Source organism: Theobroma cacao, chromosome 5, assembly GCF_053813885.1.
Source record: "Theobroma cacao isolate CCN51 chromosome 5, ASM5381388v1, whole genome shotgun sequence".
NCBI classification, from domain to species: Eukaryota; Viridiplantae; Streptophyta; class Magnoliopsida; order Malvales; family Malvaceae; genus Theobroma; species Theobroma cacao.
The window spans coordinates 42,375,896-42,499,201 of record NC_142643.1 but is presented as its reverse complement, the minus strand read 5'-3'; the positions used below and the strand labels follow the sequence as shown (position 1 = coordinate 42,499,201).

The 123,306-nt window shown below is 33.2% G+C and overlaps 7 long non-coding RNA genes and 6 pseudogenes across 7 annotated transcripts; 10 read left to right on the top strand and 3 right to left on the bottom strand.

Moving 5' to 3' along the window:
• Nucleotides 1-1,630: 1,630 nt before the first annotated feature.
• Nucleotides 1,631-6,502, bottom strand: LOC148762942 (uncharacterized; annotated as a pseudogene).
• Nucleotides 6,503-7,159: 657 nt separating this feature from the next.
• Nucleotides 7,160-11,675, top strand: LOC148762941 (uncharacterized). Its single transcript, XR_016026147.1, has 3 exons — nt 7,160-7,250; nt 7,898-7,978; nt 11,495-11,675. It is a non-coding gene; the product is annotated as an uncharacterized LOC148762941 (long non-coding RNA).
• Nucleotides 11,676-17,819: 6,144 nt separating this feature from the next.
• Nucleotides 17,820-18,521, top strand: LOC148762940 (cytosolic sulfotransferase 15 pseudogene; annotated as a pseudogene).
• Nucleotides 18,522-22,517: 3,996 nt separating this feature from the next.
• On the bottom strand, nt 22,518-69,624 carry LOC148762934 (uncharacterized). The gene is made up of 2 exons (XR_016026427.1): nt 69,500-69,624; nt 22,518-22,788 (listed from the first exon to the last, which is right to left on the bottom strand). It is a non-coding gene; the product is annotated as an uncharacterized LOC148762934 (long non-coding RNA).
• LOC148762939 (cytosolic sulfotransferase 15 pseudogene) lies at nt 44,039-45,737 on the top strand (annotated as a pseudogene).
• LOC148762938 (uncharacterized) lies at nt 48,444-50,314 on the top strand. Its single transcript, XR_016026454.1, has 3 exons — nt 48,444-48,548; nt 49,195-49,275; nt 50,126-50,314. It is a non-coding gene; the product is annotated as an uncharacterized LOC148762938 (long non-coding RNA).
• On the top strand, nt 58,757-59,792 carry LOC148762937 (cytosolic sulfotransferase 15 pseudogene; annotated as a pseudogene).
• Nucleotides 60,862-65,970, top strand: LOC148762935 (uncharacterized). The gene is made up of 3 exons (XR_016026455.1): nt 60,862-60,964; nt 61,615-61,694; nt 65,526-65,970. It is a non-coding gene; the product is annotated as an uncharacterized LOC148762935 (long non-coding RNA).
• Nucleotides 63,109-64,871, top strand: LOC148762936 (uncharacterized). Its single transcript, XR_016026456.1, has 3 exons — nt 63,109-63,205; nt 63,854-63,937; nt 64,773-64,871. It is a non-coding gene; the product is annotated as an uncharacterized LOC148762936 (long non-coding RNA).
• Nucleotides 69,625-71,442: 1,818 nt separating the features above from the next.
• LOC148762933 (uncharacterized) lies at nt 71,443-72,671 on the bottom strand. The gene is made up of 2 exons (XR_016026395.1): nt 71,940-72,671; nt 71,443-71,713 (listed from the first exon to the last, which is right to left on the bottom strand). It is a non-coding gene; the product is annotated as an uncharacterized LOC148762933 (long non-coding RNA).
• A 19,836-nt stretch (nt 72,672-92,507) lies between these two features.
• LOC108661871 (cytosolic sulfotransferase 15 pseudogene) lies at nt 92,508-94,231 on the top strand (annotated as a pseudogene).
• A 14,633-nt stretch (nt 94,232-108,864) lies between these two features.
• Nucleotides 108,865-110,908, top strand: LOC148762932 (uncharacterized). Its single transcript, XR_016026457.1, has 3 exons — nt 108,865-109,044; nt 109,692-109,774; nt 110,642-110,908. It is a non-coding gene; the product is annotated as an uncharacterized LOC148762932 (long non-coding RNA).
• Nucleotides 110,909-113,443: 2,535 nt separating this feature from the next.
• LOC108662025 (cytosolic sulfotransferase 15 pseudogene) lies at nt 113,444-114,620 on the top strand (annotated as a pseudogene).
• Nucleotides 114,621-123,306: the final 8,686 nt, after the last annotated feature.

Here is a 123,306-nt window from a genome sequence, read left to right as displayed (position 1 = left end):
TCAATTTTTTATTATTTTTTTATTTCTATAATGCTATTAATTCTCAACTATATTCTCTTATTTTCAATAAACTAACAGTTATATGTATTTAATAATCTCCAACAACTATTTTTTTCTCACTTATTTCTCTTGTTTCCAATTAACGCATTTAATGATTTTCAACAGCTATTTTTTTCTATATATAAAACTAATTATTTTTTTAATGTATAATATCTACTTTTGAAATCTTTTTTTCTCATTTGCTCTTTCTTCCTTAACTTCAATTTTTATCTAAAGAATATACAACAAGTCTGTTTTTTTATTATCTTCATAAAGTTGTGAGCCTCATTTGAAAGAATATTGCCTTAATGTTGAATGTTCCTTAAAATATAACAACTATTCTAATATTGATGGTTTAGATTTATTTTCAAAGTTAAAAATTTTGAAAGAAATTATACAAGAAGAAAACAGTCCAATTGACATACTTAATCATACAAGAAAACTCGATTATTTTCCAAATGTATATATTGCTTTTAGAATAATGTTAACAATTCAAGTAAGTATTGCTTTAGGAGAAAGAAGTTTTTCAAAACTAAAATTAATAAAATCTTATTTAAGATCAACAATATCTCAAGAAAGATTAAATCGATTGACTATATTATCAATTGAAAAAGAAATATTAGAAGAACTTGATTATAAAAGTTTAATTAAAAATTTTACATCTCAAAAAACTGGAGAATAAAATTTTAATAATTTTTTTTAATTTTAATAAAAAAAGTCTCATTTGAATATATCACTTTAGACCTTTGAACCTATTAGGCCGCCCTTGATCTAAACTATACGTACTCGAGAGTTAAATCTTATTAAGGCTTATCGCATTCAGGATAATAATAAATTTTCTTGATAAACTTGAGAGGGTGTTGATGATCTCCAGCTTGATAGATGCTTCCCAATTCTATTTGATGCATGGAAATTTTTCAAGAGCACATTTAAGGTGACCAGAACTGCTGCAAATTCTACAATAATAAAATCAGTGCTTTTGAGTTTTTTGTTTGTTCGCAAATATCACAATAATGATATTTTGAATAATCATTACTATCATGATAATTGATAAGTGAGTGGAAATGGATGTTCATTAATTGCAATTGTGTTGAACTAGTTGTGGTAAAGCTACACAAAAACCATGCAAAGAAAAATTGCAACTCTTACAACAGAATCCATTGTACATATGCAGACCACAAGCATTGCACGATCCTTCATAATTGTAGTAATATAAGAGGGTGTGTTCGTGTCCATCACTAATGAAAATATCATCAGAAATTGAACAAAGGCGGCATATAAAAATCTTACATTTATCACAATTGTAGGAAAAGCCACTACGCACGTTGCCACAGTTGCCGCATCTGAAAAAGTTGTTTGCAATAAGGGTGGCAGTGCTTTGGCACACGATTCAGAGCAAAGTCCTGTCTTCTGAGGCAATGCAGCACATGTTTTATGGAGAAAGAAATCACACTGTAAGCAATAGTGAAACGAAGTTGAGATGGATAACATGCAACCATCACAACTTTTATAATCTTCAATGATCATGTTGCTTAATATTAAGTCATGAACATGGCTGAAATGTTTTATCTTTGTGGCTTCTCCAGCTTCATTAATTCCTCTCAACAACACAAGTGATAGAATCAATCGATATATTAGTCAACAATAAGGGCTTCTTATCTTTCTTATCTACTACAACTATATAATACCATCCTTTTCTGTCTATAACACAATTCACGTGAACAATATACTTGCAATCCAAACTACTCCCGTGCTCTATATTCACATTGTTTTTGAATGTTATATTCACATTGTTATGGCAAATTCTACAATCCAAGCTTTTAAACTCATGTTAATGAAGGAACTAGGTGTGGAAAATTGGATGGCGATGTGACAGTGCTTTGATGATGCGTGGCAAAGAAATGTATTTTTTATGGACTATAATACTGCATGTAGAGCATATGCAACATTCTCCTCAAGGCCACATGCATCACAAATGAAGGATTCTGGTCTCCAAAACAAGGTGAATGGGTGTCGATGACTTTTCCCTTTAATGGTAGGTGGTGGTGACACACATTCAATGTGAAGGCCAATCTTGCAAGATCAACAACAATAAATGAATTCTTTACTGGATTCTACGCATATCTTGCAAGAGAGATTTTCACTATTAAACTGTAGAATAAGAGGGTGTTTGCGATGACAGAGGTGATTGATTTCAGAAAGTAACTTAGCACATTTAATGTCAAGGGCAAACTTGCATGGTGGACAACAACAAACAAAACCCCCACATTCTATTTGTTGGCATAGATTGCAAGAGAAACGTTCATAATTGAATTGTAGAACAAGAGGATGTTATCGGTGAGAAAAGTGATTGTTTTCAGTAGATAATTCAGCACATCTCTTGTGTAGATTAAATCCACAATAATCAAGAGAAAAGTATTCAGATTCTGATAACGGTTTCCAACATCCGAAGCACTTAGCACTTTCAAGTTCTTCATTAGTGGAGATCCATGGATGGGCTATGAGTTCAAGGTCTCCAAAAAATTTTTCGGCAATGTTGCATGAAAATAAAGCACATTTGATGTGAAAATCTAATTCTCATCAGGAGCAGTGATAAACAAACATCTTAAAAGTTTTGCCGCAAAAGTCACGAAGAACATCTTCCACTATACGGTGGGGTTGGCATAAGAACAAAAGGGTGCTTGTGATGAAAAGGGTGATTAATCTCCAATGATGCCTCGGCACAATTCTTATGGAGGTAAAAGCCACACTCGCACAGGTAGAACTTGGACCCCACACCAGTACCTCCCCACAGCTTGAGCAGTTAGCTTCTTCACTCTGATTGCTGTGCTTTTCATTTAAGGCCAGGGGATGTGCATGCCCAAAATTTTCTTATCTCTCTGTCTCTATGTAGGTGTGTGTCTGAGATGGCAGAAAAACGACGGTTCTATTTTATATATGCAAAGATAAGGCTATATATGGTGTGTGTCTCAGATTTTTAATTAATTATGCACAACAATAGAAAGAATGCAAGTTTTATGCAGAGTTGTAGATTATTAGGAAATGAAAAATAACGTATTCAATCATCAGGTAACCCAAGTTTTACTCATATTAATTAAAATCTGATTTTAGCAATATTTACACATTAAATTCATACTAAGAAATAGCTACAAGATAAAACAAAAAGAGATAAACATATATAAAAGAACAAAGAAAAGAATTTCGCTTTATTCTCTTTATTTTTATTTTATCTTTTTTATAAAATTTTAAAGTTTATTCTTTTGTTTTGAATAGGGACAAAGCAACACAAATGATAGCAGAAAATTTTCATTAAAATAGAAAATGAGGGCATAGTTTTTTACTCTTCCAAGATATGCCATTTTTTACTTGATGGTGCCCTTTGGCCATCTCCTCTTTAAGAGGCAGATCGATTTACAAGTTTAGAATCAAAACTTAAATTATATATATATATAGATAGATAGATCTATTCTATGTAGGATTTCTCTTTGGTTAAAAAAAGCTACAACTATTCAACATTTTCACATCACTAAGAGTCTAGGGAGGAATGAAAATCTTTTGCCCCATTTTGGTGCCTCATGCCCAGATTTATGCCACATCATCGAGAATTGATTGAATTATCTTAATTAATTGGAAAATTAAAATTTATTAAACATTCATGAAAAAAAGTAAAAATAAATTGTATTTAACTGGCAGTTATGTTTTATTTAAAAGATCAAATTAATAAACTCTAATTTAAGGTAACTAATTATTCAGATATCACACTACTTGAATACTTTAATTCAACGATTAATATATATTATTTAATAAGGCCGTTGCGGCTACTCGGTTTTGACTTAAGAACAAGCTTATAGTTAATTTCAGGAAATCATTATTGCAAGAATCTATTTTTCATATATTGATTTCTTGAATTGCATATGTTGTTTTTTCTTTTCAACAAAATAATTGGTCACATTTTATAAAAATAAATTATTAAAAAGAATGCCATCTTATTAATAAATAAATGTAGAATAGAGAGAGAAGGTAGCTGAGGCAAGAGCATGTAGAGGGAGTGAAAAGAATGAGAGAGTCCTAATAGAGACCAACTTAATTACCACATATATAAGATAGCAAGACTACTATAATGCTTTTAGGATAATTTTCACACATAACAAAAAGAGTGATCACTAATTTTCTATAAATAATTCTTTTTCATTGTAATGTGTTTCATGAATTTTTTTCAATTTTATAAAAAAATAGTTTAGTTCTAGGGTGACTCAAATAACTAATGTCCAAATCTTGACAATATATAGCAGTAGATTGGCAACAATGTTTTAGTCTATAAGATCAAGCCAGTGAATTGCAATTGCTCCGGTATAATCCATTATTCATAAGAAAAAATTACACATACCAACTTCATTATTATTCTTATAATAATACAATATACAAACTCCATGATTACCATTGGATTATACATGAATTTTTTAATTTATAAAAGCAGTTAATTGTCTCTCACTATAGCAGCTGGTCGCTTACTAACAAATGCATTAACTTTTTGACGAAATTCATGAAAAAAGAATACATATAGTTGTACATAAATCCCTTAACAAGATAACAAATCACTTGGTCTTTTCTTTCTCTTTTTTGGAAAATACATATATCGTCCCACATTTTTTTAATTATTTACAATATTTATATAAGAAATAAATCATATTAAACATGATTCAGAAAAATTATTACCTTGTAAATACCAACTAAATAAGATTAAAGGACAGACTAATATATCTATAAATTTCTTTGTTAACTATTTTAATTTGAGAGTATATTCTTCTACATTTTTCTCCATTTCTATCCCTTCCTCTCAACTGCTGGTTTTGTTATGGATACAACAGAAATGATCTAATAGAGGGAGTGAAAAGAATGAGAGAGACCTAATAGAGACCAACTTACCACATATATAAAAATAGCAACATCACTATAGTACGCTTTTAGAATAACTTTCACAGATAACAAAATGCACAACAAAAACACACTAATCTCCGAACGGAAAACTACCAACATGGGAGATGATGCACATCTTCATGCTTTGCATTATTGAATTTTTACATTTTAATTTTATTTTTGTAACAAGTATTCTGTGGATTATTTTGTTTTATACAAATAAGATTAATGAATATTCCATTGCATTTTGAATACATTATTTAAGTAAATCATTAATTTTAAATTTAATTTAAATTAAATATAAATATATACTTGTAATAATTTAGAGAAAATTAAGCTCAATTCACACAAAATTAGGATTATTTTTCGACATATTAGGGCACATTTCCTACGTAATTGGACTTTTTTTTTCAACGAATTTGAGTGCTTTTTTTGACAGATTTTGAATCTTTTTTCAATAAATTTTTAACTTTTTTGACAAATTTTTTGATACTTTTTCAACAGATTTTCAGCATTAGTTAAATGATTATTTTATTCATTTTCAATGGATGTAGGGATGTTTTCCGTTAGATATTTTGTTTCGACAAAATACTATTTTTTTTGAAAGGCAGAATCAAAATTTGATTATTTAAGATATTTATAAAAGTACCGATCGAATGTTATTGCTGATTGAATTTTTTTGATGAAATTTTTTATAAATTATTTTATCAGAAATTTGTTAAAAATGCCCTTTTCCAATGAATTTTCAACTTTTCACTTAAATTGGTCACTTACGTAACAAATAATCTTATCAATTGAATCAATTTTTTCAATAATATCATAAAATTTTAACTTCAAGGTCTATGTTTAAACTTTTGAAAAAACATTATAAAATAATAATAAAAAACAAGTTCTATTATGTAACTCAATGTTCATTTAATTTCTATATATAACAAAAATAACTTTTGAGGGAAAGACAACTTGAGTTTGAGATGACTATCTCTTATAAGAAAGGTGACTTGTGATCATTATCATTATACAAGTACCTAGACTTTATTTCTTGTTTAAGTTTATAGTTACCTTGAAACTTAAATATTTGTCTCTTCATTAAATATATAGTTAATTTAAAACATACCATTAAATAAAGTACAAGTATTACTTTGATAATTTTTACATATTTTTAATTAGTGAGAAACCCAATGATTTAAAACCAAAGCAACATACATGATGTCGATTTCTTCTTCAGATAACTTTATAATTTGTTAATAGAATTGATAATCTATAAAATTTGATTCTAATAGTTAGAAATTAAGACTTTAATTTAAAAATTTTGAATTTGAATATGAAGGTTGAAATGGAAGAAATTTGATGAAATGGAAAATATTTATATAGTAAAATATCTTGTAATTTATTTTAAAAAAGTTAATTAATGCAAAACAGTACAATGCACTGAGTTAACGACATTGGGGTAGTTTCACTATCATTGGCCCTACTTGACTTTACCACACCATCATGATCAACCCGCTTGTTTCCCTTCTTTCTGCCTTTTGCCAGTCACTGTGTCCATTTTGAGGTGAAATTAAGAGTTTCACAGTTTAAGGATGACTCAAAATGGTAATTCGAAATTTGAGGATCAATTGGAGTCAAACCGAAATTTTCACTATCTAGGGGCAAAATGGTCATTTGCCACCTAGGGACAAAATGAAAATTTTGAGAAAAGATTTTTTTGGCCCCATTTAACTTATTGGAGTATGATTTGAGTATTGGAGTAAAATTTGAGGGTTTGACAATGAAAAAGTTTAATTTCGGTTATTTCTGGAGTGTAGGGGCAAAATCGTAATTTTTCTATTTGCGGACAAAATTTGAGATTTTGAGAGAATTTAGATCACATTTGACAATTTGGAGAATGGTATGAGTATAAGGGATGAAAAATATGTCTATGGGCAATTTTTCAGTTTTTGGGGCAAAAATGTAATTTTGGACTTTTACGGGGGGAAAAGTGTAATTTCAAAAAAATTACTCCACCAAGACTTTGGATAAGTCTGAGAATTTTATCTAAGCTATGGATATGTGGGACAAGTGTATGGTGAAAATTTAGAAATAAAATGGATGGCTAGAATTTAAGGAATTAATAAAACAAAAAAATGAATAAAATAATATTATATTATTTTAGCCTTTAAAAATGTCAAAATTCCAGAATTCTCATCTTCTTCAGCTGTCCAAACCAGGAGAGAAAAAGGGGGAAAAGAAATAAGAACCCTAGCTGAAAATTTTGGGAAAAATAAAGAGAAATCAAGAAATCAAGCATTAAAAAGGTAAATTTCATTGATTTTCCTTGTGCTTTTCACTACCTATACATTTTTTTTCTCATTTCCATGCAAAATTAGAAAGTGGGTATGGACACCCATGCTGGCCAAACCTCCATGGATGAGTTTTGAACTTGAGTTTTGGTTGATTTTAATTGAATTAAGTGATTTTAGTTAGGTTATATTGAAATATAGCAAAAATAAGCTAGAGAAATAATTTTCTCCCATTAAAACCCATTATGCTGAATTTTCTAGGGGAATATTGGCTGCTGATCTTGATGTTTATTTGAGGAATTATGATGAATAATGACGAAATATGAGCCTAGAAAAATAATGGAAATTTTCGGAGCAAAAATACGAATTTTTACCCACTAGGGGTATTTTCATAATTTGCTATCGGGACTGATAATTTGCACAACACTGAGGAACATTAAGTCAATTTGGGTGCAATTGAGGTATAGAAATTGAAAAAAATTAATTTGGAGTTTAAACGGACGCGTATATCGATTTATTGGATAAAAGACCGAAATAGGCTAACATCTCGTTTAGGTAAAATTTAGACATTTTGCACTTCATATTATGCATTAGTAGTATAAATTAGTTTATTTTGGTTTAGTACCAAAGTAGTAAACCTCTTAATTGTGCAATTTGTCAAGGTGGCGAATCCTCTGGCAATGGCAAAGAAATCACACCCGAGGAGTAATAGTTGGAGTACCCGAATTTAGTTTTCGAAAACTGTGAGTAAACTTATTATCGTCTTAATTATCTAGAGTGGTTTTATACAATTGTGTGATTTTATGGAAAATGGGTTTAAATGGTAAATTGCTATGTTTTAAGAGAAATTGTGATTTTATAAAATGATTTTATAAAATGATTTTATAAATTTTCTGAAAAATCGAATACTGGTTTTGAAAATAGAGTAATTGGAGACTGCCTGCTTGTGTTGTAAATTTATGGTTTTAAATTGAATGGGTTATGACAATAAATGAGCATGAATGGCTAAACTGATTTTGGTGTTAGAATTATTTGTACTGTGTATTTAGCCTTGAGAGGCTAGGTTGCGATAAATTGCCATGTCATGCAGAAAAAGATTTTATAAATTAGGTGGTAGATAAAAGATTAGCTACTGCAGTGGTGGGGGGTTCCGTGGGCCAACCTATTAGAGGGGCACGGTAAACTCCTTTATATTCTCACCTCGATCGTAGAGGCGCGTAGGGTATCTCCTGAGGTGGGCTTTTTGAGTGCACTTCACGTGGACCACCGCGTGAGAGTGAGACTCAGCCAACGTCAAGAAACGACTATGTTTCAAAATAAAAATATGATTTATGCGAAATATGAATTTTTAACAGCCTTGACAAGCTTGGTTGGATACCCCTGGTCCAGGTGTCACCGAGTACAAGATTTGGCATGAGCCAAGTTTTGAGTAATTCACGAGCCATATTGATTATTTGGTTGAAATGAATATTCGTGATGTGAAAAATTTGTTGAAGTTAATTATTTTTTAATTGTCTCCATTTACTCGCCTTTAGATAGTTTAGATGGTGTCTGTTTACTCACTGAGATTTTATAATCTCACCACCCTCGATTCCCCACATTTCAGGTTTGAGATAGCCGGTAGATAGTCGATTGTATCAAGGACTTCAGTTAGCCTTGCATTGACAAAATTATAGGTTCACAGACTCGCATCTTATTGGTTAGTTGGGGGCCCACGTGTCATTGTAAAAGTAATTTTATAATTTAGTTATTTGATTTAAAATATGTATGAACATATTTTGCTTTTACACTATGTTTTTGGCGGGTTTTGGTATTTTCAAGGAAAAATGACGAAAATGCCCTATGAGCCAAAAAATAATATTTTATTGATTTGATTTGGAAATGAATTATGATTTCCTGAAATGCAAGATTTAATAACTGTCGCTCACCGGGGATATGCGAAAGCTGATGCTAAGCCTTGCGGGGTTCCGATCGGCATTTGGGGTAATGAGTGCCTATCGGGACGTCGCAGCGGTTGTCACGGGCTCGATGGGAGTTTCGGGTTGTGACAGATTTAATCCTCAAACTAGATCAAATAAGACTTTTAAGGTGAGATTAAGAGCGTCACAGTCCAAAGATGACTCAAAATGGTAATTCGGAGCTTGAGGATCAATTTGGAGTCAAATCGGAATTTTCACTATCTAGGGGCAAAATGGTCATTTGCCACTTAGGGACAAAATGAAAATTTTAGAAAAGATTTTTTTGGCCCCAGTTGACTTAGTGGAGTATAATTTGACTTAATGGAGTATGATTTGAGGTTTAGAAGTGAAAAATTTTAATTTCAGTATAATTTGGAGTATAAGGGTAAAATGGTAATTTTGCCACCCCAGGGGCAAAATTGTAATTTTCCACCACCAGGATATTTTTTCCAGCACATGGTCTTCCTTTATTCTGATTTTTGACCTTTGACTAATCATGTGGTGGAGATAAAAGGTTTAAATTTTGAAAGTTTTAAAAATGGACCAATTAGAAAATGCCATATGTCAAGCTTAGGATATTTTATTATTTAACTTAAAAATCAGCACAAATCAGCACATTATTCCCCAAATATTCGGCCAAGCAAGGAAGAGAGGGAAAGAAAGGAAAAGCAAAACCTAGGTGAGGAATTTCAAGAGAAAAAGTGTGGAAAATCAAGGAAAACAAGTGAAAAAGGTAGGATTTTTCAACTTAAGCTTGAAATATATTTTCCTTAAGCATTTCTCTTCATTTTCCATGCTTAAATTGCATGTTTTTATGATGAATTGTTGGCTGATCAAAATGGGTTAGGAGAGAGAAAGTTGTTGGATTTATTTGATTTTAATTTATGTTAGTGTTTTTAGTTAGTTTAGCATATTTAGAAACAAAACAATAAGAAAAGAATTTATTTTCTCCCACAACCATTAATGGCCGAATTTACCATGTAGTGAGTGAGGATGATTTTGATTTTTATTCTAGGAGAATTGGTTAAGGAATGATGAATTATGAGCCTAGAAAAATAATGAGAATTTTCGGAGCAAAAATATGAATTTTTACCCACTAGGGGTATTTTCTTAATTTACTATCGGGACTGATAATTTGCACTATACTGAGGGACATTGAGTCAATTTGGGTGCAATTGTGGTATAAAAACTGAAAAAAATTAAATTGGAGTTTAAACGGACGCGTTAAGAATTTAATTGGGTGATAAGACGAATTAGGCCAATACCGGGTTTATATAGTTACTAGTGCATTTTTGCATTCCATATCATGCATTGGTAGTCTAAATTAGTTTAATTTTGATTTAGTACCAATTTAGTGAAATTCTCGATTTTGTACTGTGTCAAGGTGGTGAGTCCTCCGATAAAGGCAAAGAAATTGCATCCAAGGACCAATAGACAGAGTGCTTCGAAAGTCTGCATTCTAGACATTGTGAGTAAACTTACTGTCATTTTAATTATCTAGGGTGGTTTTTAGATGATTTCATGAATTCTATGAAAAAAGGAATTTAAAAAGGTAAATTTTCATATTTTATGAATAAATGAGTTTCAATGAAATTAATTTATAAATTGTTTTGGAATTAATAATGATTTTGAAAAATAGAGTACACGGAGACTGTTAATTGTGGCAATTTGATTGTTTAAATTGATTGACTTATGATAAATCGGGCATGATTGGCTAGTTGGCAATTGTATTGAAATGCGAATTGTTTGGTTGCCTTAAAAGACTGCGAATTACAAAATTGTCATATCATGTTATTAAGTTTTATTATATGGTGGATTATATATTGATTAATCACTGCAGTAGGGGGTTTTTGTGGACCAGCCTATTAGAGGGATACGGTAAACCCCATTATATTCTTACCTCGAACAAAGAGGCGCGTAGGGTATCTCCTGGGGTAAAGTTTAGGGTTCACTTCACGTTAAACCACCACGTGAAGGGGAGCTCAACCAACGCCAAGGAACGACTATGTTTTCAAAACAAAAACATGATTTATGTGAAATGTGAATTTTAATAGCCTTGGCGATCTCGGTAGGATGCCTCGGCCAAGGTGTCCCCGAGAATGGATTTATGGCACAAGCCTAGTTTTTATAAGATTCATAAGCCTCTTTACGTGTTTTGAACAAAATGTGTTCTAATGCTATAACCCAGTTTATGATGATTTACTTTATTGTCTCCATGTACTCAACTCTAGATGTTTATGATGATGTCTGTTTACTCATTGGGATTTATAATCTCACCACCCTCATTTCCACCCATTTCAGGTTTAGTATAGACTGTAGATAGCTGACCTCATCGAGGACTACCGAGGGATCTGCATTTTCTAAACTGGAGGTTCACAGTCCTATTTACTTTTGTTTATTCGGGAACCCTCTTGTTATTGTAAATTAAATTAAATATTTTGGCTTACTGTATTGCAGTATGTATAAATTTATTTAGTTTTTACGATACAAAAATTATTTATGTATAACTCTATAAATATTGTTTTATAAGAAAATAGAATATTTTACTTAATATTTCTTTTATTTTTTTATTATATTCAAATAACAATAATTTCGTTTTAAATGAAGATTTTAGACTTTTAAACTCATTTTGATTATGAATTATGTCTTTTGTACTTGTATATTTGTCACGACCCGGAACTCCCATCGGGCCCGTGACAACCGTCGCGACGTCCCGATAAGCACTCATTTTAGGGGCAATATCGTCTTTCAACGATTTTCTCAAACTTCCTAAATATGTAACCATTTTATTGAGCATGTAAATGACGTCGAAATTATTTTATAAAACAGGGTTTGACAATATTACATTTTAGCCAGTTTCAAAATTTTTGAGAAAAATAACCAAAATATCCCTGTGAGACGAAAACTAACATTTTATTTGTTTTAAGTTGGAAACGCCTTAAAATCTTTTAGAACACGATATTTGACAATGGTTGCTCACAAGGGAACAGAAAACTGATAGTAAAGCCTTGCAGGGTTTCGAGTTAACATTCTGGGCAAATGAGTGTCTACCGAGACACCGCGACAGTTGTCACGGGCTCGAGGGGTGTACCAGGTCGTGACACAATGAGTCAAATATTTGGATATAATTTTCAAAAATTTTTAATAAACTTAATATATTTTAGTGAAAAAAATAATAAGATTTATTATTTCACAATATTAGTTTGCTCCACTCAAAATTAAAAAGTCGAGATCCGCATGTCTGATAGTTATATATCCTATGACACTTGTGTAAGTAAATACTATATAGCACAATAAACCTGTCACGACCCGAAACTCCCCATCGAGCTCGTGACAACCGCCGCAAGGCCTCGACAGACATTCTTCACCCTGAATGCCGATCGAAACCCTGCAAGGCTTAGCATCAACTTCTGCATCTCTCCGGTGAGCAACAATTATTAAATCTCGCATTTAAAAAAATCATAAGTCATTTTCAAATAAGAACAATAACATATTATTTTTTTGCTCATAGGGGCATTTTCGTAATTTTTCGTCAAAAATCTCAAAACTAGCTAAAAATGTAGTAGGTAAGCAAAAAATATATATTTAATGATTTAAAAACAAAATAAGTATCTAAAACGTTCATTTGAAAGTAAATTGTTAACAACTAGTACTATTCAAAAATAATCAATAAAATATTCTATTTTCTCATAAAATAAATTTTTATAGAAATATTCGTAAATAATTTTTCGCACATGAAAGTAAAGTAAAAATTGTATGAATAGAAATACAGATAACCAAAATATAAGTTTTGATATGCAATGACACGTGGGCTCAAATTAACCAATAGGATGTAAGACTGTGAACTCTTACTTTCTATAATGCAGTTCCGAGCTTAGTTCTTGTCCTACTCGACTATCTACAAGCTGTCCTGAGCCTGAAAAATGTATAGGAAGAAGGGGTGAGATTTTATAATCCCAGTGAGTAAACAGATACTATCTAAAGTATCTAAAGCCGAGTAAATGGAGACAATTAAAATAAGTCATCATACTGTAATTTCATTATCTTTCAGTTCATTTCAACCAAATAAAATCAATCCATATAAATCGAGTAATCAACTTGGCTTATGAATTTCGTAAAACTTTGGCTCGTGCCAAAACTCATACTCGGTGATACTTTGCACAGGGCATCCAACCGAGTCCGCCAAGGCTGTTAAAATTTTGTATACACTTAAAATATATTTTTAGTTTGAGAAAAATACAGCCGTTCCTTGGCGTTGGCTGAGTTTCCCTTCACGTGGTGGTTTGGCGTGAAGTGAACCCTAAGCTTTACCCCAGGAGATACCCTACGCGCCTCTCCGTTCGAGGTAATAATATAATGGAGTTTACCGTGCCCTTCTAATAGGCTGGTCCACGGAACCTCCTCTGCAGTAAATAATTAATATATAATCCACCAATCAATAAAATTCATTCTAGCATGACATGGTAATTTATCGCAATCTAGCCTCTCAAGGCTGAATACACAGTATAAATAATTCTAACACCAAAATCAGTTTAGCCATTCATGCTCATTTATTATCATAAGCCATTCAATTCAAAACCATAAATTTGCAACACAAACTAGCAGTCTCCAATTACTCTATTTTCAAAACCAATATTCAATTTTTCAGAAAATTTATAAAATCATTTTATAAAATTACAATTTCTCTTAAAACATAGCAATTTACCATTTAAACCCATTTTTCATAAAATCACACAATTGTATAAAACTACTCTAGATAATTAAGATGATAATAAGTTTACTCACAGTATTAGGAGTAGAAATACTCCTATCTTTCGCCTTCGGGTGTAGTCTCTTACCCGAAATAATTGACTCACCACCTATCCATAATCCATGACACAAAATTCAATAAATTGTGTCAATTTATCATAAATTATTTCAGGTTCTTATCCATGCGTATGTACTAGATAGGATTTGAAATGTCTAGACAATCGCTTAATTGCGGTGTCCGACCTAACTCGCCTATACACGGTGTAAATTCCTAAAATCTCCAATTTGACTCCAATTCCATCCATTTCAATTTCAATTATCCAATTATATCCACAATACCTCAATGATTGTGAATTTAGTCCAATTTATCAGTCCGGACTATAAATTACGCTTTTACCCCTAGTGGGTAAAAATTTCAATTTATTACACCGAAAATTCCCATTTAATTTCCAACCTCATAATTCATCATTTTTTTCACCCAATTCTCTTAAAATAAAGTCAACCTCATCCTCACATACCATTGGCTAGATTCGGCCTAGAGAAATTCATGGAGAAGATAAATATTTTTCTTGTTGTTTTACTCATAAACATGCTAAACTAACACTAAACACTAACATAGCTCAAAATCAAATTTATCTAACAACTTTCTCTCTCTAAACCCATATGACCAGAATTGAAATCATCCTCAAATCACATGATTCAACCATGGAAAATGATGGGAAAGGTAAAGCACAAGACAAATTTAAGAAATGTTACATTTTTTCACTTGATTTTTGAATTTCCACCTATTTTTCCTTTAAATTTCTTGGCTAGGGTTTTATTTTCTCCTTTCTCTCTCTTGTTTCTTGCTTGGTCGAATGTTGAAGAAGAAGAATGGGTTATGGGCTGATTTTTTTTATGCCTTTTTTTATTAGTTTAATGAAATAATATTATTTTATTCATATTTTGAATATTTTATTAATTCATTTTTTTTTCTAGCCATCCACTTGTCCTACTTTTTCCACCATGCATTCCCTTTGACTTATCCAAGTCTTAAGTGAAATTTCCAGATTTTTTCAAAGTTTTGGTGGAGCAAATTTTTCAAAATTACACTTTGCCCCCAAACTTTTCAAAAATTACATTTTTACCCCAAAAATTGAAAATTTTCCATAATGCATAATTTTCACTCCTCATACTCATTTCACACTCCAAATAATTAAATTTGATCAAAATCCTTTCAAAAATTAAATTTTTGATTTCGGATGGTAAAATTACCATTTTACCCTTTTACTCCAAATTATACCGAAATTAAAATTTTTCACTTCTAAACTTCAAATCTTACTCCAATAAGTCAAATGGGGCCAAAAATCTTTTTTAAAAATTCTCATTTTATCCCCAAGTGGCAAATGACCATTTTGCCCCTAGATAGCGAAAATTTCGATTTGACTCCAAATTGATTCTCAAACTCCGAATCACCATATGAAACCATTTTGGGACTTTAAAATTCTTAATTTCATCGTAAATTCTCTATTTGATCTAGTTCGAGGCTTAAATCAATTTTATTATACCTCTAGGTACAATACCGACTTTTGTAAATTTTTTCGGGACTCTCTTCGCTTGCGAACATGCTATCCATCACATGTATGTCATGATAAATATTTTTATAGAGTCGGGCTTGTCATCTTCTCCCCCACTTGGATCAACCATATGATCCTTCTTCTTGATTGACTTCGACATCAAGCTAAATATTAATATTTTAATATTATTTCATTAATAAAATATTATTATATTCTAAAAATTTTATCTTGTCTTCTTGGTACCCAAAATACCTTATTATGCCTCACTTGACTTCCAAATCGCCTTTTATCTCACAAATTCTCCTCCGATAAAATTATTATTATTTTACTATTATTTTCTCACTTGCGAAATATTTTATCATAAACTACTCCTTTCGTCTTTTATCACTTCTAAACATTTTAATTGACCTCAATTTGTATTCGATCAACTTTATTTATCACCATATCAAAGTATGAGGTATTTCAAAACCAATGACATCCTAACTCATATTATTTATCCAATGTTTAAAACTATTTGAAATATTGGTAGTTCAACAATCTATTATTTGATTACTCAAAAAAGGTCATTATCAATGAATTTGGTTTCTAATACCTTTATACTATCAGTAATCAAAATATTCTATTTTTATACAATATAGAAAGCATTACCTTCTCTCTTTTTTGTTTTTTTCTAAAACACATGGAAAGACTTTTTTTTTCTCTATTTTATTTTATAAATAAATTTACCAAATAAAATTACATGGAAATAATATACACACTTTTAATTTAAAAAGCACTTAAAATTTTATTTCTTGCTGGGAAAACCATCTCCTCTTGAATTACCTCATATATATCATTAAAAAAAGAATAAACTCTACATAAAACTCCATATACACCCCTTGAAGTATAGCATTTTCTCATGTAGCACCATGAGGTTATTTTTTTCTCATATAAAATCTTGTGTTTCAGTTTTATTCCCAAAGGGGTGACCATGTTAAAGTTTCAATTAGTTTTTTATAAACAGACAAGAATAACCCTTTTTTAATCTTTTTGTATTTTATTTATTTAATTAAAAAATATTTCAACAAAGATTTTTCATTTTTTTCATTTTTTTTTCTTCCAGAATAGACAAACTTACCTTCTATAGTCATGGGTAGCACCAAAGTCTTTACACATATCATAAATGCTGAATGTTATGCTACTACAAAAGAACAACAATCATGTTTCAAACTACAATTATAATTTTGGTGCTTGGTATACGTGACTTTTGTTTCTTAGTTGGTCTAAGAATGACATCGTATAAAGAGAAGAAATGGTTTTTTTAGGAGGATTCTCTTTTACTAACACTTATATAAATTTAGAGGTTCTTACACAATTATACATTACTGTTTTTTTCAAAAAAAAAAAAAAAACAAAAACAAATTATTTGGGTAGGATCAATTAAGGCCTTTTAAAATAGAGTAAGTGCATCTGGATCCTCTTCTACAAAATTTGAATACAAACCCTAATAACTCGATACTAATAATAATTCAAACAAAAATAAAATCAATACAATTTTAAAATAAATCAATCAATGAAAATTCTCTTAACAAAAGTAACAATAGAAGTAATCATTTTATTTATTCAAATTCAATTTTCACAGATATTATATTTTATAAAAATGAATTAAATGAAAAGAAAAAATGAGAGAGGAAAATTAGTAAGCAAAACAAGGATTGAATCTTTTGAACCTGTTTGGGATTCAAAGAAGAAAACACTATCTTTCCTGTTTAGACAGTGAGAAAGTGAGAGAAAAGTAGAAAAGAAATCCAAAGGTTAAAATATTTTTTTAATTAAAAAAAAAGAATACAAAAAGGTTAAAACAAAGGTTATTATTGTCTATTTACCAAAAAACTAATTAAAACTTTAACACTGTTACCACTTCGAAAGTAAAATTAAAACATAAAATTTTATATAGAAAAATAATAACCTCAAGCTATTATATGAGAAAAGACTATACCACCAGGGGTGTATATGGACTTTACCCTTTGGCATATCAATTAATTAGACATAAAAATAAAGAGACTTTATGTTTTAAAATACTTATGTAATATTAATTCAAATTTTTTAACCATTAACTAACAGTGTTAACAACCAAGAGTCAAAAATATCATTTTAAAACAAAAAGAACCGATCAAAGTATCATTTTGAAGTATTTTTAGAGATTTTTTTTATTTTACCTCTCATCATTAATGCACTAGTATAAATTCTTTTTGGAACTAACTAATTTCAGCTATAGATTTCCACATTCTTCCTTCATTTTGTCATATTTACTTCGATGCCAAATTTTTGCTTTTTTTTTAATGGAGGCAAAAGAAATCTCCAAAGACAATCTTCCAAAAACCCAAGGATCAGAGGAATCGGGGGATGATGAAGAGGTTCAAGAATTGGTCCAAACCCTCCCTAAAGAGAGAAATCCTCAGCCAAGACTTTTCGCAGCCCATACGCCTTATGCTTCTTTGCCACCCTCCGTTAAAGAATGCTCAACCTCTAAAATTGTGTATATCTGTAGAAATCCAATGGATATGTTTATTTCTCATTGGCATTTCACTGACCAGATACAATCTGAAAATGTGGATCCATTATCACTAGATGAAGCTTTTGAGATGTTCTGCCAAGGAATTTATGCTTTTGGACCGTTTCCAGATCATGTGTTAGGGTATTGCATGGCAAAACAAGAAAATCCTAATAAGATAATATTTTTGAAATATAAAGATCTGAAGGAAGATATCGTTTTCCATATAACAACGTTAGCTAACTTCTTGGGTTTTCCTTTCTCAAAGGAAGAAGAGAAACAAGGAGTAGTAGAAGAAATAGCTAAGTTGTGTAGTTTGGAGAACTTGAAAGGGATGGAGGTTAACAATAGTGGCAAGCAACCTTTTGGAACTCCAAACACTACCTTCTTTAGGAAAGGAGAGGTAGGAGATTGGAGCAATTATCTCACACCTTCCATGGTGGAGCGTTTCGAGAAATTTGTTCAAGAAAAGTTTGATAAATCTGGTTAACATTCAAATTTTCTTGCAAAACGAACGACAATGCTTGTGCCTGATTCTATGTCATTTGCTTATTTTAGGCTAAGGATAAATTTTCATTTTGCCTTATATGGCTTTGTTTAGTGTGTTTGTATGAGCACGCAATGACATAACACATATAGTCATGTAATTGCACTCGAATTTCTGTTTAATGGTAGGTTTATATATCCATTAGTCAAAGAGTCTATAGAAGGAAGTCATGTAATTTTCTTGCTTACCATAACAAAATTTTTAAAAATATAAGTTATTTATTTGAGAAAGTTCAAAAAAATGAAATAACCCAAAATCTGAATTTTTTTTGAAGTAAAAGATGATTTCATTACCTCATCAAATTGAATCAAATCTGAGATATATAGAAAGAGACAATTATTAATACTCACGAAGCCTTCCCTACACACGGTTAAAGAGCCTCATTAAAAATCTTTCCATAGAAAAACCATGAGGGATAAAAATAAAAAAGAGTACCCTTTGAACCATATAATCAGGATTACAATAACCATCCTCAACTTAACCACTTTCAATACAATGGCGGAGTTAGAATTTCGCGTTTGAGGGGGTGAAAAATTGAAAATAATGTCTATAAAACATTCATACTATACATTTAATGTTTAATAAAAATATAAAGCAACTTAGATAAAAAAATTTATTTGAAAATTATATAAATAAAATTTGAAAATTATTGAAAGAAATTAATCTGAATAGTTTATTTAAAGGAATTAACTAGTATAATCATAAATAATTTACTAATGATAATAATCTCAATTTCTAAATAAACTTAACAATAAACAAAAATTAACAAATATAATAACAAAAATCTAAATGGGATGTAATCTCCTAAAAAAATGTTAAGGCTATCAATAAACAATTCAATGGGGAACCAATTCCCTAAAATTGATCACAAAATTTAAATACAATATCAATAAATAATTCAATGAGAAAGCAATCCCAAGTAAAAAACTTAATTGTTCACAAGAATCTAAATAAAAAAAACACAAAGAATTTGTAGGAAAGCAATAAAGTAATTCCTAAATAAATAAGTAATAACTAACTTTAGATACTTATAGCATGCTTGGTTCATTGGAAAGAATAGAATGAGAATAGAATAGCCATTTCAAGAGAATAGAATAGAGAAAGAATAGCTATTATGTAGATTGGTTCATGGGAATGGAATAAGGTAGAAATTGCTATTATTACTTATTCCATTATTTGGTTGGCAAGAATAATTTTAAAAATGGTTAAGGAATAATGGGTAAATGATACAAATATCCTTTATTAAAATTTAAAATTTTTTTTATTAAAAATCAAAAAACTATGATGAGAAATAATACTAAATAATATTCTTTATTAGATTTATTATATTCAAATAATAATATTAAGTAATATCCTTTATAATACTTATTATAGTGAAATAATATTAATATATTAAATAATATTTAAATATTTTCATTTCCCTTTTTTGAAAAATGAAGTAAAAAATTTTGTGTTTTTTGTGCTTTAGAGAGAGAAGGAGTGAGGAAGAGAGAGAAAAAATAGGTTTAGTATTTTTTTATAAGGTAATTTTTTAAATTGTAAAAGGGTATATTTATCTAATCAACTTTTTTTTTTTATTTCCAACAATTTGGAATAGCTATTACCAAGGGGGGCCTTGGTAATGGCTATTCAAGCTTCTCTTGGAATGTTTATTCTGAAGAATAGCCATTCCATTGAACCAAATGCAACTTTATCTCAAAAATGAGAATAGGAAAAGAATGGCTATTCCATTCCTCCCAACCAAGCATGCCCTTAGTCAAATTTATGTTTTGTTACTTTCAACAAAAAATGGCTAAGATGGTAAATTCTAAATCGAAATCACAAATAGAAATTATTAAATAAAAAAATTTAAAGTTAAAAATATTAAAAATAAAATAAATAAATAAACCCAACATGAATATCTTCATGTTGCGTGCATGCTTTCCATAAGGTCCATAAGGGACTCACAATTTCTTCTATCTCTTTTTTCTCCATGATGTGAAATAAATGAAGTATCCAATCTTACTTAGAAGAGAACATCACCTCCATTTGCCTAAAACCCTATTTCGAGATTAACCATATTGCCCTAGCTAGCGAGCAGCTGCAGAGACAATGGAATGCCGTTTCAATCTCAACATCACAAGAGGGGCAATTAAGCTCAATAATAATGCACCTTTGAATTAATGCTTGAATGTTAATCCTTCTAAAAAGAGATAAAAGCTACTAATTAAGCCAAAGGTGTATAGATTCAAGAGTACTGTCTTTTTCTCCAGATATGCGCTTGAATATATAACAAAGGATATTTTCAAATAATTGATAATTTTTTATGATTAATAGAATGCTACTAAGAAGGTAAAAGCCACACTCGCGCAGCTAAAACTTGGACCCCACACCAGTACCTCCCCACAGCTTGAGCAGTTGGCTTCTTCACTCTGATTGCTGTGCTTTTCATTTAAAGCCAGGGGATGTGCATGCCCAAAATTTTCATTTCTCTCTGTCTCTATGTAGGTGTGTGTCTGAGATAGCAGAAAAACGACGGTTCTATTTTATATATGCAAAGATAAGGCTATATATGGTGTGTGTCTCAGATTTTTAATTAATTATGCACAACAATCGAAAGCACGAAAGTTTTATACAGAGTTTTAGATTTTTAGGAAATGAAAAATAACGTATTCAATCTTCAGGTAACCCAAGTTTTACTCATATTAATTAAAATCTGATTTTAGCAATTTTTACACATTAAATTTATACTAAGAAATAGCTACAAGATAAAACAAAAAGAGATAAACATATATAAAAGAACAAAGAAAAGAATTTCGCTTTATTCTCTTTATTTCTTACGAAATTGCAAAAAAATATTAGTAGATTCATTAGTATTATTAGCTACATAAAACTCTAAATAAGTAGTGTGTGGAGTAAAAATTTTTGGTCAATGACCCTAAGGTAGGTCCCCCCGTGGTGTTAGGTCTAGTCTGTTGTGTGCATTAATTGGTACCTTTTCTTATCAGCCAGCTCATTGATAATGTGAGACTTAAATTTTTAATTTTTTTAATAAAAATAAAAAATAAAAACAGAAGGTCTAAAACTAAAATATCAACTAAAGGGAAATTTTAATACATGGGCCATGAGATGTTAGGTTTAGTCTATTGTCTGCATTAATTGGTGTTTTATATATAATTCATGTAAAGGAATCTTACTGTACGGCCCCCCAAGCCATTATGAATGGGGCATAAAATTATTGTACATCATCTGTTTTAGCCAAATCGATGTTGTGGAAAAGTAGAGCACTAGAAGCCACACAAATATATCTAAACAGCACTTTGAACAAACCTTATCCGGATCTCGAAAATAGCGGCCCTTATCAACCAAGAATGTTCTCAACGCATTTACCTTATGCTTCTTTGCCAACTTCCATTAAAGATTCCAACTCTAACAATAATAATAATAATTTTAATGCTATAAATAAGTATATAAAAAGGCATCATCTAAAATCAAAACTTGATATTTAAAGATCTTGCAACATACATGAAGTATTTATTTTATACTTTTATATTTCGTTTTTAACTTTTTTAATAAAAAAAAACAGAAAGTCAAAAACTAAACTATCAGCTACAGTGACTATTACTTTGTAGACCAAGAAAAAGGGTGCATGTGGACCTAGCTTGGGGATAAGCCTAGATATTTAAGATATGGATAAGGTGTTAGGTCTCTAGTCCATTGTCTGCATTAATTGGTGTTTTTCTTATCAGCTAGCTCATTGAAAATATGAGACTTAAATTTTTAACCTTTTTTAATAAAAATAAAAAATGAAAATAGAAGGTTAAATACTAAAATATCAATTAAAGGGAAATTTTAATACGTAAGTGTCACGATCTAAATTTTGGATCATAACCTGTGCATGGGTCTAATGGACGTAGTCCACTAAGCCCAAACAAGCCTATTAATCTATCATGTTCATCATTCTATCATAAACTGTTAAGTCACATTTCATAACTTAGGATCAAAATAATATTAAACATTGCCACCTTATACTGGCATACTAAATAAGTGTATATAAATTGTCTACAACAATTATCTTGATAATTTACATTAGGTTTGTCTATACACAACAAAAGAATACTCGACTTCTAGCGGAAAGACTCGGACGAATGTATAGCTACTAAATGCCGAGACACCTACCAAGGTCGAATATACGAAGACACTTCGATCTAGTTATTAGTTGCCTCGTGATCTGAAAACATGAAGTTGAAAACGGTAAGTATAAACCTAGTGAGTGAACAAGAAGGGAATAAGCATACTGTAGACACTTAAATTTTGACAAATAATAAATCAAAATTAAATATTAATTAACTGAATAATTAGAATATTATAAAAAAAAAGAGTACTGACAGAGGGCGGATGCCCTTGCCAGTACCACCACTACAGTGCCAGACGTGAAAAACTCGCGTTTGGCAGAGTAGTGGAGCGTGCCCCCTCAAGAAGCCACAAACGAGTATAAAGGGAGGGGGCATTGTAGCAAAAGGGTAGCCAAGAACGAGCAATCAAAAACGCTAGAAAATCCTAGCAACCAGCAACCAAGAAATCCTAACAACCAACAACCAAGAAATCCTAGCTTTCTAGCAATCGGAAAACAACCACAATCCACAACAAAACAAAAACAAAAAAATCTGCAGCCAAAAATCGAGGAATCGAAAAAAACCCAAAAATCCCTAGCAAGCTTCCTATCAGCCACAAAAAATCCACAATCAAACCTAAAAACCGAAAAAAACAAAGAAAGAAAAACCAAAAATCAAAATAGAAAACTTTAGGTGCCGCTGGAATTGGGAGGAGAATCTTGGGTCTCCTGTCGTCGGTTAAAAAAGAAGGTTTTGGGGGTTTGCCCCGTGGCTGGAGGGTGAGCGAAGGAAGGAGAGTTGCGAGCCTCTTGTCGCCAGTTAGAGGAGGGTAGTTTAGGGGGTTTTTACGCTGCCGTTGGGAGAGATCTGAAGCTAATTTGGGTGGTTACCGGTAGAGGGAGAAGAGAGAGATTCGAACGGCACCAGGAAAGGGAAGGCTATTGGGTGGTCGGTGGCTGGGAAGCTAGAAAGGAAGAAAGACCGGTGGGCAGAGAGAGAGAGAGAGAGAGAGAGAGAGAGAGAGAGAGAGAGAGAGAGAGAGAGAGAGAGAGAGAGAGAGAGAGAGAGAGAGAGAGAGAGAGAGAGAGAGAGAGAGAGAGAGAGAGAGAGAGAGAGAGAGAGAGAGATCTTTTTAAAGTCGGCAAATGGAGATTGGAAAGCCATTTACAGCACCGGCGAAAGGTGCTTTGTAGGTCCTGTCTTCCCCGTAGCTGGCGAAAGGAGGGAGGTCCAATTCGGGTGAGTGAGCAGAAAAAGAAAATGGGAGAGAGGGTGGGTAAAGACAGCTTGGATGTTTGGATTGTAGATACATAAAGTGCCGCCGTTTGGGTAACTGGAGTGGTGCAAAACGACGTCGTTCCCGAGGGAAGGAGTGGCTGCCGATTAAGCATTGAATAAGTACATTTCAGGGGCGATCCAGTGGGCTTTTGTAGGGTAGGCCAGTTGAGGCAAGCTGTTTGGGTTGGACTATTGTCAACCCATTGAAGGTATACCCATACTTTCTCTAATGTTAACTTTGTGATATTGTGTTGGATTCATTATTTAGATAGGAGAATAATTAATTTAGCTTAATTAGAATAAAAGATATAATATAAAAAATATTTGTTAAATGACAAAGGAAAACATATAAAAGAAGCAGAAATGTAAAAGAAAGATAAGGGTGAAAATAAAATGTTTAACAATATATATGCAAAAATGAAAAATAGAAAGATGAATGAATATATTTGATTATGTGAATTTATATAGGTAACATAGGAATGAATTTTGAAAAATAAATAAATAAAAAATAAATAAAATAAAATAAATAGAATTCTCATTTGTGGATGATAAACTTGTTCAAAGAAATAGTTTTATAAAAATAGAGAGATGGTGAAAATGGATTAAAAATGAACTCAATACCGATGATGGGATGATTGGTCAAGACGCAAGGAGTCGCAATCCCGGGTTAATTTTTCTAGGTTCGAAATCCAAATTAAGGCTCCACCAGTATGATGGGAGGGCCTCAATTTTGAGATCCCGAAATTTTTATAAATAAAATTTAACTATACAAAAATCATTTTAAAAAAATAATAAATAAATAATAATAGATAAAAATAAAAATAATAATGATAGTTCAAATATATATATAATAAATTTGTGAAATGTTAACATCCATGACATTAAATAAATAGACAAATAATAAAAACTATTAATAAGGAAAATCCAAAACAATAAATAATTTAAAAATTAAACATTAAATATCTAATGGTATAAATTATAGATTAATAAAATATTATGTAAAAGAAATAAGATAGAAAGTAGAAAGAAAAAAAATGGAATTAAATATAGATATATAAAATAAGATTTTAGGCATTAGGTTTGAACAAAAGATTGATTACAAAAAATAATAATACTAATAAAAAATATAAGATGGTAAAATAGTAAAAAATAAAATAAATAAATTTTTGTTCACTAAGATAACATAGAATCATGAATAATTTATAAGGTACCAAATTACAAAAAGGAAATATGGAGAAGGAAGATTCATAAGAAATAGCAAAGAAAATATAAGAGAAACTTAGAATAAAAAGGATACAAAAAATAAAACAAAGGATATAATGATAATAAAAAAATATAATGATAAAAATAGTTAATTTCACGAGTATAGCATTTACATATTGCATCATACACATCATTGCATATAAGTATTTTTGTTTACGAGTTAAGCCCCAATGATGGGATCTTTCGAGAATTTTACGAAGGCGGGTATTTCTCGAAAAGTTTCATAAGTGAAAAGATATTCTCGGGTCCCACCAGTATGATGGGAGGGCTCGAGAAACATTTTTAAGAAAAGGCTTTCGCTCGTATTAGGTTCATTATGCACGAAAATATTATTTTTAAAGAAAAACGTACGATAACCCCGATGATGGGATTTATTTGTTGAATTTGCGAAGGTGAATTTTTCGGATAATTCCCTAGGTGAGAGAACACCCCGGGTCCCACCAGTATGATAGGTGGATTCGGGAGAACGTCCTCGATAAAAGGTTATTCGTCCGACATTTTTTATCTCACGCCATGCATTTCATCTTGCCTCACATTTGCATTCCATTTTAGGTTAAATAGGAGATAAAATAAAAGAATAATAACTAAGAAAATATAGTGAAATTAAAAATTAAAGCCTAATAGGATAATCTAAAAATGGTACCATTCATGGAATGGACGTCCCGGGGGTGCTAATCCTTTCCCGATCGTAACCGTACTCCCAAACTTATATCTAGAAAAACATAGACCAGTTTAAGGTTATTTTCGGTGGGCTTAAAATTAATTTAAGGCTTCATCGATTAGAATCGAGTCAATAGGTGGCCAATCGCACCTAGTAAAAAAAGATTGGTGGCGACTCCTATTTTTTTTATAGTTTTCACCCTCGTCTGGTGGTCGGGTTCCCAGACCCGCACGTTACGACAGTTGGCGACTCCATTGGGGACTATCGAGAGTCGAACCATTAAATAATAATAGGTTATCCAAGGCTTTAAATAATTCGATGTTTCTTTAGTGTTAATGATTTATTCTGCATATTTTGTTTGGTGCATTCGTTTATTTCGCATTTATTACTTTATTGCTTTTAATAATTGTGGGGATTTAGGATAGAGGGATGTGAGATTATTGGTCCAAAATCGATGTCTTCCTTCACACATAGAGCACATTTTTTGCATTCATGCATAAACCCTCCACCCGGGTTATGTCTTTCTTAGGAGGGAGTTTAGTAGCTACGCTCTCGTGAGGTGATAACCTCCACACAAGCTAGTGAAGACTCCCACTCAAATCGAACCTAGTCCATTTAAAGCCTGTAGTGGGTGAGGACCGGGGTGCCTTACTAGTTCGCGTGGACGACAGTGAGGAACGATTTGAGAACCCTAGCTCTGTCTATAATCCCAACTCAGCATATAGAATACTGAGAGCAGCTTAACCCTAGGTAAGGCCTTACCTGTAAGGATATACCCCATAAATAGGTACTCATGAAGGAATCTCTTCCACTCTCTCTATTTTAAATTTCTCCATGAGATAATAAAATATCGTGGAGTAAATAATGTCTAATGACGTTAGTCATACCCATGATATTGCTTATTATTCTTTCATTATTTTTAACACTCCACTCTTTCTTTTTACCATACTAACTTAAGTTTCTTTTGCTTGTCATGTGCATGTTACATGTTCATTTGCATGCATCGTAATTGCATATAGGAGAAATATTGGCTACACAACATCTAACCTAAGAGATCCCGGTTACATCCATGGCATCGTCATCAGCAAGTCCACTCAACATATATAGAAATGACTATGAGATAGAGTTACAGATGGAGCAAATTCAATAAGAAAAAGGAGACTGTTTGACCCAAGGACATACCCTAACTTTACCCGAGAGAGTTCACTTGGACCTTCAGCAGAATGACTTCACAGAGATGATAGGAATTTGGGAACAATGGAGATGTGCTCACCGAGATAATTTTCAGAGCAAGTATGGACACATTGCATGGCTTCTATATGTACCTGTTGATGACTAAATGCTTCGAACCATCGTCCAGTTTTGGGATCCTTCATACCGTTGCTTTATCTTTAACAAGGTGGACATGACCCCTACCATAGAAGAGTACTCCTCTCTACTCCGGATAGATCACATGCAGCTTGACAAGATCTATTGGAGGGCCCAAAAGACAGGACATCGACGAAAGTTGGCCAAGTTGCTAGGAATGACTACGGTAAAAGTGGATCAGCATCTGAAAAAGAAAAGAGACACAGAATGCCTTCCGTGGAGTTTCTTGAATGGATATATTAAAAAACACATAAAAGATGAACAAGGTCTCCTAGCTTTCGCAATGGTAATCTATGGCTTAGTGGTCTTCTTGAAGGTTCTAGGTCATGTGGAGGTATTAGTCATAGACTTATTCGATCAGGTGACAAGGAACATTAACCCGGCCCCATCCATCTTAGTTGAAACCTTCAGATCCTTGAATTTCTTTCGACACAAAGGCGAGGGACGATTCATCGGATGTGCCCAACTCTTAACCATATGGATCAAAAGCCATTTTGAATGCAAAGAGAGCAAATTTCGAAAGCTTTATCTATCTACGAGTTGCCCTATCCTTGAGTTCTGCGAAAGTGAATGGCCCGACTGCAAGAGGAAAAAAGAGTGGGTCACGAGGCTTTGGAGGTTAATGAGCATTGAAGTGACTTGGAGAGCTCCATGGATGCCACGAATGCAAGTGATGTATAAATGCGGGGACAAGCCGTGGGTGCCACTGATGGGACCATGGGGAACCATTAGCTATGCACCGATAATGGTACGGAGATAATTCAGATATGAGCAATTCGTGCCCATGACTCACCAGCTCAACTAGTTAGAGTTTACATATGGAGAGCCAGAAATGCTAAAAAAAATTGAGAAAATTGCATAAGACTGGAAAAAAATGTGTCGAGTGGATCAAGGGAGGTTTATCGATGAAGTCACTATAGGATATGATACTTGGCACGACAAAAGGGTGAAGAATGTTGTATGCCCCCCATCAAAACATCCCATAAACCCAGAACCTCAAGATGTCCTGCTAGAGAGCGAGTTGACAAGAAAGAGACTTGAAAATGAGATGATGAATATGAAGCGGAGACATGAGGATGAGTTAGAAAAAGTGAAGAAAGAAAAGGCAAAAAAGGTACGGATGGCTTTGGAAGAGCGGGATGAGTGGCGAAGCAAGTTTGAGGAAGTGAACGTGGCAAATTCTTCTCTAATAGCTAGAATGCAAGAACTTCAAAGTGTCAACAATGCCTTGTAGCACGAGGTATGAAGACAAGAACAAACTATCCACGAGTTGAGAAATGATCGCGGCTTGATGGAAACTGCCATGGAGGGCTACAAGGCATAATATGAAGTAGTAAGGCAAGAGTATTTCCAAATGAGGGAAAGAAATGATTCGTGCACACAAAGCCTTCAAAGGAAAGAAGCTGAAATGCGATGGATACTGAGACAGATGAGAGAAGTGGCATTCAGAGCGCGAGTAATGGCAGACAAGATCGAAGAACTCAGGCGAGAGATTCTTCCGAGGGATGAATTGAGTGAGCGGTTGATCGATCACCTCAGGATGGTTAGGGACCAATATGACAAAGTTGGTTTTTCCTTTTAGTAGTTATGTAATGGTTTTAGGCAATGATGTAATCAAATATTTCAGTTCTATGGATGTGGATTTTCTTATGGTAAATGTTGGATGGCCAATATTTTTCCTATTTTTCTTTTCTTTCCAAACATATTTCACTTGCACCATAGTTACATGATTCGTATAAATAATAACAAATGACAATGCATTCATCAACATAAAATTCTAACTTATCCATTTAGCCCGTAAAGAATAAAATTCCAGAGAAACGAACCCTACACAGATACAACACAAGAGCTCGCTCTAAGATCATGGGCGACGAACACTCGGAGAGAATGGACAAGATCGAGAAAAAGCAAGAAGAGATTATGGGTCAGTTGTCAAAAATTTTGGAGTTGATGTCGACAGATAAAGGGAAAAGAGTGGCGGGGATTTTTGGTGCACCAGAAGATGTTCAACAGACAGAAGCCAATACAGACCCTGTATATCCACCAAGATTCACACCACCACCAGCAAGGAATGCGTCTATCCCCATGGCATCGATAGGACAATATCCGTTCTTTGGGATATCAGTGCCTATAGGGCCACCACCGACTTATGCCTAACAGAGGCCAATTGGAGGGGCAAGTCCTTCAGACCCCATCTTTGTACCTGATTTGGACGATCCAAAAGAACAAGAGAAGCTCAAATGTGGATCCGTTGAATCGAAAGACAATCCCGATACCCATAAAAAATTTGACCTTTTGGAGGAGAGACTAAACATGGTAGAAGGAATGGGAATGTATTGCTTTATGGATGCAATCGAACTCTGTCTCATTCCAGATGTGGTTATCACCCTAAAATTCAAAGTTTCAGACTTTGAAAAGTATGATGGAACCAAGTGCCCAGTCACACACATCACCATGTATTGCAGAAGGATGGCTGCATATGCCCATGATGACAAGCTCTTGACACATTACTTTCAAGATAACCTCACTGGTGCTGCAGCAAAGTGGTACGTCCAACTGGACCATAATCGAATCCACACATGGAAGGACCTTGCTCGGGCGTTTGTAGCTCAGTATAAGCATGTTATAGATATGGCTCCGTATCGCCTTTCTTTACAAAACATGGAGAAAAAACCCACTGAAAGCTTCAAAGAATATGCTTAAAGATGGAAGAATATGGCTTCTCAAGTTTAGCCACCATTGACTGAGAAAGATATCACCGTGATGTTCGTTAACACCCTGCGATCCCCTTACTATGAACGATTGGTCGGTAATGCCACAAAAAACTTCGCTGATATGGTGGTTTCATAAGAGATGATAGAGACTGCTATTAAGCAAGGGAAGATAGAAGGAGGTGATGCGGCACACACGAAAAAAGAGAGAACTTTTAAGAAGAAAGAAGGAGAAGCCTAAGCCATCACTTCGGGACAACCCCAAGGAGAAAGCTACAACCCTTACCAGCCATATCCACCATACCCCTATTACCTAGTTGTGAATAACGCTTCACAAAGCCCATACTTATATCCACCCATGCCAAATGCTTTTTCTAACCTATACCCATATGCTCCTATCCAACGGACACCTTACCCCACAAATATCCACCCACCTACTTCCACACCCGTTACAACTTCAACCACACAACAAACAACACTTTCAAACAACCATATTGCCAGTGAGTCAAGAGGATGGCGAAACAAGCAAGAGAAAGTGCAGTTTGACCTAATCCCAATCCCATATGCAGAACTATTCACTTAGTTAGTTGCAAACCATCTGATGGCACCTTTATACATAGAGCCATTAAAACCTCCATTCCCGAGATGGTATGACGCTTTCGCCCATTGTGATTACCATTATGGAATCGAAGGTCACTCGATCAAGAATTGTACAGTATTCAAACATAAGGTGCAAGGGTTGATCAAGGCAGGAATCCTGAATTTTGAAAAGAAGCCAAAATAGAATGTTAACAACAACCCCTTACCAAATCATGCTGGGGCAGGGGTAAATACAATCGAAGGGGAAGTGTATGTTAAAAGGAACATTTGGAAAGTGGAAACCCCCATGGAGAAAGTGTTTGAAGCCTTGGTAAAGGCCGATATGCTCTAGGTTTGGCCGAAATGTCTTGATGTGAATGACTCTAGAGATATCCAAGGACCATACTGCTTATATCACAAAAGATGTGTGGGGCATTTAATTCGAGATTATAGTTCTTTCCAAAAGAAAGTGCAAAGGATGATGGACGAATCAAGGATTGAATTCTACGTGGAAGCCTTAGGGCTAGCAGTAAACATGATGGCCAAAGATTCCACTCACCCAATGAAGATAAAACCTTTAACCATTTTCTATGAACCAAGAGGAGAGTTTGTGGAACACAAAACTCATGCCAAAATGACCATCGAAGTCCCTAAACCTTTTCCCTACAAAGATGATAAAGCTGTCCTGTAGAACTACAATTGCAATGTACAAGTTTTAAATGCGGGGAAATGGATGGCCGAATCTCAAGATAATGCTGCAAATATAACTGGTATTGAGGGGATTACCCACAGCGGACGTTGCTATACACCAGAGGCATTGGAGAATCTCAAGAAGGAGAAGGGACAAGAAAAAAAGCAAAATCTGAGAGAAGAAAAAGTGCAATCTCAAGAATCGACAGATGGCTCAAAGGGGTCGGTGACGAAAAAAGAAGCTGTCGAGTTCCTCAAGTTCATTAAACATAATGAGTACAATGTGGTCGAGTAATTGAACAAGTTGCCTGCTCGTATTTCACTACTATCTTTGCTCCTCAGCTCGAAACCACATAGGAACTCTTTGATGAGGATTCTGAACCAAGCATATGTGGATCACGACATTTCAATTGAAAATTTGGACTACATCATTGGGAACATTTTAGTGGGTAACATAATATCCTTTAGCAATGAAGAAATCCTTTCTGGAGGTAGGGGAAACTACAAAGCCTTGCATATCACTACCAAGTGTAAAGGCTGTACCGTCGCAAAAGTGCTGCTTGACAACGGATCGTCCTTGAATGTGATGCCCATGAGGACCTTGGCCCGTTTATCCATTGACATGTCTTACATGAGAAAGAGCTAGATGATTGTGAGAGCCTTTGATGGGATGAGGAAAGAAGTAGTAGGGGACATTGAGATACTGATAGAAATCAACTTGTGTACATTTACCACTGAATTTCAGGTTATGGATATCGCTCTTTCATACAATTATTTGTTGGGAAGACCTTGAATCCACTTAGTTGGGGCCATACCTTCATCGCTTCACCAAAAAGTCAAGTTCATCGTGGATGGGAAGATTATGTGTTAACGGGGAAGAGGACTTACCATAAGCAAGCCAACGGATACTCTTTACGTGAAAGCGGCGAAAGAAGTGCCTGAATGTTCCTTTCCATCCTTCGAGTTTGTTAACACCACATATGTTGGAGAAGGAACCACACCACCCATTCCGAGGCTTTTCAAAACCACCAAGATGGCTGTCAGTTAGATAGTAGGGAAAGGATACCGAGCGGAGGCAGGATTGGAAAAAGAGCTGCAAGGCATTAAAAGGCCAATACGTGCTACCAAAAATGAAGAAAGGTTTGGCCTAGGATATAAGCCGACTAAGAAGAAAAGGGAAGAAATGATAGCCAAAAGAAGAAGGGAAAGGTTGGCTCGCTTTAAGGGGCACGGGTTAGAAAATCATAGAATGATATATCCTCATCTCTACGAGATATTTCGGTCCGGAGGCTACATCTTTCCTGAATCACTCACCGTTGGGAGCCGATAATCAGTGTCAGCATTAGGGGAAGCCTTTTCTGATTTATCAATATGTGTAACGGAGGAAGGCAAAGAACAATTAGAAAATGTGGAGGGGATCCCTACTACATACCTCGGACCACCTGAGCTGAAGTTGAGCAGCTGGATCACCATGAGTTTACCAGTCACTTGTGATTCAATTTCAAAGTAATGCAAACTAAACATCCGTGCTTATGCCTAAGAGCATTGGAAATTTTATGTATCGGGCTTTTTATCGTTTATCATTCTAATAAATTAACATGCGTAGTGCATTTCTCATATCTCCTCTCATGATTTACCATTTCCATTCTTGTCATCATCCCTTTATTTTAACTATTTATCTATACAATAGCTCTACATCTTTCAATTCCCTTTACCTTCCAAGATTCCAAATAATGAATGCGAAGATGATAGTGACAGTGGTTTTGAGGTTAATTTTGAAAAAGGTACAAGTATCAGTGAACTTGACGATATAGAAAATGTGAAGGATTATGATTTAACTCCGAAGTTGTTAAGACTAGTAGAATAGGAGGGGAGACAAATTGTCCCACATCAAGAGACACTTGAAACGATTAATTTGGAAAATGAAGATAATAAGAAATAAGTTAGAATTGGTACGACGTTGGTGCCAATTGAAAAAGAAAAACTAATAAAGCTACTTCATGAATATGAAGATGTGTTTGTATGGTCTTATCAAGATATGCCAAGACTCAATATAGACATTGTAGCCCATAAACTGCCTTTGAAACCTGAATGCAAACCAATTAAGCAAAAGTTGAGAAGGATAAAACCTGAAATGTTTTTGAAAATTAAGGAAGAGGTGAAAAAACAGTTCGATGCAGGATTTTTAGAAGTAGCTAAGTACCCTGAATGGGTTGCAAATATTGTCCCAATGCCTAAGAAAAATGGGAAAGTAAGAATGTGTGTGGACATCGAGATTTGAATAGAGCTAGCCCAAAAGATAATTTTCCTTTGCCCCACATCGACACCCTCGTTGATAATACTGCTCGCCATTCCATGTTTTCCTTTATGGATGGTTTTTCAGGGTATAACCAAATTAAGATGGCACTAGAGGATAGAGAAAAAACTACCTTTATAACTATGTAGGGGACCTTTTGTTATAAGGTAATGCTATTTGGTTTGAAGAATGCTGGGGCAACTTATCAACAAGCCATGGTGACTTTTTTCCATGATATGATGCACAGAGAGGTTGAGGTGTATGTGGATGATATGATTGTAAAAGCTCGCAAAATAGAGGACCATACGACCAATCTTAAAAGGTTATTTAAGAGGTTACGGGAGTTTCAGCTCAGATTAAATCCTGCAAAGTGCATTTTTGGAGTCACTTCAAAGAAGTTACTTGGTTTCGTCATCAATAAAAGAGGAACAGAAGTTGACCCGGATAAGGTTCAAGCAATCTGTGATTTGCCTCCTCCTAAAATGTAGAAAAAAGTTAGAGGATTCTTGGAAAAGTTGAATTATATAGCCCGGTTCATATCACAACTCACACTCAAATGTGACCCAATCTTCAAGCTCCTTCGTAAGCACAATCTTGGGGCATGGAATGAGGAGTGCCAAGTTACTTTTGACAATGTTAAAGAATATCTGTTGAGTCTGCTAGTGTTGGTACCACCTGTGGCCGAGAGACCCCTCCTTTTGTATTTGACAGTAAATGAAGGATCCATGGGATGTGTGTTGGGACAACATGATGAAACTGGTAAGAAAGAAAGAGTAGTTTACTACTTGAGTAAAAAGTTCATTGAGTACGAGTCCAAGTATTCCTCGTTGGAAAAGATGTGTTGTGCTTTAGCATGAACGACGCATCGACTCAGACAGTACATGCTATATCATGCCACTTGGCTCATTGCAAAATTGGATCCTATTAAATACATCTTCGAGAAACCATCTTTATCAGGTAAAGTGGCAAGATGGCAAATGTTGTTGTCTGAATATGATATTGTATATGTGTCCCAAAAAGCTATCAAAGGAAGTGCAATCACTGATTTTTTAGCGAAAAGGGTGGAGAAGGATTATGAACCCATGGAGTTTGAGTTTTCGGATGAGGACTTGATGTCAATATGCCAAACAAGTGAGGAGAAATCAGAAAAGAAAGAGAATTGAAAGATGTTTTTCGATGGAGCTTCGAATGCCTTGGGGCATGGCATAAGGGCAGTGTTAGTGTCACTAAAAGGAGATCATTATCCCATCATAGCCAAACTCAATTTCTATTGCACTAATAATGTGGCAGAATATGAAGCTTGTGTCATGGGTTTTCAAGCAGCCATTGAGAGGAAAATTCACATTTTGAAAGTATTTGGGGATTCTGCTTTGGTTATTTATCAATTGCGGGGAGAATGGGAGACACGTGACTCGAAGTTAATCTAGTATCATAAGTATGTTTCAAAGCTGATTGAAAATTTTGATAAGATTTGCTTCAACCATTTGCCCTGAGAGGAGAACCAAATGGCTGATGCATTAGCCACGTTGGCAGCAATGTTCAAAGTTGGTACCGATGTCAAGATTCAACACATCATGATTAATCTTCAAGAGTGCCCCGCACACTGCTCCAGTGTAGAGGAAGAAGTAGACGAGAAACCGTGGTACCATGATATTGTGCATTATCTCAAGTTTCAGTAGTATCCGGAGCAAAGCTCAAAAAATGATAAGAAAACCATTAAAAGGTTGGCAATGAATTTCTTCTTGGATGGAGACATCTTATACAAGAGAAGTAGGGACCAAGTGCTTTTAAGATGTGTGGATTCAGTCGAAGCTCGAAAAATAGTTGAGGAAGTTCACGAAGGAATTTGTGGGGCACATGCAAGTGGGCATATATTGGCAAGACAGGTCATGAGAGCAGGGTATTACTGGCTCACGTTGGAAACAAATTGTATAGATTTCGCTTGAAAGTGTCACAAGTGTCAGATATATGCAGACAGAATCCACACTCTTGCAAATGCACTGAATGTATTGACATCACCATAGCCATTCTCAATGTGGGGCATGGATGTGATTGGGTTAATAACCCCGAAGGCATCAAATGGGCATCGGTTTATTCTGGTGGTGATTGACTACTTCACCAAGTGGGTAGAAGTAGCATCTTATACGAATGTGACCCAGAAAGTGGTATGTAAGTTCATCCAAAAAGAAATAATATGCCACTATGGTCTCCTGGAAATGATCATCATAGATAACGCTAGTAACCTCAATGGTTCAATGATGAAAGAGGTTTGTGCCAAGTTCAAGATCAAGCATCACAATTCGGTGCCTTATCGCCCAAAAATGAATGGAGCGGTAGAAGCAGCCAACAAGAACATCAAAAGGATAATTGAAAAGATGATAGATGTATACAAAGATTGGCATGAGAAGTTACCCTTTACTTTGCATGCTTATCGCACAACAGTTCGAACTTCCACGGGAGCTACGCTGTTCTCTTTGGTATTTGGGATGGAAGTAGTTTTACCAGTTGAAGTAGAAATCCCTTCCCTAAGGGTCCTTAAAGAAGTACAGTTGGAAGAAGCCGAATGAGTTAACGCTCGTTATGAGCAATTGAATCTCATAGAAGAAAAGAGGTTGACGGCACTTTGCCATGGGCAGTTATATCAAAAGAGAATGATGAGGGCATATGGCAAGAAGGTACATCCTCGTCAATTCTAAGAGGGAGAGTTAGTATTGAAAAGAATTCTTCTGAACCAGCAGGATCCTCTCGGAAAATGGACGCTGAATTGGGAAGGACCATTTGTGGTGAATAAAGCTTTTTCAGGAGGAGCACTAATTTTGGCAGAGATGGACAGAAGGGAGTTTTCCAACCCAGTGAATGCCAATGTTGTCAAGAAATATTTTGCGTAAAAAAAAACAGAAAGAAAAATTTTCAAGTTGAAAGCCTGAACAGGCGGCTTGAGTATGGGAGATGTGTTTACGGCGAAAACCAGAAAGGGCGGTCTAGACACGAAGGAGGTCCAAATACTACAAGGGCTTAACACAAAAAGGATGAAAATCATGATCTGAGATGTTCAGACAAAAGACAAGGGAGTTGACGCTTGTGCCTACTTTGAGATAAAATTTTGAGGCTACTGTCAATATCTATCGAAACAGTCATTAAGAAATAACTGTATCTCTTTTGTATTAATCGATTTTCCCCTATTCCTTGTCATTATGCCTGATTGTAGAAACTTCCCTTTTTTCTAATGAAAAATAGCCTTTCTGCTCCCAACATTGTCATCATTTCCATTTTACCAAGAGAGGAGATATGAGTACATTGCATTAAATTTGCCATAAAATTGGAATGATATTTAATAAAAAGCATGATAAAGCAAAGAAATGTTTGCAATATTTTGAAAAAGGATCATAATTGACGGGGAATGAAATAGAGTCTGGTAATATAAAAAAGAAAGAGAAAAAATTAAGAAAAGAAAGAAAGAAATGGAAATAGCAACAGAATGAAGAACAGTAAAAATGTGAAGAATGATTGGACCATGCATATGATAGAGGAAGAAAACAATAGTGAGCAATGAATTGGGGAAGACGAGAGATCGGAAGTGTGATCAGTTCATCCCCCAATGATCAAAGAGAAGGCTTTAAAATACACCAAAGAAAAAAAGCTGATGATTAGGATATTCAAAATGCCATGTTCAAAGTTTTAAAACAACTGAAAAAGAAGAAAATTCATCTTTAAAGTCGTAGAACCTTAGATGAGGTAGATTATTTTTCACCATTTCAAAAAAGAAAAAAGGTTTCGTTGCCTCAGTTTTGAGGAGTTCATTTTTAAAGTTACGTTGCCTCAGTTTTCGAAGAGCCACATCTCTTAAATCCTCCGAGTACATTCTGAAGACCTCCGAGTACATTATTCTCTTAAAACCTCCGGGTGCATATTCTAAAACCTCCGGGTTATTAGTTTCAAGACTTTTAAAAGTCTTATTGCCTCAATTTTGAGGAGTTTATTTTAGAAGTTTCATTGCCTCAGTTTTAAGGAGTTCATTTTTTAGAAGTTTCGTTGCCTCAGTTTTGAGGAGTTCATTTTTTAGAGGTTCGTTGCCTCAGCTTTGAGGACTTCATTTTTAAAAGTCTCGTTGCCTCAGTTTTGAGGAGTTTATTTTAGAAGTTTCGTTGCCTCAGTTTTGAGGAGTTCATTTTTAAGAAGTTTCGTTGCCTCAGTTTTGAGGAGTTCATTTTTAAAAGTCTCGTTACTTCAGTTTTGAAGAGTTCATTTTTAAAAGTCTCGTTGCCTCAGCTTTGAGGAGTCTCATTTAAAAAAAACATAAAAAAAACAACAAAAAAAACAACAAAAAAAAACAAAAAATAAAAAAAACAAAAAAAAAACAAAACCAAAAAAAAAAAAAGCTTTGGTAAGAGAATTAAGAAATTTTAAGTCACGTACAGTGTCTACGTCTTTGCACTATTTCGGATTACCGAAAAGAGTAAAGTGGGGCAGCTGTAGACACTTAAATTTTGACAAATAATAAATCAAAATTAAATAGTAATTAAAAATTAATTAACTGAATAATTAGAATATTATAAAAAAAAGAGAGTACTAGCAGAGCGCGGACGCCCTTGCCAGTACCACCATTACAGTGCCAGACACGAAAAACTTGCGTCTGGTATAGTAGTGGAGCGTGCCCCTTCCAGAAGCCACAAATGAGTACAAAGGGAGGGGGCACTGTAGCAAAACGGCAGCCAAGAACGAGCAATCAAAAACGCTAGAAAATCCTAGCAACCAGCAACCAAGAAATCCTAGCTTTCTAGCAACCGAAAACAACCACAATCCACAACCAAAAAAAACAAAAATATCGACAGCCAAAAAATCGAGGAATAAAAAAAAACCCAAAAATCCCTAGCAAGCTTCCTAGCAGCCACAAAAAATCCACAATCAAACCCAAAAACAAAAAAAAAAACCAAAGAATGAAAAACCAAAAACCATAATAGAAAACTTTAGGTGCCGCCGGATTTGGGAGGAGAATCTTGGGTCTCCTGCCATCGGTTAAAAAAAAAGGTTTTGGGGGTTTTGCATCTCGACCAGAGGATGAGCGAAGGAAGGAGAGTTGCGGGCCTCTTGTCTCCAATTAGAAGAGGGCGGTTTAGGGGGTTTTTACGCTGTCGTTGGGAGAGATCTGAAGCTGATTTGGGTGGTTGCCAGTAGAGGGAGGAGAGAGAGATTCGAACGGCACCAGGAAAGGAAAGGCTATTGGGTGGTCGGCGATTGGCAAGCTAGAGAGGAAGAAGGATTGACGGGCATAGATAGAGAGAGAGAGAGAAGCTCGATCTTTTTGGAGCCTACAAATGGAGATTGAAAAGCCGTTTATAGTGCCGACGAAAGGTGCTTTGTAGGTCTTGTCTTCCTCGTAGCCGGTGAAAGGAGGGAGGTCCAGTTTGGGTGAGTGAGCAGAATAAGAAAATGGGAGAGAGGGTGGGTAAAGACAGCTTGGATGTTTGGATTGTAGATACATAAAGTGCCGCCGTTTGGGTAACTAGAGTGGTGCAAAACGACGTCGTTCCCGAGGGAAGGAGTGGTTGCCGATTAAGCATTGAATCAGTACATTTCGGGGGCGATCCAGTGGGCTTTTGTAGGGTAGGCCAGTTGAGGCAAGCTGTCTGGGTTGGACTATTGTCAACCTATTGAAGGTATACCCATACTTTCTCTAATGTTAACTTTGTGATATTGTGTTGGATTAATTATTTAGATAGGAGAATAATTAATTTAGCTTAATTAGAATAAAAGATATAATATAAAAAATATTTTTTAAATGACAAAGGAAAACATATAAAAGAAGCAAAAATATAAAAGAAAGATAAGGGTGAAAATAAAATGTTTAACAATATATATGCAAAAATGAAAAATAGAAAAATGAATGAATATATTTGATTATGTGAATTTATATAGGTAACATAGGAATGAATTTTGAAAAATAAATAAATAAAAAATAAATAAAATGAAATAAATAGAATTCTCATTTGTGGATGATAAACTTGTTCAAAGAAATAGTTTTATAAAAATAGAGAGATGGTGAAAATTGATTAAAAATGAACTCAATACCGATGATGGGATGATTGGTCGGGACACGAGGAGTCGCAATCTCGGGTTAATTTTTCCTAGGTTCGGAATCCGAATTAAGGCTCCACCAATATAATGGGAGGGCCTCGATTTTGTGATCCCAAAATTTTTATAAATAAAATTTAACTATACAAAAATCATTTTAAAAAAAATAATAAATAAATAATAATAGATAAAAATAAAAATAATAATGATAGTTCAAATATATATATAATAAATTTGTGAAATGTTAACATCCATGACATTAAATAAATAGACAAATAATAAAAACTATTAATAAGGAAAATCTAAAACAATAAATAATTTAAAAATTAAACATTAAATATCTAATGGTATAAATTATAGATTAATAAAATATTATGTAAAAGAAATAAGATAGAAAGTAGAAAGAAAAAAATGGAATTAAATATAGATATATAAAATAAGATTTTAGGCATTAGGTTTGAACAAAAGATTGATTACAAAAAATAATAATACTAATAAAAAATATAAGATGGTAAAATAGTAAAAAATAAAATAAATAAAATTTTGTTCACTAGGATAACATAGAATCATGAATAATTTATAAGGTACCAAATTACAAAAAGGAAATACGGAGAAGGAAGATTCATAAGAAATAGCAAAGAAAATATAAGAGAAACTTAGAATAAAAAGGATACAAAAAATAAAACAAAACATATAATGATAATAAAAAAATATAATGATAAAAATAGTTAATTTCAGGAGTATAGCATTTACATATTGCATCATACACATCATTGCACATAAGTATTTTTGTTTATGAGTTAAGCCCCAATGATGGGATCTTCCGAGGATCTTGTGAAGGCGGGTATTTTTTGAAAAGTTTCCTAGGTGAAAAGATGTTCTCGAGTCCCACCAATATGATGGGAGGGCTCGAGAAACATCTTTAATAAAAGGTTTTCGCTCGTATTAGGTTCATTATGCACGAAAATATTATTTTTAAAGAAAAACGTACGATAACCCCGATGATGGGATTTATTTGTTGAATTTGTGAAGGTGAATTTCTCGAATAATTTCCTAGGTGAGAGAATACCTCGGGTCCCACCAGTATGATGGGCGAATTCGGGAGAACGTCCTCGATAAAAGGTTATTCGTCCGACATTTTTTATCTCACGCCATGCATTTCATCTTGCCTCACATTTGCATTCCATTTTAGGTTAAATAGAAGATAAAATAAGAGAATAATAACTAAGAAAATATAGTGAAATTAAAAATTAAATCCCAATAGGATAATCTAAAAATGGTACCATTCATGGAATAGGCGTTCCGAGGGTGCTAATCCATTCCCGAGCGTAACCGTACTCCCGAACTTAGATATAGAAAAACGTAGACCAGTTTAAGGTTCTTTTCGGTGGGCTTAAAATTAATTTAAGGCTTCATCGATTAGAATCGAGTCAATAGGTGGCCAATCGCACCTAGTAAAAAAAGAATGGTGGGGACTCCTAGTTTTTTTTAGAGTTTTCACCCTCGTCTGGCGATCGGGTTTCCGGACTCGTACGTTACGACACATACCATAAGGAATGTTTAACGAAATCATCATGCATTCATTTTTCAAAACAATGCAATTTATTTGAGTTCTTATTAAACCCCTCATGTAAACCCCACATGAGAAAAATCACTTATTGAAAAGAGTCCATGCTCAACAAAGGTTTTGGATGGTGAAAGCTTTAATAGCATCTATGTGAATCAAGTCAAATAAACGATGGGTCCTCGCTGCAGCAAAAAGGCATTCTCGCGGGAATGCCTTTCTGCTACAGTGACACTTGACCTAAATTATCGTCTAACCAAGGGTTTCTTAACTGGCCGAGGGTTTCTCACCAAACCTCTTCATTTTAAACTTAATTCATTTATTCCTTAATGTTGGAAGTCCATGCTCAACTATGGTATCAAAGAAGTGGAAAATAAGGCAACAATTGATCAAGATGTGAGACAAAACAGAAAGTTTTTCGCTGCAGCAAAATTTCTGCCCTAAGACAAAAACTTTCTCACTGCAGCGAGATTCATTCTCGCTACAGCAATATTCCAGCCAGCCACCCTCCAAAAACCAGAGAGTTTCTCCCTGCAGTGAGAAACAGGGCACCAATGAACAATTTCCCTTCCTCCCAAAGAAAACCACCCTATTGAAATGTCCAAAACCAATAAGAAACACATAACAACTTCCCAAAGTTTAACATACCAAATTTCACATACATTACAACCATATACCATTACTCATAAATTTCTTATAACACACATGTTTACGTACATATATATATATATACATATACCCATAATCATCATGCACACCATCCCATCATCACCAGCTCATGCGCACTCCCTACTCACACATGGCTGGGTCATCATCGATTTATGCGCACTCCCTACTCACACATAACCAGATCATCATCGGCTTATGCGCACTCCCTACTCACACATAGCCGAGTACATATAATTACACAATAATATATTCGTACGTATATACATATTTCAACATATTGTAGCAGTATACGAATCCATAATAGCCACATATCACAACATAACCCATTTCTCAAAAGCTTGTTCCCAAGGCACTCATTTTTAAGAAAAGTTGTATTAAATCATTCAAACGCTTTGTACAAACAATCACATTTCCCAAAATGAATTTGAAATGCAGTTCACTCATCGGTATATTGTTGAGCCTTTAGTTGACTCTAATTCCCCTAATGATCCAATAGGGGTAATGGGACTTCGTTAGAACCTAGAATCACATTAGCATTAGTATTATGTTAATTCACACACTATAAATCCTAAAAGCTGTCTCTTAACTAGCTTTCAATTACCATTTTAAATGGCTATCTATGTTCACTACTTAATCACATTAGAGTCAATACACGATCTCAACAATAAACTCACAAATCAATCACTAAACATTATCAACAGTTAAAACTCAATTCTAATTTACTACTCACCTTGATAGCTTTGTAACTTTGAAATTCTTTCCAATAATTCCCAAGCTTATTATAGTGCTTTCTTTCTCATTCTCTCTCTAAACACTTAGCTAGTGAGAGAAAGTATGGAAGTAAAATTTTTCAAGGGTTTTAAAGTGAGAGAGTGAAAGAATACAAGGGTTCTAGTGAAAAGGGCACAAATGTATGAAAACTAGAGCTAGAGAGAGAAAATTATGCAAGCTCCATATCAAGCTTCCATGGAGGATGGAAGCAATGTGAGATGGGAAGAGAAGAAGAAGAAGAAGCTGCTGGAAGGAAGAGATATTTATAGCCCATGCTTATCCACTCCACTTAAATTACCAAAATGCCCCTCCACAAATTAGCTTATTCTCCTCTAATCTTTTATACAATCTTTTTACTCCTTTGACATTGGGACAAGGTCCATAATGGTCTAGAAATGCTCCAATTCATGAAAACTTAAAAATTCTAATCCGAGGTGAAAAATGACCATTTTACCCCTATTGTGAAAATCATTAAAATTTTTGTTTTCTTGTCATTTTACCCCTAATTTCATCATTCATTTCTGTGGCTTATTTATCTACAATTATAAAAACTTATTAAAAATTACTACTCATTAGCATAAATTAAAATATTAGAATTAAGTAAAATATGATTATACATAGCAAATTATCAGGTTCAACAATTAATAATATCACAATTTTCTATATATTGATGAAAACTAAATATAAGCATCCAGAAACCACATAAAGTTAAATACAAAAATCAAATAATCAAGTAATATATCTAGAAAATAAATCCAAAAAGAAAGATTTATAATTTCAAGATATTATTTGACATGTAATACTAATGATTGACTTAGTCAAAATATTATTTATTATTCTATATTACGTGACGTTATGTGGAATACTAAAATATCATAATTGATAATGATATGACTTGTTGACATATCATAATTGATGATGACATGACATGACATATTATGTTGAGTAAGAATTATGCCAAAACTAAAATATCAACTAAAGGGAAATTTTAATTTGTAGGCCATAAGGTGTTGGCTCTCTAGTCTATAGTGTGCATTAACTGGTCTTTTTCTTATCAGCTAGCTCATTTAAAAAGAAAATGTGTTGATCAAAAATAATTTTCTTTTGTCGACCAACAGAATCCTACAATAATTTTATGCCTCATTCATAATGGCTTAGGGGCCCCTATAGCAAAATTTTTTTACATGAATTATATATAATATATATCTTATAATAATAGGTTACAATGTGAAAAAAAAAAAATACATATAGTAGAACATATACCCATTAACAAGATAACAAATCACATGGCCTTTTGTTTCTTTTTTTGGGAAAATATATACATATCGTCACTTATTTTTTAATTTTTACAATATGTATGTATGAATTAAACCATATTAAAATGATTCCAAAAAGTTATTCCTTATAAATACCAACTAAGATTTAAGGGACTGACTAACATATTCTTCTCCATATCTATCCATTCCTCCTGACTGCTGGTTTTATTATGGACACAACAGAAATGATCTCCAAAGACATTGTTTCAATAGTATCCCAAGATAAGGAGGAGCCATGGGATGATGATGAATTCCAAGAATTGGTGCAAACTCTCCCAAAAGAAAAAAACTGGTATGGAACTCATCTTTATTTCTACCAAGGATTTTGGTGTGCATCTCGTGTGTTTAGAGCTATGATTTGTTTCCAGAAACATTTCCAAGCACTTGATTCTGATATTTTTCTTACAAGTATCCCAAAATCTGGCACTACTTGGCTTAAGGCCTTGACTTTCTCAATTGTGAACCGCAATCAATTTGCAAGGGAAGAAAATCCCTTGCTCAGCTCAAACCCTCACCAACTTGTTCCAGTCTTTGAGTATGATCTTTACTTGAACAATCCTTGCCCGGATCTCGAAAATAGCTGCCCTTATCAACCAAGAATGTTCTCAACCCATTTACCTTATGCTTTTTTGCCACCTTCCATTAAAGATTCCAACTCTAAGATTGTCTACATATGTAGAAATCCGATGGATATGTTCATTTCTTTGTGGTTTTTTACTGACAAACTTCGACCCGATAACGTAGAGCCTTTATCACTAGATGAAGCATTTGAGAAGTTTTGTCAAGGAATGCATGATTTTGGACCATTTTTTGATCATGTACTAGGGTATTGGAAGGCAAGTCAAGAAAATCCCAACCGAATATTGTTTTTACAATATGAAGATCTCAAGGAAAACATTAATTTTCACATAAAAAAATTGGGAAAATTCCTGGGTTTTCCTTTCTCAGAAGTGGAAGAGGAACAAGGAGTTGTAGAAGAAATAGCAAGAATGTGTAGCTTTGGGAACTTGAAAGAATTGGACGTGAACAAGAATGGCATGCACACCTTCGGAATTGCACACAACACCCTTTTTAGGAAAGCTGAAGTAGGAAATTGGTGCAATTATCTCACGCCTTCCATGGTGGAGTATTTCAAGAAGCTTATACAAGATAAGTTAGATAAGTCAGGTTTAACATTCAAATTGTCTCGTCAAAACTTTTAAAGAAGCTTTTGCCTAATTCAAATGATTGTCTCTGGCTTGTTGGATATTCGATAGCTGAATCTATAATCTTGATGTTGTACTTGTTGAGGCAAATGGAATATTTTTAATGAAGTTGATCGACTTTGCAAAAGTATTACAGAGGTGGTGTTTGCCCGCACACTTGGTGAAGTGAACAAGGTGATCGACTCTCTTGCAAAACTCGGAGTTGATAGAGTTGAAATGTTCTGTTTGGTGGAGAGATCGTGATTGGCTGCCATATTAGCTGCTCTTTTCATTACATGATGACTTTCTTGCATACGTAGGAGGTTTCTTGTGGTACTAGCTAGTGTTTATTTCTGGTCAGGTATATGGTTGGGATCAGTTACCAAGCGTCAAGATAATATGTCTAATAATGGTTCCCAAAGGGCAGCTTTATTTCTCTGGCTTGTTGCTTCAGATCGTTTGGGAATGGAGGATGCCTAATACTTTTTGTTTGTTCAGTTCTGTCATTTAGTGATTATGTTTTTTAATGATGTTTTATGCTTCTCCAGTGTCCTTGTTGTTGTAATTTGGGATTAAGGTAATTTGTCGTGGTGCTTGTAATGAAATGTCTCGTAATGATATCTTGGTGTTAGTGTCCAAACAATCCAAATTTGGTCTTTGTGTTACAATCTATAGTATATATAACACTACTAAGAATGTTTTGAAAATTTTTTCTATTAATGAAAATAAATATACTCTTACTCATTGTAATTTTAAATTTTTATTTGTCATTTAAAAAAATTAATTTTGAATTATTATATAAATAATATTTATAATAATGTAAGTATTAGTAACACGAGGATTGAGATTTAATTTTTTATTGTAAATAAGAATTACCGTTTTTGAGATCATCAATAATTGTTATTTTATAATAATATTTATAAATATTATAAATAATATTTATAATTGTTATTTTTTACCACCGAAACCAAAACAAAACTTAACTAACCCATTTTTGAGATCTTCGAGGATTTGCTGAATACAGCTGGCATCATTAACAGTGTTAAGATAAAAATATACCGTTTTGCAACTTTTCTTTTTCAAAAGAAAGAATGCTATGCTGAAGAGCAACAATTGGGAAGCACATGATTGATTACTTTAAAATAAAATTGTCCTTTTTCTATTTGTGACACTGCCTTCTGTTGGAAGAGATTTCAAATCACTAAACCTTTTTATATGTTTTAATTAATTCATTAAATTTAATCATTTATGTCGGGAAAATGGAATTATTTAAAGAAATTATTGATTTCTTTTAGTTCCAATATGCTTTTCATGATTTAATTTGGGCTACGTCATCATGATTTTTTTGCCTAATTTCAATGAATCATGATGTTATGCCATTTCCATACCATTATAAATTAAAATAATATATTTAATTACTGCCATTTCCTTCACAAATTAATTAGCAACAAAGTTCACGTGTTTTGTTTCTTTTTTTTTAAAAAAAAAAATCTAGAAATCTTTATTAACTTTACGTAATGGGATCAAAATGCAAGCAAGATCAGATCATGCTTTGACTCATATTCATGACTGACATCATGATGCAAACTGCCAAAGTTTAAAATTCAAGGTAACAATATTTACTGATTTGTAATTTTTGATAATTTACTATAATCTCTTAAATTATCAATACATTAACGACATATGATTGATGAATTATATATGAAAAAATTATCGACGGATTTTTCATAGATTATCAAAGAAATGCCAACAAATTATCGATGTATTTTTTCAATGAAATGCTGATGGAATTTCGTCCAAATTCACAAACTCTTTTAAAATTAATATCAACAGAATTTATAGATTTTTTTTTGTAGACTTCGCCTTTATTTTTAACAAAAAAAAATCATCAATAATTGTATGCACATTACTGATGAAAAATTTTCATTACCAAAAATTTTTTTTATTGAATATAGCATTTTTTATGATAAATTTTCATAGAAAATTCTGCCAGTAATTATCATTTTCAACGGAAATTGGACCTTTTTCATCGAAAAAGTTCAATTTATTTTGTAGTGTTGAACATTGTCTTTGCCAAATCTATTGTCAATTCATTTGTAGTCCGAGAGATATGTTTAAGTTTCTAGCTATTCAACTGAGATTTTTAAAGTTTTAAGGTGCAAGATATAATTCTTCAACTTCCACGGAAAAGTTTAGGGAAATAACACCCAGTCAATCGCATTTGATGAATCACTTTCAATTATTAAGTAATAAGAGTTGACCCATTTAGAAACAATAAAGATAACAAAAACCTTTTTACTTATAATTGTAACTTTTAATATTATGTTAGTGTTTTTCCTACATCTAATTTTTAATTTTTTTTAATTAGGAGAAGAGGGATTCGAATTTTACTCTTTAGGCAGAGGATTATGCATTAACCAATGTGTAAAGCCCGACCTTATAAAATACTAGTCATTACATACATGTGATGATAGCATGATTGCATGCTAGGAGAGTCCCGAAAAATTTACAAAAGTCGGTATTGTACCTAAAGGTACAACAAAGCTGATTTTGTCAAACCCTATTCTATAAAATAATTACGACGTCATTTACATGCTCAATAGAATGTTTGCATGTTTAGGAAGTTCAAGAAATCGTTACAAGACGATATTGCCCCTAATGGTACCATTAAGTTGATTAAGCCTCAAACTAGTTCAAATAGGAATTTTGAGGTGAAATTAAGAGTTTTACAGTTCAAGGATGACTCAAAATGGTAATTCGGAGTTCGAGGATCAATTTGGAGTCAAATCGAAATTTTCACTATCTAGGGTCAAAATGGTCATTTGCCACCTAGGGACAAAATGTGAATTTTGAGAAAAGATTTTTTTGGCCCCATTTAACTTATTAGAGTATGATTTGAGTATTGGAGTATAATCTGAGGGTTTGACAGTGAAAAAGTTTAATTTCGGTTATTTCTGGAGTGTAGGGGCAAAATCGTAATTTTTCCACCCGCGGACAAAATTTGAGATTTTGAGAGAATTTAGATCACATTTGACAAATTGGAGAATGGTATGAGTATAAGGGATGAAAAATATGTCAATGGGCAATTTTTCAGTTTTTGGGGTAAAAATGTAATTTTGGACTTTTACGGGGGCAAAAGTGTAATTTCAAAAAAATTACTCCACCAAGACTTTGGATAAGTCTGAGAATTTTATCTAAGCTATGGATATGTGGGACAAGTGTATGGTGAAAATTTAGAAATAAATGGATGGCTAGAATTTAAGGAATTAATAAAACAAAAAAAATGAATAAAATAATATTATATTATTTTAGCCTTTAAAAATGTCAAAATTCCAGAATTCTCATCTTCTTCAGCTGTCCAAACCAGGAGAGAAAAAGGGGGAAAAGAAATAAGAACCCTAGCTGAAAATTTTGGGGAAAATCAAGAGAAATCAAGAAATCAAGCATTAAAAAGGTAAATTTCATTGATTTTCCTTGTGCTTTTCACTACCCATGCATTTTTTTCTCATTTCCATGCAAAATTAGAAAGTGGGTATGGACACCCATGCTGGCCAAACCTCCATGGATGAGTTTTGAACTTGAGTTTTGGTTGATTTTAATTGAATTAAGTGATTTTAGTTAGGTTATATTGAAATATAGCAAAAATAAGCTAGAGAAATAATTTTCTCCCATTGAAACCCATTATGCCGAATTTTCTAGGGGAATATTGGCTGCTGATCTTGATGTTTATTTGAGGAATTATGATGAATAATGATGAAATATGAGCCTAGAAAAATAATGGGAATTTTCGGAGCAAAAATACGAATTTTTACTCACTAGGGGTATTTTCGTAATTTGCTATCGGAATTGATAATTTGCACTACACTGAGTAACATTAAGTCAATCTGGGTGCAATTGAGGTATAGAAATTGAAAAAAATTAATTTAGAGTTTAAACGGACGCGTATATCGATTTATCGGATAAAAGACCGAAATAGGCTAACATATCGTTTAGGTAAAATTTAGACATTTTGCACTTCATATCATGCATTAGTAGTATAAATTAGTTTATTTTGGTTTACTACCAAAGTAGTAAACCTCTTAATTGTGCAATTTGTCAAGGTGGCGAATCCTCTGGCAAGGGCAAAGAAATCACACCCGAGGAGTAATAGTTGGAGTACCCGAATTTAGTTTTCAAAAACTGTGAGTAAACTTATTATCGTCTTAATTATCTAGAGTAGTTTTATACAATTGTGTGATTTTATGAAAAATGTGTTTAAATGGTAAATTGCTATATTTTAAGAGAAATTATGATTTTATAAAATGATTTTATAAATTTTTTAAAAAATCGAATACTAGTTTTGAAAATAGAGTAATTGGAGACTGCCTGCTTGTGTTGTAAATTTATGGTTTTAAATTGAATGGCTTATGACAATAAATGAGCATGAATGGCTAAACTGATTTTGGTGTTAGAATTATTTGTACTGTGTATTTAGCCTTGAGAGGCTAGGTTGCGATAAATTGCCATGTCATGCAGAAAAAGATTTTATAAATCAGGTGGTAGATAAAAGATTAGCTACTGCAGTGGTGGGGGGTTCCGTGGGCCAACCTATTAGAGGGGCACGGTAAACTCCTTTATATTCTCACCTCGATCATAGAGGCGCGTAGGGTATCTCCTGAGGTGGGCTTTTTGAGTGCACTTCACGTGGACCACCGTGTGAGAGTGAGACTCAGCCAACGCCAAGGAACGGCTATGTTTCAAAATAAAAATATGATTTATGCGAAATATGAATTTTTAACAGCCTTGGCGGGCTCGGTTGAATACCCCTGGTCCAAGTGTCACCGAGTACAAGATTTGGCATGAGCCAAGTTTTGAGTAATTCACGAGCCATATTGATTATTTGGTTGAAATGAATATTCGTGATGTGAAAAATTTATTGAAGTTAATTATTTTTTAATTGTCTCTATTTACTCGCCTTTAGATAGTTTAGATGGTGTCTGTTTACTCACTAGGATTTTATAATCTCACCACCCTCAATTTCCCACATTTCAGGTTCGGGATAGCCGGTAGATAGTCGATTGCATCAAGGACTTCAGTTAGCCTTGCATTGACAAAATTATAGGTTCACAGACTCGCATCTTATTGGTTAGTTGGGGGCCCACGTGTCATTGTAAATGTAATTTTATACTTGAGTTATTTGATTTAAAATATGTATGAACATATTTAGTTTTTACACCATGTTTTTGGCGGGTTTTGGTATTTTCAAAGAAAAATGACGAAAATGCCCCTATGAGCCAGAAAATAATATTTTATTGATTTGATTTGGAAATGAATTATTATTTCTTGAAATGCAAGATTTAATAATTGTCGCTCACCGGGGATATGCGAAAGCTGATGCTAAGCCTTGCGGGATTCCGATCGGCATTTGGGGAAATAAGTGCCTATCGGGACGTCGCGGTAGTTGTCACGGGCCCGATGGGAGTTTCGGGTCGTGACAGATTTAATCCTCGAACTAGATCAAATAAGAATTTTAAGGTGAGATTAAGAGCGTCACAGTCCAAAGATGACTCAAAATGGTAATTCGGAGCTTGAGGATCAATTTGGAGTCAAATCAAAATTTTCACTATCCAGAGGCAAAATGATCATTTGCCACTTAGGGACAAAATGAAAATTTTAGAAAAGATTTTTTTGGCCCCATTTGACTTAATGGAGTATAATTTGACTTAATGGAGTATGATTTGAGGTTTAGAAGTGAAAAATTTTAATTTCAGTATAATTTGGAGTATAGGGGTAAAATGATAATTTTACCACCCCAAGGGTAAAATTGTAATTTTCCACCACCAGGATATTTTTTCCAGCACATGGTCTTCCTTTATTCTGATTTTTGACCTTTGACTAATCATGTGGTGGAGATAAAAGGTTTAAATTTTTAAAGTTTTAAAAATGGACCAATTAGAAAATATCATATGTGAAGCTTAGGATATTTTATTATTTAACTTAAAAATCAGCACAAATCAGCCCATTATTCCCCAAATATTCGGCCAAGCAAGGAAGAGAGGGAAAGAAAGGAAAAGCAAAACCTAGGTGAGGAATTTCAAGAGAAAAAGTGTGGAAAATCAAGGAAAACAAGTGAAAAAGGTAGGATTTTTCAACTTAAGCTTGAAATCTATTTTCCTTAAGCATTTCTCTTCATTTTCTATGCTTAAATTGCATGTTTTTATGATGAATTATTGGCTGATCAAAATGGGTTAGGAGAGAGAAAGTTGTTGGATTTATTTGATTTTAATTTATGTTAGTGTTTTTAGTTAGTTTAGCATATTTAGAAACAAAACAATAAGAAAAATATTTATTTTCTCCCACAACCATTAATGGTCGAATTTACCATGTAGTAAGTGAGGGTGAGTTTGATTTTTATTCTAGGAGAATTGGTTAAGGAATGATGAATTATGAGCCTAGAAAAATAATGGAAATTTTCGGAGCAAAAATATGAATTTTTACCCACTAGGGGTATTTTCTTAATTTGCTATCGGGACTAATAATTTGCACTATACTGAGGGACATTGAGTCAATTTGGGTGCAATTGTGGTATAGAAACTGGAAAAAATTAAATTGGAGTATAGAAACTGAAAAAAATTAAATTGGAGTTTAAAAGGACGCGTTAGGAATTTAATCGGGTGATAAGACGAATTAGGCCAATACCGGGTTTAGATAGTTACCAGTGCATTTTTGCTTTCCATATCATGCATTGGTAGTCTAAATTAGTTTAATTTGATTTAGTGCCAATTTAGTGAAATTCTCGATTTTGTACTGTGTCAAGGTGGTGAGTCCTCCGATAAAGGCAAGGAAATTGCATCCGAGGACCAATAGACAGAGTGCTTCGAAAGTCTGCATTCTAGACATTGTGAGTAAACTTACTGTCATTTTAATTATCTAGGGTGGTTTTTAGATGATTTCATTAATTCTATGAAAAAAGGAATTTAAAAAGGTAAATTTTCATATTTTATGAATAAATGAGTTTCAATGAAATTAATTTATAAATTGTTTTGGAATTAATAATGATTTTGAAAAATAGAGTATACGGAGACTGTTAATTGTGGCAATTTGATTGTTTAAATTGATTGACTTATGATAAATCGGGCATGATTGGCTAGTTGGCAATTGTATTGAAATGCGAATTGTTTGGTTGCCTTGAAAGACTGCGAATTACAAAATTGCCATATCATGTTATTGAGCTTTATTATATGGTGGATTATATATTAATTAATCACTGCAGTAGGGGGTTTCTGTGGACCAGCCTATTAGAGGGGCACGGTAAACCCCATTATATTCTTACCTCGAACGGAGAGGCGCGTAGGGTATCTCTTGGGGTAAAGTTTAGGGTTCACTTCACGTTAAACCACCACGTGAGGGGGAGCTCAGCCAACGCCAAGGAACGGCTATGTTTTCAAAACAAAAACATGATTTATGTGAAATGTGAATTTTAATAGCCTTGGCGATCTCGGTAGGATGCCTCGGCCAAGGTATCCCCGAGAATGGATTTATGACACAAGCCTAGTTTTTATAAGATTTATAAGCCTCTTTACATGTTTTGAACAAAATGTGTTCTAATACTATAACCCAGTTTATGATGATTTACTTTATTGTCTCAATGTACTCAACTCTAGATATTTATGATGATGTCTGTTTACTCATTGAGATTTATAATCTCACCACTATCCTTTCCACCCATTTCAGGTTCAATATAGACTGTAGATAGCTGACCTCATCGAGGACTACCGAGGGATCTGCATTTTCCAAACTGTAGGTTCACAGTCCTCTTTACTTTTGTTTATTCGGGGGCCCTCTTGTTATTGTAAATTAAATTAAATATTTTGGCTTACTGTATTGCAGTATGTATAAATTTATTTAGCTTTTACGATACAAAAATTATTTACGTATAACTCTATAAATATTGTTTTTGTCAAGCTCGATCTTATAAAATACTTTCCATGTCATTCATATGATTGACAATATGCTTGCATACTTGGAAAGCCCGAAAGAAAATTTGTTAAAAGACGACAATGTACCAAATGGTACAATTAAGTTAATTTAAGCCTCGAACTAGATCAAATGAAGAATTTAAAATGCAGTTAAGAATATTAAAGTCCCAGAATGGTTTCATATGATGATTTGGAGTTCGATGATCAATTTGGAGTCAAATCGAAATTTTTACTGTCCAGGGGCAAAATGGTCATTTGCCACCTAGGGACACAAATGGGAATTTTTAGAAAAGAATTTTTTTTTGGCCCCATTTGACTTATTGGAGTATAATTTGAGGGTTTGGCAGTGAAAAAGTTTAATTCTGGTGATTTCTAGAGTATAGGGGCAAAATCGTAATTTTACCACTCGCGGACAAAATTTGAGATTTTAAGAGAATTTAGATCAAATTTGATAAATTGGAGAATGGTATGAGTATAAGGGGTGAAAAATATGTCTATGGGCAATTTTTTAGTTTTTTGGGCAAAAATATAATTTTTGACTTTTACTGGGGTAAAAGTGTAAATTTCAAAAATTACTCCACCAAGACTTTGGATAAGTCTGAGAATTTTATCTAAGCTATGGATATGTGGGAAAAGTGTATGGTGAAAATTTGGAAACAAATGGATGGCTAGAATTTAAGGAATTAATAAAACATTAAAAAAATGAATAAAATAATATTATATTATTTTAGCCTTTAAAAGGTAAAAATTCCAGAATTCTCATCTTCTTCAGCTGTCCAAACCAGGGGAGAAAAGGGGGAAAAAAACAAATAAGAACCCTACCTGAAAATTTTGGGGAAAATCAAGAGAAATCAAGAAATCAAGCATTGAAAAGATAAATTTCATTGATTTTCCTTGTGATTTTCACTACCCATGCATTTTTTTCTCATTTCCATGCAAAATTAGAAAGTGGGTATGGACACCCATGCTGGCCAAACCTCCATGGATGAGTTTTGAGCTTGATTTTTGGTTGATTTTAATTGAATTAAGTGATTTTAGTTAAGTTATATTGAAATATAGCAAAAATAAGCTAGAGATATAATTTTCTCCCATTGAAACCCATTATGCTGAATTTTCTAGGGGAATATTGGCTGCTGATCTTGATTTTTATTTGAGGAATTATGATGAATAATGATGAATTATGAGCCTAGAAAAATAATGGAAATTTTCGAAGCAAAAATACAAATTTTTACCCACTAGGGGTATTTTCGTAATTTGCTATCGAGACTGATAATTTGCACCACACTGAGGGACATTAAGTCAATTTGGGTGCAATTGAGGTATAGAAACTGAAAAAAATTAATTTAGAGTTTAAACGGACGCGTATATCGATTTATCGGGTAAAAGATCGAAATAGGCTAACACCGCATTTAGGCAAAAATTTAGACATTTTTGCATTCCATATCAAGCATTAGTAGTCTAAATTAGTTTAATTTCAATTTAGTACCAATGTGGTGAATTTCTTGATTTTGTACTGTCAAGGTGGTGAGTCCTCCGATAAAGGCAAGGGAATTGCACCCGAGGACCAATAGTCTGAGTATTTCAAAAATCTCCACTCTAGACACGGTGAGTAACCTTACCATCATTTTAATTATCTAAAGTATGTTTTTATTCGGTTTTGGTGAATTTTATGAAAATGAGTTCAAATGGTAAAATTTTATGTTTTGTAAACAAAATGAGTTTAAATGAAAATATTTTATAAATTGTCTTAAAACGAAATAACTATTTTGAAAATAGAGTAATTGGAGACCACTGATATGTTGTAAATTTAAAATTGAATTAATGGCTTATGTTATTGTATTGGCATGATTGGCTGGGCTGTGTTTTTTATGAATTGTATGAATTGCTTTATTTTACCCTTGCAGGCTGGGTAGTAATATATTAGCCCTGTCATGCTGTCAAAATTTTATTGTATGGTGGGTTTGACCTGCTGCAGTGGGCTGGATTCTGTGGACTAGCCTATTAGAGGGGCACGGAATCCTATTATATTTTTACCTCGGTTGGAGAGGCGAGTAGGGTAACTCCCGAGGTATAACTTTTAGAGTTCACTTCACGCCAAACCACCACGTGAAGGGAAACTCGGCCAACGCCAATGAATGACTATGTTTTCAAAATAAAACATGACTTTCTAATAGCCTTGGCGGACTCAGTTGGGATAGCCCTCGGCCAAGGTATCCTAGATAACTGAGTATGATAATAATTTTTGGCATGAGCCAAGTTTTTTAAGAAATTCATAAGCCATACTGATTACTTGCTTTAAATAAATTGATTTCATTTGGTTGAAATAAGTTGAAGGATGATAAATCACAGTTTGATGAAATGTTTTAATAGTCTCCTTTTACTCGACTTTAGATATTTTGAGTGATGTTTGTTTACTCACTGGGATTTTATAATCTCACCACTCTCATTTTCACCCATTTCAAGCTCAGAATAGATTGTAGATAATTGATATCGGCGAGAATTACAGTTGAACTTGCCACATCCAAAGACTGTAGGTTCATTTCTTTTGATACTTTTGGTCATTCGTGGGCCCACGTGTCATTGTAAATTAAATTCTATACTTTGGTTATCTGTATTACGGTATGTAAGAATTTATTTTGCTTTTACGCTATAAAAATTATTTATGCAGTGTTCTTAAAATATCGTTTTATGTGAAAATTGAATATTTTATTTAATATTTTTATTTTATTATAACAGTCATAATTCCATTTTAAACGAATGTTTTAGACATCCAAAATTATTTTTGATTATGAAATATGTGTTTTCCACTTACATACTATATTTTTAGATGATTTTGAGATTTTTGGGATAAATGACCAAAATACCCCTGTGAGATGGAAATTATTATTTTATTTGTTTAAGTTGGAAACAGTTTAAAATCTTTTAGAATGTGGTATTTGGAAACAATTACCCACAGGGGAAATGAGAAGCTAATATTAAAGCCTTGCGGGGTTCCGGTTGACATTCCGGGTGATGAATGTCGATCGAGATGTCGCGGCGGTTGTCACGGGCTCAATAGGAGTTCCGAGTCGTGACAGTTTTATAAGAAAATAGAATATTTTACTTAATATTTCTTTTATTTTCTTATTATATTCAAATAACCATAATTTCGTTTTAAATGAAGATTTTAGACTTTTAAACTCATTTTGATTATGAATTATGTCTTTTGTATTTGTATATTTGTCACGACCCGGAACTCCCATCGGGCCCGTGACAACCGCCGCGATATCCCGATAAGCACTCATTTTAGGGGCAATATCTTCTTTCAACGATTTTCTCAAACTTCCTAAATATGTAACCATTCTATTGAGTATGTAAATGACGTCGTAATTATTTTATAAAACAGGGTTTGACAATATTACATTTTAGCCAATTTCAAAATTTTTGAGAAAAATAACCAAAATATTCCTGTGAGATGAAAATTAACATTTTATTTGTTTTAAGTTGGAAACGCCTTAAAATCTTTTAGAACACGATATTTGACAATGGTTGCTCATAAGGGAACAGAAAACTGATAGTAAAGCCTTGCGGGGTTTCGAGTTGACATTTCGGGCAAATGAGTGTCTACCAAGACACCGCGGCGGTTGTTATGGGCTCGAGAGGTGTACCGGGTCGTGACACAATGAGTCAAATATTTGGATATAATTTTCAAAAATTTTTAATAAACTTAATATATTTTAGTGAAAAAAATAATAAGATTTATTATTTCACAATATTAGTTTGCTCCACTCAAAATTAAAAAGTCGAGATCCGCATGTCTGATAGTTATATATCCTATGACACTTGTGTAAGTAAATACTATATAGCACAATAAACCAATGACATCCTAACTCATATTATTTATCCAATCTTTAAAACTATTTGAAATATTGGTAGTTCAACAATCTATTATTTGATTACTCAAAAAAGGTCACTATCAATGAATTTGGTTTCTAATACCTTTATACTATCAGTAATCAAAATATTCTATTTTTATACAATATAGAAAGCATTACCTTCTCTCTTTTTTGTTTTTTTCTAAAACACATGGAAAGACTTTTTTTTCTCTATTTTATTTTATAAATAAATTTACCAAATAAAATTGCATGGAAATAATATACACACTTTTAATTTAAAAAGCACTTCAAATTTTATTTCTTGCTGGGAAAACCATCTCCTCTTGAATTACCTCATATATATCATTAAAAAAAGAATAAACTCCACATAAAACTCCATATACACCCCTTGAAGTATAGCATTTTCTCATGTAGCACCATGAGGTTATTTTTTTCTCATATAAAATCTTGTGTTTTAGTTTTATTCCCAAAGGGGTGACCATGTTAAAGTTTCAATTAGTTTTTTATAAACAGACAAGAATAACCCTTTTTTAATCTTTTTGTATTTTATTTATTTAATTAAAAAATATTTCAACAAAGATTTTTCATTTTTTTCTTTTTTTTTTCTTCCAGAATAGACAAACTTACCTTCTATAGTCATGGGTAGCACCAAAGTCTTTACACATATCATAAATGCTGAATGTTATGCTACTACAAAAGAACAACAATCATGTTTCAAACTACAATTATAATTTTGGTGCTTGGTATACGTGACTTTTGTTTCTTAGTTGGTCTAAGAATGACATCGTATAAAGAGAAGAAATGGTTTTTTAGGAGGATTCTCTTTTACTAACACTTATATAAATTTAGAGGTTCTTACACAATTATACATTACTGTTTTTTTCAAAAAATAAAAAATAAAACAAAAACAAATTATTTGGGTAGGATCAATTAAGGCCTTTTAAAATAGAGTAAGTACATCTGGATCCTCTTCTACAAAATTTGAATACAAACCCTAATAACTCGATACTAATAATAATTCAAACAAAAATAAAATCAATACAATTTTAAAATAAATCAATCAATGAAAATTCTCTTAACAAAAGTAACAATAGAAGTAATCATTTTATTTATTCAAATTCAATTTTCACAGATATTATATTTTATAAAAATGAATTAAATGAAAAGAAAAAATGAGAGAGGAAAATTAGTAAGCAAAACAAGGATTGAATCTTTTGAACCTGTTTGGGATTCAAAGAAGAAAACACTATCTTTCCTGTTTAGACAGTGAGAAAGTGAGAGAAAAGTAGAAAAGAAATCCAAAGGTTAAAATATTTTTTTAATTAAAAAAAAGAATACAAAAAGGTTAAAACAAAGGTTATTATTGTCTGTTTACCAAAAAACTAATTAAAACTTTAACACTGTTACCACTTCGAAAGTAAATTAAAACATAAAATTTTATATAGAAAAATAATAACCTCAAGCTATTATATGAGAAAAGACTATACCACCAGGGGTGTATATGGACTTTACCCTTTGGCATATCAATTAATTAGACATAAAAATAAAGAGACTTTATGTTTTAAAATACTTATGTAATATTAATTCAAATTTTTTAACCATTAACTAACAGTGTTAACAACCAAGAGTCAAAAATATCATTTTAAAACAAAAAGAACCGATCAAAGTATCATTTTGAAGTATTTTTAGAGATTTTTTTTATTTTACCTCTCATCATTAATGCACTAGTATAAATTCTTTTTGGAACTAACTAATTTCAGCTATAGATTTCCACATTCTTCCTTCATTTTGTCATATTTACTTCGATGCCAATTTTTGCTTTTTTTTTAATGGAGGCAAAAGAAATCTCCAAAGACAATCTTCCAAAAACCCAAGGATCAGAGGAATCGGGGGATGATGAAGAGGTTCAAGAATTGGTCCAAACCCTCCCTAAAGAGAGAAATTGGTATGGAACTTTTCTTTATTTCTACCAAGGCTTTTGGTGTTCATCTAGGGAGCTTAAAGCCATGATTTCTTTCCAAAAGCACTTCCAAACACTTGATAATGATATTTTTCTAACAAGTTCACCGAAATGTGGCACTACTTGGATGAAGGCCTTGATTTTCACCATTGTGACCGCAACCATTTTGAGCTAAAAAACAACCCTTTGCTCAGTTTAAGCCCTCACCAAGCTGTACCCTTCTTGAAGCTAAATCTTTACCTCAAAAACCATTCTCCCAATCTTGAAAACATCCCTCAGCCAAGACTTTTCGCAGCCTATACGCCTTATGCTTCTCTGCCACCCTCCGTTAAAGAATGCTCAACCTCTAAAATTGTGTATATCTGTAGAAATCCAATGGATATGTTTATTTCTCATTGGCATTTCACTGACCAGATACAATCTGAAAATGTTGATCCATTATCACTAGATGAAGCTTTTGAGATGTTCTGCGAAGGAATTTATGCTTTTGGACCGTTTCCAGATCATGTGTTAGGGTATTGCATGGCAAAACAAGAAAATCCTAATAAGATAATATTTTTGAAATATAAAGATCTGAAGGAAGATATCGTTTTCCATATAACAACGTTAGCTAACTTCTTGGGTTTTCCTTTCTCAAAGGAAGAAGAGAAACAAGGAGTAGCAGAAGAAATAGCTAAGTTGTGTAGTTTGGAGAACTTGAAAGGGATGGAGGTTAACAATAGTGGCAAGCAACCTTTTGGAACTCCAAACACTACCTTCTTTAGGAAAGGAGAGGTAGGAGATTGGAGCAATTATCTCACACCTTCCATGGTGGAGCGTTTCGAGAAATTTGTTCAAGAAAAGTTTGATAAATCTGGTTAACATTCAAATTTTCTTGCAAAACGAACGACAATGCTTGTGCCTGATTCTATGTCATTTGCTTATTTTAGGCTAAGGATAAATTTTCATTTTGCCTTATATGGCTTTGTTTAGTGTGTTTGTATGAGCACGCAATGACATAACACATATAGTCATGTAATTGCACTCGAATTTCTGTTTAATGGTAGGTTTATATATCCATTAGTCAAAGAGTCTATAGAAGGAAGTCATGTAATTTTCTTGCTTATCATAACAAAATTTTTAAAAATATAAGTTATTTATTTGAGAAAGTTCAAAAAAATGAAATAACCCAAAATCTGAATTTTTTTTGAAGTAAAAGATGATTTCATTACCTCATCAAATTGAATCAAATCTGAGATATATAGAAAGAGACAATTATTAATACTCACGAAGCCTTCCCTACACACGGTTAAAGAGCCTCATTAAAACTCTTTCCATAGAAAAACTGTCAAACCCTACTTTGTAAAATAATTATAATATCATTCACATGCTCGATAGAATGTTTGTATATTTAGGAAGTTCAAGAAATCGTTAAAAGACGATATTGCCCCTAATGGTATCATTAAGTCGATTAAGCCTCGAACTAGTTCAAATAGGAATTTTAAGGTGAAATTAAGAGTTTCACAGTTCAAGGATGACTCAAAATGGTAATTAGGAGTTCGAGGATCAATTCGGAGTCAAATTGAAATTTTCACTATCTAGGGGCAAAATTGTAATTTTTCCACTCGCGGACAAAATTTGAGATTTTGAGAGAATTTAGATCACATTTGACAAATTGGAGAATGGTATGAGTATAAGGGATGAAAAGTATGTCTATGGGCAATTTTTCAGTTTTTGGGGCAAAAATGTAATTTTTTATTTTTACGGGGGCAAAAGTGTAAATTTCAAAAATTACTTCACCAAGACTTTGGATAAGTTTGAGAATTTTATCTAAGTTATGGATATTTTAAGGAATAATGTGTGGTGGAGATTTAAAGCTTAAAAGATAAGAATTAAAAAAAAATGGACCAATAATGTAGTGACATGTGGCAAGTTTAGATTATTATATTATTTAACTATAAAAATCAGCCCACACCACCATTTTCTCTTCATTATGGCCGGCCATAGCAAGAAAACAAAGGGGAAAAGAAAAACAAAAACCTAGGGGGAGAAATTCAAGGAAAATTTGGTGAAAATTCAAGGAAACAAGTGACAAAAGGTAAAATTTCTTGATTTTGACTGTGCTTTACCTTTCCCATGCATTTTCCATCATTTTCCATGGTTGAATCATGTGATTTGAGGATGAATTCAATTCTGGAAAAATGGGTTAGGAGAGAGAAACTTGTTAGATTAATTTGATTTTAAGTTATGTTAGTGTTTTAAGTTAGTTTAGCATATTTAGGAACAAAACAACAAGAAAAGAATTTATTTTCCTCCATTACCATTATTGGCCGAATTTTCTAGGGGAATATTGGCTGATGATCTTGATGTTTATTTGAGGAATTATGATGAATAATGATGAATTATGAGTTTAGAAAAATAATGGGAATTTTCGGAGTAAAAATACGAATTTTTACCCATTAGGGGTATTTTCGTAATTTACTATCGGGACTGATAATTTGCACCACACTGAGGGACATTAAGTCAATTTGGGTGCAATTGAGGTATGGAAACTGAAAAAAATTAATTTGAGATTAAATTGGACGCGTTAGAAATTTAATCGGGTAATAGGCCGAATTAGGTTAGCACCGCATTTAAGCGGTAGTCGGATAAGTTGCATGTCATATCATGCATATATACCGAGCCTGAATTGATTTTATAATGGTCAAGCATTGATGTGGTGAATTATGTATTGTACATTGTGGATAGGTGGTGAGCAAATTACACTGGTAAAAGTACAGAAATTGTGCTTGAAGACTGGGATTAGGAGTACGTCGACTCCTAGAACTGTGAGTGGACAATTCATCGTCTTAAATATCTAGAGTTATTATACTTGTTTGATGCTTTTATTGAATGGTGAATTTAAATTATAAAATATTATGTTTTCCAATTAAAATGTTTTTTAATAAAAAATGAGATTTATACTGGTTTTGAAAACTAATATTGTTTTGGAAAAATTGAGTATATGGAGACTGTGTTGAAATTTATGATTTTATATGTTATTGAAATTATGACTTATGACACTATGGTAGCATGATGGCTAAAATTTTGAGGTTGGCATGAAATACATGAACAGTTTTGGATTGGTCTTGGTAGACTGGATTACATTTTATTCGCCATAGTATGCTACTGGAATTTTTATGGGTCTGGTGGTATATTAAACGGTCACTGCAGTGGTGGGGTTTTTCGTGGGCTGCCTATGAGAGGGACACGGTAACTCAATTATATACTTACCTCCGGGGGGAGATGTTGGGTGAAGTATCTCCTGAGGTATGATTTGAGTGCACCTCACGTTCGGGCCACCACGTGAGAGTGAGACTCAGCCAACGCCAAGGATCGGCTGTGTGTTAGATGTGAAAACATGTTTATGGGTATGGATCAATGAACAGCTTTGGCGGTCTCAGTGGGATACCTTGACGAAGGTACCCGTGAGAATGATTTTGGCAGGGGCCAAGTTTAAGAAATTCATAAGCCGGGAAATTTTGATGAAAATAAATTGTTTGGTATAGATTGAAACGAAATTTGTGTTATGAATATGTAAAGCCCGACCTTATAAAATACTATTCATGACATACATGTGATGATAGCATGATTGCATGCTAGGAGAGTCTCGAAAAATTTACAAAAGTCGGTATTGTACCTAGAGGTACAACAAAGTTTATTTAATCCTCGAACTAGATCAAATAGGAATTTTAAGGTGAGATTAAGAGTTTCACAGTTCATGGATGACTTAAAATGGTAATTTGGAGTTTGAGGATCAATTTGGAGTCAAATCGAAATTTTCACTAACTAGGGGCAAAATGGTCATTTGCTACTTGGGGATAAAATGGGAATTTTAGAAAAGAATTTTTTGGCCCCATTTGACTTATTAGAGTATAATTTGACTTATTGAAGTATGATTTGAGGTTTAGAAGTGAAAAATTTTAATTTCGGTATAATTTGAAGTATAGGGGTAAAATGGTAATTTTGCCACATCAGGGGCAAAATTGTAATTTTCCACCACCAGGATATTTTTTCCAGCACATGGTCTTCCTTTGTCTTCATCTTTGACCCTTGACTAAACATGTGGTGGAGATAAAATGTTTAAATTTTTAAAATTTTAAAAACGGGCCAATGACATGATGCCATGTGTCATGCCTTTATTAATTTATTATTTTCCTTTTTAAAAGGCACAAAATCAGCCCATCTTCCACCCCATGGCCGGCCAAACCAGCAAGAAGAGAGAGAAAACAAAAACAAAACCCTAGAGAGAGAAAATCAAAGAAAAAGTGTGAATTTTCAAGGAAATTAAGTGAAAAAGGTGAGTTTTTTCTATTAAGCTTGAGTTTTCTTATTCCCAAGCATTTCTCTTTATTTTCCATGATTAAATTACATGTTTTCATGATGAATTAAATTCTGAAAAAATGGGTTAGGAGAGAGAAAGTTGTTGGATTTATTTGATTTTAATTTATGTTAGTGTTTTTAGTTAGTTTAGCATATTTAGAAACAAAACAACAAGAAAAGAATTTATTTTCTCCCCCAACCATTAATGGCTGAATTTACCATGTAGTGAGTGAGGATGAGTTTGATTTTATTCTAGGAGAATTGGTTAAGGAATGATGAATTATAAGCCTAGAAAAATAATGAGAATTTTCGGAGCAAAAATACGAATTTTTACCCACTAGGGGTATTTTCATAATTTGCTGTTGGGACTGATAATTTGCACCACACTGAGGGACATTAAGTTAATTTGGGTGCAATTGAGGTATAGAAACTGAAAAGAATTAAATTGGAGTTTAAACGGACCCGTTAGGAATTTAATCGGGTGATAAGACGAAATAGGCCAATACCGGGTTTAGATAGTTACCAGTGCATTTTTGCATTCCATATCATGCATTGGTAGTCTAAATTAGTTTAATTTTGATTTAGTACCAACTTGGTGAAACTCTCGATTTTGTACTGTGTCAAGGTGGTGAGTCCTCCGATAAAGGCAAGGAAATTGCATCCGAGGACCAGTAGACAGAGTGCTTCGAAAGTCTGCATTTTAGACATTGTGAGTAAACTTACTGTCATTTTAATTATCTAGGGTGGTTTTTAAATGCTTTCATGAATTCTATGGAAAAAGGAATTTAAAAAGATAAATTTTCATGTTTTATGAATAAATGAGTTTCAATGAAATTAAATTATAAATTGTTTTGAAATTAATAGTGATTTTGAAAAATAGAGTACACGGAGACTGTTAATTGTGGCAATTTGATTGTTTAAATTAACTGGCTTATGATAAATCGAGCATGATTGGCTAGTTGGCAATTGTATTGAAATGCGAATTGTTTGGTTACCTTGAAAAACTACGAATTACAAAATTGCCATATCATGTTATTGAGTTTTATTATATGGTGGATTATATATTAATTAATCACTGCAGTAGGGGGTTTCTGTGGACCAGCCTTTTAGAGGGGCACGGTAAACCCCATTATATTCTTACCTCGAACGGAGAGGCGCGTAGGGTATCTCCTGGGGTAAAGTTTAGGGTTCACTTCACGCTAAACCATCACGTGAGGGGGAACTCAGCCAACGCCAAGGAACGGCTATGTTTTCAAAACAAAAACATGATTTATGTGAAATGTGAATTTTAATAGCCTTGGCGGTCTCGGTAGGATGCCTCGGCCAAGGTGTCCCCGAGAATGGATTTATGGCACAAGCCTAAATTTTTATGAGATTCATAAGCCTCTTTACGTGTTTTGAACAAAATGTGTTCTAATGCTATAACCTAGTTTATGATGATTTACTTTATTGTCTCAATGTACTCAACTCTAGATGTTTATGATGATGTTTGTTTACTCATTGGGATTTTATAATCTCACCACCCTCCTTTCCACCCATTTCAGGTTCAGTATAGACTGTAGATAGCTGATCTCATCGAGGACTATAGTGGGATCTGCATTTTCCAAACCGTAGGTTCACAGTCCTCTTTACTTTTGTTTATTCGGGGGCACTCTTGTTATTGTAAATTAAATTAAATATTTTGACTTACTGTATTTAAGTATGTATAAATTTATTTAACTTTTACGTTATAAAAATTATTCACGTATAACTCTATAAATATTGTTTTATAAGAAAATAGAATATTTTACTTAATATTTCTTTTATTTTCTTATTATATTCAAATAACCATAATTTCGTTTTAAATGAAGATTTTAGACTTTTAAACTCATTTTGAATATGAATTGTGTGTTTTGTACTTGTATATTACGTTTTAGCCAGTTTTAAAATTTTTGAGAAAAATGACCAAAATACCCTTGTGAGACGAAAAATTAATATTTTATTTATTTAAAGTTGGAAACAGCTTAAAATATTTTAGAACACGATATTTGACAATGGTTGCTCACAAGGGAACAGAGAAACTGATAGTAAAGCCTTGCGGGGTTTCGGGTTGACATTCCGGGCAATAAGTGTCTACCGGGACACCGCGGCGGTTGTCACGGGCTCGAGGGGAGTACCGGGTCGTGACAGAATATTATTGAGATATAACGTTTTTATATTATCTCCATCTACTCGACTTTAGATGCTTTTGATGGTAATTGTTTACTCACTGGGATTATGTAATCATAATCTCACCCCTCTTCCTATCCATTTTTCAGGCTCAGGACAGTTTGTTGATAGTTGATTAAGACGAGAATTAATCTCGGAGTTGCATCATAGGAAGTAAGGGTTCGTAGCCCTACATCTTCTTAGTCAGTTGGGGGCCCACGTGTCACTGAAAAAGTAATTTTATTCTTCAGTTATTTGATTTAAAGTATGTATGAATATATTTAGCTTTTACACCATGTTTTTGACGAGTTTTGGTATTTTCGAAGAAAAATGACGAAAATGCCCCTGTGAGCCAAAAAGTAATATTTTATTGTTTTGATTTGGAAATGACTTATGATTTTTTTTTTTTTGAAATGTGAAATTTAATAACTGTCACTTACTGGGGAGATGCAGAAGCTGATGCTAAGCCTTGCGGGGTTTCGATCGGCATTCGGGGTAATGAGTGCCTATCGGGACGTCGCGGCGGTTGTCACAGGCTCGATGGGAGTTCCGGGTCGTGACAAAAACCCTGAGGGATAAAAATAAAAAAGAGTACCCTTTGAACCATATAATCAGGATTACAATAACCATCCTCAACTTAACCACCTTCAATACAATGGCGGAGTTAGAATTTCGCGTTTGAGGGGGTGAAAAGTTGAAAATAATGTCTATAAAACATTCATACTATACATTTAATGTTTAATAAAAATATAAAGCAACTTAGATAAAAAAATTTATTTGAAAATTATACAAATAAATTTTGAAAATTATTGAAAGAAATTAATCTTAATAGTTTATTTAAAGGAATTAACTAGTATAATCATAAATAATTTACTAATGATAATAATCTCAATTTCTAAATAAACTTAACAATAAACAAAAATTAACAAATATAATAACAAAAATCTAAATGGGATGTAATCTCCTAAAAAAATGTTAAGGCTATCAATAAACAATTCAATGGGGAACCAATTCCCTAAAATTGATCACAAAATTTAAATACAATATCAATAAATAATTCAATGAGAAAGCAATCCCAAGTAAAAAACTTAATTGTTCACAAGAATCTAAATAAACAAAACACAAAGAATTTGTAGGAAAGCAATAAAGTAATTCCTAAATAAATAAGTAATAACTAACTTTAGATACTTATAGCATGCTTGGTTCATTGGAAAGAATAGAATGAGAATAGAATAGCCATTTCAAGAGAATATAATAGAGGAAGAATAGCTATTATGTAGATTGGTTCATGGGAATGGAATAAGGTAGAAATTGCTATTATTACTTATTCCATTATTTGGTTGGCAGGAATAATTTTAAGAATGGTTAAGGAATAATGGGTAAATGATACAAATACCCTTTATTAAAATTTAAAAATTTTTTAATTAAAAACCAAAAAACTATGATGAGAAATAATACTAAATAATATTCTTTATTAGATTTATTATATTCAAATAATAATATTAAGTAATATCCTTTACAATACTTATTATAGTGAAATAATATTAATATATTAAATAATATTTAAATATTTTCATTTCCCTTTTTTGGAAAATGAAGTAAAAAATTTTGTGTTTTTTGTGCTTTAGAGAGAGAAGGAGTGAGGAAGAGAGAGAAAAAAAATAGGTTTAGTATTTTTTTATAAGGTAATTTTTTAAATTGTAAAAGGGTATATTTATCTAATCAACTTTTTTTTTTTATTTCCAACAATTTGGAATAGCTATTACCAAGGGGGGCCTTGGTAATGGCTATTCAAGCTTCTCTTGGAATGTTTATTCTGAAGAATAGCCATTCCATTGAACCAAATGCAACTTTATCTCAAAAATGAGAATAGGAAAAGAATGGCTATTCCATTCCTCCCAACCAAGCATGCCCTTAGTCAAATTTATGTTTTGTTACTTTCAACAAAAAATGGCTAAGATGGTAAATTCTAAATCGAAATCACAAATAGAAATTATTAAATAAAAAAATTTAAAGTTAAAAATATTAAAAATAAAATAAATAAATAAACCCAACATGAATATCTTCATGTTGCGTGCATGCTTTCCATAAGGTCCATAAGGGACTCACAATTTCTTCTATCTCTTTTTTCTCCATGATGTGAAATAAATGAAGTATCCAATCTTACTTAGAAGAGAACATCACCTCCATTTGCCTAAAACCCTATTTCGAGATTAACCATATTGCCCTAGCTAGCGAGCAGCTGCAGAGACAATGGAATGCCGTTTCAATCTCAACATCACAAGAGGGGCAATTAAGCTCAATAATAATGCACCTTTGAATTAATGCTTGAATGTTAATCCTTCTAAAAAGAGATAAAAGCTACTAATTAAGCCAAAGGTGTATAGATTCAAGAGTACTGTCTTTTTCTCCAGATATGCGCTTGAATATATAACAAAGGATATTTTCAAATAATTGATAATTTTTTATGATTAATAGAATGCTACTAAGAAGGTAAAAGCCACACTCGCGCAGCTAAAACTTGGACCCCACACCAGTACCTCCCCACAGCTTGAGCAGTTGGCTTCTTCACTCTGATTGCTGTGCTTTTCATTTAAAGCCAGGGGATGTGCATGCCCAAAATTTTCATTTCTCTCTGTCTCTATGTAGGTGTGTGTCTGAGATAGCAGAAAAACGACGGTTCTATTTTATATATGCAAAGATAAGGCTATATATGGTGTGTGTCTCAGATTTTTAATTAATTATGCACAACAATCGAAAGCACGAAAGTTTTATACAGAGTTTTAGATTTTTAGGAAATGAAAAATAACGTATTCAATCTTCAGGTAACCCAAGTTTTACTCATATTAATTAAAATCTGATTTTAGCAATTTTTACACATTAAATTTATACTAAGAAATAGCTACAAGATAAAACAAAAAGAGATAAACATATATAAAAGAACAAAGAAAAGAATTTCGCTTTATTCTCTTTATTTTTTTTATCTTTTTTATAAAATTTTAAAGTCTATTCTTTTGTTTTGAATAGGGACAAAGCAACACGAATGATAGCAGAAAATTTTCGTTAAAATAGAAAATGAGGGCATAGTTTTTTACTCTTCCAAGATATGCCATTTTTTACTTGATGGTGCCCTTTGGCCATCCCCTCTTTAAGAGGCAGATCGATTTACAAGCTTAGAATCAACACTTAAATTATATATATATAGATAGATAGATCTATTCTATGTAGGATTTTTCTTTGGTTAAAAAAAGCTACAACTATTCAACATTTTCACATTTTGGTGCCTCATGCCCAGATTTATGCCACGTCATCGACAATTGATTGAATTATCTTAATTAATTGGAAAATTAAAATTTATTAAACATTCATAAAAAAATAAAAATAAATTTTATTTAACTGGCAGTTATGTTTTATTTAAAAGATCAAATTAATAAATTCTAATTTCAGGTAACTAATTATTCAGATATTATACTACTTAAATACTTTAATTGAACGATTAATATATATTATTTAATAAGGCTGTAGCCGGCTACTCGGTTTTGACTTAAGAACAAGCTTATAGTTAATTTCAGGAAATCATTATTGCAAGAATCTAATTTTCATATATTGATTTCTTGAACTGCATATGATGTGTTTCCTTTTCAACAATATAATTGGTCACATTTTATAAAGGATAAATTATTAAAAAGAATACCATCTTAGTAATAAATATATGTAGAATAGAGAGAGAAGGTAGCTAAGGCAAGAGCGTGTACCTATTTTTATTATTATTCTTATAATAACAAAATATACAAACTCCATGATTACCACGGGATTATACATGAATTTTTTAATTTATAAAAGCAGTTAATTATCTCTCGTTATAGCGCCGGTCGCTCACTAAAAAATGCATTAATATTTTGACGAAATTCATGGAAAAAGAATACATATAGTAGTACATAAATCCATTAACAAGATAACAAATCACTAGGTCTTTTCTTTCTCTTTTTCAGAAAACACATATATCGTCCCATATTTTTTTAATTATTTACAAGATGTACATAAGAATTAAATCATATTAAACATGATTCAGAAAAATTATTACCTTGTAAATACCAACTAAATAAGATTAAGGGACAAGCCAATATATCTAAAATTTCTTTGGTAACTAGTTTAATTTGAGAGTATATTCTTCTACATTTTTCTCCATTTCTATCCCTTCCTCTCAACTGCTGGTTTTGTTATGGATACAACAGAAATGATCTAATAGAGGGAGTGAAAAGAATGAGAGAGACCTAATAGAAACCAACTTACCACATATATAAAATAGCAATATCACTATAGTACGCTTTTTAGAATAACTTTCACACATAACAAAATGCACTACAAAAGCACGCTAATCTTTCTGTCTGTGTAATTGTATTTCAAAACCCAACTCTAAACAAAATACGTAGACCAGTTTGATGTTCTTTAGACGGATCTAAAGTCTATTTAGAACTCCGTTGAATAGAATAAATGTAATAGGTGGCCAATTACACCTAGGTAAAAAAATATTGATGACAACTCTCCAAGTAAACCATGTCTAGCAATCGAGTTCTCGGACCGGCACATTACGACACTTATAATTGAAGCTTAGATGAGTTATTTTGAGAGAGTGAAAAAAGCAACCAAGGATCAAGAAGAGGAAGCATCTCCAGGTTTCAAAAGTGAAATTTGAATTTTTGAAGAGGGAGAGTAGTTTAGGTTTTGACATTTTTAATAAAATTTGAAATTATAGAAAGAATTTTTTTTGTCTTTTCATATAACATTTAAATATAAATATATAAATTACTTTTTGATAAATTTACTTTGACTTGGAGTCTTTGACTTTATTTTCTACGAAATTGCAAAAAAATATTAGTAGATTCATTAGTATTATTAGCTACATAAAACTCTAAATAAGTAGTATGTGGAGTAAAAATTTTTGGTCAATGACCCTAAGGTAGGTCCCCCCGTGGTGTTAGGTCTAGTCTATTGTGTGCATTAATTGGTGTCTTTTCTTATCAGCCAGCTCATTGATAATGTGAGACTTAAATTTTTAATTTTTTTAATAAAAATAAAAAATAAAAACAGAAGGTCTAAAACTAAAATATCAACTAAAGGGAAATTTTAATACATGGGCCATGAGTGTTAGGTTTAGTCTATTGTGTGCATTAATTGGTGTTTTATATATAATTCATGTAAAAGAATCTTACTGTATGGCCCCCCAAGCCATTATGAATGGGGCATAAAATTATTGTACATCATCTGTTTTAGCCAAATCTATGTTGTGGAAAAGTAGAGCACTAGAAGCCCCACAAATATATCTAAACAGCACTTTGAACAAACCTTATCCGGATCTCTAAAATAGCGGCCCTTATCAACCAAGAATGTTCTCAACGCATTTACCTTATGCTTCTTTGCCAACTTCCATTAAATATTCCAACTCTAACAATAATAATAATGATAATAATTTTAATGCTATAAATAAGTATATAAAAAGGCATCATCTAAAATCAAAACCTGATATTTAAAGATCTTGCAACATACATGAAGTATTTATGAAAAAACAAAAAGAGTGTATTATAGGTTATTTAGGTTTTATTTAGTTTATACTTTTATATTTCGTTTTTAACTTTTTTAATAAAAAAAAACAGAAAGTCAAAAACTAAACATCAGCTTCAGTGACTATTACTTTGTAAACCAAGAAAAAGGGTGCATGTGGACCTAGCTTGGGGATAAGCCTAGATATTTAAGATGTGGATAAGGTGTTAGGTCTCTAGTCCATTATGTGCATTAATTGGTGTTTTTCTTATCAGCTAGCTCATTGAAAATATGAGACTTAAATTTTTAACCTTTTTTAATAAAAATAAAAAATGAAAACAGAAGGTTAAATACTAAAATATCAATTAAAGGGAAATTTTAATACGTAAGTGTCACGATCTAAATTCTGGGCCATAACCTGTGCATGGGTCTAATGGACGTAGTCCACTAAGCCCAAACAAGCCTATTAATCTATCATGTTCATCATTCTATCATAAACTGTTAAGTCACATTTCATAACTTAGGATCAAAATAATATTAAACATTGTCACCTTATACTGACATACTAAACAAGTGTATATAAATTGTCTACAACATGTATCTTAATAATTTACATTAGGTTTGTCTATACACAACAAACGAATACTCGACTTCCAGCAGAGAGACTTGGACAAATGTACAACTACTGAATGCCGAGACACCTACCAAGGTCGAATATACGAAGACACTTCGATCTAGTTACTAGCTGCCTCATGATCTGAAAACATGAAGTTGAAGACGGTGAGTATAAACCTAGTGAGTGAACAAGAAGGGAATAAGCATACTGTAGACACTTAAATTTTGACAAATAATAAATCAAAATTAAATATTAATTAAAAATTAATTAACTGAATAATTAGAATATTATAAAAAAAGAGAGTACTGGCAGAGGGCGGATGCCCTTGCCAGTACCACCACTACAGTGCCAGACGCGAAAAACTCACGTTTGGCAAAGTAGTGGAGCGTGCCCCCTCCAGAAGCCACAAACGAGTATAAAGGGAGGGGGCATTGTAGCAAAAGGTTTTGGGGGTTAAAAAAGGGATATAAAGGGATAGCCGGTTAAAAAAGAAGGTTTTGGGGGTTTGCCCCGCGGTTGGAGAGTGAGCGAAGGAAGGAGAGTTGCGAGCCTCTTATCGCCAGTTAGAGGAGGGCAGTTTAGGGGGTTTTTACGCTGCCGTTGGGAGAGATCTGAAGCTAATTTGGGTGGTTACCGATAGAGGGAGGAGAGAGAGATTCGAACGGCACCAGGAAAGGGAAGGCTATTTAGTGGTCAGTGGCTGGCAAGCTAGAAAGGAAGAAAGACCGACGGGTAGAGAGAGAGAGAGAGAGAGAGAGAGAGAAAGAGAGAGAGAGAGAGAGAGAGAGAGAGCTCGATCTTTTTGGAGCTGGCAAATGGAGATTGGAAAGCCATTTACAACACTGGCGAAAGGTGCTTTGTAGGTCCTGTCTTCCCCGTAGTTGGCGAAAGGAGGGAGGTTAGTTCGGGTGAGTGAGCAGAAAAAAAAATGGGCGAGAGGGTGGGTAAAGACAGCTTGGATGTTTGGATTGTAGATATATAAAGTGTCGCCGTTTGGGTAACTGGAGTGGTGCAAAACGACGTCGTTCCCTAGGAAAGGAGTGGCTGCCGATTAAGCATTGAATCAGTACATTTCAGGGGCGATCCAGTGGGCTTTTGTAGGGTAGGCTAGTTGAGGCAAGCTGTTTGGGTTGGACTATTGTCAACCCATTGAAGGTATACCCATACTTTCTCTAATGTTAACTTTGTGATATTGTGTTGGATTCATTATTTAGATAGGAGAATAATTAATTTAGCTTAATTAGAATAAAAGATATAATATAAAAAATATTTTTTAAATGACAAAGGAAAACATATAAAAGAAGCAGAAATATAAAAGAAAGATAAGGGTGAAAATAAAATGTTTAACAATATATATGCAAAAATGAAAAATAGAAAAATGAATGAATATATTTGATTATGTGAATTTATATAGGTAACATAGGAATGAATTTTGAAAAATAAATAAATAATAAATAAATAAAATGAAATAAATAGAATTCTCATTTGTGGATGATAAACTTGTTCAAAGAAATAGTTTTATAAAAATAGAGAGATGGTGAAAATGGATTAAAAATGAACTCAATACCGATGATGGGATGATTGGTCAAGACGCAAGGAGTCGCAATCCCTAGTTAATTTTTCTAGGTTCGAAATCCGAATTAAGGCTCCACCAGTATGATGGGAGGGTCTCGATTTTGAGATCCCGAAATTTTTATAAATAAAATTAACTATACAAAAATCATTTTAAAAAAATAATAAATAAATAATAATAGATAAAAATAAAAATAATAATGATAGTTCAAATATATATATAATAAATTTGTGAAATGTTAACATCCATGACATTAAATAAATAGACAAATAATAAAAACTATTAATAAGGAAAATCCAAAACAATAAATAATTTAAAAATTAAACATTAAATATCTAATGGTATAAATTATAGATTAATAAAATATTATGTAAAAGAAATAAGATAGAAAGTAGAAAGAAAAAAATGGAATTAAATATAGATATATAAAATAAGATTTTAGGCATTAGGTTTGAACAAAAGATTGATTACAAAAAATAATAATACTAATAAAAAATATAAGATGGTAAAATAGTAAAAAATAAAATAAATAAATTTTTGTTCACTAAGATAACATAGAATCATGAATAATTTATAAGGTACCAAATTACAAAAAGGAAATATGGAGAATGAAGATTCATAAGAAATAGCAAAGAAAATATAAGAGAAACTTAGAATAAAAAGGATACAAAAAATAAAACAAAGGATATAATGATAATAAAAAAATATAATGATAAAAATAGTTAATTTCACGAGTATAGCATTTACATATTGCATCATACACATCATTGCATATAAGTATTTTTGTTTACGGGTTAAGCCCCAATGATGGGATCTTCCAAGAATTTTGCCAAGGTGGGTATTTCTCGAAAAGTTTCATAGGTGAAAAGATGTTCTCGGGTCCCACCAATATGCTGGGAGGGCTCGAGAAACATCTTTAATAAAAGGCTTTCGCTTGTATTAGGTTCATTATGCACGAAAATATTATTTTTAAAGAAAAACGTACGATAACCCCGATGATGGGATTTATTCGTTGAATTTGCGAAGGTGAATTTTTTAGATAATTCCCTAGGTGAGAGAACACCTCGGGTCCCACCAGTATGATGGGCGGATTCGGGAGAACGTCCTCGATAAAAGGTTATTCGTTCGATATTTTTTATCTCACGCCATGCATTTCATCTTGCCTCACATTTGCATTCCATTTTAGGTTAAATAGGAGATAAAATAAGAGAATAATAACTAAGAAAATATAGTGAAATTAAAAATTAAAGCCTAATAGGATAATCTAAAAATGGTACCATTCATGGAATGGGTGTCCCGGGGGTGCTAATCCTTCCCCGAGCGTAACCGTACTCCCGAACTTATATCTAGAAAAACGTAGACCAGTTTAAGGTTCTTTTCGGTGGACTTAAAATTAATTTAAGGCTTCATCGATTAGAATCGAGTCAATAGGTGGCCAATCGCACCTAGTAAAAAAAGATTGGTGGCTATTCCTAGTTTTTTTTAGAGTTTTCACCCTCATCTGGTGGTCGGGTTCCCAGACCCGCACGTTACGACAGTTGGTGACTCCATTGGGGATTGTCGAGAGTCGAACCATTAAATAATAATAGGTTATCCAAGGCTTTAAATAATTCGATGTTTCTTTAGTGTTAATGATTTATTTTGCATATTTTGTTTGGTGCATTCGTTTATTTCGCATTTATTACTTTATTGCTTTTAATAATTGTGGGGATTTAGGATGGAGGGATGTGAGATTATTGGTCCAAAATCGATGTCTTCCTTCACACACAAAGCACATTTTTTGCATTCATGCATAAACCCTCCACCCGGGTTATATCTTTCTTAAGAGGGAGTTTAGTAGCTACGCTCTCGTGAGGTGATAACCTCCACACGAGCTAGTGAAGACTCCCACTCAAATCGAACCTAGTCCATTTGAAGCTTGTAATGGGTGAGGACCGGGGTGCCTTACTAGTTCGCGTGGACGACAGTGAGGAACGATTTGAGAACCCTAGCTCTGTCTATAATCCCAACTCAGCATATAGAATACCAAGAGCAGCTTAACCCTAGGTAAGGCCTTACCTGTAAGGATATACCCCATAAATAGATACACATGAAGGAATCTCTTCCACTCTCTCTATTTTAAATTTCTCCATGAGATAATAAAATATCGTGGAGTAAATAATGTCTAATGACGTTAGTAATACCCATGATATTGCTTATTATTCTCTCATTATTTTTAACACTCCACTCTTTCTTTTTACCATACTAACTTAAGTTTCTTTTGCTTGTCATGTGCATGTTACATGTTCATTTGCATGCATCGTAATTGCATATAGGAGAAATATTGGCTACACAACATCAAACCTAAGAGATCCCGGTTACATCCATGGCATCGTCATCAGCAAGTCCACTCAACATATATAGAAATGACTATGAGATAGAGTTACAGATGGGGCAAATTCAATAAGAAAAAGGAGACTGTTTGACCCAAAGACATACCCCAACTTTACCCAAGAGAGTTCACTTGGACCTTCAGCAGAATGACTTCACAGAGATGATAGGAATTTGGGAACAATGGAGATGTGCTCACCGAGACAATTTTCAGAGCAAGTATGGACACATTGCATGGCTCCTATATGTACCTGTTGATGACCAGATGCTTCGAGCCATCGTTCAGTTTTGGGATCCTTCATACCGTTGCTTTATCTTTAACAAGGTGGACATGACCCCTACCATAGAAGAGTACTCCTCTCTACTCCAAATAGATCACATGCAGCTTGACAAGATCTATTGGAGGGCCCAAAAGATGGGACATCGACGAAAGTTGGCCAAGTTGATAGGAATGACTACGGTAGAAGTGGATCAGCATCTGAAGAAGAAAGGAGACACAAAATGCCTTCCGTGGAGTTTCTTGAATAGATATATTAAAAAACACATGAAAGATGAACAAGGTCTCCTAGCTTTCGCAATGGCAATCTATGGCTTAGTGGTCTTCTTGAAGGTTCTAGGTCATGTGGAGGTATCAGTCATATACTTCTTCGATCAGGTGACAAGGAACATTAACCCGGCCCCATCCATCTTAGTTGAAACCTTCAGATCCTTGAATTTCTGTCGACGCAAAGGCGAGGGACGATTCATCGGATGTGCCCAACTCTTAACCATATGGATCAAAAGCCATTTCGAATGCAAAGAGAGCAAATTTTGAAAACTTTATATATCTGCGAGTTGCCCTATCCTTGAGTTCTGTGAAAGTGAATGGCCCGACTGCAAGAGGAAAAGAGAGTGGGTCACGAGGCTCTGGAGGTTAATGAGCATTGAAGTGACTTGGAGAGCTCTATGGATGCCACGAATGCAAGTGATGTATAAATGCGGGGACAAGTCGTGGGTGCCGCTGATGGGACCATGGGGAGCCATTAGCTATGCACCGATAATGGTACGAAGATAGTTCATATCTGAGCAATTCGTGCCCATGACTCACCAGCTCAACTAGTTAGAGTTTACATATGGAAAGCCGAAAATGCTAAAAAAATTTGAGAAAATTGCATAAGATTGGAAAAAAACGTGTCGAGTGGATCAAAGGAGGTTTATCGATGAAGTCACTACAGGATATGATACTTGGCATGACCAAAGGGTGAAGAATGTTGTATGCCCCCCATCAAAACATCCCATAAACCCAGTACCTCAAGATGTCCTCCTAGAGAGCGAGTTGACAAGAAAGAGACTTGAAAATGAGATGATGAATATGAAGCAGAGACATGAGGATGAGCTAGAAGAAGTGAAGAAAGAGAAGGCAAAAAAGGTACGGATGGCTTTGGAAGAGCGGGATGAGTGGCGAAGCAAGTTTGAGGAAGTGAACGTGGCAAATTCTTCTCTAATAGCTAGAATGCAAGAACTCCAAAGTGTTAACAATGCTTTGTAGCACGAGGTATGAAGACAAGAACAAACTATCCAAGAGTTGAGAAATGACTGCGGATTGATGGAAACTGCCATGGAGGGCTACAAGGTATAGTATGAAGTAGTAAGGCAAAAGTATTTCCAAATGAGGGAAAAAAATGATTCGTGCACACAAAGCCTTCAAAGGAAAGAAGCTGAAATGCGATGGATACTGAGACAGATGAGAGAAGTGGCATTCAGAGCGCGAGTAATGGCAAACAAGATCGAAGAACTCAGGCGAGAGATTCTTCCGAGGGATGAATTGAGTGAGCGGTTGATCGATCACTTCAGGATGGTTAGGGACCAATATGACAAAGTTGGTTTTTCCTTTTGGTAGTTATGTAATGGTTTTAGGCAATGATGTAATCGGATATTTCAGTTCTATGGATGTGGATTTTCTTATGGTAAATGTTAGATGGCCAATATTTTTCCTATTTTTCTTTTCTTTTCAAACACATTTCACTTGCACCATAGTTACATGATTCGTATAAATAATAACAAATGACAATGCATTCATCAACATAAAATTCTAACTTATCCATTTGGCCCGTAAAGAACAAAATTCCAGAGAAACGAACCCTATATAGATACAACACAAGAGCTCGCTCTAAGATCATGGGCGACGAACACTCGGAGAGAATGGACAAGATCGAGAAAAAGCAAGAAGAAAGTATGGGTCAGTTGTCAAAATTTTGGAGTTGATGTCGACAGATAAAGGGAAGAGAGTGGCGAGGATTTTTGGTGCACCAGAAGATGTTCAACAGACAGAAGCCAATACAGACCCTATATATCCACTAAGATTCACACCACCACTAGCAAGGAATGCGTCTATCCCTATGGCATCGATAGGACAATATCCGTTATTTGGGATGTCAGTGCCTACAAGGCCACCACCGACTTATGCCTAACAGAGGCTAATTGGAAGGGCAAGTCCTTCAGACCCCATCTCTGTACCTGATTTGGACGATCCAAAAGAATAAGAGAAGCTCAAATGTGGATCCGTTGAATCGAAAGACAATCCCAATACCCACAAAAAATTTGACCTTTTGGAGGAGAGACTACGCATGGTAGAAGGAATGAGAATGTATTGCTTTATGGATGCAATCGAACTCTGTCTCGTTCCAGATGTGGTTATCACCCTAAAATTCAAAGTTTCAGACTTTAAAAAGTATGATGGAACCAAGTGCCCAGTCACACACATCACCATGTATTGCAGAAGGATGGCTGCATATGCCCATGATGACAAGCTCTTGATACATTACTTTCAAGATAACCTCACTGGTGCTGTAGTAAAGTGGTACGTCCAACTGGACCATAATCGAATCCACACATGGAAGGACCTTGCTCGGGCGTTTGTAGCTCAGTATAAGCATGTTATAGATATGGCTCCGGATCGCCTTTCTTTACAAAACATGGAGAAGAAACCCACTGAAAGCTTCAAAGAATATGCTTAAAGATGGAGGAATATGGCTTCTCAAGTTTAGCCACCATTGAATGAGAAAGAAACCACCGTGATGTTCGTTAACACCTTGCGATCTTCTTACTATAAACGATTGATCGGTAATGCCACAAAGAACTTCGCTGATATGGTCGTTTCATGAGAGATGATAGAGACTACCATTAAGCAAGGGAAGATAGAAGGAGGTGATGCGGCACACACGAAAAAAGAGAGAACTTTTAAGAAGAAAGAAGGAGAAGCCTAAGCCATCACTTCGGGACAACCTCAAGGAGGAAGCTACAACCCTTACCAGCCATATCCACCATACCCCTATTACCTAGTTGTGAATAACGCTTCACAAAGCCCATACCTATATCCACCCATGCCAAATGCTTTTTCTAACCTATACCCATATGCTCCTATCCAACGGACACCTTACCCCATAAATATCCACCTATCTACTTCCACACCCGTTACAGCTTCAACCACACAACAAGCGACACCTTCAAACAACCATATTGCCGGTGAGTCAAGAGGATGGCGAAACAAGCAAGAGAAAATGCAGTTTGACCTAATCCTAATCCCATATACAGAACTCTTCACTCAGTTAGTTGCAAACCATCTGGTGGTACCTTTATACATAGAGCCATTAAAACCTCTATTCCCGAGATGGTATGACACTTCCGCCCATTGTGATTATTATTATGGAATCGAAGGACACTCGATCGAGAATTGTACAATATTCAAACATAAGGTGCAAGGGTTGATCAAGGCAGGAATCCTGAATTTTGAAAAGAAGCCAAAATAGAATGTTAACAACAACCCCCTGCCAAATCATGTTGGGGTAGGGGTAAATGCAATCGAAGGGGAGGTGTATGTTAAAAGGAACATTTGGGAAGTGGAAACCCCCATGGAGAAAGTGTTTGAAGCCTTGGTAAAGGCCGATATGCTCTAGGTTTGGCCGAAATGTCTTGATGTGAATGACTCGAGAGATATCCAAGGACCATACTGCTTATATCACAAAGGATGTGTGGGGCATTTAATTCGAAATTGTAGTTCTTTCCAAAAGAAAGTGCAAAGGATGATGGACGAATCAAGGATTGAATTCTACGTGGAAGCCTTAGGGCCAGCAGTAAACATGATGGCTAAAGATTCCACTCACCCAATGAAGATAAAATCTTTAACCATTTTCTATGAACCAAGAGGAGAGTTTGTGGAACACAAAACCCATGCCAAAATGACCATCGAAGTCCCTAAACCTTTTCCTTACAAAGATGACAAAGCTGTCTCGTGGAACTACAATTGTAATGTACAAGTTTTAAATGCGGGGAAATGGATGGCCGAATCTTAAGATAATGCTGCAAATATAACTGGTATTGGGGGGATTACCCGCAGCGGACGTTGCTATACACCAGAGGCATTGGAGAATCTCAAGAAGGAGAAGGGACAAGAAAAAGAGCAAAATCCGAGAGAAGAAAAAGTGCAATCTCAAGAATCGACAGATGGCTCAAAGGGGTCGGTGACGGAAAAAGAAGCTGCCGAGTTTCTCAAGTTCATTAAACATAATGAGTACAATGTGGTTGAGCAATTGAATAGGTTGCTTGCTCGTATTTCACTACTATCTTTGCTTCTCAGCTCGAAACCACATAGGAACTCTTTGATGAGGATTCTGAACCAAGCATATGTGGATCACGACATTTCAATTGAAAATTTGGACTACATCATTGGGAACATTTTAGTGGGTAACATAATATCCTTTAGCAATGAAGAAATCCCTTCTGGAGGTAGGGAAAACTACAAAGCCTTGCATATCACTACCAAGTGTAAAGGCTGTACCATCGCAAAAGTGCTGTTTGACAACGGATCGTCCTTGAATGTGATGCCTATGAGGACCTTCGCTCGCTTATCTATCGACATGTCTTACATGAGAAAGAGCCAGATGATTGTGAGAGCCTTTGATGGGACGAGGAAAGAAGTAGTAGGGGGACATTGAGATACTGATAGAAATCGACTTGTGTACCTTTACCACTGAATTTCAGGTTATGGATATCGCTCTTTCATACAATTATTTGTTGGGAAGACCTTGGATCCACTTAGTTGGGACCATACCTTCATCGCTTCACCAAAAAGTCAAGTTCATCGTGGATGGGAAGATTGTATGTGTTAACGGGGAAGAGGACTTACCATAAGCAAGCCAATGGATACTCCTTACGTGAAAGCGGCGGAATAAGTGCCTGAATGTTTCTTTTCATCCTTCGAGTTTGTTAACACCACATATGTTAGAGAAGGAACCACACCACCCATTCCGAGGATTTTCAAAACCACCAAGATGGCTGTCAGTTAGATAGTAGGGAAAGGATACCGAGCGGAGGCAAGACTGATAAAAGAGCTGCAAGGCATTAAAAGGCCAATACGTGCTACCAAAAATGAAGAAAGGTTTGGCCTAGGATATAAGCCGACTAAGAAGGAAAGGGAAGAAATGATAGCCGAAAGAAGAAGGGAAAGGTTGGCTCATTTTAAGGGGCACGGATTGGAAAACCATAGAATGATATATCCTCATCTCTACGAGACATTTTGGTTCGGAGGCTGCATCTTTCCTAAATCACTCACCGTTGGGAGCCGAGAATCAGTGTCAGCATTAGGGGAAGCCTTTTCTGATTTATCAATATGTGTAACGGAGGAAGGCAAAGAACAGCTAGGAAATGTAGAGGGGATCCCTACTACATACCTCGGACCACCTTAGCTGAAGTTGAGCAGCTGGACCACCATGAGTTTACCAGTCACTTGTGATTCAATTTCAAAGTAATGCAAACTAAACATCCGTGCTTATGCCCAAGAGCATTGGAAATTTTATGTATCGGGCTTTTTATCGTTTATCATTCTAATAAATTGACATGCATAGTGCATTTCTCATATCTTCTCTCATGATTCACCATTTCCATTCTTGTCATCATCCCTTTATTTTAACTATTTATCTATACAATAGCTCTACATCTTTCAATTCCCTTTACCTTCCAAGATTCCAAATAATGAATGCGAAGATGATAGTGACAGTGGTTTTGAGGTTAATTTTGAAAAAGGTACAAGTATCAGTGAACTTGACAATATAGAAAACGTGAAGGATTATGATTTAACTCCGGACTTGTTAAGATTAGTAGAACAGGAGGGGAGACAAATTGTCCCACATCAAGAGACACTTGAAACGATTAATTTGGGAAATGAAGATAATAAGAAATAAGTTAGAATTGGTACGACGTTGGTGCCAATTGAAAAAGAAAAACTAATAAAGCTACTTCATGAATATGAAGATGTGTTTGCATGGTCTTATCAAGATATGCCAAGACTCAATATAGACATTGTAGCCCATAAACTGCCTTTGAAACCTGAATGCAAACCAATTAAGCAAAAGTTGATAAGGATGAAACTTGAAATGTTGTTGAAAATTAAGGAAGAGGTGAAAAAATAGTTCGATGTAGGATTTTTGGAAGTAGCTAAGTACCCCGAATGGGTTGCAAATATTGTCCCAGTGCCTAAGAAAAATGGGAAAGTAAGAATGTGTGTGGACTATCGAGATTTGAATAGAGCTAGCCCAAAAGATAATTTTCCTTTGCCCCACATCGACACCCTCATTGATAATACTGCTCGCCATTCCATGTTTTCCTTTATGGATGGTTTTTCAAGGTATAACCAAATTAAGATGGCACTAGAGGATAGAGAAAAAAGTACCTTCATAACTATGTAGGGGACTTTTTGTTATAAGGTAATGCCATTTGGTTTGAAGAATGCTGGGGCAACTTATCAACAAGCCATGGTGACTCTTTTCCATGATATGATGCACAGAGAGGTTGAGGTGTATATGGATGATACGATTGTAAAAGCTCGCAAAACAGAGGACCATACGACCAATCTTGAAAGGTTATTTAAGAGGTTACGGGAGTTTCAGCTCAGATTAAATCCTGTAAAGTGCACTTTTGGAGTCACTTCAAAGAAGTTACTTGGTTTCGTCATCAATAAAAGAGGAACAGAAGTTGACCCGGATAAGGTTCAAGCAATCCGTGATTTGCCTCCTCTTAAAACGTAGAAAGAAGTTAGAGAATTCTTGGGAAGGTTGAATTATATAGCCAGGTTCATATCACAACTCACACTCAAATGTGACTCAATCTTCAAGCTCCTTCACAAGCACAATCTTGGGGCATGGAATGAGGAGTGCCAAGTTACTTTTGACAATGTTAAAGAATATCTGTTGAGTCTGCTAGTGTTGGTACCACTTGTGGCAGGGAGACCCCTCATTTTGTATCTGACAGTAAATGAAGGATCCATGGGATGTGTGTTGGGATAGCATGATGAAACTGGTAAGAAAGAAAGAGTAGTTTACTACTTGAGTAAAAAGTTCATTGAGTACGAGTCGAAGTATTCCTCGTTGGAAAAGATGTGTTGTGCTTTAGCATGAACGACGCATCGACTCAGACAGTACATGCTATATCATGCCACTTGGCTCATTGCAAAATTGGATCCTATTAAATACATATTCGAGAAACCATCTTTATCAGGTAGAGTGGCAAGATGGCAAGTATTATTGTCTGAATATGATATTGTATATGTGTCCCAAAAAGCTATCAAATGAAGTGCAATCATTGATTTTTTAGCGAAAAGGGTGGAGAAGGATTATGAACCCATGGAGTTTGAGTTTTCGGATGAGGACTTGATGTCAATATGCCAAACAAGTGAGGAGGAATCAGAAAAGAAAGAGAATTGAAAGATGTTTTTCGATGGAGCTTCGAATGCCTTGGGGCATGGCATAAGGGCAGTGTTAGAGTCACCAAAAGGAGATCATTATCCCATCATAGCCAAACTCAATTTTTATTGCACTAATAATATGGCAGAATATGAAGCTTGTGTCATGGGTCTTCAGGCAGCCATTGAGAGGAAAATTCACATTTTGAAAGTATTTGGGGATTCTGCTTTGGTTATTTATCAATTGCGGGGAGAATGGGAGACACGTGACTCGAAGTTAATCCGGTATCATAAATATGTTTCAAAGCTGATTGAAAATTTTGATAAGATTTGCTTCACCCATTTGCCCTGAGAGGAGAACCAAATGGCTGATGCATTAGCCACGTTGGCAGCAATGTTCAAAGTTGGTACCGATGTCAAGATTCAACACATCATGATTAATCTTCGAGAGTGCCCCGCATACTACTCCAGTGTAGAGGAAGAAGTAGACGAAAAATCGTGGTACCATGATATTGTGCGTTATCTCAAGTTTCAGCAGTATCCGGAGTAAAGCTAAAAAAATGATAAGAAAACCATTAAAAGGTTGGCAATGAATTTCTTCTTGGATGGAGACATCTTATACAAAAGAAGTAGGGACCAAGTGCTTTTAAGATGTGTGGATTTAGCCGAAACTCGAAAAATAGTTGAGGAAGTTCACGAAGGAATTTTTGGGGCACATGCAAGTGGGCATATGTTGGCAAGACAGGTCATGAGAGTAGGGTATTACTAGCTCACGTTGGAAACGGATTGTATAGATTTCATTTGAAAGTGTCATAAGTGTCAGATATATGCAGACAGAATCCACACTCTTACAAATGCACTGAATGTATTGACATCACCATGGCCATTCTCAATATGGGGCATGGATGTCATTGGGTTAATAACCCCGAAGGTATCAAATGGGCATCAGTTTATTCTGGTGGTGATTGACTACTTCACTAAGTGGGTAGAAGTAGCATCTTATGCCAATGTGACCCAGAAAGTGGTATGTAAGTTCATCCAAAAAGAAATAATATGCCGCTATGGTCTCCTGAAAATGATCATCATAGATAACGCTAGTAACCTCAATGGTTCAATGATGAAAGAGGTTTGTGCCAAGTTCAAGATCAAGCATCACAATTCAGTGCCTTATCGCCCAAAAATGAATGGAGCGGTAGAAGCAGCCAACAAGAACATCAAAAGGATAATTGAAAAGATGATAGATGTATACAAAGATTGGCATGAGAAGTTACCCTTTGCTTTGCATGCTTACCGCACAACAGTCCGAACTTTCGCGGGAGCTACGCCGTTCTCTTTGGTATTTGGGATGGAAGTAGTTTTACCAGTTGAAGTAGAAATCCCTTCCCTAAGGGTCCTTAAAGAAGTACAGTTGGAAGAAGCCGAATGGGTTAATGCTCGTTATGAGCAATTGAATCTCATAGAAGAAAAGAGGTTGATGGCACTTTGCCATGGGCAGTTATATCAGAAGAGAATGATGAGGGCATATGGCAAGAAGGTACATCCTCGTCAGTTCCAAGAGGGAGAGTTAGTATTGAAAAGAATTCTTCCGAACCAGCAGGATCCTCGCAGAAAATGGACGCTGAATTGGGAAGGACCATTTGTGGTGAAGAAAGCTTTTTCAGGAGGAGCATTAATTTTGGCAGAGATGGACAGAAGGGAGTTTTCCAACCCAGTGAATGCCAATGTTGTCAAGAAATATTTTACGTAAAAAAAAAAGAGAAAGAAAAATTTTCAAGTTGAAAGCCTGAACAGGCGGCTTGAGTATGGGAGATGTGTTTAGGGCGAAAACCCAAAAAGGGGGTCTAGACACGCAAGAGGTCCAAATACTACAAGGGCTTAACACAAAAAAGATGGAAATCATGATCCGAGATGTTCAGACAAAAGACAAGGGAGCTGACGCTTGTGCCTACTTTGAGATAAAATTTCGAGGCTACTGTCAATATCTATCGAAACAGTCATTAAGAAATAATTGTATCTCTTTTGTATTAATCGATTTTCCCCTATTCCTTGTCATTATGCCTGATTGTAGAAACTTTCCTTTTTTCTAATGAAAAATAGCCTTTCTGCTCCTAACATTGTCATCATTTCCATTCTGCCAAGAGAGGAGATATGAGTACATTGCATTGCATTTGCCATAAAATTGGAATGATATTTAATAAAAAGCATGATAAAGTAAAGAAATGTTTGCAATATTTTGAAAAAGGATCATAATTGACGGGGAATGAAATAGAGTCTGGTAATATAAAAAAGAAAGAGAAAAGATTAAGAAAAGAAAGAAAGAAATGGAAATAGCAACAGAATGGAGAATAGTAAAAATGTGAAAAATGATTAGACCATGCATATGATAGAGGAAGAAAACAATTGTGAGCAATGAATTGGGGAAGACGAGAGATCGGAAGTGTGATCAGTTCATCCCCCAATGATCAAAGAGAAGGCTCTAAAATACACCAAAGAAAAAAAGCTGATGATTAGGATATTCAAAATGCCATGTTCAAAGCTTTAAAACAACTGAAAAAGAAGAAAATTCATCTTTAAAGTCGTAAAACCTTAGATGAGGTAGATTATTTTTCACCATTTCAAAAAAGAAAAAAGGTTTTGTTGCCTCAGTTTTGAGGAGTTCATTTTTAAAGTTACATTGCCTCAGTTTTCGAAGAGCCACATCTCTTAAATCCTCCGGATACATTCTGAAGACCTCCGAGTACATTATTCTCTTAAAACCTCCGGGTGCATATTCTAAAACCTCCGAGTTATTAGTTTCAAGACTTTTAAAAGTCTTATTGCCTCAGTTTTGAGGAGTTTATTTTAGAAGTTTCGTTGCCTCAATTTTAAGGAGTTCATTTTTTAGAATTTTCGTTGCCTCAGTTTTGAGGAGTTCATTTTTTAGAGTTTCGTTGCCTCAGTTTTGAGGAGTTTATTTTAGAAGTTTCGTTGCCTCAGTTTTGAGGAGTTCATTTTTTAGAAGTTTTGTTGCCTTAGTTTTGAGGAGTTCATTTTTAAAAGTCTCGTTACTTCAGTTTTGAAGAGTTCATTTTTAAAAGTCTCGTTGTCTCAGCTTTGAGGAGTCTCATTTAAAAAAACATAAAAAAAAACAACAAAAAAAAACAACAAAAAAAACAAAAAACAAAAAAAAAACAAAACCAAAAAAAAAAAAAAAGCTTTGGTAAGAGAATTAAGAAATTTTAAGTCAAGTACAGTGTCTACGTCTTTGCACTATTTCGGATTACCGAAAAGAGTAAAGTGGGGCAGCTGTAGACCCTTAAATTTTGACAAATAATAAATCAAAATTAAATATTAATTAAAAATTAATTAACTGAATAATTAGAATATTATAAAAAAAAGAGAGTACTAGCAGAGCGCGGACGCCCCTACCAGTACCACCACTACAGTGCCAGACAATAAAAACTTGCGTCTGGTAGAGTAGTGGAGCGTGCCCCCTCCAGAAGCCACAAACGAGTACAAAGGGAGGGGGCACTGTAGCAAAAAGGGCAGCTAAGAACGAGCAATCAAAAACGCTAGAAAATCCTAGCAACCAGCAACCAAGAAATCCTAGCTTTCTAGCAACCGGAAACAACCACAATCCACAACCAAAAAAAACAAAAATATCGGCAACCAAAAAATCGAGGAATCGAAAAAAACCCAAAAATCCCTAGTAAGCTTCCTAGCAGCCACAAAAAATCCACAATCAAACCCAAAAACAAAAACAAAACAAAGAATGAAAAACCAAAAACCATAATAGAAAACTTTAGGTGCCGCTAGATTTGGGAGGAGAATCTTAGGTCTCTTGCCATCGGTTAAAAAAAAAGGTTTTATGGGTTTTGCGTCTCGACCGGAGGATGAGCGAAGGAAGGAGAGTTGCGGGCCTCTTGTCGCTAGTTAGAAGAGGGCGGTTTAGGGGGTTTTTACGCTGTCATTGGGAGAGATCTGAAGCTAATTTGGGTGGTTGTCGGTAGAGGGAGGAGAGAGAGATTCGAACGGCACCAGGAAAGGAAAGGCTATTGGGTGGTCGGTGATTGGCAAGCTAGGAGGAAGAAGGACTGACGGGCATAGATAGAGAGAGAGAGAGAGAAGCTCGGTCTTTTTGGAGTCGACAAATGGAGATTGAAAAGTCGTTTATAGCGCCAACGAAAGGTGCTTTGTAGGTCTTGTCTTCCTCGTAGCCGGTGAAAGGAAGGAGGTCCAGTTTGGGTGAGTGAGCAGAATAAAAAAATGTGAGAGAGGGTGGGTAAAGACAGCTTGGATGTTTGGATTGTATATACATAAAGTGCCGCCGTTTGGGTAACTGGAGTGGTGCAAAACGACGTCATTCCCTAGGGAAGGAGTGGTTGCCGGTTAAGCATTGAATCAGTACATTTCAGGGGCGATCCAGTGGGCTTTTGTAGGGTAGGCCAATTGAGGCAAGCTGTTTGGGTTGGACTATTGTCAACCCATTGAAGGTATACCCCTACTTTCTCTAATGTTAACTTTGTGATATTGTGTTGGATTAATTATTTAGATAGGAGAATAATTAATTTAGTTTAATTAGAATAAAAGATATAATATAAAAAATATTTTTTAAATGACAAAGGAAAACATATAAAAGAAGTAAAAATATAAAAGAAAGATAAGGGTGAAATAAAATGTTTAACAATATATATGCAAAAATGAAAAATAGAAAAATGAATGAATATATTTGATTATGTGAATTTATATAGGTAACATAGGAATGAATTTTGAAAAATAAAAAAATAATAAATAAATAAAATGAAATAAATAGAATTCTCATTTGTGGATGATAAACTTGTTCAAAGAAATAGTTTTATAAAAATAGATAGATGGTGAAAATTGATTAAAAATGAACTCAATACCGATGATGGGATGATTGGTCGGGACACGAGGAGTCGCAATCTCAGGTTAATTTTCCCTAGGTTCGAAATCCGAATTAAGGCTCCACCAGTATAATAGGAGGGCCTCGATTTTGAGATCCCGAAATTTTTATAAATAAAATTTACCTATACAAAAATCATTTTTAAAAAAATAATAAATAAATAATAATAGATAAAAATAAAAATAATAATGATAGTTCAAATACATATATAATAAATTTGTGAAATGTTAACATCCATGACATTAAATAAATAGACAAATAATAAAAACTATTAATAAGGAAAATCCAAAACAATAAATAATTTAAAAATTAAACATTAAATATCTAATGGTATAAATTATAGATTAATAAAATATTATGTAAAAGAAATAAGATAGAAAGTAGAAAGAAAAAAATGGAATTAAATATAGATATATAAAATAAGATTTTAGGCATTAGGTTTGAACAAAAGATTGATTACAAAAAATAATAATACTAATAAAAAATATAAGATGGTAAAATAGTAAAAAATAAAATAAATAAATTTTTGTTCACTAGGATAACATAGAATCATGAATAATTTATAAGGTACCAAATTACAAAAAGGAAATATGGAGAAGGAAGATTCATAAGAAATAGCAAAGAAAATATAAGAGAAACTTAGAATAAAAAGGATACAAAAAATAAAACAAAACATATAATGATAATAAAAAAATATAATGATAAAAATAGTTAATTTCTGGAGTATAGCATTTGCATATTGCATCATACACATCATTGCATATAAGTATTTTTGTTTACGAGTTAAGCCCCACTGATGGGATCTTTCGAGGATCTTGCTAAGGCAGGTATTTTTCGAAAAGTTTCCTAGGTGAAAAGATGTTCTCGAGTCCCACCAATATGATGGGAGGGCTTGAGAAACATCTTTAATAAAAGGCTTTCGCTCGTATTAGGTTCATTATGCACGAAAATATTATTTTTAAATAAAAACGTACGATAACCCCGATGATGAGATTTATTCGTTGAATTTGAGAAGGTGAATTTCTCGGATAATTCCCTAGGTGAGAGAATACCCCGGGTCCCACCAGTATGATGGGCGGATTCGGGAGAACGTCCTCGATAAAAGATTGTTTGTCCGACATTTTTTATCTCACGCCATGCATTTCATCTTGCCTCACATTTGCATTCCATTTTAGGTTAAATAGGAGATAAAATAAGAGAATAATAACTAAGGAAATATAGTGAAATTAAAAATTAAAGCCTAATAGGATAATCTAAAAATGGTACCATTCATGGAATAGGTGTCCCAGGGGTTCTAATCCTTCCCTGAGCGTAACCGTACTCCCGAACTTAGATCTAGAAAAACGTAGACCAGTTTAAGGTTCTTTTCGGTGGGCTTAAAATTAATTTAAGGCTTCATCGATTAGAATCGAGTCAATAGGTAGCCAATCGCACCTAGTAAAAAAAGATTGGTGGCGACTCCTAGTTTTTTTTAGAGTTTTCACCCTCTTCTGGAGGTCGGGTTCCCGGACTCGCACGTTACGACACATACCATAAGGAATGTTTAACGAAATCATCATGCATTCATTTTTCAAAACAATGCAATATATTTGAGTTCTTATTAAACCCCTCATGTAAACCCCATATGAGAAAAATCACTTATTGAAAAGAGTCCATGCTCAACAAAGGTTTTGGATAGTGAAAGCTTTAATAGCATCTATGTGAATCAAGTCAAATAAACGATGGGTCCTCGCTGCAACGAAAAGGCATTCTCTCGAAAATGCCTTTCTGCTACAGTGACACTTGACCTAAATTATCGTCTAGCCAAGGGTTTCTTAACTAGCCGAGGGTTTCTCACCAAACCTCTTCATTTTAAACTTAATTCATTTATTCTTTAATGTTAGAAGTCCATGCTCAACTATGGTATCAAAGAAGTGGAAAATAAGGCAACAATTGATCAAGATGTGAGATAAAACAGAAAGTTTTTCGCTGCAGCAAAATTTCTGCCCTAAAACAAAAACTTTCTCGCTGCAGCAATATTCCAGCCAGCCACCCTCCAAAAACCAGAGAGTTTCTCGCTGCAGCGAGAAACAGGGCACCAATGAACAATTTCCCTTCCTCCCAAAGAAAACCACCCTGCTGAAATGTCCAAAACCAATAAGAAACACATAACAACTTCCCAAAGTTTAACATACCAAATTTCACATACATTACAACCATATACCATTACTCATAAATTTCTTATAACACACATGTTTACGTATGTATATATATACACCCATAATCATAATGCACACCATCCCATCATCACCAGCTCATGCGCACTCCCTACTCGCACATGGCTGGGTCATCATCGATTTATGCGCACTCCTTACTCACACATAACCAGATCATCATCGACTTATGCGCACTCCCTACTCGCACATAGCCGAGTACATATAATTACACAATAATATATTCGTACGTATATACATATTTCAACATATTGTAGCAGTATACGAATCCATAACAGCCACATATCACAACATAACCCATTTCTCAAAAGCTTGTTCCCAAGGCACTCATTTTTAAGAAAAGTTGTATTAAATCATTCAAACGCTTTGTACAAACAATCACATTTCCCAAAATGAATTTGAAATGCAGTTCACTCATCGGCATATTGTTGAGCCTTTAGTTGACTCTAATTCTCCTAATGATCCAATTGGGGTAATGGGACTTCGTTAGAACCTAGAATCACATTAGCATCAGTATTATGTTAATTCACACACTATAAATCCTAAAAGCTGTCTCTTAACTAGCTTTCAATTACCATTTTAAATGGCTATCTATGTTCACTACTTAATCACATTAGAGTCAATACACAATCTCAACAATAAACTCACAAATCAATCACTAAACATTATCAACACTTAAAACTCAATTCTAATTTACTACTCACCTTGATAGCTTTGTAACTTTGAAATTCTTTCCAATAATTCCTAAGCTTATTATAGTGCTTTCTTTCTCTTTCTCTCTCTAAACACTTAGCTAGTGAGAGAAAGTATGGAAGTAAAATTTTTCAAGGGTTTTAAAGTGAGAGAGTGAAAGAATACAAGGGTTCTAGTCAAAAGGGCACAAATGTATGAAAACTAGAGCTAGAGAGAGAAAATTATGCAAGCTCCATATCAAGCTTCCATGGAGGATGGAAGCAATGTGAGATGGGAAGAGAAGAAGAAGAAGAAGCTGTTGGAAGGAAGAGATATTTATAGCTCATGCTTATCCACTCCACTTAAATTACCAAAATGCCCTTCCACAAATTAGCTTATTCTCCTATAATCTTTTATACAATCTTTTTACTCCTTTGACATTGGGACAAGGTCCATAATGGTCTAGAAATGCTCCAGTTCATGAAAACTTAAAAATTCTAATCCGAGGTGAAAAATGACCATTTTACCCCTATTGTGAAAATCATCAAAATTTTTGTTTTCTTGTCATTTTACCCCTAATTTCATCATTCATTTCTGTGGCTTATTTATCTACAATTATAAAAACTTATTAAAAATTACTACTCATTAGCATAAATTAAAATATTAGAATTAAGTAAAATATGATTATACATAGCAAATTATCAGGTTCAACAATTAATAATATCACAATTTTCTATATATTGATGAAAACTAAATATAAGCATCCAGAAACCACATAAAGTTAAATACAAAAATCAAATAATCAAGTAATATATCTAGAAAATAAATCCAAAAAGAAATATTTATAATTTCAAGATATTATTTGACATGTAATACTAATGATTGACTTAGTCAAAATGTTATTTATTATTCTATATTACGTGACCTTATGTGGAATACTAAAATATCATAATTGATAATGATATGACTTATTGACATATCATAATTGATGATGACATGACATGACATATTATGTTGAGTAAGAATTATGCCAAAACTAAAATATCAACTAAAGGGAAATTTTAATTTGTAGGCCATGAGGTGTTGGCTCTCTAGTCTATAGTGTGCATTAACTGGTCTTTTTCTTATCAGCTAGCTCATTTAAAAAGAAAATATGTTGATCAAAAATAATTTTCTTTTGTCGACCAACAGAATCATACAATAATTTTATGCCTCATTCATAATGGCTTAGGGGCCCCTATAGCAAAATTTTTTTACATGAATTATATATAATATATATCTTATAATAATAGGTTACAATGTGAAAAAAAAAATACATATAGTAGAACATATACCCATTAACAAGATAACAAATCACATGGCCTTTTCTTTCTTTTTTTGGGAAAATATATACATATCGTCACTTATTTTTTAATTTTTACAATATGTATGTATGAATTAAACCATATTAAAATGATTCCAAAAAGTTATTCCTTATAAATACCAACTAAGATTTAAGGGACTGACTAACATATTCTTCTCCATTTCTATCCATTCCTCCTGACTGCTGGTTTTATTATGGACACAACAGAAATGATCTCCAAAGACATTGTTTCAATAGTATCCCAAGATAAGGAGGAGCCATGGGATGATGATGAATTCCAAGAATTGGTGCAAACTCTCCCAAAAGAAAAAAACTGGTATGGAACTCATCTTTATTTCTACCAAGGATTTTGGTGTGCATCTCGTGTGTTTAGAGCTATGATTTGTTTCCAGAAACATTTCCAAGCACTTGATTCTGATATTTTTCTTACAAGTATCCCAAAATCTGGCACTACTTGGCTTAAGGCCTTGACTTTCTCAATTGTGAACCGCAATCAATTTGCAAGGGAAGAAAATCCCTTGCTCAGCTCAAACCCTCACCAACTTGTTCCAGTCTTTGAGTATGATCTTTACTTGAACAATCCTTGCCCGGATCTCGAAAATAGCTGCCCTTATCAACCAAGAATGTTCTCAACCCATTTACCTTATGCTTTTTTGCCACCTTCCATTAAAGATTCCAACTCTAAGATTGTCTACATATGTAGAAATCCGATGGATATGTTCATTTCTTTGTGGTTTTTTACTGACAAACTTCGACCCGATAACGTAGAGCCTTTATCACTAGATGAAGCATTTGAGAAGTTTTGTCAAGGAATGCATGATTTTGGACCATTTTTTGATCATGTACTAGGGTATTGGAAGGCAAGTCAAGAAAATCCCAACCGAATATTGTTTTTACAATATGAAGATCTCAAGGAAAACATTAATTTTCACATAAAAAAATTGGGAAAATTCCTGGGTTTTCCTTTCTCAGAAGTGGAAGAGGAACAAGGAGTTGTAGAAGAAATAGCAAGAATGTGTAGCTTTGGGAACTTGAAAGAATTGGACGTGAACAAGAATGGCATGCACACCTTCGGAATTGCACACAACACCCTTTTTAGGAAAGCTGAAGTAGGAAATTGGTGCAATTATCTCACGCCTTCCATGGTGGAGTATTTCAAGAAGCTTATACAAGATAAGTTAGATAAGTCAGGTTTAACATTCAAATTGTCTCGTCAAAACTTTTAAAGAAGCTTTTGCCTAATTCAAATGATTGTCTCTGGCTTGTTGGATATTCGATAGCTGAATCTATAATCTGGATGTTGTACTTGTTGAGGCAAATGGAATATTTTTAATGAAGTTGATCGACTTTGCAAAAGTATTACAGAGGTGGTGTTTGCCCGCACACTTGGTGAAGTGAACAAGGTGATCGACTCTCTTGCAAAACTCGGAGTTGATAGAGTTGAAATGTTCTGTTTGGTGGAGAGATCGTGATTGGCTGCCATATTAGCTGCTCTTTTCATTACATGATGACTTTCTTGCATACGTAGGAGGTTTCTTGTGGTACTAGCTAGTGTTTATTTCTGGTCAGGTATATGGTTGGGATCAGTTACCAAGCGTCAAGATAATATGTCTAATAATGGTTCCCAAAGGGCAGCTTTATTTCTCTGGCTTGTTGCTTCAGATCGTTTGGGAATGGAGGATGCCTAATACTTTTTGTTTGTTCAGTTCTGTCATTTAGTGATTATGTTTTTTAATGATGTTTTAGGCTTCTCTAGTGTCCTCCTTGTTGTAATTTGGGATTAAGGTAATTTGTCGTGGTGCTTGTAACGAAATGTCTTGTAATGATATCTTGGTATTAGTGTCCAAACAATCCAAATTTGGTCTTTGTGTTACAATCTATAATATATATAACACTACTAAGAATGTTTTGAAAATTTTTTCTATTAATGAAAATAAATATATTTTTACTCATTATATTTTTAAATTTTTATTTGTCATTTAAAAAAAATTAATTTGTTAATTATTATATAAATAATATTTATAATAATGTATGTATTAGTATCACACAAGGATTGAGATTTAATTTTTATTGTAAATAAGAATTATTCAATTTGTAAATAAAAATTTTAATTATAATAAATGACTTTCATTAAAAAAAAATTTTAATTTTAATAGTATGAATAATTTGCAGATTAATATTACAAATTTCCAATTATTTATATTTCAAAATTTGCACTTCCAAATATTTATGTTTTATATAATCATTTTTAAAAATAAAAAAATCAAGTATTCACATTATTAAAAGGGAAAAGCTCATGCTTTTCAAATGAGGTTGTGCAACTTTAAAAGCCCTTAGGTTACGTTTGGTTAGCGAAATAAACATGAATAGAATAGAATAGTTATTACATGGGAATAGAATAAAATAATTATTATTTTATTTGGTACGACAAATGAAATAGGATATAAATAATTATTATAACTTATTGTAGTGTTTGGTTGGTAATAATAATTTTGGAATAAGAAAGAAATAGAAAATAAAAAGACAAAAACACCTTTTATTATTTATATGACTATTTATTTTTATTAGATTTTCTAATTATTAACAATCTAGAATTTAATTAAAATATTAATATTTTATTTATAATTCAATTATTAATATTTTATTTAATTTAAATATTATTATGATTAATTTTTATTTTATTTTTAAAATATTAATAATTGATAATTTAAATATTAATATTTTATTTATAATTTAATCCTTAATATTTTAAAAATATTAATACTTTATTTAATTTAAATATTATTACCATCAACTATTTTATTTTTAAATATTAATAATATATAATTTAAATATTAATATTTTATTTATAATTTAATCATTAATATTTAAAATATTAATAATTTATTTAATTTAATATTATTATGACCATAATTTTAGCTTATTTTATTTTAAATATTAATAATTGATTATTTATTTAAAATATTAATAATAGATCATTTAAATATTAATATTTTATTTATGATTTAATCATTAATATTTTAAAATATTAATATTTTATTTAATTTAAATATTATTATGATTAATTTTTATTTTATTTTATTTTTTAAATATTAATAATTGGTAAGTTATTTAAAATACTAATAATTGATGATTTAATTATTAATATTTTTAACATAATTTAAATGATATCATGCCTATTTATTTTTAATTTATTTTGTTTTTAAATAGGACTAATTTATAATTTATTTTATTAATAATTGATAATTTAAATATTAATATTTTATTATAATTTAATTTTAATATTTTAAAATATTAATATTTAATTAAAATTTGGAATTAATCGAAAGAATGAGGAGAGAGAGACGTTAGCTTTTTAGAAGTGTTCAACTGCACTTATAACCATTTAGGTGGTCATAGTGATTTTATAGATAACAAGTCCAAGTCTATGAGTGTACTACAAAATTGATTAATTTTTACTTTAAAATTGATTATCTAGTTGAATAATAATCTTATTTATTTTTGTGTGTAGGAAATGTATAATTCTGTACTATCACAGAAGTATAGTGAGGATTCATCTTCTCAGCTAGAATTCGATCGGCATGCTTGGACTGAAGCAATTGGAGGGATGGAGACTACACACACTCACGTGTATGGGTTTGGTACTCGGGTGCTTGCTACAGTTTTACTTACTGGAACACACAACAATGTAGCAACATCTGAGTCTACGTGTGACCCTATCAAGTTAAACGTTAACAGTCCCTAAATTGCATTGGAAGAAAAAGGGAAAAATCTTTCAGAAAACTTGGGTAAGATACGTGAGGAAATATGTGGGGAAATACGTGAAGAAATGAAAAATGCAATGGTGAAAAGTATGACTGAATTTATGGCACATATGGAAACCATGATCATGAGTAATGCACGTTCAAAACAAAGAGATGCGAGACCTTCAAGCTAAAATCTGGACAAATAAGAACACAACATTTCATGATATGATGTCTATTTTTTACTGCTACACTTGGATACTTTTTAGTATAGCTGTTTAATAACACATTTAGCTTTATTTTCATATGTATTTAACTTTTTTAGACATTGTCTGTTTAGGGTAATTTTTAATTATATGATTTCGACTTTGAATTTCGAATTTTAATGTGTGTTTCTTTTATATATTTTGAAAGCCCAATGCGGATGTGAATTGATAATATATTATTGAAATGAAAATTGGTAATTTTTGTTGAAAAAGCAATAGTAAAAGATATACAATTAAATTTCTAACGAAATTTTTCATTGAAAATTTAATTATTTTTCCGTTGGAAATCCACTTCCAACGAAAAACTTTTCAACTGAATTTTCCGTTGGAAAATAATTTCCAATGAAATTTTTTCCAACGGAATGGAAAGAATATTTTGACGAAAAATTCTTTTGGAAATTTCCAACAAAATTCCGTTGGAAAATCGTTTCCAACGGACTTTTCAGTATGAATTGTCTTTTCCAATGGAAATTTCGTTGGAAATTTCCAACGGCATTTCTCACTGCAGTGTTTTCCAACGAAAATCCATTAGAAATATCGAATGGAATTGCAATGGGATAACCATCAAAAAGCCAATTTTTCCAATGGAATTTTTCGTTGGAAATTTCCAACGGATTTCCAACGAAAAGTATTACAGACGAGGCTTTTATTGACAGAGTTTTCAATGGATTTTTTCGTTGAAAATCCATTGGAAATAGACATTTCCAACAAAAAATTTCATTGGAAATAGGCTGTTTTTTTGTAGTGTTTTTTTGACGAATTTTTTATCCTTTTCCCATGATTTTTTTATCATTTTTCAACAGATTTTCAGCAAAAATACCTTTTTTCAATGAATTTTCAACTTTTCACTTAAATTTGTCACTTAGGTAACAAATAATCTTATCAATTGAATCAAGTTTTTCAATAATTTCATAAAATTTTAACTTCAAGGTCTATTGATCAAGGTCTATGTTTAAACTTTTGTAAAAAAAATATTTACAAAATAATAATAAAAAACCAAGATCTATTATGTAACTCAATGTTCATTTAATTTCTATATATAACAAAATAACTTTTGAGGACTTGAGTTTGAGATGACTATCTCTTATAAGTAAGGTGACTTGTGATCGTTATCATTATACAAGTACCTAGACTTTATTTCTTGTTTAAGTTTATAGTTTACCTCGAAACTTAAATATTTGTCTCTTCATTAAATTGATAGTTAATTTAAAACATGACATTAAAAATAAGGTACAAGTAAAATTATTGTACGTGAATTACATATATATATTATAATAATTGTCACGACCCGGAACTCCCATCGAGCCAGTGACAACCGCCGCGAAGTCTCGACAGATATTCTTCCCTTGAATGCCTTTCGAGACCTCGCAAGGCTTTTGTACCAATTTTTCCATTCCTCTCGCTTTCTTTCTTTTTTTTTGAATAATAAAATAAAATAAAAATATTAATTAAAATAATCTATTTTAATGTAAAATAATATATATATATATATATTTGAAACATCAAAAATTAATTTTCTGCACATAAAAACAAAATAAATTTATACATACTGTAATATAGAAAATTGGAGTATGCAATTTAAATTACAATGACACGTGAGCCCCCAAATAACTGAGAAGGTTTAAGTCTATAACCTTGCTTTCTAGGATGCAACTCCGAAATTTACTTCTCGATGCAATTGACAATCTACTGCCTATTCTGAGCCTGAAAAATGTATAGAAAGAAGGGGTGAGATTATAAAATCCCAATAAGTAGACAGACATCATCAAAATAATCTAAAATCGAGTAATAGGAGACAATTAAAATAATTCATCTCAACTCATATAAATAATTGAATTTCATCTGTCAAACCCTGCTTTGTAAAATAATTATAATGTCATTCACATGCTCGATAGAATGTTTGTATATTTAGGAAGTTCGAGAAATCGTTAAAAGACAATATTGCCCCTAATGGTACCATTAAGTCGATTAAGCCTCGAACTAGTTCAAATAGGAATTTTAAGGTGAAATTAAGAGTTTCACAGTTCAGGGATGACTCAAAATGGTAATTAGGAGTTCGAGGATCAATTCGGAGTCAAACCGGAATTTTCACTATCTAGGGATAAAATTGTAATTTTTCCACCTGCGGATAAAATTTGAGATTTTGAGAGAATTTAGATCACATTTGACAAATTGGAGAATGGTATGAGTATAAGGGATGAAAAATATGTCTATGGGCAATTTTTCAGTCTTTGGGGTAAAAATGTAATTTTTCACTTTACGAGAGCAAAAGTGTAATTTTTAAAAATTTACTCCACCAAAACTTTGGAAAAGTCTAGAAATTTCATGAAAGACATGGATAAGTGAAGAGGATTGAGTGGTAGAAAAAGAAAGTAAAAAAGATGGCTAGAAAAAAATAAAATAATAAAATATTCAAAAGGTAAATAAAATAATAATATTTTATTAAGCCTATTAAAAGCTTGAAAATTACAGAATTCTTCATTGGGATGGTCAGCCAAAACCAGCAGGAGAGAGAGAGAAATAAGAACAAACCCTAGAGTGAGAATATTCAAAGAAAAAGTGTGATTTTTCAAGGAATCAAGTGTTTAAAGGTATGATTTTTCAAGTTTAGCTTAAGATTTATCATTTCCATGCATTTCTCCTTATTTTCCATGGTTAAATTATGTGTTTTGATGATGGATTCAAATCTGATCATATGGGTTTAGAGAGAAAAAGTTGTTAGATTAATTTGATTTTGAACTATGTTAGTGTTTTAAGTTAGTTTAGCATATTTAGAAACAAAACAACAAGAAAAGAATTTATTTTCCTTTATTACCATTATTGGCCGCATTTTCTAGGGGAATATTGGCTGATGATCTTGATGTTTATTTGAGGAATTATGATGAATAATGATGAATTATGAGTCTAGAAAAATAATTGAAATTTTCGGAGCAAAAATACGAATTTTTACCCAGTAGGGGTATTTTCGTAATTTGCTACCGAGACTAATAATTTGCACCACACTGAGGGACATTAAGTCAATTTGGGTGCAATTGAGGTATAGAAACTGGAAAAAATTAATTTGGAGTTTAAACGGACACGTATATCGATTTAATCGGGTAATAGGTCGAATTAGGTCGGCACCGCATTAAGCGATAGTCGGATAAGTTGTAGATCATATCATGCATATATACCGAGCCTGAATTGATTTTATAATGGTCAAGCATTGATGTGGTGAATTATGTATTGTACATTGTGGATAGGTGGTGAGCAAATTACACTGGTAAAAGTACAGAAATTGTGCTTGAAGACTGGGATTAGGAGTACATCGACTCCTAGAACTGTGAGTGGACAATTTATCGTCTTAAATATCTAGAGTAATTATAATTGTTTGATACTTTTATTGAATGGTGAGTTAAATTATAAAATATTATGTTTTCCAATTAAAATGTTTTTAATAAAAATGAGATTTATACTGATTTTAAAATCAAATATTGTTTTGAAAAAATTGAGTATATGGAGACTGTGTTGAAATTTATGATTTTATATGTTATTGAAATTGGGGCTTATGACACTATGGTAGCATGATGGCTAAATTTTTGGGGTTGGCATGAAATATATGAACAGTTTTGGATTGGTCTCGGTAGACTGGATTAAATTTTATTCACCATATTATGCTACTAGAAATTTTATGGGTCTGGTGGTATATTAAACGGTCACTGCAGTGGTGGGGGTTTCCGTGGATTGCCTATGAGAGGGGCATGGTAACCCAATTATATACTTACCTCCGGGGGGAGATGTTGTGTCACGACCCGGAACCTCCCTCAGGCCCATGACATTTGCCGTGACGTCCCGATTGACACTCATTATCCGGAATGCCAACCGAAACCCCACAAGGCTTACATATTAGTTTCTTTCCTTTCCTGTGAGCAATCATTGTTAAATATCGAGTTTTTAGAGAATATATACTATTTTAGATCAAAAACAATCAAAATAAACTTTTCGCCACACAGGGGTATTCTGGTCATTTTTTTCTCAAAAATTTCGAAACTGGCTAAAACGTAATATACAAGTACAAAACACATAATTCATATTCAAAATGAGTTTAAAAGTCTGAAATCTTCATTTAAAACGAAATTACGGTTATTTGAATATAATAAGAAAATAAAAGAAATATTAAAGAAAATATTCTATTTTCTTATAAAACAATATTTATAGAGTTATACGTGAATAATTTTTATAGCGTAAAAGCTAAATAAATTTATACATACTGAAATACAGTAAGCCAAAATATTTAATTTAATTTACAATAACAAGAGGGCCCCCGAATAAACAAAAGTAAAGAGGACTGTGAACCTACGATTTGGAAAATGCAGATCCAATGGTAGTCCTCGATGAGATCAGCTATCTACAGTCTATACTGAACCTGAAATGGGTGGAAAGGAGTTGGGTGAGATTTTGCAATCCCAATGAGTAAACAGACATTATCATAAATATCTAAAGGCGAGTAAAATGGAGGCAAGTTTAAACAACAAATTTCAACCCATTTCATAATGTTTCAATTTATTTCTTAAACCATAAAATATTTGTAATTTACCAAAACAATTGTTAAGGCTTATGTCTTTTATTAAAACAAGGCTCAAGCCAAAACTAATCTTCGGGGATACTTTGACCGAGGCATCTAACCGAGTCCGCCAAGGGTGTTAAAATATTCACACGTGAAACACATTTTTTATTTTTAAAAACCAGCCGTTCCTTGGCGTTGGCCGAGTTACACATTCACGTGGGGGTTCGACGTGAAGTGAGCTCTAATACTACCCCAGGAGTTACCCTCCTCGCCTCTACAACCGGAGTAACTATATAACTGGGCTTACCGTGCCCCTCTAATAGCCTGTCCACGGAAACCAATCACTGCAGTGACTAACCTATCAATTTTAATAAAATTTCGACAATATAACGTGGCTTTTATTTATTTATCCAGCCTGCATAGTAAAACAACTTACATAAATTTTCCAATGCATTCACAAAATATAGCCACACATACTCATTTCTCATAAGCCATTCCTAGGAAAATATATATTTTTCAAGTCAATTTGTAGCCTCCAATTACTCAATTTCATAATCAATACAATATATTTTTATTTGTCACATTTATTCTTAAAACATCAAAAATCCCGTTTTAATCTCGTTCTCATTTCATAAAATACATAAAGGGCATTTAAAATAAACTCTAGATAATTTACAATAATAATAAGTTTACTCACCGTTTGTACAAACTAAAAGCTTTCTAAGCGCCCCGATCACTACACGTCGGGTACGACTTCTTTACCTTTTTCGGAAGACTCTCCTCCTAGACACATTACAAAAATTTACACAATTCATCACATTGATGTTAAATCACTATATAATTAACTTAAATCCTATACTACTACATGGTATGAAATACAATAGCCTAAAACGGCTTAAACGCGGTATTAACCTATTTTTGGCACTTTGCTCGATAAATTGCTAACGCGCTCCATTTTAGCTCTAAATGATCCCATTCTCTCTCCAACATTTCTAACCATTAAATATCAGCCAATAACCTTCTAAAAACAATAAAATCAGCTCACTCCCTTCCTTGAAAAATTCGGCCAAAAATGGGACATTAACTCGGTTAATTTTCTACTTTGTTTTTCTATCACGTTTAATCGTTTTTCATCATTTTCTCTTCATTTCCCTTAGAATAAAATCAATTCATCATCATTGTACAGCATTGAGCATTCAGCCAAGAGTGGGTATTGTGAAAATTTAATGATTTCTTGCCCAATTTAATTTCTAAACACATTTAACTAACTAAAACTATCAATTTAACTAAAAATCAAAACCTAAAAATTTCAATTTCTCTCCCCTAGAATTTCGTCCAGCCCTTGATATCACTTTTTGATCTCTCTCCTCAAGCATGCTAAATGGAAATAAAGGCATAGGAAAGGTAGAAATCAAGCTAAAATCGAAAAATCTTACAGTTAGACGCGTAAACGGTCGAAAACAGCGAATTTCCCTTTGAATTTTCTTGTTTCTCTTTGGTTTTTCTTTTTTTCTTCCTTTCCTCTCTATTTCCTCTCTTGTTCTTCCTTCTAGCGGGCCAGCACTCAAAATTTGGGTTTAAATGGGCTGACTTTTCATTAAAATAATATTATTTCATTAAAAAATGCCACATGTCACTTTCCCATTGGCTCATTTTTAAAATTTCATCCATTTGTTTCCAAATTTTCACCATACACTTGTCTCATATATTCATAGCTTAGATAAAATTCTCAGACTCATCCAAAGTCTCGGTGGAGTAATTTTTGAAATTTACACTTTTACCCCCGTAAAAGTGAAAAATTACATTTTTGCCCAAAAAACTGAAAAATTGCCCATAGACATATTTTTCATCCCTTATACTCATACCATTCTCCAATTTGTCAAATTTGATCTAAATTCTCTCAAAATCTCAAATTTTGTCCGTGGGTGGTAAAATTACGATTTTACCCCTACACTCCAAAAATCACCAGAATTAAACTTTTTCACTTCCTATCATTAAATTATACTCCAAATAGTTAATCTTGGTCAAAAATTTCACTCCATGATCAAATTATTATCTTAGGTGGTAAAATAACGATTTTGCCCTTGAATATCAAAATTTCTAATTTTACCCCAAATGAACTCTCGAACTCCGAACAATCATTTTTAGTTATTCCTGGACTATAAAATATTAAATTTCATCCTACAATTCCTATTTGAACTAGTTCGAGGTTAAATCAACTCAAGTGTATCAGTAGGTACAATACCGAGTTTCGTCTATTCTTAAGTGCTTTTCCTAGCATAATAACATACTACTCAGTGCATGTATGTCATGACATGTATTTATGGGTCGGGTTTTACATGTTGGGTGAAGTATCTCCTGAGGTATGATTTGAGTTCACCTCACGTTCGGGCCACCACGTGAGAGTGAGACTCAACCAACGCCAAGGAACGGTTGTGTGTTAGATGTGAAAACATGTTTATGGGTATGGGTCATTGAACAGCTTTGGCGGTCTTAGTGGGATACCTTGACGAAGGTACCCGCGAGAATGATTCTGGCAGGGGCCAAGTTTAAGAAATTCATAAGCTGAAAAATTTTGATGAAAAGAAATTATTTGGTATAGATTGAAACGAATTTTGTGTTATGAACATTATTGAGATATAACGTTTTTATATTGTCTCAATCTACTCGGTTTTAGATGCTTTTGATGGTAATTGTTTACTCACTGGGATTATTTAATCTCACCCATCTTCTTATCCATTTTTTAGGCTCAGGACAGTTTGTTGATAGTTGATTAAGACGAGAATTAATCTCGGAGTTGCATCATAGGAGGTAAGGGTTCGTAGCTCTACACCTTCTTGGTTAGTTGGGGGCCCACGTGTCACTGTAAAAGTAATTTTATTCTTCAGTTATTTGATTTAAAGTATGTATGAATATATTTAGCTTTTACACCATGTTTTTGGCGAGTTTCGACATTTTCGAAGAAAAATGACGAAAATGCCGCTATGAGCCAGAAAGTAATATTTTATTTTTTTGATTTGGAAATGACTTATGATTTTTTTGAAATGTGAGATTTAATAACTGCCGCTCACTGGGGAGATGCAGAAGCTAATGCTAAACCTTGTGGGGTTTCGATCGGCATTCGGGGTAATGAGTGCCTATCGGGACGTCGCGGCGGTTGTCACGGGCTCGATGGGAGTTTCGGGTCGTGACACTTTAACCATTCATTTTATATATAAAAGATATATTATTAGAAATTAGTAACTATTTTATGCTGATAGGATCTTTATATTATACAGTTACCTTATATTGTACATCTGTTTATCTTAATCTGCCAATAGTACATGTTATATACTGTCTCATTTCTTAATATTTTACTGTTTAATAATCATATATGTAAGTACAAATTTTCAGTAATTGAAATCAGAGTAAATAATTATTTTCAATTAATATTAGTTTATTTTTTTTTCTATCAGTGAAAACTGGACGTTCATGCAGTTGATTAATACAATATTACTTTCTCTACAAACTCTTTTAAAGGTACTAAATTAAAATCCACTTTAAAATAATTAATATTTTCTATGATCTTTTTCATAGCGTTGCTACGGACACCGTCCTAGTCTATATAAAAGTAGGATGTTTCAATTTCCTTCAATTGAGTCTCCAATTGAATGACAAGTGTCATTCAATTAGAGCTTGTAAAAGTATAAAAGTAAGATGTTTCAATTTCTTTCAATTTTTTTCAATTGAGTCTTCAATTAAATAACAAGTGTCATTCAATTAGAACTCTTTTTATTTTTTTGACCTTTAGTTTCCTATTTAATTAATTTTTTTTACACCTTACGTCCAAAATAAGTTGTTGTTGACATTTGAAGGGTTTTTTTTTTTATTTTTTTACTTTATTTATTTTAATAAAAAATACTTAAAAACAATAATTTCTAACTTTTAATGCTTAGAAAATAGATTCATTTAATATTTATCAATTACAATTTAATATTATTTTTTGTTTATATTCTCTTATTCTTCAAGAACTTGAATCTATAGTATATAGATATCTCTTTTATACTTAAATGTTTAAATTTCAATAAATGTCCATCTAATTCATTATATAAAAGTAGGATAATTGATTGGGTCAATTAATTGACATTTGTCATTCTTAATTAAATTAATTTTTTTTACACCATATGTCAAAATTACATTGCTTTTGACATTTGAAGGGTTTTTTTTTTCTTTTTTTCTTTTATTTATTTTAGTAAAAAATATATGAAAACAATAATTTCTAACTTTTAATACTTATAAGATTGATTCATTTAATATTTATCAATTACAGTTTAATATTATTTTTCATCTATATTCTCTTATTTTGCATCAATCTGAATCTATAGTATATAAACATCTTTTTTGTACATGAATGTTTAAATTCTAATAAGCATCCATCTAATTCATTGAACAAAATAAAAAAGTCAAAAAGGTCTACTCATTTCTCAATATACATGGCACACAGTTATCATTAAATAAATAAATCAATTGAATTTGATAACTTTTAGCCATTCATTTTATATATAAAAAACATATAATACTAGAAATTACTAACTATTTTATATTGATAAGATCTTTACATTATACTGTTGCCTTATATTCTACAACTATTTATTTTAATCTGTTAATAGTATAGGTTATATACTTTCTCATTTCTTAATAGTTTATTATACATCTAATAATCTTTTATAGGATTATCGTCTTTTTTGGATAAATTTTGTTTTAAATAGGATAACCAATTGGGTCAATTGGTTGTCATTCTCAATTGAATTAATTTTTTTTACACCTTATGTCAAAGTTGCGTTGTTTTTTTTTTACATTTGAAGGGGTTTTTTATTTTTATTTATTTCAATAAAAAAATACTTGAAAACAATAATTTTTAATTTTTAATACTTAGAATATAGATTCATTTAATATTTATCAATTGCAATTTAATTTTATTTTTTGTTTATATCCTCTTATTCTGCATGAACCTAAATCTATATAATTTAGATAGCTCTTTTATACATGAATGTTTAAATTCCAATAAATATTCATCCAATTTATTGAACAAAATAAAAAAGTCAAGAAGGTTTATTCATTTCTTAATATACATAGCACATAGTCATCATTGAACAAATAAATCAATTAAATTTGATAATCTTTAGTCATTAATTTTATATATAAAAGATATATTATTATAAATTAGTAACTACTTTATATTGATAGGATCTTTATATTATACAGTTGCTTTATATTGTACAATTGTTTATCTTAATCTGCCAATAGTACATGTTATATACTCTCTCATTTTTTAATATTCTACTATTTTATAATCATATATGTAGGTGCAAGTTTCCGGTAATTGAAACCATAGTAAATAATTATTTTCAATTAATACCAGTTTATTTTTTCTTCTATCAGTAAAAATCAGACATTCATATAGTTGACTAATACAATATTGCTTTTTCTACAAACTCTTTTAAAGGTACCAAATTGAAATCAACTCTAACATAATCAATATTTCCTGTGATCTTTTTCATAGTATAGCTACGGGTACCATCCTAATATATATAAAAGTAGGATGTTTCAATTTCTTTTAATTTTTTTTCAATTGAGTCTTCAATTAAATAACAAGTGTCATTCAATTAGAACTTTTTTTTTATTTTTTTGACCTTTCGTTTTCTATTGAATTAATTTTTTTTACACCTTATGTTAAAAATAAGTTGTTTTTGACATTTGAAAGGTTTTTTTTTTTACTTTTATTAATATTAATAAAAAATACTTAAAAACAATAATTTCTAACTTTTAATGCTTAGAAGATAGATTCATTTAATATTTATCAATTGCAATTTAATATTATTTTTTATCTATATTTTCTTATTCTGCATGAACCTGAATCTATAGTATATAGATATCTCTTTTATACATAAATGTTTAAATTTCAATAAATATCCATCCAATTCATTATATAAAGGTAGGATAATTGATTGGGTCAATTGATTGACATTTGTCATTCTTAATTAAATTAATTTTTTTACATCTTATGTCAAAACTACATTATTTTTTATATTTGAAGGGTTTTTTTTCTTTTTTACTTTTATTTATTTTAGTAAAAAATATTTGAAAACAATAATTTTTAATTTTTAATGCTTATAAGATAGATTCATTTAATATTTATCAATTTCAATTTAATATTATTTTTTATTTTTATTCTCTTGATCTGCATCAACCTAAATCCATAGTATATAGACATCTCTTTTGTACATGAATGTTTAAGTTTTAATAAATATCCATATAATTCATTGAACAAAATAAAATAGTCAAAAGGGCCTACTCATTTCTCAATATACATGACACACAATCATCATTGAATAAATAAATCAATTGAATTTGATAACCTTTAGCCATTCATTTTATATATAAAAGACATATAATACTAGAAATTACTAACTACTTTATATTGATAGTATCTTTACATTATAATGTTGCCTTATATTCTACAACTATTTATTTTAATTTGTTAATAGTATAGGTTTTATACTTTCTCATTTCTTAATAGTTTATTATACATCTAATAATCTTTTATAGAATTATCGTCTTTTTTGGATAAATTTTGTTTTAAATAGGATAACTAATTGGGTCAATTGGTTGTCATTCTCAATTGAATTAATTTTTTTTACATCTTATGTCAAAGCTGCGTTGTTTTTATACATTTGAAGGGTTTTTTTATTTTTATTTATTTCAGTAAAAAATACTTAAAAACAATAATTTTTAATTTTTAATGTTTAGAATATAGATTCATTTAATATTTATCAATTGTAATTTAATATTATTTTCTGTTTATATCCTCTTATTCTATGTGAACCTGAATCCATAATATTTAGACATCTTTTTTATACATGACTGTTTAAATTCTAATAAATATTTGTCCAATTCATTAAATAAAATAAAAAAGTCAAGAAGGTTTATTCATTTCTTAATATATATAGCACATAGCCATCATTGAACAAATAAATTCACTAAATTTGACAACCTTTAGCCATTCATTTTATATATAAAAGATATATTATTAGAAATTAGTAAGTATTTTATATTGATAGGATCTTTATATTATACGGTTGTCTTATATTGTACACCTATTTATCTTAATCTGCCAATAGTACATTTTATATACTCTCTCATTTCTTAATATTTTACTGTTTTATAATCATATATGTAGGTGCAAGTTTCTAGTAATTGAAACCAGAGCAAATAATTATTTTCAATTAATACCAGTTTATTTTTTCCTTTATCAGTAAAAATGGACATTCATGCAGTTGACTAATACAATATTGCTTTATCTACAAACTCTTTTAAAGGTACTGTCAAACCCTGCTTTGTAAAATAATTATAATGTCATTCACATGCTCGATAGAATGTTTGTATATTTAGGAAGTTCGAGAAATCGTTAAAAGACGATATTGCCCCTAATGGTATCATTGAGTCGATTAAGCCTCGAACTAGTTCAAATAGGAATTTTAAGATGAAATTAAGAGTTTCACAGTTCAAGGATGACTCAAAATGGTAATTCGGAGTTCGAGGATCAATTCGGAGTCAAACCAGAATTTTCACTATCTAGGGGTAAAATCGTAATTTTACCACCCGAGGACGAAATTGAATTTTTTGAGAGAATTTAGATCAAATTTGATTAAATGGAGCATGATATGAGTATAAGGAGTGAAAATTATGCATTTTGGTAATTTTTCAATTTTTGGGGTAAAAATGTAATTTTTCACTTTACGGGGGTAAAAGTGTAAATTTTAAAAATTTACTCCACCAAAACTTTGGAAAAGTCTAGAAATTTCATGGAAGACATGGATAAGTGAAGAGGATTGAGTGGTGGAAAAAGAAAGTCAAAAAGATGGCTAGAAAAAAAAAATAATAAAATATTCAAAAAATAAATAAAATAATAATATTTTATTAAGCCTATTAAAAGGCTTGCAAATTCCAGAATTCTTCATTTGGAGGGTCAGCCAAAACCAGCAGGAGAGAGAGAGAAATAAGAACAAACCCTAGAGTGAGAAAATTCAAAGAAAAAGTGTGATTTTTCAAGGAATCAAGTGTTTAAAGGTATGATTTTTCAAGCTTAGCTTAAGATTTATCATTTTCATGCATTTCTCATCATTTTCCATGGTTGAATCATGTGATTTGAGGATGAATTCAATTCTGGAAAAATGGGTTAGGAGAGAGAAACTTGTTAGATTAATTTGATTTTAAGTTATGTTAGTGTTTTAAGTTAGTTTAGCATATTTAGGAACAAAACAACAAGAAAGTAATTTATTTTCCTCCATTACCATTATTGGCTGAATTTTCTAGGGGAATATTGGCTGATGATCTTGATGTTTACTTGAGCAATTATGATGAATAATGATGAATTATGAGTCTAGAAAAATAATAGAAATTTTCAGAGCAAAAATACGAATTTTTACCCATTAGGGGTATTTTCGTAATTTGTTATCGGGACTGATAATTTGCACCACACTGAGGGACATTAAGTCAATTTGGGTGCAATTGAGGTATAGAAACTGAAAAAAATTAATTTGAGATTAAATTGGACGCGTTAGTAATTTAATCGAGTAATAGGCCGAATTAGGTTAGCACCGCATTTAAGCGGTAGTCGGATAAGTTGCATGTCATATCATGCATATATATCGAGCCTGAATTGATTTTATAATGGTCAAGCATTGATGTGGTGAATTATGTATTGTACATTGTAGATAGGTGGTGAGCAAATTACACTGGTAAAGTACCAAAATTGTGCTTGAAGACTGGGATTAGGAGTACATCGACTCCTAAAACTGTGAGTGGACAATTTATCGTCTTAAATATCTAGAGTAATTATACTTATTTGATGCTTTTATTGAATGGTGAATTTAAATTATAAAATATTATGTTTTCCAATTAAAATGTTTTTTAATAAAAAATGAGATTTATACTGGTTTTGAAATCAAATATTGTTTTGGAAAAATTGAGTATATGGAGACTGTGTTGAAATTTATGATTTTATATGTTATTGAAATTGGGGCTTATGACACTATGGTAGCATGATGGCTAAATTTTTGGGGTTGACATGAAATATATGAACAATTTTGGATTGGTCTCGGTAGACTGGATTACATTTTATTCGCCATATTATGCTACTGAAATTTTTATGGGTCTGGTGGTATATTAAACGGTCACTGCAGTGGTGGGGGTTTCCGTGGACTGCCTATGAGAGGGGCACGGTAACTCAATTATATACTTACCTCCGGGGGGAGATGTTGGGTGAAGTATCTCCTGAGGTATGATTTGAGTGCACCTCACGTTCGGGCCACCACGTGAGAGTGAGACTCAGCCAACGCCAAGGAACGGCTGTGTGTCAGATGTGAAAACATGTTTATGGGTATGGGTCATTGAACAGCCTTGGCGGTCTCAGTGGGATACCTTGACGAAGGTACCCGCGAGAATGATATTGGCAGGGGCCAAGTTTAAAAAAATTCATAAGTCGGGGAAATTTTGATGAAAAGAAATTATTTGGTATAGAGTGAAACGAATTTCGTGTTATGAACATTATTGAGATATAACGTTTTTATATTGTCTCCATCTACTCGGCTTTAGATGCTTTTGATGGTAATTGTTTACTCACTGGGATTATTTAATCTCACCCCTCTTCCTATCCATTTTTCAGGCTCAGGACAGTTTGTTGATAGTTGATTAAGACGAGAATTAATCTCGGAGTTGCATCATAGGAAGTAAGGGTTCGTAGCTCTACACCTTCTTGGTTAATTGGGGGCCCACGTGTCACTGTAAACGAAATTTCATACTTTAATTATCTTTATTACTATATGAATAAATTTATTTTACTCTTACGCTACAAAAGTTATTTTAGGAAGACTTTGAAAATATTGTGTTTTAAGAAAATAGAATATTTTATTTAATATTTTTATTATATTCAAATAGCTATAATTTTACTTTAAACGAATGTTTTAGACTTCAAAATTTAATTTAATTCATGAAATATGTGTTTCCACTTACATATTACATTTTTTCGGATTTCGAAATTTCAAAAAAAAAAAAAGAAAATGACGAAAATGCCCCAATGAGCTAGAAAATAATATTTTTATTGTTTTGAGTTGGAAACAACTTATGATTTCTTGAAATGCGAGATTTAATAACTGTCGCTCACCGGGGAGATGCGGAAGTTGATGCTAAGCCTTGCGGGGTTTCGATCGGCATTCGGGGTAATGAGTGCTTATCGGGACGTCGCGGCGGTTGTCACGGGCCCGATGGGAGTTCCGGGTCGTGACAGGTACCAAATTGAAATCTATTATAACATAATCAATATTTCTTGTGATTTTTTGCGAGCGTAGCTACGGGCACCATCCTAGTATATATAAAAGTAGAATGTTTCAATTTCTTTCAATTGAGTCTTCAATTGAATGACAAGTGTCATTCAATTAGAACTCTTTTTTATTTTTTTGACCTTTCGTTTTCTATTGAATTAATTTTTTTTACACCTTATGTCAAAAATAAGTTGTTTTTGACATTTGCAGGGCTTTTTTTTTTACTTTTATTTATTTTAATAAAAAAATTAAAAACAATAATTTCTAATTTTTAATGATTAGAAGATAGATTCATTTAATATTTATCAATTACAATTTAATCATATTTTTTATCTATATTCTCTTATTTTGCATGAACCCGAATCTATAGTATATAGATATCTCTTTTATACATAAATGTTTAAATTTCAATAAATATCCATTCAATTCATTATATAAAAGCAGGATAATTAATTGAGTCAATTGATTGACATATGTCATTCTTAATTAAATTAATTTTTTTTTTACACCTTAAGTCAAAACTACATTGTTTTTAACATTTGAAGGGTTTTTTTTATTTTTTTTAGTAAAAAATATTTGAAAACAATAATTTCTAACTTTCAATGCTTATAAGATAGATTCATTTAATATTTATCAATTACAATTTAATATTATTTTTTGTCTATATTCTCTTATTCTACATCAACTTGAATCTATAGTATATAGGCATCTCTTTTGTATATGAATTTTTAAATTCTAATAAACATCCATCCAATTCATTGAACAAAATAAAAAAGTCAAAAAGACCTACTGATTTCTCAATATATATGGCACACAATCATCATTGAATAAATAAATCAATTAACTCTTTTTTAAAGGTGGAGGTGGGGGGGCATATAATTAAAAAACAATTAACTCTTTACTCAGCTAACAGTTATAGGTAATTGTAAGAGAAAAGTATATAAATTGCAAAGAGATCTAATTATCACATTAGGAACTTTTTATCATCTTGCAAGGAGACAAAGCATTACTAAGCCTAAGATTTTAAGGCCAGCAACAATGGGTTTAGCATGTTGCGGGTGTTCTCAAGTCAAAACATATAATACTAGAAATTATTGACTATTTTATATTGATAGGATTTTTACATTATACTGTTGCCTTATATTCTACAGCTGTTTATTTTAATCTGTTAATGGTATAGGTTATATACTTTATCATTTCTTAATAGTTTATTATATATATAATAATTTTTTATAGGATTATCATCTTTTTTGGATAAATTTTGTTTTAAATAGGATATCTAATTGGATCAATTAATTGTCATTCTCAATTAAATTAATTTTTTTTACACCTTATGTCAAAGCTGCATTGTTTTTTAACATTTGAAGGGTTTTTTTATTTTTATTTGTTTTAGTAAAAAAATACTTGAAAACAATAATTTTTAATTTTTAATGTTTAGAATATATATTCATTTAATATTTATTAATTATAATTTAATATTATTTTCTGTTTATATCCTCTTATTCTGCATGAATCTGAATCTATAGTATTTAGACATCTCTTTTATACATGAATGTTTAAATTTCAATAAATATTTATCCAATTCATTGAACAAAATAAAAAAGTCAAGAAGGTTTATTCATTTCTTACTGTACATAGCACATAATCATCATTGAACAAATAAATCAACTAGATTTGACAACCTTTAGCTATTCGTTTTATATATAAAAGATATATTATTAGAAATTAGTAAGTTTTTTATATTGATAGGATCTTTATATTATACGGTTGTTTTATATTGTACAATTGTTTATCTTAATCTGTCAATAGTACATGTTATATACTCTCTCATTTCTTAATATTTTACTGTTTTATAATCATATACGTAGGTGTAAGTTTCCGGTAATTGAAATCAGAATAAATAATTATTTTAAATTAATATCAGTTTATTTTTTCCTCTATTAGTAAAAACCGAACATTCATACAGTTGACTAATATAATATTGCTTTCTTTACAAACTCTTTTAAAGATACCAAATTGAAATCCACTATAACATAATTAATATTTCCTGTGATATTTTTTGTAGCGTAGCTACGGACACCACCCTAGTCTATATAAAGAGAGTATATGTATTCTTCTCCATTTCTACCTCTTCCTCCAGTTTTATTATGGACGCAACAGAAATTATCTCCGAAGACATTGCTTCAATAGTACCCCAAGACAAGGAGGAGCCATGGGATGATGATGAATTCCAAGAATTGGTGCAAACTCTCCCAAAAGAAAAAGGCTGGTATGGAACTCATCTTTATTTCTACCAAGGATTTTGGTGTTCATCTCGTGTGTTTAGAGCCATGATTTCTTTCCAGAAACATTTCCAAGCACTTGATTCTGATATTTTTCTTAAAAGTATCCCAAAATCTGGCACTACCTGGCTTAAGGCCTTGACTTTCTCTATTGTGAACCGCAATCAATTTGCAAGGGAAGAAAATCCCTTGCTCAGCTCAGGCCCTCACCAACTTATTCCAGTCTTTTGAGTTTGATCTTTACTTGAACAATCCTTGTCCGGATCTCGAAAATAGCTGCCCTTATCAACCAAGAATGTTCTCAACCCATTTACCTTATGCTTCTTTGTCACCTTCCATTAAAGATTCCAACTCTAAGATTGTCTACATATGTAGAAATCCGATGGATATGTTCATTTCTTTGTGGTTTTTTACTGACAAACTTCGACCCGAAAATGTAGAGCCTTTATCCCTCAATGAAGCATTTGACAAGTTTTGTCAAGGAATCCATGGTTTTGGACCATTTTTTGATCATGTACTAGGGTATTGGAAGGCAAGTCAAGAAAATCCCAACCAAATATTGTTTTTACAATATGAAGATCTCAAGGAAAACATTAATTTTCACATAAAAAAATTGGGAAAATTCGTGGGTTTTCCTTTCTCGGAAGTGGAAGAGAAACGAGTTGTAGAAGAAATAGCAAGAATGTGTAGCTTTGGGAACTTGAAAGAATTGGACGTGAACAAGAATGGCATGCACACCTTCGGAATTCCACACGACACCTTTTTTAGGAAAGCTGAAGTAGGAAATTGGGGCAATTATCTCACGCCTTCCATGGTGGAGCGTTTCAAGAAGCTTATACAAGAAAAGTTAGATAAGTCAGGTTTAACATTCAAATTGTCTCGTCAAAACTTTTAAAGAAGCTTTATATGGTTGGGATCAGTTACCAAGCGTCAAGATAATATGTCTATCTAATAATGGTTTCCAAAGGGCAGCTTTATGTCTCTGGCTTGTTGCTTCAGACCGCTTGGGAATGGAGGATGTCTAATACTTTTTGTTTGTTCAGTTCTGTCATTTAGTGATTATGTTTTTTAATGATGTTTTATGCTTCTCTAGTGTCCTTCTTGTTGTAATTTGGGCTTAAGGTAATCGGCCGTGGTGCTTGTAATGAAATGTCTTGACTGAGTGTGACCTTCACGCGAAGGCAAAGAATATGAGTCTGTTAAAGACTTCTTTAATTTCCCTATATAATCATAATTTGATTGAGGCAAAAAATAATTTAATAATTTGTTTGCATGATGTTAACATCATGAACATGTTTAATTGTTTATTAGTCATTTTGTATCCAAGAATTTATAAAGTTTTTCATCTCTCTACATGCAATATGTCACGACCCGGAACTCTCATCGGGCTTGTGACAACCGTCGCGACGTCCCGATAGGCATTCATTACCTTGTATGCCGATCAAAATCCCACAAGGCTTAGCATCAGCTTCCTCATCTCCCCGATGAGCGACAGTTATTAAATCTTGCATTTTAAGAAATTATAAGTCGTTTCCAAATCAAAATAATAAAATATTATTTTTTGACTCACAAGGGCATTTTCGTCATTTTTTTTAAAATATCGAAACCCGCCAAAAACATGGTGTAAAAGCTAAATATGTTCATACATACTTTAAATCAGATAACTGAAGTATAAAATTTTTTTTACAGTGACACGTGGGCCCCTAACTGACCAAGAAGGTGTAGGGCTACGAACCTTTACTTTCTAGGATGCAACTCTGAGATTAATTCTTGTCTTAATCAACTATCAACAAACTATCCTGAGCCTGAAAAATGGATAGGAAGAGGGGTGAGATTACATAATCTCAGTGAGTAAACAATTACCATCAAAAGCATCTAAAGCCGAGTAGATGGAGACAATATAAAAACGTTATATCTCAATAATGTTCATAACGCAAAATTCGTTTCGATCTATACCAAACAATTTCTTTTTCATCAAAATTTTCCCGGCTTATGAGTTTCTTAAATTTGGTCCCTGCTAGAATCATTCTCGCAGGTACCTTCGTCAAGGTATCCCACTGAGACTGCCAAGGTTGTTAAATGTCCCATACCTATAAACACGTTTTCGCATCTGACACACAGCCGTTTCTTGGGGTTGGCTGAGTCTCACTCTCACGTGGTGGCCCGAACGTAAGGTGCACTCAAATTTTACCTCAAGAGATACTTTATCCAACATCTCCCTCCGGAGGTAAGTATATAATTGGGTTACCATGCTTGTCACGACCCGGTACTCCCCTCGAGCCCGTGACAACCACCGCGATATCCCAATTGACACTCATTACCCAAATATCAACCGAAATCCCGTAAGGTTTTAATATCAGCTTCTCATTTCCCCTGTGAGGAATTGTTGCCAACTACCACGTTTTAAAAGATTTTAAACTGTTTTCAACTTAAAACAAATAAAATAATAATTTTCGTCTCACAAAGGTATTTTGGTCATTTTTTTCAAAAATTTTGAAACTGGCTAAAATGTAATTACGAGTACAGAACATATAATTCATAATCAAAATGAGTTTAAAAATCTAAAATCTTCATTTAAAACGAAATTATGATTAATTGGACATAATAAAAAAATAAAAGAAATATAAAGTAAAATATTTGATTTTTTTATAAAACAATATTTTTAAAACACTGCGTAAATAATTTTTTTACAGCGTAAAAGCAAAATAAATTCCTACATACAGTAGTACACATAACTAGAGTATGATATTTAATTTACAATAACCAGTGGACCCCTGAATGACTAAAAGTAAAGAGGACTGTGAACCTATGGTTTAGAGAATGCAAATCTCACAATAGTCCTCGATGAGATCTGTAAAACCCAACCCTATAAATACATGTCATGACATACATGCTGTCACGACCCGGAACCTCCCTCAGGCCCATGACAATCGCCGCGACGTCCCGATTGACACTCATTATCCGGAATGCCAACCGGAACCCCGCAAGGCTTACATATCAGTTTCTTTCCTTTCTTGTGAGCAATCATTGTTAGATATCGATTTTTTAGAGAATATATATACTATTTTAGATCAAAAACAATCAAAATAAAATTTTCGCCACATAGGGGTATTTTGGTCATTTTTTTCTCAAAAATTTCAAAACTGGCTAAAACGTAATATACAAGTACAAAATACATAATTCATATTCAAAATGAGTTTAAAAGTCTAAAATCTTCATTTAAAACGAAATTACGGTTATTTGAATAAAATAAGAAAATAAAAGAAATATTAAGGGAAATATTCTATTTTCTTATAAAACAATATTTATAGAGTTATACGTGAATAATTTTTATAGCGTAAAAGCTAAATAAATTTATACATACTGAAATACAGTAAGCCAAAATATTTAATTTAATTTACAATAACCAGAGGGCCCCCGAATAAACAAAAGTAAAGAGGACTGTGAACCTATGGTTTGGAAAATGCAGATCCAATAGTAGTCCTCGATGAGATCAGCTATCTACAGTCTATACTGAACCTGAAATGGGTGGAAAGGAGTTGGGTGAGATTTTGCAATCCCAATGAGTAAACAGACATTATCATAAATATCTAAAGGCGAGTAAAATGGAGGCAAGTTTAAACAATAAATTTCAACCCATTTCATAATGTTTTCAATTTATTTCTTAAACCATAAAATATTTGTAATTTACCAAAACAATTGTTAAGGCTTATGTCTTTTATTAAAACAAGGCTCAAGCCAAAACTAATCCTCAGGGATACCTTGGCCGAGGCATCTAACCGAGTCCGCCAAGGGTGTTAAAATATTCACACGTGAAACACATTTTTATTTTTAAAATCAGCCGTTCCTTGGCGTTGGCCGAGTTACACATTCACGTGGGGGTTCGACGTGAAGTGAACTCTAATACTACCCCGGGAGTTACCCTCCTCGCCTCTACAACCGGAGTAACTATATAACTGGGTTTACCGTGCCCCTCTAATAGGCAGTCCACGGAAACCCGTCACTGCAGTGACTAACCCACCAATTTTAATAAAATTTCGACAGTATAACGTGGCTTTTATTTATTTATCCAGCCTGTATAGTAAAACAACTTACATAAATTTCCCAATGCATTCACAAAATATAGCCACATATACTCATTTCTCATAAGCCATTCCTAGGAAAATATATATTTTTCAAGTCAATTTGTAGCCTCCAATTACTCAATTTCATAATCAATACAATATATTTTTATTTGTCACATTTATTCCTAAAACATCAAAAATCCCGTTTTAATCTCGTTCTCATTTCCTAAAATACATAAAGGGCATTTAAAATAAACTCTAGATAATTTACAATAATAATAAGTTTACTCACCGTTTGTACAAACTAAAAGCTTTCTAAGCGCCCCGATCACTACTTGTCGGGTACGACTTCTTTGCCTTTTCCGGAAGGCTCTCCTCCTAGACACATTACAAAAATTTACACAATTCATCACATTGATGCTAAATCACTATATAATTAACTTAAATCCTATACTAATGCATGGTATGAAATGCAATAGCCTAAAACGGCTTAAATGCGGTATTAACCTATTTTTGGCACTTTGCCCGATAAATTGCTAACGCGCTCCATTTTAGCTCTAAATCATCCCATTCTCTCTCCAACATTTCTAACCATTAAATATCAGCCAATAACCTTCTAAAAACAACCAAATCAGCTCACTCCCTTCCTTGGAAAATTCGACCAAAAATGGGACATTAACTCGGTAAATTTTCTACTTTGTTTTTCTATCACGTTTAATCGTTTTTCATCATTTCTCTTCATTTTCCTTAGAATAAAATCAATTCATCATCATTGTACAGCATTGAGCATTCAGCCAAGAGTGGGTATTGTGAAAATTTACTGATTTCTTGCCCAATTTAATTTCTAAACACATTTAACTAACTAAAACTATCAATTTAACTAAAAATCAAAACCTAAAAATTTCAATTTCTCTCTCCTACAATTTCGTCCAGCCCTTGATATCACTTTTTGATCTCTCTCCTCAAGCATGCTAAATGGAAATAAAGGCATAGGAAAGGTAGGAATCAAGCTAAAATCGAAAAATCTTACCGTTAGACGCGTAAACGGTCGAAAACCGCGAATTTCTCTTTGAATTTTCTTGTTTCTCTTTGGTTTTTCTTTTCTTCTTCCTTTCCTCTCTATTTCCTCTGTTTTTCTTCCTTATGGCCGGCCAGCACTCAAAATTTGGGTTTAAATGGCTGACTTTTCATTAAAATAATATTATTTCATTAAAAAATGCCATGTGTCACTTTCCCATTGGCCCATCTTTAAAATTTCATCCATTTGTTTCCAAATTTTCACCATGCACTTGTCTCATATATTCATAGCTTAGATAAAATTCTCAGACTCATCCAAAGTCTCGGTGGAGTAATTTTTGCAATTTACACTTTTGCCCCCGTAAAAGTCAAAAATTACATTTTTGCCCCAAAAATTGAAAAATTGCCCATAGACATATTTTTCACCCCTTATACTCATACCATTCTCCAATTTGTCAAATTTGATCTAAATTCTCTCAAAATCTCAAATTTTGTCCATGGGTGGCAAAATTACGATTTTGCCCCTACACTCCAAAAATCACCAGAATTAAACTTTTTCACTTCCTATCATTAAATTATACTCCAAATAGTTAATCTTGATCAAAAATTTCACTCCATGATCAAATTATTATCTTAGGTGGTAAAATTACGATTTTGCCCTTGAATATCAAAATTTCTAATTTTACCCCAAATGAACCCTTGAACTCCGAACAATCATTTTTAGTCATTCCTGGACTATAAAATATTAAATTTCATCCTACAATTCCTATTTGAACTAGTTCGAGGTTAAATCAACTCAAGTGTACCGTTAGGTACGATATCGAGTTTCGTCTTTTCTTATGTGCTTTCCTAGCATAATAACATGCTACTCAGTGCATGTATGTCATGACATGTATTTATAGGGTTGGGTTTTACAATTCTACCCCCCTTAAAATAAAATTTTGACCTCAAAATTTCACTTACCAGATTCGACAAATAGATGCGGGTATTGGTTCCTCATCTGATGCTCTACTTCCCATGTCATTTCCTCCATTCGAGCATTTTTCCACAATACTTTGACCATTGAAATACTCTTGTTTCTCAGTACTCGATCCTTTCGATCCAAGATACTCACAGGTTGTACCTCGAACTTCAAATCGTCATGCAACTCGATCGGAGGTGCTTCGAGGACGTGAGAGGGATCTGGTACATATTTCTTAAGCATGGAGACATGGAAAACGTTGTGGATCCGATCTAACTCTGGAGGTAATTCTAACCGATAAGCCACTGGTCCAATCCTTTCAATTATTCGGAATGGTCCAATATATCTCGGGTTGAGCTTTCCCCTCTTCGCAAATCGAATCACACCTTTCATTATCCAATAAAACACCATAATTTATCATGATAGTATAATCAATAAGATTTAATACTTCAAAGTATTCAAATTATTACCTTTCCAAGGAGAAACCTTAAGAAAAACTTTATCATCGATCTCAAACTCCAAGTCTTTTCTCCGTTTATCTGCATAGCTCTTCTGCCTATCCTGGGCTACCTTTAGCCTCTCTCGTATAACCTTGATCTTGTCATTAGTTAGCTCGATCAATTCCACACTCACTAACTTTCTTTCACCCACTTCATCCCAACAAAGTGGAGTACGACATTTCCTTCCATATAAAGCTTCGTATGGTGCCATACCAATGCTAGACTGAAAGCTATTGTTGTAAGCAAATTCCACCAATGGCAAATGTCTGTCCCAACTCCCAATAAAGTCAATGACACAAGCCCGTAACATATCCTCCAAGGTCTGGATAGTCCTTTCTGACTGACCATCCGTCTGTGGGTGAAAAGCAATGCTAAATTTCAATTTGGTTCCAAGAGCTTCTTGAAATTTCGGCCAGAATCGAGAAGTGAATCGAGGATCTCGGTCTGACACTATAGAAACGGGAACTCCATGTAGCCTCACAATCTCATCTATATAGAGCTGAGCCAGCTTCTCAATAGAGTATGTACTATGGACAGCTAAAAAGTGAGCGGACTTAGTCAACCGATCTACGATCACCCAAATCGCATCCTTTCCCCTCTGTGTCCGCGGCAATCCCAAAACAAAATCCATAGTTACATGCTCCCATTTCCACTCGGGAACAGGTAAAGACTGAAGTGTACCTGCTGGCCTCTGATGCTCCGCCTTAACTTGCTGACATACGAGACACTTTGCTACGAATTCTGCTACGTCTCGCTTCATACCTGGCCACCAATAATTCTCCCTGATAGTCCTATACATCTTGGTGCTTCCGGGATGTAATGCATAAGCAGATGAATGAGCTTCTTCCATGATCGCCTGTCTCAACTGGTTTCCCTCAGGAACACAAACTCGATCTTTAAACATCAAGACGCTATCCTCTCCAAATCTGAACTCACTGACTCCCCCATCGGTCAGTTTTTGAATTTCTTTTCTTAACTCATCATCAGACCTCTGAATGTCCTTGATCTGATTAAGTAACGAAGGTCGTACAATGAAGTTTGCCAATAAGGATCCATCCTCACCATTTCTCAACTGGACCCCAAGAGATTTCATCTCTATTAATGCTAGAAAATAACAACTCTGAAGCGCTGCTAAAGACAATGAAGACTTACGACTTAAGGCATCAGCTACAACGTTCGCCTTTCCCGGATGATAGTCTATCACCAAGTCATAATCTTTTATCAACTCCAACCATCGCCTTTGCCTCAAATTAAGCTCCTTTTGGGTGAGCAAATATTTTAAACTCTTATGATCCGTAAATATCCGACAATGCTCACCATACAAGTAATGCCTCCAGATTTTTAAAGCAAACACCACTGCTGCTAACTCTAAATCATGGGCAGGGTAATTTGCTTCATGCCTCTTTAGCTGTCTAGAAGCATAAGCCACAACTTTTTCATTCTGCATCAATACGCACCCCAACCCCAACTTTGAAGCATCACTATATACTACAAATCCCTTACCATTAACAGGAAGTGTTAAAACGGGAGCGGAGGTTAACCGGTTCTTTAGCTCCTGAAATCGATTCTCACAAACATCATCCCACACAAACTTAACTCCCTTACGAGTTAGACGGGTCAAAGGAGCTGCTATTAAGGAAAACCCCTGAACAAACCTCCGATAATAACCGGCTAATCCGAGGAAACTACGAATCTCCGTCACTGTCTTAGGTTGCTCCCATTGTAAAATTGCCTCTACTTTCTTAGGATCAACATATATTCCAGTTCTCGATACTACGTGTCCCAAGAATACCACTTCCTGTAACCAAAACTCACACTTCGAAAACTTTGCATACAACTGTCTTTCCCTCAAAGTTTGTAATACTACACGCAAGTGGGCAGCGTGCTCATCATTATCTCTCGAGTAAACCAGTATGTCATCAATGAACACAATAACAAACTTGTCCAAGTAAGGGTGGAACACCCTATTCATGAGATCCATAAAAGCTGCCGGTGCGTTAGTTAACCCGAAAGGCATGACCAAGAACTCATAATGACCGTACCGAGTCCTGAATGCTGTCTTGGGTACATCCTGTTCTTTAATCCTCAACTGATGATACCCAGACCTTAGATCAACCTTGGAAAACACTGTAGCTCCCTGTAATTGATCGAAAAGATCATCAATCCTCGGTAACGGATACTTGTTCTTAATGGTCATTCTGTTAAGCTGTCGGTAATCGATACATAACCGAAGTGTACCGTCTTTTTTTTTCACAAATAAAACCGGTGCTCCCCATGGAGATATACTAGGGCGTATAAAACCCTTGTCCACCAACTCTTGCAATTGTACTTTCAACTCCTTCAACTCTGCTGGAGCCATTCTATATAGAGGGATAGAAATAGGTGCGGTACCTGGAAGTAAATCAATAGGGAACTCAAGCTCTCGATCAGGAGGCAGTCCCGGTAAATCATCAGGAAATACATCAGGAAACTCACTTACTATCGGGACATCCTCTAACTTAGGTTCCCCCTTTGAAGTATCAATAACGTATGCCAAATAAGTCGGATACCCTTTCTGCACTAATTTTGAAGCTTTGATGGCCGAGATTACACAGGACGGTAATACTCGACGTTTCCCTACAAACACAATCTCTGCTCCCTTCGAATTTCGAAGAACAACTTCCTTTCGGAAACAATCCACGTTCGCTCGATGTTCAGTTAACCAGTCCATACCCAATATTAGATCAAAATCTAGGATCTCTAGAGGAATTAAGTCACCCCTAAATTCTTCCTCTTCTACCCTTACCCCACAGTCTCTATAACAACTGTTTCTAACTAGCTTTTCTCCTAAAGGGGTATGAATTACAATTTCTTCCTCTAATGGTGACAAGTTTCTATCAACAATTGATGCAAATGTGGTGCTCACATAAGACCTATCTGAGCCAGAATCTATCAAAACATAAGCATCTTTATCAAATAAAGACATAGTACCTGTCACTACTCCAGGTCGGACCTGTGCCTCATCTTCCGTCACAGCGAAAACTCTTGTCGAGGTACGAGTCTGTGGTCTCGAAGGTGGATGTGCCGGGGTATTACTCTCCACACCGGACCGTATGGCTACTCCCTGTCTCGGTGGCAACCCAGAAGAATCTCTCCTCTGTATATCAGTGCGAGCTGGTGAAGATGATGCAACTACCGTGGCTCGTC